Source organism: Bos indicus x Bos taurus, chromosome X (genome assembly GCF_003369695.1).
Source record: "Bos indicus x Bos taurus breed Angus x Brahman F1 hybrid chromosome X, Bos_hybrid_MaternalHap_v2.0, whole genome shotgun sequence".
NCBI classification, from domain to species: Eukaryota; Metazoa; Chordata; class Mammalia; order Artiodactyla; family Bovidae; genus Bos; species Bos indicus x Bos taurus.
The window spans coordinates 29,246,038-29,385,404 of record NC_040105.1 but is presented as its reverse complement, the minus strand read 5'-3'; the positions used below and the strand labels follow the sequence as shown (position 1 = coordinate 29,385,404).

Here is a 139,367-nt window from a genome sequence, read left to right as displayed (position 1 = left end):
CTTTGTTACAGGACGGGGGAATGGTCCCTTGAGTCCACTTCAGGTCCTCACTTTCCTACAGATCAGTCCTGGGAATCCACTCTTAGCCACAACGAACACGCTGACATCATCCGAGCTCTTCGCCACCAGCACGGAAGTTTTGCAGAGACCCCTTCCGGCTATGGCTGCCCTGTGCACGATCTCTGAAGGATGATGGAAGGGGCGGGGCTCTGTGGGGACCCCGTCATTCAGTGTTCAGCAGTCCTGGGTCATCCTTAGGGTCCTCACCATGCAGTCTGTCAGAGCCCAGGACCTTTCTCACTACGGACTGGAGGCTTCCTGCCCAAACCAAGCCCTCACCTCTCCAAGTCCCTAGTGGGGAGTCAGGCGCTTCTCTGAGCATCTCTCCTCGACAGGGGGAGCACCACCCTGTGAGCATTCCTCCTTGATGGGAGAGACCCTCTCATTAGCACTGATGGTCCTCATCTCCCCAGTGGTGATGGCCAAGATGCCACCCTCCTAAAAACTTGGGGTTCCATCCATTCCCTCGCTGAGACCAGACAGAAATGAAGAGGCTTCTCATCCCTATAACTCTGCCTGGAGCCTCTGGGGTTAGGAATAGGGGCAGGGGTCTGTAAAGCCTCCTCATCTGTGGGTCTAGTGATACTTCTTCAATCAGGGACCTCACCATGGTCCTGGTCAGTCCTGGGACCTGACCCTCCAACCTGAGATTCTCCCTCTACTGAACTGAGGCCATTTTTCTTAGACTGAGACTTTGACCTCACAGAGAACTACAAGGCTTATAAGAGGGAATGTCCTGTCTAGGCATTCTAGGCCTGAGAGCAAGTTTGGGCAGGTCTCTCAGTGACCTGTATTTAACGATGGTTGTCTCTCCAGTCCCCACTTCACATCAGATCGATCGCTCAGTCGTGTCCGACTTTTGTGACCCCATGAATCGCAAGCACACGCCAGGCCCTCCTGGTCCATCTCAACTCCCAGAGTTCACTGAGATCACGTCCAATCGAGTCAGTGATGTCATCTAGCCATCTCATCCTGTGTCGTCCCCTTCTCCTCTTGCCCCCAATCCCTCCCAGCATCAGAGTCTTTTCCAATGAGTCAACTCTTCACATGAGGTGGCCAAAGTACTAGAGTTTTCAGCTTTAGCATCATTCCTTCCAAAGAAATCCCAGGGCTGATCTCCTTCAGAATGGACTGGTTGGATCTCCTTGCAGTCCAAGGGACTCTGAGTCAAGAGTCTTCTCCAGCACTACAGTTCAAAAGCATCAATTTTTCGGCACTCAGCCTCCTTCACAGTCCAACTCTCACATCCATCCATGACCACAGGAAAAACCATAGCCTTGACTAGACAGACCTTTGTTGGCAAAGTAATGTCTCTGCTTTTGAATATGCTATCTAGGTTGGTCATAACTTTCCTTCCAAGGAGTAAGCGTCCTTTTAATTTCATGGCTGCAGTCACCATCTGCAGTGATTTTTGGAGCCCAGAAAAATAAAGTCTGACACTGTTTCCACTGTTCCCCCATCTATTTCCCATGAAGTGATGGGACCAGAGGCCATGATCTTCATTTTCTGAATGTTGAGCTTTAAGCCAACTTTTTCAGTCTCCACTTTCACTTTCATCAAGAGGCTTTTTAGTTCCTCTTCACTCTCTGCCTTAAGGGTGGTGTCATCTGCATATCTGAGGTTATTGATATTTCTCCTGGCAATCTTGATTCCAGCTTGTGTTTCTTCCAGTCCAGCGTTTCTCATGATGTACTCTGCATAGAAGTTAAATAAACAGGGTGACAATATAAAGCCTTGCCGAACTCCTTTTCCTATTTGGAACCAGTCTGCTGTTCCATGTCCAGTTCTAACTGTTGCTTCCTGACCTGCATACAAATTTCTCAAGAGGCAGATCAGGTGGTCTGGTATTCCCATCTCTTTCAGAATTTTCCACAGTTTATTGTGATCCACACAGTCAAAGGCTTTGGCATAGTCAATAAAGCAGAAATAGATGTTTTTCTGGAACTCTCTTGCTTTTTCCATGATCCAGCAGATGTTGGCAATTTGATCTCTGGTTCCTCTGCCTTTTCTAAAACCAGCTTGAACATCAGGAAGTTCATGGTTCACATATTGCTGAAGCCTGGCTTGGAGATTTTGAGCACTACTTACTAGCATGTGAGATAAGTGCAATTGTGCGGTAGTTTGAGCATTCTTTGGCATTTGCCTTTCTTTGGGATTGCCCCACTTATGGGGGCCCAAATTTGTCTAGCTCTTGGATTAAAAGATTCCTGGAGAACACCACATGCCAGCAACCTCTTGAGGAGTGTCCCTAATACAAACCTTACAGTTTCATGTCCCAGACTTGACCTGAGATGGGGAAATAACACAGAAGGCAGGGGGCAGAATGGGGTGTGCTCCCAGAGAAAAATGCTGCTCCATCCTTTTCAAAAGCCAGAGTCAGTCTCTACTCATGGACTTGTTTTAATTGATTGACAGGCATACTTTTCAAACATTCTACTGCATGTAATCATGCTTCACAAATACTGTGTTTCGTTACAAACTGAAAGTTTATGGTAACCATGCTTTGAACCTGTCTATGGCATGGTTTTCCCAACATCATGTATTCACTTGGGATCCTTTTTCCACATATTGTTAATTCTTTAAATATTTTAAACTCTTTCCTTATTTTATTTCTTATGGTGCTCTGATTAGTTATCTTTGTTACTATTATAACACATTTGTAAATTAAGCTATGTGCATTTTTTAGACATCTTCTAGTAAGTGTACAATAGGATTAACAACTTTTATAGCACTGGGAATCCCCCAAATTCCTAATGATGTACTCTAAGGCCATTTTCACTTTACGGCAGTGATCTAGAACCCAAGTCACCATATCTGAGATATGAGTACACTTCTAAAGGAAAAAAGCCATCCAAGATGGTTTTGTGCTATTCTGATTGAGGTTATCGGACATTGCACAGAGAGACGATCTTACTGTCCCTATCATCTCTTTATCTTCGTTATTCCTGTCATTTATTGATGTAGCCTTCAAGGCTTTCTGCCTAAAGAAGTGTATTGGAATATATCCAGAGTCCTTACTTTTATCCCAGGATACATTTGAGTGTTAAGGAACACAAGCTCTGCTTTAGGGCAAGAGGAATATAACAGCGTCGGATCTAGAGGAATTCAGAGAGGAATCTAATTCCAGGCCTATCAGTCACTAGTGTTCCCCAGCAAGGGCTCACTGCCTGATGCACATAGAAGCCAAACTATGGAATGGGCTTTTGAGAGACAAACTTTAATCCAAGGTGGAGTAGCAAGAAGGCAAGAAGTAGGGCTCTCAAATCTGTCTCCTCAATCCAGAGCTTGAGGTAAAATGAAAGGGTTTAGGGGAACTGCAAACTTGGAACCTAATTGGCTAGTCTTAAATTAATTCATGTGCGCTATTCACGCTGCTAGAAGCCAGATTTTCCGTATTGAAGGACTTCATACAGTTCTCCCCTGGCAACATTGCTACTCTGAGAGTTCCACAGACTGAACCCTCTTGGTTCTGCAGTCATCCTGGAAATGGAGGCTCCTTTTTGGCACATGCATAGTCCTGCCTCTAAAAATAACTCAAGGTTTGGTTAATCAACAACCTGTTTTAAGGAGGCAAAACCACTTTAAACTGGTCAATGCTTTATGCTTCAATCCCCCCATTTCTCTTTGTACATTCTTCAAGCTTGTGGGAAATCATCCTCAATTTGGTTAACGAGTCTCAAATTCTGTAGAAAATGATAATCCCAGGTCCCAGAGTTTTGTACCACCAGGACTGGAGTGTTATATAAGGATTGACAAGGTTGGATTAATTGGTATTTAAGAAAGGTGATTATCAGAGGCTTTGTTTCCTTCACATGTCTCTTTACAGGCTATTGCTTTAACGTTGGGGTTTGGTGACTGGATGGAATTTATTACTATTGGGTCATCTGTCTTGGCTCTTCCTGGCCACTCATCAGCCCAAACTGAGCTCTACAGTTGACTGACCAATTTTTTCCACTGTAGGTGCTCAAAAATTACAGAGGAAGGAACACTCCCAAGCTCATTCTTTGAGGCCACCATCACACTGAGAGCAAAACGAGATAGATAAGCACACACACACACACACACACACACACAAAAAGAAAAGTAAATGACAGGCCAATATCACTGAAGACCACAGATGCAAAAATCCTGAACAAAATACTAGTGAACCAAAAAGACAGTCTCTTCAATAAATGGTGCCTTGAAAACTGGACAGTTACATGTAAAATAATGAATTTAGAATATGCTCTAACATCATACATAAAAATACACTCAAAATGGATCAAAGCCTGAAATGTAAAGCTAGACACTATAAAACTCTCAGAGGAAAACCTAAGCAGAGCACTGTTTGACATAAGTTGCAGCAGTATTTTTTCTTTTAGTAAAATGGTTTTTGATCCATCTCCTGGAGTAATGAAAATAAAAACAAAAACAAACAGGTGACCCTTAATTGAAGTCAAAAGCTTCCATAGAGCAAAAGAAACCATAAACAAAAAGACAACTCACAGAATGAGAGGAAATATTTGCAAACAAAGCAAACAACAGCAGAATAATCTCCAAAATATATAAATAGGTCAGGCACCTCTGTGTCAAATAAACAATCCCATAGAAAAGTAGGCAGAGTGTATAAACAAACATTCCTTCAAAGAAGACATACAGATGACCAAAATGCATATGAAAAGATGCTCAACATCACTAATTATCAGAGAAATGCAAATGATAAGTACACCAGCCAGGATGGTCATCATCCCCAAATCTGCAAACAATAAATGATGGAGTGTAGAGAACAGTCACTATGGAGAACATTATGGAAGCTCCATGAAAAACTAAAAATAGAGTTACCATATGATCCAGCAATCCCACTCCTGGCACATATCCAGAGAAACCTATGATTCATAAATACACATGTACCCAATCTTCATTATAACACTATTTACATTAGCCAAGACATGGAAGTAACTTAAATGTCCATCTACAGAGAAATGAATAATGCAGATGTGGTACAATGGAATATTACTCAGCCATAAAAAAAGAGATAATGCCATGTGCAGCAACATGGATGGACCTAGGGAATGTCATACTAAGTAAGACACAGAAACACAAACATCATATGACAACACTCATATGTAGAATCCAATTTTTAAAAATGACACAAATGAACTTATTTACAACATAGAAAGAGACTTTGGGATACCTAAAACAAGCTTATGGTTACCATTGGAGAAATGTTGAGGGAGGGATACATTAGGAGCTTGGGATAAACATATACAACTGTCGTGTTGGACTCTTTGTGACTCCATGGACTGTAGTCCAACAGGCTCCTCTGTCCATGGAATTTCCAGGCCAGAATACTGGAGTGAGTTTCCATTTCCTACTCTAGGGGATCTTCCCGATCAGGGGACCGAACGTGCTTCTCTTGTGTCTCCTCCATTGGCAGGTGGATTCTTTACCATTGCACCACCCGGGAAGTCCACATACACAACTGTATATACTAGAGATAACCAAAAAGGACCTACTGTATAGCAGAGAGAACTCTACTCAATATTCTGTAATAAACTGTATGAGAAAAGAATCTGAAAATGAAGGAATACATGTGTATGTATAACTGAGTCACTTTGTTATACACCTGAAACTAACACAACACTGTAAATCACTTATACTCCAGGAAAATAAGACAAAAAAATAATACCACCATAATATTCAGCAATCCCACTCCTGGGAAAATATCCAGAGAAAATCATAATTCGAAAAAGGTACAGCACCCAATGTTCATTGCAGCATTATTTACAATACCTGTGACATGGAAGCAACCTAAATGTCCATCAACAGAGGAGTAGATAAAGACGTGGTCTGTAAATACAAAGGAGTATTACTCAGCCATAACAAAGAATGAAAGAATGCCATCTGCAGCAACATGGGTGTACCCAGGGATTGTAACGCTAAGCGAATTAAGTCAGACAAAGACAAGTATATCCCTCATATGTGCAATCTAATTTTAAAAAGTGATAAAATGAACTTATTTACAAAACAGAAAGATGATGAAAACAAACTTATGGCTACTAAACGGGAAACGTAGTGAGGGAGAGAGAAATCAGCAGCTTGGGATGAACATACACACACCATTATATATGAAATAGATAACCAACAAGGACCTCCTATGTAGCACAGGAAACTCTAATCAATATTCTGTGATAACCTATATGAAAAGAGAAACTGAAAATTAATGAATGTACATAAATGTATAACTGAATCACTTTGCCATATACCTGAAATTAACACAATATTGTAAATCAACTGTACTCCAATAACATTTAAAAAATAGACTACCTGGGCATATATCTGAAGAAAACCATAATTCGAGTAGGTACAAGCACACCCATGGTCACTGCAGCACTGTTTACAATAGCCAAGACATGGAAACTACCTACAGGTCCATGAATAAAAATGTGATACATAAATACAATGGAATCATACTCAGCCATAAAAAAGAATGAAAGAATGTCATTTGCAGCACCGGATGGGCTTAAGAGATTTTCATAATGAATGAAGTAAGTCAGACAAAGACAAATACCATATTATATCACTCAAAGGTACTATCTAATTTTAAAATATGACACAAATGTACTTATTTAAAATACAGAAACAGACTCTCACATTCTGAAAACAGACTTACGATGACTAAAGGGGAAACATGGCGGGGGGATGGATACATTAGAAATTGGGATGAACATACACAAACCAGCAATATATAAAATAGATAGCCTACAAGGCCCTCCTATATAGCATAGGCAACTCTACTCAATATTCTGTAATAACCTATATGGGAAAGAATCTGGAAAAGATTGAATATATATGTAACTGAATCACTTTGCTGTGCACCTGAAACACAAGATTGTAAATCAGTAATTCTCCAGTAAAAGTATTCTTTTAAAAAAGGATATCCATCTGTAACAATATCTACAGGCAATCACCTTCAGTTCAGTTCAGTCACTCAGTCGTGTCCGACTCTTTGCGACCCCATCAACCGCAGCACGCCAGGCCTCCCTGTCCATCACCAACTGCCAGAGTCCACCCAAACCCATGTCTGTTGAGTCAGTGATGCCATCCAACCATCTCATCCTCTGTCATCCTCTCTCCTCCTGCCCTCAATCTTTCCCAGCATCAGTGTCTTTTCAAATGAGTCAGCTCTTCGCATCAGGTGGCCAAAAGCATGAGTAAAAAACTCCATGACCTCCATAAAGCAAGGTTTCCAGTCCAGGAGCAAGGCGTTTATCTCCCGATTCAGAGGACCCTCATTAATAACAGGTTTAATAAAATTTTGTCACAGTCATCCAATAGCCAACTTCCTATTAGCCAATCCCAACACATGTAACAGTCAGACATAGTTAAACATAGGCAAATAAATCCAAAGACCTGGGACCTTAAAGTAGTGTTTGGGGCTCTAACCCAATTGTTGAATACCTCAGCAGCTCTAACTTCTTGCACTGTCCCCTCAGGAGGGTCCCTAACCAACCCCTCATCATAGCCTCTGGATTTTATCCAGATGCAAGAAACTCCACTAGGCGGGACCCTAACCCACAGGGTTGTTGTCATTGTTCAGTTGCTCAGGTGTGTCTGACTCTTTGCCACCCCATGGACTATGACATGCCAGGCTTCCCTGTCCTTCACTGTCTCCTGGGGTTTGCTCAAACTCGTTTCCATTGAGTTGGTGATGCCATTCAGCAGTCCAGTCCTCTCTAACCCACATCCCTGATGAGATTATTAGACTACTGCTGCTGCTGCTAAGTCGCTTCAGTTGTGTCCGACTCTGTGCGACCCCATAGACGGCAGCCCACCAGGCTCTGCCGTCCCTGAGATTCTCCAGGCAAGAACACTGGAGTGGGTTGCCATTTCCTTCTCCAATGCATGAAAGTGAAAAGTGAAAGTGAAGTCGCTCAGTCGTGTCTGACTCTTAGTGACCCCATGGACTGTAGCCCACGAGGCTCCTCCATCCATGGGGTTTTCCAGGCAAGAGTACTGGAGTGGGGTGCCATTGCCTTCTCTCTTATTAGACTACAGGCACATTCTAACTACACATAGCACATTTAGCTATAGGAACATTATAATGAGGTTACTCACCCCGAAGATATATGATCCAGGAGCTATTCCTTTTCTTAAAAGGAAAGGAGCCAAAGAAGCCCTAGGAGCCCAGAGTGCCATGGCTAGGAAACAGGAACCTGAGAGCCGACTTTCTAGACAAACTCAGTCGAGGTGGCCACTCAGGGTGGGTGCTGAGAACCACCAGGTGCTAAGTGCATCAAGCAGATGGTCACAAGTCCTAAATTTCAACTAGGCTGCCCAAACTCACTGAACATGGGCTCACTGACAGATGTGCACAGAAGCCAATATTTATGGCAAGAGCTTTTGAGAAAAGAGCTTTACTGCAAGGCCGACCAAAGCAGGAGGCAAGGTATCAAATCTGTCTTCAATCCAGCAGCCTGGGTGAAATCTAAGGGGTCACGGGAATTTCTAACTTGGAAGCTAATTGGCTAGTCTTAAATTAGTCCATCAGCTACTCAGGTTACAGGAAGCCAGGCTTTCCTTATTGAAGGACTTCTCATTTTGCAATGGCCCTTGGGGCAACATTTGTATTCTCTGAGTTCCCCTAAATTGAGGATCTTGGCTCCAGGGTCATCCTGAGGTCATGGGTTCCTTCTTGGACACATGCAGTTCTTTCTTTGTAAAATGACTCAAAGTGTGATTAATCAACAGTCTCTTTGAGGAGGCAAAAGCAATTTAAGCTGGTCAATTGTTTCACATACTGTTTCACTAGCCTTCTGAACTCCAGCACATTAACCAAACTCCAAGACAAAGAAAATCACAGTGAATTCAAATGTTGCCTAGCAAGGACAATCATGTAATAGTCACACCAGAGGATGTAACATAGAATGTGCTTGAGGTAGAATCTTTCCCAGTTGCAAACAACTCAAAGTTCTTAGAATTTTTGTCATTGACCAGTATCTTCCCTCCTAGCTACCCTTTCATCTAAATTACCAATATTTCCACGTATTTAAGTACCAACAGAAAATCTAGAACTTGCCTAGAATTTGCCCAATTACACACAAGATAAAAACAATCAAGTAACCTTCTTAATGGAAAGGTCTCTGGCTCCCTCAAGCCAGGGTAAATGTCACCAGTGCAGGAGTCTCTGGACTCTCTGAGGCCCTCCATCTGAGAATCTGGCCATGCCCACCACTCCCACTGTCTCTCTAGCCCACTAGACAACTTCACTTAAAATGACTTCTCACTGAAGGCTCTGCATTTTCCTAAGGCTCCAAACCTAGACATTGTATTAAAAAACAGAGACATCATTTTGCCGACAAAGGTACCTATATCTATGGATTTTCCAGTAGTCCTGTACAAATGTGAGAGTTGGCCTATAAAGAAAGCTGCATCGAAGAATTGATGCTTTCTGACTGTGGTCTTGGAGAAGACTCTTGACAGTCCCTTGGACTGCAAGGAGATCAAGCCAGTCCATCTTCAAGGAATGAACCCTGAATATTCATTGGAAGCACTGATGCTGAAGTCGAAGCTCCAATACTTTGGCCACCTGATGCAAAGAGCCAACTCATTGGAAAAGACCCTGATGCTAGGAAAGAAAGATTTGGGGTAGGAGGAGAAGGGGGCAGCGGAGGACAAGATGGTTCAATGGCATCACTGACGATGCACTTGAGTTTCAGAAAACTCCGGGAGATAGTGAAGGGCAGGGAGGCCTGTTGAGCTGCAGTCCATGGGGTCACAAAGAGTGGGACATGACTTAATGACTGAACAACAACAAGGCTCCAAACTGCCTCACCGCAGGCCATTTACACTTGCTTTCAACTCCAACTGCCTGCCCTCCTTACCCCTGCTTTTGACTTGTTCTTTCAGCAGTCCCCAACCTTTTTGGCACCAGGGACTGGTTTTGTAGAAGACAATTTTTCCACAGACTGGAAATGGGGGATGGTTTGGGGATAATTCAAGCACATTACATTTATTGTGAATTTTATTTCTAATCTAAATGCTGCTGCTGATCTCACAGGAGGTGCTGGTTGGAGGCCTGAAGTTTGGAGAACCCTGCTTTTGGTCATAGAGAGTATCTCACCATCTTTTCATATAATAGTACCTCCTAGACTCTAAAATTCAATGGACAGGATCTTGTTTTGGAGGTTGCTGTTGTTCCAGTTTTTTAAAAAGCATCCACAGTACTAGTAAGCCTACCAAAAAGGTCATTCTCAGAACTTCTCTCTTGGTCCACTGTTTACGACTCCCTGCTCCCAATGCAGGGGGCATGGGTGGGTTCGATGCCTAGTTGGGGATGGTCCAGCATGCTTCACAGCCAACAGAAAAAATAAAGAGCTCCTTCTCAAATAATAATTGGGAAATAAACAAGAGAATAAGCATACGGCCTAATCCATTAGAATTTATCTTACATTCCTAAATAATATAAGCAAATACAAGCATATAACTTTAATTTTTAGAAGAAAAAGCACAAGAAGGAGTTAGGTAAACCAAAAATTAACAGTCTTTTCCTTATTTATACTTTTTCTTTCTGCTTTTATTGATTAAATATAAAGTGCCTACTGTACACTTTGCAGATGGCACCCCACTCCAGTACTCTTGCCTGGAAAATCCCATGGATGGAGGAGCCTGGTGGGCTACAGTCCATGGGGTTGCACAGAGTCAGACAGGACTGAGCGAATTAACTTTCACTTTTCACCTTCATGCACTGGAGAAGGAAATGACAACCCACTCCAGTGTTCTTGCCTGGAGAATCCCAGGGACGGGGGAGCCTGGTGGGCTGCCGTCTATGGGGTCGCACAGAGTCAGACACGACTGAAGCGACTGAGCAGCAGCAGCAGCACACTTTGCATTATGCTCAGACTACAATCCCAAATAAGACCAAATATCTGCTCTTTTTTTAAAAAAACACTTTATTGAGATATGATTATCATATAAAAAAACTGTACTCATTTAATGTATACAACTCGATGTTTGGAAATAAATATACACTTCTGAGGATGAAATGGCTGGATGGCATCACTGACTCGATGGACGTCAGTCTCAGTGAACTCCGGGAGTTGGTGATGGACAGGGAGGCCTGACGTGCTGCAATTCATGGGGTTGCAAAGAGTCAGACACGACTGAGCGACTGATCTGATCTGATCTGATACACTTCTGAACCACCGCTACAGTCTATGCCATAAACATGTTCATTACCTCCAAAAGTTTCCTCCTATACTCTTTATTGATTTACTCATTTATTTTTGTGGAGGTGAGGAGGAGCAAGGACAATTAACAATCCTTTTAGCAAAAGTTTAAGTATCCAATATGGAATTGTTAAGTATAGGCTCTATGCTCCACATTACATTTCTAGAAATTATTCATCTTGTATAACTGAAAATCTGTGTCCTTTGACAATCACTTCCACATTACGCCTCCTCCCAGGCCCTGGCAATCACCATCCTACCCTGCTTCTATCAGTTTGCCTGTTTTAGATTCCTCATTTAAGTGGTATCATGTATTTGTCATTCTGTGTCTGGCTTATTTCACTTAGCACAATGTCTTCTAGGTCATCTCTGTTATTGCAAATGAAAAAGTTTCCTTCTTTTTAAGGTTGAATAGTACTCCATTATGGGCTTCCCAGGTAGCTCAGTGGTAAATAATCCACCTGCCAATGCAGGACACACAGGAGACTCAATCGATCCCTGGATTGGGAACATCCCCTGGAGGAGGAAATAGCAACCTGCTCTAGTATTCTTGCCTGGAAAATCCCATGGTCAGAGGAGCTTGGCAGGCTACCTTCCATGGGGTCAAAAAAGAGTCAGACACAACTGAGTGACTGAGGACACACACACACAACACTCCATTTTACATATATATATATATATATATATATATATATATATAGAGAGAGAGAGAGAGAGAGAGAGAGCGCATATATTTATCCATTCATTCATCAAAGGACATTTAGGCTGTTTCCCTGTATTGATTATTGTGAATAATGTTGCAACAAATATGGGAATGCTGATATCTCTTGGAGAGTCTAATTTTAACTCCTTTGGATAGATACTCAGAAGTGGATTTGCTGAATCATATCATAATTCGATTTTTAATTTTTTGAGAAACCTCAATACTATTTTCCACAGTGGTTTCACCCATTACATTCTCATTAACAGCATAAAAGAGTTGTTTTCTAAATGCTTGCACTTACTCAGCTTACTCTCTACTGGAGAGAGAGCAAAACAATCAACTTGTCAAATTATTGTTGTGGCAAAAACATTTAACATCAAATCTACTCTCAAAATTTTAGGCACACAATACAGTATTGTTAAATACAGGCACAATGGTGCACAGCAGATTTCTGGAATTTATTCAATGAATAACTGAAACATTATATCAAGTGAAAAGCAACTGTCCATTTCTCCCTCCCATGGCCCCTCTGTGTTTCAATGTGTTTATAAACTTTAGATAACTCATATAAGTGAAACCATGCAGCATTTGTCCTTCTGAGACTGGTTTATTTCATTTAGAATGATGTCCCTGTGGTTTCTCCATGTTGTCCCATATAACAACATTTCTTTACTTTTTAAGGTGAAATTATATCCCATCATCTGCATCTACCACATGTTCTTTATCCATTTATCTGTTGGTAGATTTTGGGTTGTTATCAAATCTTGGCTATTGTAAATAATGGTGCAATGAACACAGGAGTTAAGATGTCTCTTTGAGATACTGACTTCACTTCCTTTGGATGTACAATTGACTCTTGAACCATGTGGAGTTTAGAAGTACAGTCACAATCCCTGTATAATTTTGACTCTGCCCAAACGTAACTAATAATAACCTACTGTTGACTGGAAGCCTTACTGATAAGCAGTCAAGGCATATTTTGTATGCTATAAGTATTTTCTACTGTATTCTTACGATAAAGTAAGCTAGAGAAAAAATGTTACTAAGTAAATTATAAGAGAAAATATATTCACAGGACTGTATTTATCAACATTGTAAGTTTACAGCATCCATTTATAAGAAAAATTGGCTCCAAGTCATCTATATTGTCTTATATGACACAAAAGACTATACACATGAGACACTAAATATCAAACATGAAAAAATAATATGAATAGAAATTCATATTTATTTACAGGTATAATGACTCAAGCTTTGATAATGAAGCAGCAATATGACTGCTTTATAGTAGCCTAGTGTAATCGATAGGATTGCTTCATGGTAGTGGAGCATATACAGTAATGAATGAATAGCTAAAAATTTTTATAGCATACACTATTTTGGTAATACTTAAAATACAGTACTTAAAACATTGTTACTTTAAGAGAAAACATTTACCTGTGATGACAGGCTGATAGGCAGTTTATCCATTGACAAGAGAGAGATGGGACAGTGTGCAATAATACAAATCTTTGAAACTAAAGTTATAAAACAATAATAAAATGAAACATTATTAATTTTATATTAAATATCACTCACCTTCTGCCTATGCAATGGTAGGCTATCCATTTCAATACAAGTCTTGCACGCAAATTCTTCATGATGAATACTTAGCTGGTAATGATGATGAAGATGATGACACAGAAACATCTCATACAGTCCTTGCCTACAGTTATTAGCTCTTAGAACAAAGACACTCACACACATACTCAACAGATAAGCTGATTACCCATATGGCACAATGATTATTTACTACTCATTGACTGGAAGTGGATCATCATGAAGGTCTTCATTCCTGACACCTTCTTGCTGAGTAGGCTGAAGAGGAGGAGGAAGAGGAGGGGTTGACCTTGATGAGTGGCAGAGATGGAAGAGTGGAGGAGGTGGAAGGGGAGGCAGGGGAAGTAGGCACACTCAGTGTATCTTTATGGAAATACATTGTAATTTCTGTCTGAAGATTTTGCTTTTTCATTTCTCTAAAAACGTTTCTGTGTGTTATCAGTCCTCCTTCCACCATTTGCTTTCATTTCAGTGCCTTTATCATAGAAGGGTCCATGCCATACAAGAGTCAAAAGCAGTCTTGAGTCCTCAGAACGCTTCTGCCAGATTGTCTAATGTCAATTTGTTTTCTGGCACTGCTTCTTCTACATCTTGTTCCTCATCATCCAGCTCTGGTTCGGAACCATTCATCTCCAACAAGTCATATTTTGTTAATTCCTCTGCTGTAGTGTCTGTTAGCTCTTGGGTTTTTCCAAGATCTGTATTTTGGGATTCTGCACCCCCTCCCACCCTTTCATGTCTTATCCACAGTCTCTTTCTTGATTTCCTTGACTGACTCTGTCACAAATCCTATGAAGGCATGCAAAACACCTGGACAGTTTTCTTTAGCAGGAATTTATTGTTTGGGCTTTCATGGTCTTTGTGTGTGTGTGTGTGTGTGTGTGTGTGTGTGTGTGTGTCTGACAACAATTGCATCTTCAGTTGTGTAATCCTTCCAGACTTCATGATATTCTATCAGGGTTCTCTTCCATAGTATTGACAATCATTTTCATAGAGTACCCTGTGTAATGACCCTTAAAGGTCCCTTTGACCCTCTGATCTATAGGCTGACTTAGAGATGTTGTGTTTAGGGGAAAGGAGACACTTTGACGGCTTCAGTGTTGAACTCATGGGGTTCTGGGTGGCCAAGGGCATTGTCCGATATCAAAAGAATTTTAAAAGGCAGTCAATAACCCCCAAGGTACTTCCTGAATTCAGGGATGAAGCATTGATGACACCAATCCCCACAAAGGTTCCTGTTGTCCGGCCTTCTGGTTGTACAACCAAAAGACTGACAGATGGTGTTTATCATTTCCCTTGAAGGCTCAGGGTTAGCAGCCCTATAGGTTAGGGGAGTCTTGATCATTTGCACAAAAACCTGACAGCGTTTGCACAAAATCATAGAAGTAGCCTCTTTCTGTCACAAATCCTGGAGTTCACTTCCCTTCTTTACCAATCTGTGTACTTTGTGGCAAATCCCCCAGAATAGGGCACTTTCATCTGCATTAAAACCTGTCCGGACAGATCTGTTTTCTCCTCAGGGATTTTTTTTTTTAAATTCCTTGGAGTACAGTTGATTTACAATGTTGTATAAGTCTCAGGTGTACTACAAAGTGATTCAGTTATACCTATACATATATCCATTCTTTTAAAGAATATTTTGTCATATAAGTTATTACAGAATATTGAGTTTCCTGCTCTATAGAGTAGATACTTATTGGCCATCTACCTTATATACAGAATGTGTATATACACATATATGTTCATCTCAAGCTTCTGATTTATTGCTCCCTGCCCCATTTGCTCTTTGGTAACCATAAGTTCATTTTGTATACCTGTTCAGTCTGTTTCTACTTTTTAAATAAGTTCCTTTGTATCATTTTTAAAAATTATATTCCACATATGAGTGATATTTGTCTTTGTCTGACTTCACTCAATATGAAAATCTCAAGGATGTCCATTGTCTCCACGTTTTCTCAACATAATTTTAGAAGCCCTAGCTGTGGCAATCAGAGTAGAGAAGATATAAAAGGAATCCAAGTTGAAAAAGAAGTAAAACGCACTGTTTGCAGATGACATGATACTATCACATCATGACAAATAAATGGGGAAGCGATGGAAACAGTGAGAGACTTTATTTTTTATTTTTTTTTGGCCTCCAAAATCACTGCAGATGGTGACTGCAGCCATGAAATTAAAAGATGCTTGCTCCTTGGAAGAAAAGCTTTGATCAACCTAGACAGCCACAGGATTGAAAAGGTCAGTTTTCATTCCAAATCCCAAAGAAAGGTAATGCCAAAGAATGCTCAAACGACTGCACAATTGCACTCATCTCACACACTAGTAAAGTAATGCTCAAAATTCTCCAAGCCAGGCTTCAACAATATGGGAACCATGAACTTCCAGATGTTCAAGCTGGTTTTAGAAAAGGCAGAGGAACCAGAGATCAAATTGCCAACATCCATCGGATTATCAAAAAAGCAAGAGAGTTCCAGGAAAACATCTATTTCTGCTTTATTGACTATGCCAAAGCCTTTGACTGTGTGAATCACCACAAACTGTGGAAAATTCTTAAAGAGATAAGAATACCAGACCACCTGACCTGCCTCTTGAGAAATCTGTATGCAGGTCAGGAAGCAACAGTTAGAACTGGACATGGAACAACAGACTGGTTCCAAATAGGGAAAGGAGTATGTCATCTTGGAATGGTGGCAACCATGACTGCAGACCCAAAGTGTGCTACACAACAAGTAACTCAACTTTTTCATATAATGTCATGACTTCTGTTTCTTGAGAGCACTTCCAGCACCACTAGCAGCACTTCATATGAGTTCAACGGTGTTATTGCCAGTCCAGATTCAATGCAGGATACTGGATGCTTGGGGCTAGTGCACTGGGACGACCCAGAGGGATGGTATGGGGAGGGAGGAGGGAGGAGGGTTCAGGATGGGGAGCACATGTATACCTGTGATGGATTCATTTTGATATTTGACAAAACTAATATAATTATGTAAAGTTTAAAAATAAAATAAAATTAAAAAAAAAAAAAAGGTTTACGGTCTCGTACTAAACACAGTGAGAAATACCTGAGAACCACTGGTGACCACTTTTTTTGCGATCACAGTTTACTACAGAAACTGCTCATCAGAGATGAATAGTGCTATTCATGGTCCATAAGTGTGTGTGTGTGTCTGTGTGTGCACAACTTTTGATAAATTTAACCTTTTCATATTTGTGTATATTTTATGGCAGTAAGTGATAAAATAGACTAGTATCTATATAAATTTTATGCATTCATGACACCTTTCCCTTAATTTTTTATATTTCTAGGCTATGCATGTCACCTGTGAGTTTTTTCAGGCTATCTCAAATCTCGGAATAGTTTTCCAATGTATTTATTGAAAAAAATTCATCTATAAGTGGACCTGCACAGTTCAATCTTGTGTTGTTCAAGGGTCAACTACATACTCAGACGTGGAAATGCTGAGTCGTACGATAGTTACAGTTGTGATTTTCTGAGGAACCTCCACACTGTTTTCCATAGTGGCTGTGCCAATTTATATTCCCAGCAACTGTGTGCAAAGGTTCCCTTTTCTCAACACCCTTGCCAACACTTCTTATCACTTGGCTTTTTGATAATAGTTCTCCCAACAGGTATGAGGTGATCTGTTATTGTGGTCTGGATTACCATCTCACTGATGATTAGTGATGCTGAGCCCCTGTTCACATAGCTGTTGGCCATTTCTATGTCTTCCTTAGAAAATATTTAGGTTCTTTGCTCGTTTTTTAGTTATTTTTAATTAATTAGTCTGTAATTGAGTTGTATGAGTTCCTTTTATAATTTACATATTAACTTATCAGATATATGGCTTGCAAAGTTTTTCTATTTCACCTTTTCATTTTGTTGATTGTTTCCATTGCTCTACAGAATCTTTTTAATTTGATGTAGCCCCACTGATTTTTCTTTTTCTTGTCTGTGTTTCTGTTGTCAAATTAAAAACAAAAAAACACGAAACTTTGCCATGACCAATGACAAGGAGCTTTCCCCTATGTTTTCTTCTAAGAATTTTATGATTTCTGGCCTCATTTTAAAGTCTTGAATCCATTTTTTTGAGTATGATGCAAGATAAGACTCTAGTTTTACTCTTTGCAGGCAGATTTTCCGTTTTTTCAACACTATTTGTTGATTGAGGATACATTTTTTTTTTCCTTTTGTATTCTTAGTGCCGTTGTTAAGGATTACTTGCCTATATACGCATGGGTTTATACATGGCTGTATTCTGTTCAGTTGATCTGTATGTCTATGTTTATCCTGGTATCACACTGTCTTGAACTATAGTTCAAAATCAAGAAGCACCGTACTTACACCTTTGCTCCTCTTTGTCAAGATTACTTTATCTCTTCAAGTTCTTTTGAGGTGTCATATGAATTTTAGCCTATTACTCTGGAAAATTCCACTGGAATTATGACACACATTACATTAAATCTGTAAATCACTTTGGGTAGTATGAATATTTTAACAATGTGAATTCTTCCAATCCGTATACTTGGGACATCATTTTATTTGTGTCTTTTCCACTTTCTTCAATCAATGTCTCCTTGTTTTCAGTGTATAGATCTTTTACTTCCTTGGTTAAATTTATTTCTAAGTGTTTTATTCTTTTTGACGTTTTTGAAATAGAACTGTTTTCTTAATTTTTTTCAGATAGTTTGTTTTTAATGTTTACAAACACAACTGAGTTTTGCGTGTTATTTTGTGTCCTGCAGCTTTGTTGAATTCATTTTTTAGTTCTAACATTTTCCTGGACACTCGGAACATTCACCCCACTCTCACTTTCCCCCACCAAGAAAGGTCACAATCTCTCTTGGTACTGAACTGTGCCAGCCTGAGACAAGGGCTAATGCCAATAAAGTCAAATTGCTGTTCTTACCCATTTCGAGTACAGCTGATCTAAGCTATATGCTTACCTGTGGTAATGCAATTTCTTAATTGCATTCTGGACCTTCTATAAAGGTATTTTGTTACTTATACAATGTTAAAATCCGGGCTGCTGAGGGGATACAGGGGCTGGGTCCCATTCCACTGTATTACAGATGCCACTCAGTCAGGACCGTTTTCTTTATTTCCCGATACCAACAATTTTTCTGTGTTCATTCACATTGGCAAGCAAATGCCAGTTCTCTTGACATGTTATCTTGTTCTGAACCACAAAGGGAGATTCAAGGACTTGATTCATTATACAAAATACCAAAACCTTTATACTTACACTGAAATACAGCAATAAGTGGGATATACTTTGTTCATAAACACAGATATGGAAGTCAAATAAACTTTCAATTACAAGGAAAAGTATTTTAAGAGTACCAAAAAAGAAAAAGAAAGCCCTAAACAGAAAAAGATACATCTCCCAGTTACTGAGGTCAAGTAAGAACAAAAGAAGACATGAAATATGTTCCTTTCAGCTCCATCTTGGCACTCAGTTACTTGGAATACTTACTCCTGTTTTCAATCACAAGATGAAGCATCTGCCCTGGATGTCACTATGTGGGAGGAGCTGGAAGACTTGGTTCTGCAACGTGCCCTGCCCATGGCAGTAGTGCTCTGTCTTTCTCAGCTCTCAAGGCCTCTATCTTCCTCATCCTATGATGGAATTCAGGACCTCCCAGGGCTGATATCAGTAAATGGAAGCTACAGAACCCCAGTGGTCCTGGGTGGCTATTTCTTTCACTTCTTTTGAAGGGGCTTTACATATATATCTGACAATTCCTTCTCTGACCTGAGATCGCCCTCCTTACACCAAAGGTCTCAAGCCCCTGACAACTGTACTGTGAGCGAGATGTTCAGCTTGAGAGCTCTGCCTGGAGCCTTCTTATACCTAATATTCTGGGGGTGTTGCTTTCCTCAGTCCAGATGCATGGCTATCTTCCTATAGGCCCTTGCTCCTTTGATAAATGGCTTCTTGGGAAATGTCACATCCCTGAAAAGCCCCAAGCAGTTTCTCTACTGCAAGTGTTGCAGAGAAGGAGTCCCTGTCCTAGGAGTGAGGAGAGATGGGAAATCCATGGCATAAGTAAGGGGGCCCAGGTAGAGACGTGTGAGAGAAACAAACATGGTAACCTGTGTCAGGAGCCGTGTTAGGCATTACTGACAAAATGGAGGTGTGGCCCAAACCCCCTCTCCTCATCCCGCAGGCACAGTCCTGGGATGAAAGAGTTAGGTTTTGTGATTCTGACTTGTTCTTTCTTCGGTTGAGTTGGCTGGAAAGAACGTTAAGGTGCTTATTGTTCTTCAGAGAACTATGAGAAAGCACAAAGCCTTCTGCAGTTGTGCCCATAAAATAATCTATAAAGTAACCATTGGCATTTGTTCAAGGATTTTTACAAAGAATGTCCCAGGGTGAGCATGTAGGCCGCAGCTTGAGGCCATGGGAAGGATTGTTATCTGAGACCTGCTTGTGAGGGAAATGTTGATGGCAAAGGAAGTTTGCTGAGTTTAGGGTTTAGGAATAATTAAGAATAGCGAGAAGCCTTTTTAGGAGCGAGTGAGCTTAGGATACTAGGGGCAAGCAGAATTTAGAAAGGTAAGAAATAAACTGAGGGATGTGGTATGCAGCCCAGACATAAGCATGAGTTACAATGTAATCACAAGTAAACACCATTCTGAGAGAATGGCTGAAACAGGAACTCTGTTTAAAGGGCAACAATGAGACAATAAATCTGGGTGAGGGGGAACTGAAAAATGTCAAACCTCTGACCTAATGCTTTTGTCAAAGTATAAAAGAAGACCTGATGCTTGAAATAAACATGTAGTCCCGTACCTCGAGTCAGAGGCTACATCATTCTTGGCCGGCACCGCTCATCCCTTCAGGCTGATTCCCTGGCTGCTGGAGCTGGACTCCGGCAAACCTGTCCCTTCTCTCCTTCAGCCAGACTTCACAGGGAACTTATGTTCGAATACATAAACTTTATATTTTATGTCTAATAGATATTTCTTTATACAAAGAAATGGCTCTGAGATGACTTGTTTTTGAATCCTGATCTTTGGAGCTTATGTGTAACCGTAAAGCTTTCAGATCTTTTAAGCTTATCCGAGACTTCATATATATGGACAGATGATCCTATTGTCAGCAAACATCATTGCTTTGTTTCTTCTCTTCACATGTCACATTTATTTTAGTTTTATTATTATTATTGCTCTAGCTATGTATTACAATATAATAGTTTGACCTGAGAGTCCTTCTTCTTATTGCTTCTGATACATTTCACAGTAATGAAAATAAAAGGGGAATTAAGGGCACAAGGTCAGCTCAGGCTTGCAGGAGTGAGAGGGTGAGCTTTAGACTAACTCAACTCAAGGGCCTACGACCATCCTTGCCACTTACCAGCCATGGGAAGTTTGTCAGATCATTAAACTCTCTGAGAGCGCCTCAGGCTCTTTATCTGTGAAGTGAGTTTGAGAAGCCCTGTCTGGAAGGACTGGTGGCATGGTAATTGTAAAGCATCTACCACAGTGCCTGGAAGGCACCATATGCCTCCTTTCTCATGACTGGTGGCTGCACTTTCCAGCAAAGATCTGACCTCCCTTAGGCCTGAAATAGGACCACTCTAGTGGCTCAGCAGTAAAGTATCTGCCTGTGGTACATACAGGAGCTGCAGGAGACCTAAATCAGTCCCTGGGTTGGGAAGATTCCCTGGAGGAGGAAATGGCAACCCACTCCAGTTTTTCCCTGAAGAATCCCATGGACAGAGGAGCCTGGGGGGCTACAGTCCATGAATCAAAAAAGAGTCAGGCACGACTTAGTGATTCAACAATGACAAAAAGAAGGCCTGATATAAAGAAGTAAGGGAAAGCCTTGCCTGACAGCCCTCCCCGGAGCTTTCTAGAACTGATATCAAAGGGTATGGCATGACACTCTTTGTCTCTATTCAAGGATGGGTCCACTCCTCAGTCTGCACTCAGGCTCCAAAATTTGACTTCTGGTGGGGCCTGGGGAATCCCCTCCTTCTGGACCTGAGGCTTATCTCCTCATAGTAAGACCCATACCTCCCTGGGAGCCTGGAGGAGGAAATGAGGGCGGCCTTATCTAGCTACCCCTGCCCATAGTCTCACAAGGATGAAAGCTCTAGAAGCTGGTTGAGGATAAAAGACAGTTCCTCTCAGGGTCCCAAATCAGGGTTCCAAATCAGGGTCCCAAATTTGACTCTCAGCCAAGCCCAAGATCCCCCCCTCTGTTGACATGGGACCACCACCATCAGACCAAAACCCTAACTTTCCTGCTACTCCTCGGTCAGAACTGAAGGGTCCCTTGGGCTGACAACTCTGCCTGGGGCCTTCTAGCCTGATACTAGGGAGGATTCTACGTGGTCATCCTGGTATGTGGGTTCCCACATTCTTTACCATCCTCACCCTGACTTAGAAATAACCTTGAAATATTTACAACCTGGAAATATTCACTGACTTACCTTAAAGCTTCTCCCCTCAAGCCCCCAATTCCCTGAGACCCGCGAGGAAGAGGTGGAATTTGCCTCATTGGGCCACCACAGCCTGTGGTCTTCCGAGGCTAACAGTAGTGGAAGGAATAAGTTCTGCCCCATTGTTTTGAGGTGGGTGGTCTTTTCAGTCATCAGGGTCCTTATCTTACCTTCTGGCACAATCTGGAAATCATACTTCTATGAGCTGTGGCTGCTCCCTTTGATCAGGATGAGGTTCTTTACCTCCATGAGATGTTCTGGAAGGAAGTGAGTAGGACTCACCATGTCACCAGGCCTAAGTGGCACAGTCTAAGGCCTAACAGGAACAGTGCCCTCTGTAGCCCCCTTCTTTCTGGGAGGGATCCTTCGCTGTCAGTCAGTGCCATCTGTTGATTCCTGTTAGGAACTGGGTACCCTTCCTCAGCTGATAGAGGCTTCCTCCATTAGTCCAAGGACTTTAATGCCCTGAAGCCATTCTCCTTCAGGAAATAAGGGATACACTTACTCTGAAAGCCCTGCCTCTTCCCTCCCAGGGCCCATTACATTTGCAGGACTTTCTAAGAATTTATCTGTAATGGGGTAGTTGGCTGACACACTCCTCATAGAGGACTGTGCAAATGTCATGCCTGGGATTTCCATTCTCTGATGAAGAGCCAGCCTATAAACCAAGGTCCACATCTCCTTGACACCCTCCAGCCAGAAGTCAGGGGGCCCTTGAGCTGGCTAGCTCTTACCTATGCTTCCCAGGGCTAACTGGAGAGGAGGGACTTAGTGTAGCCCTGTCGGCTGGGGTTGAGGGGCTTCCATATCCACACCCTGGGTCTTCAATTTGACTCTGCACCCTTCCTGGGGCTCTATTCTCTGCTGATCTGAGGCTGAGGACTCTGCTGATTCCCAATGTCCCCACCTTCCCGGGACCTGAGTTAACCACAGCAGCCTGGATTGTTCTGGACTTCATGGGATTGCCAATGAGGACGGGTCTTTACCAGTTGCTACTGTTGTGGCTGGGTCTTTCTATCACCCTCATTCAGGTTTATCACCATCATTTCTGAGAGACTGACCCTCTCTCCTATCTAACCTCAGAACTCGGTCCCAAGACCAAGTTTCTGAGAAGCCTGAAAAATAAGCGAGGCATGCTTAGCCTAACAGTTCTGAGATCCTGTGTCTGAGAGCAGACGGGAGTGCTCTCCCAGTGACCCCCCACCCCATATTCTGGGGTGTTGCTCTCCTCAATCCTCCTCCATGGGGTCCTCATCTTGCTGTGTCTTGGATTAAAGGCTTCTGGGGAAATTCCACATCTCTGCAAACTCTTGAGCTGTGTTTGCTCTGCAGTGCTACAGAGAATGAATGGGTCCCTGTCCCAGGAGTGATGGGAGATGGACAAGCTATAGCCCAAGGAGTCCAAGGAGAGGTGGTAGCCCATCAGGGAAAAAAAAAAAAGTACATCAATCTATCTCCTCATCAGCCAGGTGAAGGTTCTCATGGCATTTCTGTTCTGATAGATTTACTTTCTATAGGCAAGAGACTGTAAGCAAGATATGGAGAGCCCTTGGTCTTCAGAGGTTATCTAACATGGCCAACGTACATGCTTATACTGGCACAGAATATTGTCTCTTTCATTCATCTGTGAGTAATGAATAAGGTATACGTATTTTTTGTTAAATATATCTGGTATTCTTACTGCTCTGGCTACACATTCCAATCCAGTAGCTTGAGCACAAGGGCATTCTTTTTTTATCACCTAGGACAAATTTTGAAGTGCTGAGAAAAACACTGAAATAAAAGATACAGGGTGGGGACTTTCCTGGTGGTCCAGTGGCTAGCACCCCAGGCTCCCGATGCAGGGGGCCCAGGTTCGATCCCTTGTCAGGGAAGTAAATCCCATGTGCCGCAAATAAGATTCAGCACAGCCAAATAAATAAATAAATAAAAAGTAAATGAAGAAGGAAAAGGAAATGAAATGTCAAAAGTACTTGTTTAAAAAAAAGACGAGGGTGTGTCTCAGGGTGGGGAGAGAATAGTATGAGTGCTAAAGTTAGTTTAGGGCAGGAGTCTAGTCCCAGCTCTGTCAATTACCAGCCTTAAGTATTTTGGCACAAAACCAAACTCTAACTCTATAAGCCTCAGGCTCTCCACTGTAAAGTGAGTTTGATAAGCTCTGTCTGGTAGGATTGGTGGAATATATGTATTTATGGAAAGCATTGGGCACGGCGCCTGTATCTATTGAGATATTAGGGGCAATAGCAGTTATCACTATGATTATCTTGACCTCAGATGTTACATCAGCTGGGTTTTTTTTTTTTTTTTTTTGGCATCTAAGAGATGTCAGGGACTATGCAGTGTTCTGATAAAAAATAAAAAAAGATCCAACCTCCCCAATCAGCCAAACTTGTGCTTAGCAATGAAACCAAAGTAATATGTTCTCGCCACCCCTTCTTTATCTTGCTTCTTTCTTGTTCTTTCTGATTCAGAGAGTAACTCAGCCTCTTCCAAATAATGACAACTTCTTGGAGAAACTATAACTGCATGGGCAGAGGCATGCACTGATTTTTTTTTTTTTTTTGACTAAACATTGCCAGTACAAGCATGAAGTTTTCTTAAGAGCAGATGCTCAATTAATGTTTGTGTAAAAGAAGAACCACGTATAAATCATTTGCTGTAATTTATATTCTCAAACATTCTTGTAAAATATAATCTGATCAAAGTATATATCTTTTACATTTATTTAAAGGGAAACTAAACAGAGAGTAAGTAAAGCAAACCAAAAATTGACAAATTTTCAGCTATTTCTCTATGCATCTATGTTCTGAGCCTTAGTGTGGTGTCTTGCATATTTCTATGGATATTCTTATCCTAAAGTGTAGTTATTCTCATCTTGGATCACAAAAGTGATTTGAGGATTTCCAGTATGTATTTCAAAGAACAAAACTCTTAATCCTAAATCTGACAAACAGCAAACAGCATGAGACCCACGTAATTCAAATACTTCTATCATGAACCTAAAATAAACTTTGTTGTAAAAAGTAAAAATTGAAAATTGAGGAATAAAAAGTCAACAAGTTATTGATGCACAGTAGGAACACAGGTTGACAGGCTTTTCCAACCACAAAGTGAAGAATGTGCTTCAGACCACACTAGGGGCCAGATGAGTGGCTGGATGTGGCCCTGGAGTGGGCACTGGTTGAGGCAGAAGTGCCAGCCCTGGCTGCAGCAGAAGTGCCATCTCTGGCCGAGGCTGAAGGGCCACCACTGGCCAAGGCAGACATGTCAGCCCTGGCTGAGGCTGAAGTGCCAGCCCTGGCTGCAGCAGAAGTGCCAGGTCTGGCCGAGGCAGAAGGGCCAGGGCTGGCTGAGGCAGAAGGGCCGGTCCCGGTTGCAGCTCTGGCTCCGGTTCTCTCTGCCTCCTCTCTCAAAGCCTCCTCATAATGTGGCAGTAAGGCATCAGGGACCAAATCGTTGACCTTGGTCAAAAATTGCAGGACTTTCGTCTTGCTGTTTTCTGTGAGAGCTTTAGGACCCCACAGGAACTCATAGCGAGGGGGATCACTGCCAGGCACCTGGTTGTATTCCAGGTACTCTTCCTGCACCAGATCTTCTGTGATGAGCTTCCTGGTGTCTCCAAAGATGAAGTGCATTCTTCCATCATAGATGCCCAGAATGTTCAGGAACTTCCAGACCTCCTCCTCAGAGGCACGATGGCCATTCAGGTAGATGACACCCAGCAGAGGCATCAGAAGACCATTCTTCGGCAGCCCCCAGTCACCTCTCATAGACTCACTGTCGCTGAGATCTAGGTTGCTCACCAGGGTATAGCAGTGACTGTTGGGCCTGACTTCCTTCAGCACCATGCCAAACACCATCTCCATGTGCTCAGAGGCCCTGCTGAGGATCTCAGGGAATTGCGCCTTGTACCTTCTGTGGATAACCTTCACCATTTCTGACCTCTTAATTAGCTCCCTCATCTTATACTTTAACAGCATGTACTTCACCAAATTCTCTGACTCCATGGTCAGAAGATCTGTGTGAGAGCTCTCAGCAGCAGCTGAGGCCTGGGAGGAATTTTCACCTCCCTGAACTTGGCCCTCGGCACCTCCACCAGATTTCAAGCGTGCTATGCCACCTACTCCAGATCTCGAGCGTGCTGCGCCACCACCACCAGATCTTTTGCGTATAGCACCTGCAGCAGCACTGGTGGTGCCTTGGGCTCCCGGAGGACCCGTGGCGGTGCCAGCAGCAGACGAGCTTGAGGGAGCACTCTCTGAATCAGGAGGGGAGAAGGAGGTGGTCTCTTCTCCCCTAGACGTGGTAGCCTGATCATGAAGACCCTGGATCTCAGCCCGGGCCTGGCGACGTTTCTCACGAGCACGGTGCTTACTCTTCTGCCCACGAGGCATGACAGCTGTGGTCAGGGACCGCAGGCAGGGGTCTGGGCCAATAGACAGGAGATTGGGGCACCTGGAGGATGGAGAATGAGGTGACATGAGCACGTTAGAACAGGGAGATTCTACCTTGGCTTAATCAAAGGCCGCCTCTGCAAGTGTCCTTGAGGACACTGCCCTAGGAACCCACAAGGCTCCTGTTTTCCTGCTCAGCTTGTCTCCTGAGAATCCCAGAGGAAGAACAGAGGCCTTACTATTCCTCTGCATCCTCTCAGCCCTGCTTTGGATTTACTGAGGTGACACCACGTGCTGACAGTGGGGTCCTCTCAGCTCATCTTCAGTATTATCACATCAAGTTCTGGCTCTGATGCAGACACTTCAGACCTCCACATGATCCAGAAGCAAGTGAAGGGATGCCTCAGTCCACCTCCCTCCCAGGGGACACCCAGTGCTGAGAGCTCAGTAGGGTCTTTTCTACCCTGAGTTCACTGGGATCATCATTCAAGGTCCTTACCTTGGCTCCTTAAAACGCTGGGCACTATTTTCCATTTGCTAACTGGTGGCTGCACCTTCAGACAAGACATTTCCCCTCCCCTAGACTTGGTATAAAACAGTAAAGCAGATGTTCAACCTCACAGCCCATCCCTGAGATTTCCTGGGCTGAAATCCAAGGGTTGGGATGCATGCTCTGAGTCCTCACTCAGGTTCCTTAACTGGGCGCCTGCCAGAGAACCTCCCCTTTCCCCTGAACTGATACCTGTCTGATAGTAAAAGCCAATCACCCTGTGTCCCCACAGGAGGAAGTGAAGATGACCTCATCTTCCCAAACACGGTCTCCTAAGAATGGAAGCTGTTGCAGGCAGGTTGACGTCCCTGTGGTCCCATCCAAGATCCCAAATCAAAGTTAATTTTTTTTTTTTTTGCTCCTCTTTTCTTCTATATGTCTTTTTTAAAACAAATTTATTTATTTTTAATGGAAGGATAATATATTTACAATATTGTGTTATTTTCTGCCCCACATCAATATGAATCAGCCATAGGTATACTGTATGTCCCCTCCCTCTCCAAACTCTCTCCCCCTCCACCCCATCCCACCCCTCTTAAGCTGTTAGAGCACTGGCATTGAGCTCCCTGAGTCATAAAACTAATTCCCAGTGGTTATTTATTTTACATATGGTAATGTGTACGTTTTCAATGTAACTCTCTCAAACTGTCCCTCCCTCTCCTTCCCCCACTGTTTACACCAGTGTGTTCTCTATGTCTGCAGAGCCAGGCTGTCCTGCAAAGAGGTTCATCAGTACCATCTTTCTGGATTCCATATATATGCATTAATACATGATATTAGCTTTCTTCTTTCTGACTTAATTCACTCTGCATAAAAAACTAGAAATAAAACTACCACATGAGCCAACAGTACCATTACAGAGGATATATCCTGAGAAAACTAACTGAAAAAGACACTTGTACTCAAATGTTCACTGCAGCACTATTTACAACAGCCAGGACATAGAAGTATCCAAGGTCTACATTTGACACATGACAGGGTCTAAGAGCTCTCCCTCTGTTCACCACTGTCTTAGCTGACCACTCCTTAGCCCACAGTGGGGACTGACATGTATTCTTGAGGTCTGCCAGGGATGACGTCAGGGAGGATTTGGTCCGAATGATGTGGTGTGGAACATATCCACGGCCCCCGAGGTTCTCACCATGACCCCTGGCAAATCTGAAACCCTCCCTTAATAACCTAAGGCTACCACTTTGACCTGGTTGCTCATTTCCCTGAGATGTCCCGGGAAAGTCATGTCAAAACGCCTGATTCTCCCAGGCCTGAAAACAGGGCTGGTGCTTTATGTGGCCCCGTTTCTTAAGGAAGTGGCCGCCATCCTTACTCAGCGTCACAACCATGAATCATGTTGCAGACTAGCTCCCTTTGTTGAACTGGGTTTATTCTGTTAGAGCAAGGTTCTCACTTCACCAAAACCACCTCCAGTGGACACCAGGGGGCACGACAGTTGGCCAGCTTACCCGAGGCCTCCTAGAGCTAAGTATAGGGGAGTCGCTCAGTGAGGCCCTCTTGCAGTGTCGAACTCTGCTCCTCAGCCCTCAGGGCCATAATCTAGGTCCTAGACCTCCTCCGGGGTAGAATCTGGGCCTACCCCCAGAGACCAACGCCTTAGCCTGAGAAACTCTAGACCACATTCAGCCGATAGCTCTGAGGGGCCCACAAGAGCCATATCACAGGGGTGGGATGTGGATGGGTTACTTTTATTACTGGGAGGGTTGGGAAAGTCCCTTCAGCTCCATTCAGGTCCTCACCTTGGTTCCAGACGAGTCCTGGACACTAAGTCTCCGCCAAATGGTTGCTGCGGTTACTGGCCGAGCTCCTCGCCTTCGAACCGGAAGTGGAGGGGAGCTGCGTAGGGTCCTACGTGAGGTCGTCTGGGGTCGACGGCAAGGGCAGCATGCTACGGGAAGCCCGGTAGCTCAATATTCATCCGTCTCTGGATTCTCTCTCAGGGTCCTACGTGTGCAGTTTATCAGAGCCCCAAACGCATCCATCTATGAACCCAAGTCCTACAGCCCCCAAACAAAGCCCTTGCCTTCGGAAGTCCCTGCTACTGCTCCTGCTAAGTCGCTTCAGTCATGTCCGACTCTGTGCGACCCCATAGATGGCAGCCCTCCAGGCTCCCCCGTCCCTGGGATTCTCCAGGCAAGAACACTGGAGTGGGTTGCCATTTCCTTCTCCAACCCAAGTCCCTAGTGGAAGGAATCGGAGCACTGTTCTGGGGAGATCCTCTCATTAGCACTGATCGTCCTCACCTTAAGTCCGGTTATGGTCAAGATGACACCCCTCTGCAGATCTGGGGCCCTATCCTGCTAGAGAAGGCCTTGTCCTCCCTGAGTTCACACAGGTGGAATGTGGGGACCACTTAGAAGTAGCTGTTCTGGGTCTCTCAGAGCTAAGAATTTACAGAATGCTGTTTGGCTCCCTCTCCAGGCGTCCCCGCTAACACTCAGCATTGTCATCTGAGGTCCTGCTTGGGCTCAGGTTCGTCCACCCACGAAACTAGGCTGATCCTATTAGACAGAGGCCTCACCTCACTGAGAATTTCCAGACTGAAAATCAACCTGACATCTGTGCCCTGAGATTCCTGGGGAGCACAGCGACAGAGATTTTCCAGGGCCTCCTTCAATGCAGTGTGTGCTACTGTGAGTGCACTTTCACGTCCTCACATTGACACGGGACGAACCCTGTAACTCCACTCTCTGCTTTGTGAAGCTACCTGTCTTACATCAAGGTCCTAGTCTTGAGAATTCCAAGTTGGAAGTCAGGGTGACCCTCATGTGATCGTAGTCCAGAAGGGCCTCCGAAAACAGGCAGCAGGGATGCAACTCGAGTCCTTCTGGATTCCTCTTGCTCAGCATCCTTACTACATCTACCACAGCCTGAGACTGCTCCTTCTACTGATCTAAGATAGCTGTTTGGGTGACCACTATAATCAGGAGTCACTGTCTCCACAGTCCTCTTTTATGGAGTTCTGATATCAGCTTCTGTTGCTTGATTAAAGGCTTCCTGGGAAATGCATATTCCTACAAACACTTGAGCAATTACCCTCTAGCAAATCTTGAAGAAAACGGGTCTCAGTCCCAAAAGTGATGTAAGATTAGGAAAATGCAGCACAAATCAAGGAACTCAGGACAGATGGTATGCTGTCAGAGAAAAAGAGCTGATATATTTCTTCTCCTCAGCCAGATTTTGGGTGTGTGCTTAGTTGCTCAGTCATGTCCTACTCTTTGCAACCCCATGGACTGTAGCCTGCTAGGCTCCTCTGTCCATGGGGATTCTCCAGGCAAGAATCCTGGAGTGAGTTGCTCTCCTCCAGCGGATGTACCAAACCCAGGAATCAAACCCAGGACTCCCACATTGCAGGTGGATTCTTTACTTTCTGAGCCACCATATTTAGGGTGGTTCTAAAATCTTTACTTTCAGGACCCTCCTGTTGGTCCAGTGGTTATGACTCTGTACTCCCAGTGAAGGGGGCCCAGGTTCAATCCCTGGTCAGGTAATTGGATCCCACATACCAGAACTAAGAATTCATGTGCCACAACTAAAACTTTCACATGCCACAACTAAAGAGCTTTCATGTGGTAACAAAGATCCCGAGTGTCACAGCTAAGACTCAGAGCAGCCAAAAATAAATATTTTTAATTAAAAAAATTAAGTATTTACTTTCTACATAGAAGCATAGCACCTGATAATCTTGTAAGCCCTTGATAACTTGAGGGTGTCTGAATTTGCACATGCAGATAATCATATGGTTAGTGAGCATTATCTCTTTCTCTCCTTTATCTCTCTTAATTCTTTTGGTTATGTGCTATGTGGCAATATTGATGGTAGGAGAGTTTGGGGGAGAGTGGATACATGTCTATGTATGGGTGAGTCCCTGCACTGTTCATCTGAAACTGTCACAATATTCTTAATTGGCTATCCCCAAGCAAAAAATAAACGTTCAAATTACAGAAAACAAAACTGTGCTTCCAGTGTAAGGGGTATGAGTTCAAACCCTGGTTGTGGAATTAGGATCGCATGTTTCAAGGGGCAGTCCTAAGATGGCAGAGGAATAGGATGGGGAGACCACTTTCTCCCCCACAAATTCATTGAAAGAACATTTGAATGCTGAGAAAATTCCACAAAACAACTTCTGAACGCGGGCAGAGGACATCAGGAACCTACAAAGGCAGTTTATTGTCTTCAAAAGGAGGTAGGACAACATATAAAAGATAGACATAGAGATAAAAGAGGTAGAGATGGAAATCCATCCCGGGAAGGGAATCTTAAAGAGAGTAGTTTCCGAACACCACGAAACACTCTCACTGGCGGGTCTGTGGTGAGCCTAGGAATCTTAGAGGGAAATATAATCGGGAGGAAAAAAAAAATACATACATAAATAATTAAAACCCACAGATTACATGCCTAACGGCAACTCCCAGTGGAGCAGCAGCCTAGACACTCACGTCTGCCACTAGCAAGGTAGGGGGGCGGCGGGGGGGGGCGGCTTGACAGGGAGGCGCAGGCTGCATTGCTTAGGGTAAGGACCCCGTGTCTGAATGCCCCGAGGGCAATCTGAGGGAACTAAATTGAGATAGCAACCCAGACTCTGGGATAGCTATCCCGTGAAGAGCTAATACCCAGTGATTTTCTTAATGGCATCTGGGAACACATCTGTTGCCTGTTGATTTTGCAAAAGCTGCTTCTCCTATTATTTTGATATTTTAAGTCAAACCTCTTTCTAAATTTGTCAGGCCATCCTTTGCTGCCATTAAATTCTCCAGCTTTAGATCCTTCACACCCGCCTTTTGCTTTAGGTTGTCATAATGACTTTGATTTTTCTTCAATCATATTAGAGTCTATAGGTATGCCTTGCTTATTGCAATCTTGCACCCACATACAAGCTATATTTTAAACACAAGATAAAAATGTAGTTCACAAAAAGCACAAGGTTTTCACACCTGCTGGTGTAGCTGCACTTAAATTTCCTGTTCTTTTTCTTACAGTGGTCCTTATGCTGGATTCATTCATCTTGAAATGGTGGCAACCACGATTGCAGACCCACACTGTGGTACACAACAAGCAATTCAACTTTTTTGCATAATGTCGTGACTTCTCTCTGCTTCTTGAGAGCACTTCCAGCACCACTAGGGGCACTTCATATGAGTCCTATCATGTTATTCAAGGTTTACAATATATCATAGTAAACACAATGAGAACTACCTGAAAACCATTGGTGGTCAGTTTTTTGAGATCACAATTTACTACTGAAACTGCTCATCAGGGACGAATAGTGCTATTCATGGTCCATAAGTGTGTGTGTGTGTGTGTGTGTGTGTGTGTGTGCGCGCGCGTGCATAACTTTTGATAAATTTAATATTTTCATATTTGTGTATATTTTATGGTTCAGTTCAGTTCAGTCACTCAGTCATGTCTGACTCTTTGCTACCCCATGAATCACAGCACGCCAGGCCTCCCTGTCCATCACAAACTCCCAGAGTTCACTCAGACTCACGTCCATCGAGTCGGTGATGCCATCCAGCCATCTCATCCTCTGTCGTCCCCTTCTCCTCCTGCCCCCAATCCCTCCCAGCATCAGAGTCTTTTCCAATGAGTCAACTCTTTGCATGAGGTGGCCAAAGTACTGGAGTTTCAGCTTTAGCATCATTCCTTCCAAAGAAATCCCAGGGCTGATCTCCTTCAGAATGGACTGGTTGGATCTCCTTGCAGTCCAAGGGACTCTCAAGAGTCTTCTCCAACACCACAGTTCAAAAGCATCAATTCTTTGGCGCTCAGCCTTCTTCACAGTCCAACTCTCACATCCATACATGACCACAGGAAAAACTATAGCCTTGACTAGACGGACCTTTGTTGACAAAGTAATGTCTCTGCTTTTGAATATGCTATCTAGGTTGGTCATAACTTTCCTTCCAAGGAGTAAGCGTCTTTTAATTTCATGGCTGCAGTCACCATCTGCAGTGATTTTGGAGCCCCCAAAAATAAAGTCTGACACTGTTTCCCCATCTATTTCCCATGAAGTGATAAAATAGACTAGTATCTACATAAATTTTATGCATTCATGACAGCTTTTTCTTAATCTTTTTATATTCCTAGGATATGCGAGTCACCTGTTTTTTCAAGTCATCTCAAACCTCTGAATAGTTTTCCAATGTATTTATTGAAAAAAATTCATCTATATGTGGACCTGCACAGTTGAAATTTGTGTTGTTCAAGGGTCGACTACATACAAGGAATTGGCAATGCTGAGTCGTAGGATAGTTACAGTTGTGATTTTCTGAGGAACCTCCACACTTCTTTTCCATAGTGGCTGTGCCAATTTATATTCCCAGCAACTGTGTGCAAAGGTTCCCTTTTCTCAACACTCTTGCCAAAACGTGTTATCACTTGGTTTTTGATAATAGCTCTCCCAACAGGTATGAGGTGATCTCTTACTGTGGTGTGGATTATCATCTCTCTGGTGGTTAGTGATGCTGAGCTCCTTTTCATATAGCTGTTGGGCATTTGTATGTCTTCTTTGGAAAATATTTATGTTCTTTGCTCCTTTTTTAGTTATTTTCAATTAATTAGTCTGTTATTGAGTTGTCTGAGTTCCTTTTATATTAAGTTATCAGATATATGGCTTGCAAACTTTTTCTCCTATTCCACCTTTTCATTTAGTTGATTGTTTCCATTGCTATACAGAATCTTTTTAATTTGATGTAGTGCCATTTATTTTTGTTTTTCTTGCCTGTGTTTCTGTTGTCAAATTAAAAAGAACAACAACAACAACAAAAAAAAAACTGAAATCCCCAGAACATTGCCAAGACAAAGAGTTCCCCCCTATGTTTTCTTCTAACTGTTTTAAGGTTTCTGATCTCATTTTTAAGTCTTAAATCCATTTTGCATTTTTTGAGTATGATGTAAGATACGACTCCAGTTTGATACTTTTCATGCAAATATTCAGTTTTCTCAACACTATTTGTTGACTGAGGATACTATCTTTTTCACTGTGTATTCTTTGTGCCTTTGTCAAAGATTACTTGACTATATGTGCATGGTTGTATTTCTAGGCTCTATTCTGTTCCATTGGTCTGTGTATCTATGTATATGCTGGTATCATATTGTCTTGAACAAAGGCAAGAAGAGCCAGGCGTCCACCTTTGCTCATCTTTCTCAACGTTATTTTGTCTATCCAAGGTCTTTTGTGGTTTCATAAGAATTTTAGCATTTCTATTTCTCTGGAAAATTCCAGTGGAATTATGACACACAGTACCTTAAGTCTGTAGATCACTTTGGGCAGTATGGATATTTGAACAGTATGACTTCTTCCAATCCATATACTTCGGACATCTTTTTATTTGTGTCTTTTCCAATTTGTTCCATCAGCGTCTTGTTGCCTTCAGTGTACAGACATTTCACTTCCTTGATTAAATTTATTTCTAAGTATTTTATTCTTTTTGACATATTTGAAATAGAACTGTTTTCTTAATTTCTTTTTCAGATAGTTTGTTGTCAGTATTTAGAAACACAACTCACTTTTCTGTGTTGTTTTGTGTCCTGCACCTTTCTTGAATACCTTTCTTAGTACTAACAGTTTCCTGGACACTCAAAACATTCCCCCACTGTCACTTTGCCCTACCAGGAAAGGTTGCAATCTCTTTTGGTACCAAGCTGTACCAGCCCGAGACAGGGGGTGATGCCAATAGAGTCAAATCACTGGGCTTATGCATTGCAAGTGCAGCTGATCTAAGTTTTATGCTTACCTGTGGTACTGCAATTTCTTAATTGGGTTCTAGACCTTCTATAAAGGTATTTTGTTACTTATACAATTTTAAAATCTGGGCTGCTGAAGGGAAACAGGGGCTGGGAATTCCTGTTCCACTGTATTGCAGATGCCACACAGTCAAGACCCTTTTCTTTATTTCCTGATAACAACAATTTCACTTAGTCTTCATTCACATTGGCAAGAAACTCCCAACACTTTTGACATGTTATCTTTCTCTGAATCACAGAGATTCAAGGATTTCTGATTCATTATCTGATTCATTATAGAAAATACCAAAATCTTTATACTGAAAAACAGTAATAAATGGGATATACTTTGTTCATAAACACAGATACGGGAGTCAAAGAAACCTTCAATTACAAGGAAGAATATTTCAATACTATGAAAAAGAAAGCCCTAAGCAGAAAAAGATACATATCCCAGTTACTGAGGTCAAGCAAGAACAAAAAAAGACATAAAATGTATTCCCTTAAGCTCCATCTTGGCACTCAATTACTTGGAATACTTACTTCTCTTTTCAACCTCAAGATGAAGGATCTGCCCTGGATGTCACTATGTGGGAGGAGCTGGAGGACTTAGATCTGGAACGTGCCCTGCCCATGGCAGTAGCACTCTCTCTCAGCTCTCAAGGCCTCTCTCTACCTCATCCTATGATGGAATTCAGGACCTCCGAGGGCTGACAGCAGCAAGTGGACACTACAGAACCCCAGTGGTTCTGGGTGGCTATTTCTTTCACTTTTTATTAAGGGACTTCACATATATATTTGACAATTCCTACTCTGACCTGAGATTGCCCTCCTTAGACAAAAGGTTTCAAGTCCCTGACAACTATACTGTGACAACAGACAAAAGAGATGTTCAACTTGAGGTCTCTCCCTGGATCCTTCTTATACCTAATATTCCTGGGTGTGCTTTCCTCAGTCCAGATGTATGGGTGTCCCCCTATAAGCCCTTGGCCCTTTGATTAAAGGCTTCTTAGGAAATGCCACATCCCTGAAAAGCCCTGATCAGTTTCCCTACTCCAAACCTTGCAGAGAAGGAGTCCCTGTCCTAGAAGTGATAAGAGATGGGAAATCCATGACATAAATAAGGGGCCCAGGTAGAGACCTGTGAGAGAAACAAAATGTGGTAACCTGGCCGTCTGTCCTTCAGCCAGACTTCTCAGGCAATCTCTGTTCTAATAAATAAAGTTTATATTTTAGATCTAATAGATATTTTCTATACAAAAAAAATGCTTATGTGATGATTGTTTTGTGAGTCCTTGATCTTTAAACTTATTTGAAACCTCATATGTATGCATAGATGATCTTATTGCCAGCAAATATTATCTTTTTTCCTCTCTTCATATGTCACATTTGTTTTGGCATTATTATTATTATTGCTCTGGCTATGTATTACAATGTAATAGTTCGACCTCAGAGTCTTTCTTCTTATTGCTTCCAATACATTTCACAGTAATGAGAATAAGAAGGGAATTAAGGGTACCAGGTCAGCTCAGGCTTGCAGGAGTGAGAGGGTGAGCTTTAGACTAACTCAGATCAAGGGCCTATGTCACTTACCAGCCATGGAAAAGTTTGTCACATCATTAAACTGAGAGAGCCTCGGGCTCTTTAACTGTGAAGGGAGTTTGACAAGCCCTGTCTGGAAAGACTGGTGGCATGTGGTGGTAACTGTAAAGCATCTGCCACAGGGCCTGGCAGGCACCATATCCCTCCCTTCTCATGACTGGTGCCTGCACTTTCCAACAAAGATCTGACCTCCCTTAGGGCTGATATCGAGCTTCCCTGGTGGCTCAGCAGTAAAGGATCCGCCTGAGATACAGGAGCTGCAGGAGACACAGACTCAGTCTCTGGGTCAGAAAGATCCCCTGGAGGAGGAAATGGCAACCCAGCCTAGAATTCTTGGAATTCTTGGAATATCCCATGGACAAAGGAGCCTGGCGGGGTACAGTCCATGGAGTCACAAGAAAGTGAGACATGACTTAGCAATTCAACAAGAAGAAGGCCTGGTATAAAGAAGTGAGGGAGAGCCTTGCCTGACAGTCTTCCCCTGAGCTTTCTAGAACTGACATCAAAGGGGAGGGCAGGACTCTCCTTTGTACCCTCTATTCAGGGATGAGTAGACCCCTCAGTCTCCACTCGAGCTTCACAATTTGACTTCTGGTGGGGCCTGGGGAATCCCCTCCTTCTTGACCTGAGGCCTATCTCCTCATAGTAAGACCGATACCTCCCTGTGAGCCTGGAGGAGGAAATCAGAGTGGCCTTATCTAGCCACCCCTCCCCATAGTCTCACAAGAATGAAAGCTGTGGCAAGCTCCTTGAGGATGACAGGTGGTTCCTCTCAGGGTCCCAAATTTGACTCTCAGCCAAGCCCAAGACTCCCCCTCTGTTGACATGGGACCACCACCATCAGACCAAAACCCTAACTTTCCTGCTACTCTTCAGTCAGAGCTGAAGGGCCCCTTGGCCTGACAACTCTACCTGTGGCCTTCTAGCCTGACAGTAGGGAAGATTCTCTGTGGCCATCCTGGTATGTATGTTTAGACAGTTTTACCATCCTCACTCTGATTTGGAAATAACCTGGAAATATTCACAAACTGGAAATATTCCCTGACTTGCCTTAAAGCTTCTCCCATCAGGCCCCCAATTCCGAGACCCCCAAGGAAGAAGTGGAGTTTGCCTCATCGGGCCACAACAGGCTGTGGTCTTCCGAGGCTAACAGTAGTGGAAGCAATGTGTTCTGCCCCCATTGTTTTGAGATGGATGGTCTTTTCAGTCATCAGGGTCCTTGCCTTCTGGTACAATCTGGAAATCATCCTTCTGCTGACCTGTGGTCGCTCTGTTTGATCAGGATTCCTTACCTCCATGTGATCCTCTGGGAGGAAGTGAGTAGGACTCACCATGTCACCAGGCCTAAGTGGCACAGTCTAAGACCTAACAGGGACAGTGCCCTCCGTGGCCCCCTTCTTTCTGAGAGGGATCCTTCATTGTCAGTCAGTGCCATCAATTGAACACTATTAGGAACTGGGTACCCTACATCAGCTAAATGAGGCCTCCCCATTAGCCCAAGGACTTTAAGGCCCTGAAGCCATTCACCTTCAGAAAATAAGGGATAAACTTAGTCTGAAAGCCCTGCCTGTTCCCTCCCAGGGCCCATTACATTTGCAGGACTTTCTAAGAATTTATTGTAATGGGCTAGTTGCCTGCCGCACTCCTCAGACAAGAGTGTGCCACTGTCATACCTGGGATTTCCACTCTCTGATGAACAGCCCGCCTATAAACCAAGGTCCTCATCTCCTTGACACCAACCAGGCAGAAGTCACGGGGCCCTTGAGCTGGCCAGCACTTACCTATGCCTCCCAGGGCTAACTGGAGAAGATGAGCTAAGTGTAGTCCTGTTGGCTGTGAGTTGAGGGGCTTCCATATCCACACCCTGGGTCTTCACTTTGACTCTGCACCCTTCCTGGGGCTCTATTCTCTGCTGATCTGAGGCTGAGGGCTCTGCTGATTCCCAAAATCCCTACCTTCCCGGGACCTGAGTTGAAAGTGTTAACTACAGCAGCCCGGATTGTTCTGGACTTCGTATACTTGCCAATAAGGACAAGTATATCTTTACAGGTTCCTACTATGGGGCTGTATCTTTCCATCACCCTCATTCAGGTTAATCACTGTCATTTCTGAGAGACTGATCCTCTCTCCTCTACCAACCTCAGAACTCTGCACCAAGACCAAGTTTCTTAGGTCTCTGAGAAGCCTGAAGAATAAGCGAGGCCATGCTTAGCCCAACAGTTCTGAGATCCCCTGTGACTGAGAGCAGTTGGGAGTGCTGTTCCAGTGACCAACCTCCATATTCTGGGGTGTTGCTCTCTTCAATCCTCCTACATGGGGCCCTCATCTTGCTTTCTGTGTCTTGGATTAAAGGCTTCTGGGGAAATTCCACATCTCTGCAAACCCTTGAACTGTGTTTGCTCTGCAATGCTATGGAGAATGAATGGGTCCCTGTCTCAGGAGTGATAGGAGATGGAGAAGCTACAGCCCAAGGCAGGAGTTCCAGGATAGGTGGTCATCCATCAGAGGAAAAAAGTACATAAATCTATCTCATCAGCCAGGGGAAGATTCTCATGTCATTTCTGTTCTGGTAGATTTACTTTCTACAGACAAGAGACTGTAAGCATGATATGGAGAGCCCTTGGTCTTCAGAGCTTATCTAACATGGCCAATGCACATGCTAATACTGTCACCGAATATCGTCTCTTTCATTTATCTATGAGTACTGAATAAGGGATATGCATTTCTGGTTAAATATATTTGGTATTCTTACTGCTCTGGCTACACATTCTGATGCAGTAGCTTGAGCACAAGGACATTCTTTTTTATCACCTAGGACAAATTTCGAAGTACTGAGAAAAACACTGAAATAAAAGTTACAGGGTGGGGACTTTCCTGGTGGTCCAGTGGCTAATACCTCAGGCTCCCAATGCAGGGGGCCCAGGTTCGATCCCTGGTCAGGGAAGTAGACCCCATGTGCTGCAACTAAGATCTAGCACAGCCAAATAAATAAATAAGAAAAAGGACAAGTGAGAAGTGAAAGTGAAGTTGCTCAGTCGTGTCCGACTCTTTGTGACCCCATGGGCTATAGCCTATCAGGCTCCTCTGTCCATGAGATTTTCCAGGCAAGAGTACTGGAGTGGGTTGCCATTTCCTTCTCCAGGGGATCTTCCCAACCCAGGGATCTAAATAGGGTCTCCTGCATTGCTGGCAGAGGCTTTTACCATCTGGACTTCCCTGGGCCATCAGGGAAGTCCAAAAGAGAGAATTACCATGTGAAAGTGAAAGTCACGTCTGACTCTGTGACCCCATGGACTGTACAGTCCATGGAGTCCATGGAATTCTCCAGGCCAGAATACTGGAGTGGGTAGCTTTTCCCTTCTCCAGGGGATCTTCCCAACCCAGGGATCAAACCCAGGTCTCCCACGTTGCAGGAGGAGTCTTTACCAGCTGAGCCACAAGGGAAATGAAATATCAAATGTTAAAAGTACTTGTTTAAAAGACAAGACAAGGGTATGTCTCAGGGTGAGGGGAGAAGAACAGTATGTACGCTACAGTAGTTTAGAGCAGTCTAGTCCTAGCTCTGTCATTTACCAGCCTTAAGTATTTTGGCACAAAACCAAACTCTAACTCTATGAGCCTTGGGCTCTCCACTGTGAAGTGAGTTTGATAAACCCTGCCTTGTCAGGTATTTATGGAAAGCATCTGTCACAGCACCTGTCTCTATTGAGAAATTAGGGGCAATCGCAGTTATTATGATGATCTTGACCTCAGATGTTACATCAGCTGGGTTTCTTTTCTTTTTTTGCATCTATCAGATGTCAGAAACTATGCAGCGTTCTAACCAAAAGAAAAAAAAAAATGACCCAACCTCCCCAATCAGCCAAAATTCTGCTTAGCAATGAAACCAAATTAATACATTCTCTCCACCCACTCTTTACCCTGCTTCTTTTTTGTTCTTCTTGAAGTAGAGAGTCTCTCAGCCTCTTCCATAGAATGACAGCTTCCCTGGAAACTATAATTGAATGGGCAGAAACTGGGAGTTTCTTTGACTAAACATCGCCAGTACAGGCATGAAAGACTTCTTAAAAGCAGATGCTCAATTAATGTTTGTGTAAAAGAAGAGCCACAAATAAATCATTTGCTTTAATTTATATTTTCAAACAATCTTGAAAACCATAAGCAGATCCAAGCATATATCTTTTATATTTACAAAAAGGGAGACTAAACAGAGAGTAAAGCAAACCAAAAATTGAAGAACTTTTGGCTATCTCTCTATGTATCTATGTTCTGAGCTTCTATTAGTGTGGTGTCTTTCACATTTCTAAGGATATTCTTATCCTAAAGTGATGTTATTCTCATCCGGGATCACAAAAGTGATATGAGGATTTCCAATATGCATTTCAAAAAACAAAATTGTTACTCATAAATTTCACAAACAGCAAGGTGTGTGGGACCCATTTTACTCAAATACTTCTATCATGAACCTAAATAAACTTTCTGTTGAAAAAACAAAGAACTGAAAACGAGGGGGGGGGGTGGAGAAATCACAGGAACACAGGTTGACAGGCTTTTCTGACCACAAAGTGAAGAACGGCCTTCAGACGACACTAGGGGCGAGATGAGTGGCTGGATGCGGCCCTAGCGTGGGCACTGGCCGAGGCAGAAGGGCCAGCACTGGCTGCAGCAGAAATGCCAGGCCTGGCTGAGGCAAGATACTCAGCCTGGGCTGCAGCAGAAGGGCCATCCCAGACCGAGGCAGACATGCCTGCAGTAACCCAGGCAGACATGCCAGCCATGCCCGAAGCAGAAGTGCCAGCCATGCCCGAGGCAGAAGTGCCAGCCATGCCCGAGGCAGAAGTGCCAACCCTGGCTGCAGCTCTGGCCCCGGTGCTCTCTACTTCCTGTCTGAAAGATTCCTCATACTGTGCCAGGCAGGCATCAGGGACTGTATCATTGACCTTGGCCAAAAACTCCAAGACTTTATTCTTGTTGGTTTCTGTAAGCGCTTTAGGACCCCAGAGGAACTCATAGCGAGGGGGATTGCTGCCAGGCACCTGGCGGTACTCCAGGTACTCTTCCCGCACCAGATCTTCTGTGATGAGCTTCCTGGTGTCTCCAAAGATGAAGTGCCTTCTTCCATCATAGATGCCCAGAATATTCAGGAACTTCCAGATGTGCTCCTCAGAGATACGGGGGCCATTCAGGTAGATGAAACTCAGCAGAGGCATTAGAAGACCATTCTTAGGCAGCCCCAAGTCACCTCTCATAGACTCACTGTCGCTGAAATCTAGGTTGCTCACCAGGGTATAGCAGTGACTGTTGGGTCTGACTTCCTTCAGCACCAGGCCAAACACAATCTCCATGTGCTCAGAGGCCCTGCTGAGGATCTCTGGGAATTGCTTCATGTACCTTCTACCGATTGCCTTCAGCATTTCAGACCTCTTAATGAGCTCCCTCATCTTATACTTATACAGCATGTGCTGCACCAACATCTGTGCCTTCTTGGTCAGAAGATCTCTGTGAGAGCTCGCAGCAGCAGCGGAGGCCTGGGAGGAATTTTCACCTTCCTGAACTTGGCCCCTGGCACCTACACCAGATCTCGAGCGTGCTGTGCCACCACCACCAGATCTTTTGGGTATAGCACCTGCAGCAGCACTGGTGGTGCCTTGGGCTCCCTGAGGCCCCTTGGGGGTGCCAGCAGCAGACAAGCTTGAGGGAGCACTCTCCAAATCAGGAAGGGAGGAGGAGGTGGTCTCTTCTCCCCGAGATGTGGTGGCCTGATCATGAAGAACCTGGATCTCAGACCTGGCCTGGTGATGTTTCTCACGAGCACGGACCTTACTCTTCTGCCCACGGGGCATGATGGCTGTGGTCAGGGACTACAGGCAGGATTCTGGGCCAGTAGACAGGAGATTGGGGCACCTGGAGGATGGAGAATGAGGTGACATGAGCACCTTAAAACAGGGAGATTCTACCTTGGCCTAGTCAAAGGCCACCTCTGCAGGTGTCCTTGAGGACACTGCCCTAGGAACCCACAAGCCTCCTGTTTTCCTGCTCAGCCTGTCCCCACATAATCCCACAGAGGAAGAACAGAGGCCTTAGACATTTCCTCTGCATCCTCTCAGCCCTGCTTTGGATTTACTGAGGTGACAGCAGGTCCCAGCAGTGGGGTCCTCTCAGCTCATCTTTAGTATTACCATGTCAAGTCCTGGCAGACCCTGTGCACCCTTCTCTCTGCTACTCTGATACAGACACTTTAGACCTCCACATGATCCAGAAGCAAGTGAAAGGATGCCTCAGTCCACCTCCCTCCAAGGGGATACCCAGTGCTGAGAGCTCAGTAGGGTTTTTTCCATCCCGAGTTCACTGGGATCATCATTCAAGGTCCTTACCTTGGCTCCTTAAAACACTGGGCACCATTCTCCATTTGCTGACTGGTGGCTGCACCTTCAGACTAGACATTTCCCCTCCCCTACACTTGCTATAAAGCAGTGAAGTAGATGCTCAACCTGACAGTCCTTCCCTGAGATTTCCTGGGCTGAAATCCAAGGGTTGGGATAAATGCATTGAGTACTCACTCAGGTTCCTCAACTAGGCTCCTGGCAGAGAAGCTCCACTTTCTCCTGAATTGATGCCTGGGTGATAGTAAAAGCCAATCACTCTGTGTCCCAACAGGAGGAAGTTAAGATGACCTTATCTTATCAAACACAGTCTTCTAAGAACAGGTGCTGTTACAGGCAGGTTGATGTCCCTGTGGTCCCACACAGATCCCAATTCAAGGCCTATAGTATTTTTTTGCTTCTCTTTTCTTCTCTATGTTTTTTAAAATTAAATGTATTTACTATTGATTGGAGGATGATCACTTTACAGTATTGTGTTTGTTTCAGCCGCACATCAGTAAGAATGAACCATAGGTATAGCTTATGTCCCCTCCCTCTTGAAACTCCCTCGCACCTCCCACCCCATCCCACTCCCCTAAGCTATTACAGAGCACTGGGTTTGAGCTCTCTGTGTCATACGACTAATTCCCACCGGTTATCTATTTCATATATGGTAATGTGTATGTTTTCAATGTTACTCTCTCAGTCTGTCCCTCCCTCTCTTTCCCCCACTGTGTCCACGAGTGTGTTCTCTATGTCTGCATCTCCACTGCTGCCCTGCAAATAGGTTCATCAGTACCATCTTTCTGAAATCCATGTATATGTGTTAATATACAATATTGGCTTTCCTCTTTCTGACTTAATTCACTCTGCATAAAAAATTAGGACTAGAATTACCACATCAGCCAACAATCCCATTACTGGGCATATTCCCTGAGGAAACAGTAACTTAAAAAACACTTGTACTCCAATGTTCGTTGCAGCACTCTTTACAATAGCCAGTACACAGAAGCAACAAAGGTCTACATTTGACTTATGACAGGGTGTAAAATTTCTCTGACCAGAGAAAAATTTCTCAGACCACACCCCTCGGACCAGGGCGGAGTGGTCTGAGGGGTGTTGCTTTTCCCCTTTAGCCCGCAGTGGGAACTGCCATGTATTCTTGAGGTCTCAAGGGGATGACGACAGGGAGGATGTGGTCTGAATGATGTGGTGTGGAACATCCCCACAGCCCCAGAGGTTCTCACCATCCCACAAGGGAACCTGAAACTCTCCCTTCCCAACCTGACGCTCCCCACTTTGACCTGGTGTCTCCCTTCCCTGAGATGATCTGGGAAATGTCATGTCAAAACGCCCGATTCTCCCAGTCCTCAAAATAGGACTGGCGCTTTCTGTGACTCCATTTCTTATGGGAGGAGACCCCATCCTGACGCAGTGTCACAGCCATTAATATTGTTGGGGACTAGGTCCCTTTGTTGAACTGGGTTTATTCCATTACAGCAAGGCTCTCACTTCCCCAAAACCACCTCCAGTGGACACCAGGGGGCACCACAATTGGCCAGCTCTACCCAGGGCATCCTAGAGCCCAGTATAGGGGGGCCGCTCAGTGTGGCCCCCTTGGCGGTGTCGAAGTCTGCTCATCAGCCCTCAGGGCCCTCATCTAGGTCCTAGAGCTCCTCCAGGGGTAGAATCCGGGCCTACCCCCACAGACCAACACCGTAGCCTGAGACACTCTAGACCACATTCAGCCGATAGCTCCGAGAGACTCATAAGAGCCATATCACAGGGGTGGGATGTGGATGGGTCACTTTTATTACTAGGAGGGTTGGGAAAGTCCCTTCAGCTCCATTCAGGTCCTCACCTTGGTTCTGGATGAGTCCTGGACACTAAGTCTCCGCCAAACAATCACCGCGGCTACCGGTCAATCCGTTGACTTTCAAAGCGGAAGTGGAGGGGGGCTGCGTAAGGTCCTACGTGGGGTCTCTCAGGGATAACGGCAGGGACAGCGTGCTACGGGAACCCCAGTAGCTCAATATTCATCCGTCCTTGGGTCTTCCTTGTGCACTGTATCAAAGCCCAGGATGCCGCCTCCTATGAACCCGAGTCTTCCAGCTCCCAGACAAAGCCGCTGCCTTCCCAAGTGCCTAGTGGTGGGAGGCCAGCTCTGCCCTGAGCATCTCTGCTTGTCAGGTGGGTTGCCACTCTGTGAGCCTCCTTCGCTGGGGGAGAGATCCTCTCACTAGCACTAATGGTCTTCACCTTATGTCCAGTTATGTTCAAGACACCCCATTCTGCAGATCTGGGTTCTGATCTGGCTAGAGGAGACTCAGCCCTCCCTAAGATCACACAGGTTGAATGAGCGGACCACTCAGATGTAGCTCCTGTGGGCTTCTCAGGGCTAAGAATTTACAGAATTCTGTTTGGCTCCGTCTGCAGGGGTCCCCGCTAAGACTCAGCATTGCATGTGAGGTCCTCCTTGGATTCAGGTCCCTCACTCTGCGAAACTGCAGCCGATTGTATTAGACAGAGGTCTCACCTCGCTAAAACTTTCTAGACTGAAATCAACCAGACATCTGTGCCCAAGCTTCCTAGGGACCACAGCATCAGTGATTTTCCAGGGCATCCTTTTATAGGGTGTGCTACTGTGAGTACACTTTCAGGTCCTCACATTGACATATGAGGAATCCTGTAACTCCACTCTCTGTCTTATGAAGCTTCTTGTCTTACATCAAGGTCCTAGTCTCCTGAGAATTCCAAGTTGGAAATCAGGATGATCCTCATATGATCCTAGTCCATCGGGGCCTCTGAGAATAGACAGTGGGGATGCAACTTGAGTCCTTCTGATTCCTCTTGCTTAGCATCCTCACTACATCTACCACAGCCTGGGACTGCTCCTTCTACTGATCTAAGATTCCTCTTCTTAGTCTTTGGGTGACCACTATATTCAGGGGTGATTGTCTCCTTATTCCTCCTTCATGGAGGTTCCCATATCAGCTTCTGTCCCTCGATTAAAGTCTTCCTGGGGAATGCATATTCCTACAAACAGTGAGCAGTTACCCTATAGCAAATCTTGGAGAAAATGGGTCTCAGTCCCAAAAGTGATGTAAGATTAGGAAAATGCAGCAGAAATTAAGGAGCTCAGGACAGATGTTATGATGTCAAAGAGATAGAGGTGATATATTACTGCTCTTCAGCCAGATTTAGGGTGTGTGCTTAATCGCTGTCATGTTCCACTCTTTGTGACCCCATGTACTGTAGCTCGCCAGGCTCCCATGTCCATGCAGATTCTCCAGGCAAGAATACTGAAGTGTGTTATATGCCCTCCACCAGGGATTGTGCCCAACCCAGAGATCGAACCCAGGTTTCCCACATTGCAGGCGCATTCGGTACCATCTGAGTCACCAGATTTAGGGTAGTTTTAAAATATTTACTCTCGGCACCTCCCTGTTGGTCCAGTGGTTATGCGCTCCCAATGCAGGGGTCCTAGGTTTGATCCCTCGTCAGGTAACTTGATCCCACATGCCACAACTAAAAATCTCACATTCAACAACTAAGAGTTCTCCTGCCACAACTAAAATCTCACATTCCACAACTAAAGAGCCTGCATGTGGCAACAAAGATTCCAAGTGTCACAACTAAGACCCAGAGCAGTCAAAAAATAGAAATAACTATTTTTAATTAAAACAAATAAAATGTTTACTTTCTACATAGACGGATAGCGCCAGATAATCTTGTAAGCCCTCGATCACTTGAGGGTGTCTGAATTTCCGCATGCAGTTGATCATTTGATAACTGAGCATTATCTCCTTCTCTCCTTTATTCACACCTCTTAATTATTTTGGTGTTTGTATTGCCTTGGCTATGTATTCCATCCCAGTGTTTTCGTCACAGAGTCCTTTCTGTCACTCAAGATACATGTTGGAGTGCTAGAAGACAGTGAATTAACTGACTCATGAGCACCTCAGGCCAGGACAAGTGGAAGGGTACATGCTGTGGACAAATTCAGACCAGCGCTCTAGTCCCAGCTCTGTCTCTTATCAGTTGTGTGGACTTGGGTCCATCCCCAAACTCGGGGAGCCTCCGGTGAAGTGGCTTTTGTAGGGCTAGTGGCATGTAGCTAAAGCACCTGGCACATGGCCTGGACCACACTGGACTTTACACAATATCTGTTTTTACTATGATTATGAACAGTTTCATCCTGGAGGATACCACCGACCCTGAGGAATCTTTTAAATCCAGGAGATGTCAGAGAATCTGTGGCATTCTCGGACATGGAACACCAAATCAGTCCAAAATGCTGTTTAGAAAGAATCTTTCCTTTCCATTACTAGATTGTATTTTGAGTGTGGGGGTACTTTTTTAACTGAAAGAAATTCAAAGAATCTAAATTTGATTCTGAGACTAATTCTGTCTTCCTTCCCAGCTGCTCTTTCATCTGAACAACTCCTAGAGACTTCCTTAGTGGTCCAGGGGTTGACTCTGCACTCCCAATGCAGGAGGCCCGGGTTCCACTGCTGATCAGAGGACTAGGTCCCACAGACAACAGCTTCACCGCAACTAACAGTTCACAAGCCACAACTAAAGATCCTATATGCCACAACTGAAACATTTCTCATGCTGCAACTAAAGAACTCTCAGGCTGCAAGGAAGATCAAGGATCATGCATGCCAAAGATAAGACCAAGCATAGCCAAATAAATAAGTAACTAAATAATATAAGCCCCCATCTTCATCAATTTCACCATCACTTAAAATAGACTCACCTCACAGACTTTGGTGGAATTATCAACGTAGCCAAAAACGCTGAATGGAATGCCCTTTCAATAAAATGAGCTCTGTTTCCACGACTCACAGCAAAGAGTGTCAGCCCACTGGCTTCTGAGTTTCCGGGTTCATTCTACTACTACTTTTATTTCACAGAATCTCCTTGGAGATGATGTGCATGAAACATCTAGGTTGTGCACTGTGTTCACGGGCACTGGGACAGGAGCACAGGGCACATTCCATCCCCTCCCCAGGGGGGATTTCTCTCTGGTCTACTCCTGTTGCTCTTTAATCACTCGGTTGTGTCTGACCCTTTTCTACCCCATGGACTGAACAGATTGCTCTGTCCATGGGATTCTCCAGGCAAAAATACTGGATTGGGTAGCCATTTCCTCCTCCAGGGGCATCTTCCTGACCCAGGGATTGAACCCATGTCTCCTGCATTGGTGGGTGGGTTCTTTACCACTGAACCACCTTGGAAGCCCCATAATTCCATAGCAATTTTTCAGGGTGGTTTTCCATTCCAGGCTTAAGTCTCTCAACTTTGAGACCCGCCATCTGAGGGTCTGACCCCTATTCAGTGTTTCCACAGCCTCCCTGGTGGGCTCGCCCTGTAGCCTAACTTAAAACTACCTTCTACTGCCAGACTTTTATTGTCCTAAAGTCTCCAAGTGCCTTGCCTCAGTGTATTTACACTAGACTCCTCATGAGGAAGCCCTCAATCCCCTCACCTCCTTACACCTCATTTTTATTGGGCCCCTAGATCTCAGTTCACCAGCTCCTTTATATGAATGCTGCTCTTAGACTCTAGAATTCTATAAGAAGGGGTTGAGTTTATTTTTCTTAGCATCCCCAAAACCACCCAGAAGCCTTCCAAAGAGCAGATGCTAAATTGATATTTGAACAATTACAGTGCAAATGTGCAAGAAAGCAATTTACTGGGATTTCACTTCTCCCACATTCTTAAATAAGTGAAGCCAATCCAGGTAAATAAAGTTCAATATTACAAAGAAAGACTAAAACAAATAAAACAAATGAAGAAGTGAATACCTCTTAAGATTTTTTTCTGTATCTGATAATCTCACAGACTTCACTGTGGAAAAATTTCCATTTTCACAAAAGAAAAACCATATTCCAATATCATGTTATCTTGTTCCGAATGACAAGAAATGATTCAAGAATTTTAGTCTGTGCTATGTAATATGAAATTTCTTATTTTTCGACTTGATAATCTGCAGTACATGTGGGAGCTCTGCCATTAGTATACTTGGACTCTGAAGCTAAACACATCTTTAATTAAAGGGAACAACATTTAAAAACAGAGAAAAGAAAAACCTCCAATTTGTGCATATTGTATAGGAACACAAATACGTTATATGCTGAATTTCCATGAGCCCCACCGTGGCCCTCCGCTACTGTAAAGATTGCCTGCTTTCTTGAAATGCAATGTGAAGTATCTGCTCAGACTTCACTAGGGGTGGGAGGAAATTTGGACATGCTCTGGAAAGTGCACTGGCCTTGGCATCATAGGAGCCCTGGCTGCAGCTCTGGCTCTGGCTCTCTCTTCTTCAGCTCTCAAAGCCTTTTCATACAAGAATGGGAAGGCACTGTACTTGGTATCATCGACATTAGCCCCAGACTCCCACATTGTTTTATATATCTATATCTATCATGGAAGCACTCCATATTAGTTTACAAAATTGTACTCATTCCTTTTTATAGCTTCGTAGTACTCCACTCTGTGGATATATCATGTTCCCTCAATTAACATGTGCATAGGCATTTACGTATTTTCATATGGTTGTGGATGTCTCTTCAGAGTTAATTTCTGAAAACACTGAATTACTGGCTCAAATGTAAAAGCACATTTAATTTTCTGACATTACCAAATTGTATTTATGCTCTAATCTCATTCTTTGACATGTAGCTCTCAAAGAATGAGATCAGTATATTCTCTAACACTATATACAAAAGTAAACTGAAAAGGGATTAAAGACCTAGCTATAAGAGTGGAAACCATAAAACTCTTAGAAGATAATATGAGCAGAACACTCTTTGACATAAATCATAGCAATAGTTTTTTGGATCTGTCTCCTAAAGCTAGGGAAATAAAAGCAAATTAAAGTTAAAAGCTTTTGCACAGCAAAGGAAACCATCAACAATATGAAAAGCCAACCTCCCATATGGGAGAAAATACTTGCCAATGATATAACCAATAAGGGGTTAATATCCGAAATATATAAATAGTTGATATAACAGTTTTTAAAAAATCAAGAAAAAGATGGGCAGAAGACTTAAATACACATTTTTCTAAAGAAGACATACAGCTGGCTAAGAGGCACATGAAAAGATGTTCAACATCGTTAATCATCATATGAATGCAAATTTAAACCACAATGAGGTATTATCTTATACCTATCAGAAGGGCTATCATCCAAAAAGAACAGAAGTAAATGTTGATGAGCATGTGGACACGATCTGTACACTGTTGGTGGGAATGTCAATTGGTGCAGCCACCATGGATAACAGTAAGGAGGGTCCTCAAAATCTAAAACCAGAACTAACACATGACCCAGAAAACCCACTCCCGGGTGTATATCTGAAAGGAAAAAAAAAAAAAAGAACCCACTAATTTGCATGGTCTCCATCAGGTACTCGATGCTTGTCTGAGTCTAAGGGTTTCCACTGCTCATCTCCCCTTCCCCTCCAGCCTCATCTACTCTCTGCCAGTGACCCCATCCAGGTCCAACCTCCCTGTTTATTAAGAAGGCACCTTTGTCTGGCAGAGCCAGTGTGAGATGAAGAGATAGTCCTTCCCAGCCACCAGATAATCAGGAGTTTTGGCTGGACCTTTGAGCCCACACTGAGACAGTGAGGAGTCAGACAAAAAGCACAGACTGTGGCGCTGAAATGGATTAATAAGGAACTTAGTGAGGTGGGCAGGGACCCTCCAGCACAATATTCTACAGGTCCAGTTGGGGATGATACATTTCATTGGCAAACCACAACTATGAAAAAGAACGGCAGCCCATACTGAGGCAGTGTATTCTCTCTGACAATTCATTTCCCTAAAAACTACCCCTTCACACTACCTAAGGGTGCATTTGCAACAGAATTTATCATCCAGACATGAACACTAATGGCAACACTCAGTTCACTACTCTAAGATCACTGTGGTCTCTTGCTTTAATGATTTCTAAAGTTCTGATATCCATTTGTTCACTGCTATGTGATCTGAACCCAGATGATAGCCTCCACAGTGCCAGAGGTTGCATAGATCTATAAAACAGAAATAAGTACAAAAGAATTTTTCAGGAATGTACTCAGAAGTATGCCATGTGATGCTACCTTAAAGTCAGAATAATCTGCATTAAAGCTGGAATAAAGTTTCAGTTCAGTTTAGTCGCTCAGTCGTGTCCAACTCTTTGTGACCCCATGAATTGCACACGCCAGGCCTCCCTCTCCATCACCAACTCCCGCAGTTCACTCAAACTCACATCCATCGAGTCGGTGATGCCATCCAGCCATCTCATCCTCTGTCCTCCCCTTCTCCTCCTGCTCCCAATCACTCCCAGCATCAGAGTCTTTTCCAATGAATCAACTCTTTACATGAGGTGGCCAAAGTATTGGAGTTTCTGCTTTAGCATCAGTCCTTCCAAAGAAATCCCAGGGCTGATCTCCTTCAGAATGGACTGGTTGGATCTCCTTGTAGTACAAGGGACTCTCAAGAGTCTTCTCCAACAGCACAGTTCAAAAGCATCAATTCTTCGGCGCTCAACTTACTTTAAATTACTGCTAAAAATGAAAAAAAAAAAAAAAACCCACTAATTTGAAAAGATCCACACACACACACAATGGAATATTACTCAATCATAAAAAAGAATGAACTTTTGCCATTTTCAAGAACATGGATTGATTAGAAGGCATTATGTTAACTGAAATAGGTGAGAGAGAGGAAGACAAATGCTGTATAATACCGTTTATATGGAGAATTAAAAATAAAACAGACTAGGGAGATGAAGCAGACTCACAGATACAGAGAACAAGCTAGCAGTGGTTACCAGGGGAGAGCAGCAAGGGGGAGGGTAAGGGCAGGGATGGAAGATTAAGAGGTGCAAACTAATATGTATAAAATAGATAAGCTACAATGATATACTGCAAAACAAGGGGGAAATAGCCAATATTTTATAACAAGTATAAATGGAACATAACATTTACAAATTGTGAATCACTTTGTTGTGTCCCTGAAACATAAAATATTGTACATCATCTATGAAAATGAAGAGAAAGTGTTAGTTGCTCAGTCTTGTTCAACTCTTTTTGACCCTAAGGACGGTAGCCCGCCAGGCTCCTCTAGCGATGGAATTCTCCAAGTAAGAATTACCCACTGGAGTGGGTAACCATTCCCTTCTCCAGGGGATCTTCCTGACTAAGTGATCAAACCCAGGTCTCCTACATTGCAGGCAGATTTTTTGCCATCTGAGCCACCAGGAAATCCCACAATAACTATAGCTCGGTTTAAAAACATATATATTCTCTCAGGAACTTTCACATATACAATACAGTATTATTAACTATGTGCTTCCCTGGTGGCTCAGTGGTAAAGAATCTGCCTGTAGATGCAGGAGATGTGGGTTCAATTGCTAGGTCAGGAAGATGCCCTGGAGGAGGACACGGCAACCCAATCCAGTATTCTTGCATGGAAAATTCCAGACAGAGGAGGCTGGTAAGCTACAATCCATGGGATTGCAGAGAGTAGGAAACCACTTGGCAACTTAACAATGGCAATGATTAAGTACAGTCACCATGCTGTACATTATATCCCTGCTGCTGTTGCTGCTGCTGCTACATCGCTTCAGTCGTGTCCGACTCTGTGTGACCCCATAGACGGCAGCCCACCAGGCTCCCCCGTCCCTGGGATTCTACAGGAAAGAACACTAGGGCTTCTTTATTTTGTAAGTGAAAGTTGTGAATGTTTATGCCATTTGGTCATTTACACCCATTTCATCCATCCTCCAACTCCCTCTTGTGGCAACCGCCAATCTGCATCATGATGGACCTAGAGATCATCATACTGACTGAAGTGACTCAGACAGAGAAGGAGAAATATTATATGACATATCTTAGATGTATAATTTAAAAAGAGATGATACAAATGAATTTAACTACAAAATAGAAAGACTTACAGTCTCAGAGAACAAATTTATGGTTGCCGCTGGGGAACGATGTGGGACAGGGATAATTAGGGGATTTCTGATGGACATGTACACACTGCTATATTTAAAATGGATAAGCAACAAGGATGTACTGTATAACACAGGGAACTCTGCTTAATATTATGTGGCAGTACTGATGGAAGTTTGGGGGAGAGTGGATACGTGTATATGTATGGCTGAGTCCCTTCACTGTTTACCTGAAAACTGTCACAATAGTGTTAATTTGCTATACCCCAACACAAAATAAAAAAGCTAAAATTTTACAAACACTGTGCCTCCAGTGCAAGGGCTGTGAGCTCAAACCCTGGTTGAAGATCCTATGTGCCACATAGCAAACCAATCAACAAAATATCATCAAAGAAAAAAGTGATGGGGATCCATGAAAGAAATAATTGATAAGCTAGATTTCAGTGCCTTTAAACTGCTGCTCTATAAAAATACACCAAGAGAACTAGAAGATGAGCCATAGTCTGGGAGAAAATATTTGCAAAAAACATGTCTGATGAAGGCTCTAATCTAAAATATACAAAGAACTCTTAATATTAATAAGAAGAAAACTAACATCTAATAAAAAATGAACAAAAGATAGGAATAGATACCTTGCCCAGGAAGATACCGAGATGCCAAACAAGCATATGGAAAGATGCTCCACATCATATACCATTAGGGAACTGCAAATTAAAAAAAACAAGCAGATACCACGACATGCCTTTCAGAATGGCCAGCATTCAAAGGACTGGCAACACCAAATGCTGCTAAGGACGTGAATCAACAAGAACTCTCATTCCTCGGTAGTGGTGATGCAAATGGTAGAGCCACTTTGGCAGACAGTTTGCAAGTTTCTTAGTAAACTGTACATATTCAACACTGCTTGTAGGAATATAAATTGGTACAGCCAATTTACAGGGAAAACAGTGTAGCAGTTCGTCAAAAAATCAAAAATAACTCATAATACTTTCCGCAATTCCACTACTATCCAAAGGAACTGAAATCAGGACCTCGAAGAGAGCTCTGCACTCCCATGTTCACTGCAGCACTACTCACAATGGCCAAGAAAGGGAAGCATCCTAGGTGTCCAGTGACAGATGAATGGATAAAGAAGGTGCAAAATATACACATAATGGAACACCATTCAGCCTTAAAAAGAAGCTAATCTCTCCAGTTATTACAGCATGGATAAACCTAGAGGACCTGCTGCTACAGTGAAATAAGCCAGACACAGAAGGACAAATACTGCATGTCATTTATATGAAGAATCTAAAATGGTCAAAGTCACAAAAACAGAGTAGAGTGGTGGTTGCCATGGTCTATGGGAGGGTGAATGCAAAGGAATTGTAGACTTAAAAAACATTCACAACCTATGCATGAGACAGGGTACTCAGGGCTGGTGCACTGGGATGACCCTGAGAGATGGGATGGGGAGGGAGGTGTGAGTGGGGGTCAGGAAAGGGAACAATGTACACCCATGGCTGACTCATGTCAATGTATGGCAAAAGCCACTACAATATTGTAAAGTAATTAGCCTCCAATTAAAATAAATAAATTAAAAGAAAAAAAATCACAGAAAAAGCTGACAGGTATGTTCTCTTTGGTACAAAAGTTTAGGACTTCAACCCAGGAGGCAGCATCTCGAGTAACCCTGAGAGAACTCCTCCAAAGAAGGGAGGGGAGGAGCCAGGTTACATAGAAGTTTTGCAACAAAGGGCAGTAGTCTGAATATCAAAAGATTAAGATAAATGAAGGAAAACCAGATAACCCTGGTTAAGGAATTCAGCACTTTTCCATATATGGAAAGATGCAAGAATCGGGGCTCACTGAAATCATTCCTTTGATATGAACTTCACATATCTGGGGCCCGTATCCTATATTTTTACATTCTGTGTTCCCTCAGGGTTCACCATCCGTGGTGGCTGCAACTGTCGATAACTGACAGTGTTTATTCACTGATACAGCAGGCAGTATTCCAATTCTCAGTATTAATGAAAAGTTACAAAGTTTAATTTTATAAAATGAATAAGTTCTAGGGATCTACTATATAATATACAGCTTATAGTTAAGAATACTATACTGTACACTAAGAGGTCAAATCTTATGGTAAGTGTTCTTATCCCAGATACAAACCATAAAGGGTGAGATAGCATCTGTCAAAATGGCCATCATCAAAAAGTCTATAAACAATAAATGCTGGAGAGGGTGTGGAGAAAAGGGAACTCTCTTGCATTGTTGGTGGGAATGTAAATTGATACAGCCTCTATGGAGAAGAGTATGAAGTTTCCTTAAAAATTCGGACTTAACTACCACATGACTCAACCATCCCACTACTGCGCATAAACCATTAGGAAACCATAACTGAATAAGACACATGTACTCCAATATTCATTGCCACACTGTTTACAATAGATAGGCCACAGAACCAACCTAGATGTCCATCACCGAACGGATAAAGAAGCTCTGGTTTCTGTATACAATGAAGTACTACTCAGCCATAAAAAGACCATATTTCAGTGAGTTCCAATGTAGTGGGTGAACATAGGGCCTATTATACAGAGTGAAGAAAGTCAGAAAGAGAAATATAAACATCGTATCCTGACACATATACATGGAATCTAGGAGATAGCACTGATGAATGTATTTGCAGGGCAGGATGGAGATGCAGACATAGAGCACAGACTTGGTGACAGGGCTGGACGAGAGGGAAGGACAAACCGAGAGTAATACTGAAACATACACATTACCATATGGAATATCGACAGCCAATGGGGATTTGCTGTGTGATGCAGGGAACTCAAACTGGTGCTCTGTGAAAACCTAGACAGGTGGGAAGGAGTGGGAGGTGGGGGGATATTCAAGGGGGAGGGGACATATGTATACCTATGGCCGATTGATGTTGATGTATGGCAGAAACCAACACAATATTGTAAAGCAACTATACTCCGATTAAAAATAACCTTAAAAAGGATGAGAGGGAAATTCTGGAGGTAATGGATATGTTTATGGCATAAACTGTGGTGGTCATTTCACAGGAGTAGACTTATCTCCAAACTCATCAATAAATAAATCAGAAAAATACTGGTTAGCAAGGAAAACTAGCATATCCCAGTTAAGAGTATGCCACTGAAGGTCACCATGAGGTAGACACCCTCAGTGGATGTAACACAAAGCTCCAAAATGTTTGAAGGGCCCCAAACATACCTATCTCTCACTTGCCCTTTTTCATAAACCACTCCCACTTTCATTCATTTAACCACCCACAAGTGTCTATTCCTTCCCTACTGTTTGCCAAACTACAGTCAAGATAACTTGATTTCAATTATTATTATTTTTTAGTGGCGTGGGCTCTGGCTCCCCCACCGAGGGCAGAGAGCGCCAGTCCAGTGGCTTCAAGGCATCATCCCACCTCAGGGGAGTGCCACCCTGATTTCTGAAAAACTCCATAGACAGAAGACAAGATGATTAAAGCATCTAATCTCCATAGGGTTTCCCTGTACTGGAATAAGAGCACAGGACACATTCCATGTCAGCTTTACATGATTTTTCTCAGATTTACTCACAATCCAAAAGCACAGGCAGACTCAGAAAATACTGCAGGTTTGGGTCTCAACCCCCAAAGGAAAGTCCATACCACAACTGAGTCATACGAATTTTTTGGTTTCCCAGTGCTTTCATAAAATTTATGTTTATACTATACTGTAGGTTATTAAGTGGGCAATAGTATTATGCCTCAGAACAATATAGATATCTTAAATTAAAAACACCTCTTTGCTAAAAGAAAAAAGATGGTAACCATTATCTGAGCCTTCGCTGAGTCCATCATTTTTGCTGCTGAGGGTGTGAACATTGCAAGAGGTATCAAAACGTGACAGAAAGACATGAAGTGAGCAAACGGTGTTGGCAACATGGAGCCGAAAGACTTGCTGGAAGCAAGGTTGACTGACACAAACTTTTAATTTGGTAAAGAAAAAGAACAAAGAAAAGAAAAGCAGTACCTGTGAAATACAATAACACAACATGCAACAGAGTGAAGTGTGCCTGGAACTGTTAAGGGCAGTTTCCCATCCAAGGCTTTGTCTTTAAACTATGCATCCCACCATGTGAGAACCTGGTCCCTGGTCACGATTACCACAGCCTCATCCAGCCCGCCATGCACTCAACTTATAATTACTTCCCACCGGAAGACTTATACTTTCCCAAGGCCCACCACTCCCTTGCATGAGGGAATTCACATTTGACTGCTGTCATGTCACCATTTCCTTTACATGACAGCTGCTTCTCGACTCTATAATTTTACGGTCAGTGGCTAGATCTTTTTCTCAGCTCTCCAAGTACTAGCATGGAGTCTTCTATGAGCAGAGGTTAAATTACTATTTAGGGAATAAATGAGCCTGTGAGCACGAGGATGAATTTCTTAGAATTTAATTTTACATTTTTGAATTAATGAAGCATACACAGTCACTTATAATTTTGTAAAACACAGACTATAAAACATGGGGAAACAAAATACCATCCATCTTACTTTCCCTGTATTTCTTGATGCCACATATTGCCCTGCTTAATTTTTTCATATTGTCAAGGAAATAACATATTGTAATGCCATGCTATCTTGCACCAGCTTATTAAATAAGATGGAAGCTTTCCCATTTGTTTTTTTTTTTTCAATTTTATTTTATTTTTAAACCTTACATAATTGTATTAGTTCTGCCAAATATCAAAATGAATCCACCACAGGTATACATGTGTTCCCCATACTGAACCCTACTCCCTCCTCCCTCCCCATACCATCCCTCTGGGTCGTCCCAGTGCACCAGCCCCAAGCATCCAGCATCGTGCATTGAACCTGGACTGGCATCTCATTTCATACATGACATTTCACATGTTTCAATGCCATTCTCCCAAATCTTCCCACCCTCTCCCTCTCCCACAGAGTCCATAAGCCTGTTCTATACATCAGTGTCTCTTTTGCTGTCTCGTACACAGGGTTATTGTTACCATCTTTCTAAATTCCATATATATGCGTTAGTATACTGTATTGGTGTTTTTCCTTCTGGCTTACTTCACTCTGTATATAATAGGCTCCAGTTTCATCCACCTCATTAGAACTGATTCAAATGTATTCTTTTTAATGGCTGAGTAATACTCCATTGTGTATATGTACCACAGCTTTCTTATCCATTCATCTGCTGATGGACATCTAGGTTGCTGCCATGTCCTGGCTATTATAAACAGTGCTGCGATGAACATTGGGGTACACGTGTCTCTTTCCCTTCTGGTTTCCTCAGTGTGTATGCCCAGCAGTGGGATTGCTGGATCATAAGGCAGTTCTATTTCCAGTTTTTTAAGGAATCTCCACACTGTTCTCCATAGTGGCTGTACTAGTTTGCATTCCCACCAACAGTGTAAGAGGGTTCCCATTTGTTTTACACAACAGAAAACCTCTTATCCCTAAGACCGATAAACAACAGTGTGACTGATGTCATTGGTACACTTAGATTATAAGCTTTGAGAAGCAACCTTTGAAAAGTAGCAAGAACATAAGAACACAGATTTATCTTTAAATTCCTCATACAGAACACAAACCCCAAGGAATTATACACTGTGCACCCTCTGGGATGCCTCGTTCTATACTACTTATAGAACACTGAATGCTATCTTCAGTCACAAAGTACAGAATTTGGCTCAGCTTCATTAGGTGTGGGAAGAATTGCTGGAGGAACACTGGGACATCCGGTGGCTTGGGCCCTCTCTTCCTCACCTCTCAAAGCTGTGATACCCAGGATCTCTGATAGCTGACAGAAGGGGTGGGGTTGGCGGGGGGAAGAAGACTGGCGGGGTGTTCTACAGTCCTCATTCAGAGTCCCCATCTTCATATCTCTCAGAATCGGACACTCCTCCCTTTCCCGAACTGTGTCCACAAGCCTCCAAACAAAGTTTCACCTCTTAAGAGTTTCGGCAGGGGAGAATTCTGGGAATTCAGTGCATGGGTGCTGCTTTGTGTCACCATCTTTACTGCCCCATGCCTGGTTCGCACTTGGCGCTCTCCCGGTGACTGGAGTTAGGGCCTAGGTTTCCTTCATTTACAGAATCAAGTAATCGCTTACCTTACAGAATGTGTTAGATCAAGATGTACCAAAGAAATCAGCCTAAGAGAGTTGTAGGAACCGTCCCCTGCTGATCTCAGAGATGAGACTTTGGGCCTTATCTTTGTTACAGGACGGGGGAATGGTCCCTTGAGTCCACATTCAGGTCCTCACCTTGCCTACAGATCAGTCCTGGGAATCCACTCTTAGCCACAGGAACACGCTGAACATCAGTCCGAGCTCTTCACCACCAACACGGAAGTTTTGCAGAGACACTTCCGGCTATGGCTGCCCTGTGCAGGATCTCTGAGGGATAATGGAAGGGGCGGGGCTCTGTGGGGACCCCTGTCGTTCAGCGTTCAGCAGTCCCTGGGTCATCACTTAGGGTCCTCACCATGCCATCTGTCAGAGCCCAGGACCCTTAGCACTATGGACTTGAGTCCTCCTGCCCCTAAACGAAGCCCTCACCTCTCAGAGTCCCTAGTGGGGAATCAGGGCACTTCTCTGTGCATCTCTCCTTGACAGGGGCAGCGCCACTCTGTGAGCCTTCCTCCTTGGTGGGAGAGACCCTCTCATGGGCACTGATGGTCCTCATCTTCCTAGTGGTGATGGCCAAGATGCCACCATCCTCAGAACTGAGGTTCCATCCATTCCCTCGCTGAAATCAGAAGAAATGAAGAGGCTTCTCATCCCTATAACTCTGCTGGAACCTCTGGGGTTAGGAATAGGGGCAGGGGTCTGTAAAGCCTCCTCATCTGTGGGTCTAGTGATACTTCTTTATTCACTCAGGCACCTCACCATGGTCCTGGCCAGTCCTGGGACCTGACCCTCCAACCTGAGATTCTCCCTCTACTGAACTGAGGCCATTCTTCTTAGACTGAGACTTTGACCTCACAGAGAACTACAAAGCTTATAAGACGGAATGTCCTGTCTGGGCATTTTGGCCTGAGAGCAAGTTGGGCAGGTCTCTGAATGACCTGTATTTTATGGTGGTTTTCTCTCCAGACCCCACTTATGGGGCCCAAATTTTGTCTCTCTCTTGGATTAAAGATTCCTGGGGAACACCACATCCAGCAAACTCTTGAGCAGTGTCCCTTATGCAAACCTTACAGTTTCATGTCCCAGACTTAACCTGAGATGGGGAAAATAACACAGAAGGCAGGGGGCAGAATGAGGTGTGCTCCCAGAGAAAAATGCTGCTCCATTCCTTTTCAAAAGCCAGAGTCAGTCTCTACTTCATGACTTGTTTTAATTGATTGACAGGCATACTTTTCAAACATTCTACTGCATGTAATCATGCTTCACAAATACTGTGTTTCGTTACAAACTGAAAGTTATGGTAACCATTGCATTGAACACGTCTATGGCATCATTTTCCCAACATCATGTATTCACTTGGGGTCCCTGTTCCACATATTGTTAATTTCTTTAAACATACTAAACTCTTTCCTTATTTTATTTCTTATGGTGCTCTGATCAGTTGTCTTGTTACTATTGTAACATATTTGTAATTTAAGCTATGTGTATTTTTTAGACATCTTCTAGTAAGTGTACTGTCTTAGACTCAGGCAGAGCTGACTTTCAGAGAGCAATTCAGGAGCACACACATTCAAACACTGATTTCCTCATTTCCTTTCTGAGCATGCTGGGGTTTAATCTTTCTTGTAGAGGACCTAAATACTTTACCCTCCAGCAGAGATCACCCGACAAGCAAATCTAGATGTCTGGGCAATTTCCAGGGGAAATACATTCACTCCAAGGCCTCTGTGTAGCCCATGGCCTTTAAGACCACAACCAATGGCTATTTTTCCTGGTAAAATTTCATTTTTAACATCACGCATGCACAAATATATAAAAGTAGTTCAGTACTACCTCCCCTGCTATTCTGGCTGATACCAGAATAGGCTAGACTTTTTAGTGAGGAAACACCAGAATGTGCCCTATTGCATGAAAATTCTTAGCTGGATTACGGTGCATTCTTCTGTGTGGTGGTGGAGGGTACTTTTCCTGCTTTATACTCCCTCATCGTTACATTTATACTCACACAACAAGGTAATCAGGACTGGTTTCATTAAGAATACACTCTGTGGAACTCCAAGTATCAATAAGAGACTACTACAAACAACTATATGCAAATAAAATGGACAATCTAGAAGAAAAACACAGATTCTTAGAGAGGTACAGCCTTTTCAAGGCTAAACAAGGAAGAAATAGAGAACGTGAGTAGACGGATCACAAGTACTGAAAGAGTGATTTAAAACTTTTGCAATAAAATGTCCAGGACCAGGGGGCTTCTTGGGTAATTCAAACAAACACTTAGAGATTCTATCAACCTCTTGCAAAAAGAATTACAGAGGGAGGAACACTGCCAAGCTTATTCTATGAGGCCACCATCACCCTGAGAGCAAAACCAGACAGAGAAGCACGCATAAAAACAAAAAAAAGAAAAGAAAAGAAAATGACAGGCCAATATCACTGAAAAACGCAGATGGAAAAATCCTGAAAAAAATACTAGCGAACCAAAAAGACAGTCTCTTCAATAAGTGGTGCCTTGAAAACTGGACAGTTACATGTAAAATAATGAATTTAGAACATTCTGTAATACCATACAAAAAAATAAACTCAAATGGATGAAAGACTGAAATGTAAACCCAGATTCTATAAAACCCTCAGAGGAAAACCTAGGCAGAACACTGTTTGACATAAGTTGCAGCAGTATTTTTTTTCTTTTAGTAAAATGGTTTTTGATCCACCTCCTGGAGTAATGAAAATAAAAAGAAAAACAAACAGGTGACCTTTAATTAAAGTCAAAAGCTTCCACACAGCAAAAGAAACCAAAAACAAAAAGACAACTCACAGAATCAGAGGAAATATTTGCAAACAAAGCAAACAACAGTGCAATTATCTCCAAAATATATAAATAGCTCATGCACCTCTGTGTCAAATAAACAATCCATAAAAAGTAGGCAGAGTGTATAAACAAACATTCCTTCAAAGAAGACATACAGATGACCAAAAAGCATATGAAAAGATGCTCAACATCACTAAGTATCAGAAAAATGCAAATGAAATGTACATGAAGTATCACCTCATACCAGCCAGAATGGTCATCATCCCCAAATCTGCACACAACAAATGATGGAGTGTGGAAAAAAGGAACACTGTTGCACTCTCAGTGGGAATGCAAATTGACACAGTCACTATGGAGAACATTATGGAAGTTCCTTGAAAAACGAAAAATAGAGTTACCATATGATTTACCAATCCCACTCCTGGTACATATCCAGGGAAAACCATGATTCATAAATATACATGCACTTCAATCTTCATTGCAGCACTATTTACATTAGCGAAGATATCAGTTCAGTTCAGTTGCTCAGTCGTGTCCGACTCTTTGTGACCCATGAATTGCAGCGAAGATATGGAAGTAACCTAAGTGTCTCTTAACAGAGGAATGAATAAAGTAAATGTCGTACACATATACAATAGGATATTATTCAGCCATAAAAAGAATTAATTAATGACATGTGCAGCAACATGGATGGACCTAGGGAATGTCATACTAAGTAAAGTAAGACAGAGAAAGACAAATAGCATATGTTATCACTCATAAGTGGAATCTAATTTTTAAAACATGACACAAATGAACTTGCCTCCCTGGTGGCCCAGCTAGTAACGAATCTACCTGCAATGTGGGAGACCTGGCTTTGATCCCTGGGTTGGGAAGACCCCCTGGAGAAGGGAACGGCTACCCACTCCAGTATCCTGGCCTGGAGAATTCCATGGACTGTATAGGCCATGGGGTTGCAAAGAGTTGGATAAGACAGCGACTTTCATTTCACTTCACAAATAAACTCATTTACAAAATAGAAACCAACTTATGGATATCAAAAACAAGCTTATGATTACCAGTGGAGAAATGTTGGTGGAGGGATACTTTAGGAGCCTGAGATAAACATACATGACTGTTGTGTCTGACTCTTCGTGACTCCATGGACTGTAGTCCACCAGGACCCTCCATCCATGGAATTTTCCAGGTCAGAATACTGGAGTGAGTTGCTATTTCCTGCTCTAGGGGATCTTCCTGACCCAGGGACTGAACCCACTTCTCTTGTGTCTCCTGCATTGGCAGGTGATTCTTCACCACTGTGCCACTTGGGAAGCCCACATCTACAACTAAGATGTATATATAATAGCAATAACCCAAAAGCGCCTACTGTATAACACAGGGAACTCTACTCAATAATCTGTAGTAATCTGTATGACAAAAGAATCTGAAAATGAGTGAATATGTGTTTGTATAACTGAATCACTCTGTTATACACCTGAAACTAACACAACATTTTAAATTAATTATACTCAATAAGACACAATAGAAAATAATACTACCATAATATCCAGCAATCTGACTCCTGAGCATATATCCTGAAAAAATCATAATTTGAAAATGGAACAATCACTCCAGTGTAAATTGCAGCAATATTTACAATACCCAAGACATGGGAGCAAACTAAATGTCCATCAACAGAGGAGTAGATAAACATGTGGTCCAGAAATACAAAGGAATATTACTCAGCCATAGGAAAGAATGCCATTTGCAGCAACATGGATGGACCTAGGGACTGTCATATTAAGTGAAGTAAGTTAAAGACAAATATATCCTTCATATGTGGAATCTAATTTTAAAAAGTGATAAAATGAATATAATACAAAACAGAAAACTTACAGATCCTGAAAACGAACTTAGGGTTATTAAAGGGGAAATGTAGTGAGGGAGGGATAAATCAGGAGCTTGGGATCAACATACTTACACTCCTATATATAAAATATATAACCAATAAGGACCTCCTACATAGCACAGGGAACTCTAATCAATATTCTGTGATAACCTAGATGAGAAAAGAAATTGAAAATGAATATATATATATATATATGTGTGTGTGTGTGTGTGTGTGTGTGTGTGTAAAAGCACTACTTCGCTATATTCCTAAAACTAACACAACATTGTAAAACTATACTCCAATAAATTAAAAAAAATAGACTACCTGGGCATATATCTGAAGAAAACCATAATTTGAATAGGAACAAGCACCCCCATGTTCCTTGCAGCACTGTTTACAAGAGCCAAGACATGGAAACAACCTAAAGGTCCATCAACAGATGCAAAAGATGTGATACCTAAATACAATGGAAGAATACTCAGCCATAAGAAAGAATGAAAGAATGCCATTTTCAGCAACATGGATGGACCTAGAGATTGTCTGAGTAAGTCAAAGACAAATACCATAGTATATTGCTCATAAGTAAATCTAATTTTTTAAAATAACACAAATGGACTTATTTACAAAACAGAAACAGACTCGCACAATTTGAAACAGATTTATGGTTAACATAGGAGAACTTTGTGGGCAAGGATACATTAGAAGCTTGAGGTGAACATACACATACAACCAATATAGAAAATAGATAACTGAACAGGACCTCCTATACTCAATATTCTGTAATAGCCTATATGGGAAAAGAATCTGGAAAAGATTGAATATATGTGTAACTGAATCACTTTGCTGTACACCTGAAACTAACACAAGATTGTAAATCAACATATCTCCAATAATTTTTTTCAAAGAATATCCATCTGTAACAATACCTCTGTGCTGTCACCTTAGGCAAAGGGGAAAACCCCCATCACCTCCATAAAGCAAAGTTTCCAGTCCAGGAGCAAGGTGTTTTATCTCCCGATTCAGAGGACCCTCATTAATTACAGGTTGAAAAAAGTCTCGCCACATTCATCCCATAGCCAACACCCATTAGCCAATCCCAATACATAAAACAGTCAGACACAGACAAACATAGGCAATTAAATCCAAAGGCCTGGAACCTTAAGCCAGTGTTCAGACCTCTAACCCAATCATTTGAGCACCTCAGTAGCTCTAACCTCTGACATTGTCCTCTTAGGGTGGGTCTTTAACCCAGGACTGTAGCCTTAGGATTCTAATCAGACAGAAGAAACTCTCCTAGGTGGGACTCTAACCCACAGTGGTGGTGGTGGTCTTCAATCAGTTCGTCCCGTCTGACTCTGTGCAACCCAATGGACTGCAGCATACCGGGCTTCCCTGTCCTTCACTTTCTTCTTGGGTTTGCTCAAACTCATGCCCATCGAGTCAGTGATGCCATCCAACCGTCTCGTCCTCTCTAACAAGCAGTCCTGATGAGATTATTAGACTAAAGGCACATTCTAACTTCATATAGCACATTTAGTTACAGGCATATTTTAAGGAGTTTACTCACCCCAAAGATGTCTGATCCAGGAGCTGTTTCCTTCCTTAAAAGTGAAAGGAGCCCCAGAAGCCAGAGGAGCCCAGAGTGCCATGGCTAGCAAACAGGAACCTGAGAGCCAACTCTCTAGACAAACTCAGTATAGGTGGCCACTCAGGGTTGGTGTTGAGGGCCCACCAGGGGCTACAGTGCATCAAGCAGATGGTCACAAGTCCTAAACCTCAACAAGGCTGCCCAGACTAACGGAACATGGGCTCACTACCCGATGCTCAGAGAAGTCCACACTTATGGCAAGAGCTTTAGAGAAAAGAACTTTACTGCAAGGCCAATCAATGCAGGAGGCAAGGTATCAAATCTCTCTTCAATCCAGGAGCCTGGGTGCAATCTAAGGGGGTCAGGGGAATTTCTAACTTGAAAGCTAATTGGCTAGTCTTCAATTAGTCTGTTTCAGCTACTCAGGTTACAGGAAGCCAGGTTTTCCTCATTGAAGGACTTCTCACTTTGTAAATGGCCCAGGGCAATATTTCTCTTCTCTGAGTTTTGCAGACTGAAGAGCTTGGCTCCAGGGTCATCCTGAGGTCATGTGTTCCTTCTTGGACACATGTACTTCCTTCTTTGTAAAATGACTCAAGGTGTGATTAATCAACAATCTATTAGAAAAGGTCAAACCAGTTTAAGCTGGTCAATTGTTTCACATGCTGTTTCACTAGCCCCCTGAACTCCAGCACATTACCCAAACTCCAAGACAAAGAAAATCACAGTGAATTAAAATGTTGCCTAGCAAGGACAATCATATAACATTCACACCAGAGGATATGACATGGAATGTGCTTGAGGTAGAATCTTTCCCCATTGGAAACAACTCAGAGTTCTTAGAAATTTTGTCATTGATCAGTATCTTCCCTCCCAGATACCCTTTCATCTAAATAATGAATATGTCCACGTATTTAAGCACCAACAAAAAATCTAGAACTTGCCTAGAATTTGCCCAGTTACACACAAGATAAAATAATCGAGTAGGTCCTTAAGGAGAGGTCTCTGGCTCCCTCAACCCAGGGTAAAGGTCACCAGTCCAGGAGACTGTGGATTCTCTCAGGTCCTCCTTCTGAGGACCTGGCCGTGCTCACCACTCCCACTGTCTCTCTAGCCCACCAGGCAACTTCCCTTGAAATGACCTCTCGCTGAAGGCTCTGCTTTTAACTAAGGCTCCAAAGCGAGACAGTGTATTAAAAAATGGAGATATCAGTTTGCCGACAAAGGTCCCTGTAGTCAAATCTATCGTTTTCCCAGTAGTCATGTATGGATGTGAGAGTTGGACCATAAAGAAGATTGAGTGATGAAGAACTGATGCTTTCAAACTGTGATCTTGGAGAAGACTCTTGAGAGTCTCTTGGATAGCAAGGAGATCAAGCCAGTCCATCCTAAAGGAAATCAACCCTGAATATGTATTGGAAGGACTGATGCTGAATCTGACTCCAATACTTTGGCCACCTGATGGAAAGAGTGGACTCAGTGGAAAAGACCCTGATGCTAGGAATGAAAGATTGAGGGCCAGAAGACAAGGGGCAGCAGAAGGCGAGATGGTTGGATCTCATCACTGACTCAATGGACATGAGTTTGAGAAAACTCTTGGAGAGAGTGAAGGGCAGGGAGGCCTGGTGAGCTGCAGTCCATGGGCTCTCTAAGAATCAAACACAACTGAGTGACTGAGGACGCACACACACACACACACACACAACACTCCATGATATATATATATCATATATCTATCCATTGATACATCAACGGACATTTAGGCTGCTTCCCTGTATTGGTTATTGTGAATAATCCTGCAACAAATACAGGAATGAAAATATCTCTTGGAGAGTCTAATTTTAATTTTTTTGGATTAAAACCCAGAAGTGGGCTAGCTGAATCATATGGTAATTCAATTTTTAATTTTTTGAGGACCCTCAATATTGTTTTCCACCATGGTTGCACACATTGACATTCTCACTAACATTATAAAAGAGTTCTCTAAATGCTTGCACTTAATCATCTTCCTCTGTCCTAGACAGGGAGCAAGACAATCAACTTTTCAAATGATTGATGTGGTAAAATCACTTAACATCAGATCTACTCACTTAAATATTTAGGCCCACAATACAGTAATGTTAAATATAGGCACAATGTTACCCAGCAGATCTCTGGAATTGGTTCATCTTGCATAACTGAAACATTATACCAAGTGAAAAGCAACTGCACATGCACATGCAGTCACCATGTGCAGTGATCTTGGAGCCCCCCAAAATGAAGTCTCTCACCGTTTCCATTGTTTCTCCATCTATTTGCCATGAAGTGATGGGACCGGATGCCATGATCTTTGGTTTTTGAATGTTGAGTTTTAAGCCAGCTTTTTCTCTTCTTTTTCACTTTCATCGAGGCTCTTTAGTTCTTCTTTGCTTTCTGCCATAAGGATGGTATCATCTGCAAATCCGAGGTTATTGATATTTCTCCCTGCAATCTTGATTCCAGCTCGTGCTTCATCCAGCCAAGTATTTTGCAAGATGTACTCTGCATATAAGTTAAATAAGCAGGGTGACAATACACAACCTTGATGTATTCCTTTCTTTCTAGTTGACATAGCTATAAGTATTAGCTATTGTATTCTTACAATAATGTAAGCTAGAGAAAACAAAATGTTATTAAGAAAATCTTGAGAAAATATATTCACAGGACTGTATTTATCAATATTGTAAGTTTACAGCATGCATTTGTAAGAACTGTCTGTCAAGACAATTGCCTTATTGACAATATTATATATATTGTCATATATATTTATTGCCTTATATGACAAAGACTATAGAGGCAAAACGCTAAATATCAACAATGAATAATGTGAAAAGCAATTCATAGTTACAGGTATAATGATTCAAGCACCAATAATGAAGAAGCAGCAATATGATTGCTTTATAGTAGCCTAGTGTAACTGATAGGATTGCTTCATGGTAGCCAAGCATATATAGTAATGAATGGATCACTAAAAATTTTTATATCCTACACCATTTCAGTCATATTTATAATAAAGTACTGAAAACATTGTTACTTTAAGAGAAAACACTTACCTGTGATGACAGGCTGATGTGCCGTTTATCCATTCACAAGAGAGAGATGGGACAGTGTATAGTAATAGAATTCTATCACACCACATTTGAGTGATGTGATATTTGTCTTTGTCTGACTTCACTTAAGGAGAAGGCGATGGCACCCAACTCCAGTACTCTTGCCTGGAAAATCCCATGGACGGAGAAGCCTGGTAGGCTGCAGTCCATGGGGTCGCTGAGGGTCGGACACGACTGAGCGATTTCACTTTCACTTTTCACTTTCATGCATTGGAGAAAGAAATGGCAACCCACTCCAGTGTTCTTGCCTGGAGAATCCCAGGGACGGGGGAGCCTGGTGGGCTGCCGTCCATGGGGTCGCACAGAGTCGGACATGACTGAAGCGACTTAGCAGCAGCAGCAGACTTCACTTAATATGAAAATTTCAAAGATGTCCATTTTCTCCACTTTTACTCAACATGATTTCAGAAGTCCTAGCCGTGGCCATCAGAGAACAGAAGAAATAAAAGGAATCCAAGTTGGAAAAGAAGTGAAACTGGCACTGTTTGCAGATGACATGATACTAGACATAGAAAAGCCTCATGTTGCTGTGAGAAAACTACTGGAGCTCATCAATGAATTGGTAAAGTTGCAGGATACAAAATTAATACCCAGTGATTTTCTTAATGACATATGGGAAACCACCTGTTGCCTCTTGTTTGCAAAAGCTGCTTCCCCTATTATTTAGATATTTTGAAGTCAAACCTCTTTCTGAAATTATCAGATCATCCTTTGCTGGCATTAAATTTTCCAGTTTTAGATCCTTCACCCACTTTTGCTTTAGGTTGTCATAATGACTTTGCTTTTTCTTCAATCATGTTCAAGTCTATAGATATGCCTTGCTTATAGCAATCCTGCACCCACATACAAGCTATATTTTCAATACAAGATAAAAACTTATTTCACAAAAAGCACAAGATTTTCACACCTGCTGGTGTAGCTGCAGTGATGGCTTCATAAATTTCCTTTTCTTTTTCTTACAGTAGTGCTTATGCTGGATTCATTCATCTTGAAATGGTGGCAACCACAACTGCAGATCCAAATCAGTATACAAGGAGCAACTCAACTTTTTTGTATAATGTCATGACTTCTCTCCGCTTCATGAGAGCACTTCCAGCACCACTAGGGGCACTTCACATGAGTCCTATTGTGTTACTCAAAGTTTAGAGTATCATACTAAACAGAGTAAGAAATAGCTGTGAACCATTGGTGATCACATTTGTTGAGATAACAGTTTAGTACACAAACTGTTTATCATAGATGAATAGTGCTATTCATGATCCATAAGTGCACGCGTGTGTGTGTGTGTGTGTGTGTGTGTGTGTGTGTGTGTGTTGTTCTTACCCATTTCAAGTGCAGCTGATCTAAGATGTATGCTTACCTGTGGTACTGCAATTTCTTAATTGGACTCTGGACCTTCTATAAAGGTTATTTTGCTACTTATATACTTTTAAGATCTCGGTTGCTGAGGGGAAACAGGGGCTGGGAATTCCTGTTCCACTGTACTGCAGATGCCACACAGACAAGACCTTTTTTTTATATTTCCCAATATGAACAATTTCACTCACTGTCCATTATCATTGGCAAAAAACTCCCAATTCTCTTGTCCTGTCATCTTGTTCTGAACCACAAAAGGAGATTCAAGGATTTCTGACTCAATATAAAAACCTTTGTACTTATACTGAAATACAGCAATAAATGGGATATACTTTGTTCATAAACACAAATACGGAAGTCAAATTAACCTTCAATTACAAAAGGCTACTTCAATAGTGCCAAAAAGAAAGCCCTAAACAGAAAAAGATACATCTCCCAGTTACTGAGGTCAAGCAAGGACAAAACAAGGCATAAAATGTGTTCCCTTCAGATCCACCTTGGCACTCAATTACTTGGAATACTTACTTCTCTTTTCAACCTCAAGTTGAAGGATCTGCCCTGGATGTCACTATGTGGGAGGAGCTGGCAGACTTGGTTCTGGAACGTGCCCTGCCCATGGTGGTAGCGCTCTGTCTTTCTCAGCTCTCAAGGCCTCTCTCTTCCTCATCCTACGATGGAATTCAGGACCTCCGAGGGCTGACAGCAGCAAGTGGACACTACAGAACCCCAGTGGTTCTGGGTGGCTATTTCTTTCACTTCTTTTTAAGGGGCTTCACATATATATTTGACAATTCCTACTCTGACCTGAGATTGCCCTCCTTAGACCAAAGGTCTCACGTCCCTGACAACTGTACTGAGACAACAGAGAAAAGAGATGTTCAGCTTGAGAGTTCTGCCTGAAGCCTTCTTACACCTAATATTCTGGGGTGTTGCATTCCTCAGTCCAGTTGCATGGGTGTCTTCCTAAAGGCCCTTGCCCCTTTGATTAAAGCCTTCTTGGGAAATGCCACATTCCTGAAAGGCCCTGAGTACTTTCTCTACTGTGGACCTTGCAGAGAAGGAATCCCTGCCCTAGAAGTGATAAGAGATAGGAAATCCATGGCATAAGTAAGGGGGCCCAGGCAGAGACCTGTGAGAGAAACAAAACCTGGTAACCTGTCCCTTCTCTCCTTCAGCCAGAATTCTCAGACAATCGCTGTTCTAATAAATAAACTTTATATTTTAGATCTAATAGATATTTTTTATACAAAGGAATGGCTGTGAGATGATTTTCTTGAGTCCCTTATGATCTTATAAGCTTATCTGAAAGTTAAAACGTTCAGATCTTTTAAGATGTCTGAACCCTCATATGTATGGACAGATGATCCTATTGTTAGCAAATACTATCTCTTTTTTCCTCTCTTCATATGTCACATTTAGTTTGGCATTATTATTATTATTGCTCTGGCTATGTATTAAAATATAATAGTTGGACCTGAGAGTCCCTCTTCTTAATGCTTCATACATTTCACAGTAATGAGAATAAAAAGGGAATTAAGGGCATAAGGTCAGATTAGGCTTGCAGGAGTGAGAGGGTGAGCTTTAGACTAACTCAAATCAAGGGCTTTTGGCCATCCCTGTCACTTAAACAGCCATGGAAAAGTTTGTCACTTCATTAAACTCTCTGAGAGTGCCTCGTGCTCTTTAACTGTGAAGGGAGTTTGACAAGCCCTGTCTGGAAGGACTGCTGGCATGTGGTGGTAACTGTAAAGCATCTGCCACAGTGCCTGGCAGGCACCGACCATATCCCTCGCTTCTCAGGACTGGTGACTATACTTTGCAACGAAGATCTCACCTCCCTTAGGCCTGATATAGGGCTTCCCAGATGGCTCAGCAGGAAAGGATCTGCTGAGATACAGGAGCTGCAGGAGATGCAGACTCAGTCTCTGGGTCAGGAAGATCCCCTGGAGGAGGAAATGGCAACCCAGCCTCGAATTCTTCCTTGTAATATCCCATGGACAAAGGAGCCTGGCGGCCTACAGTCCATGGAGTCACAAGAGAGTCAGACATGACTTAGCAATTCAACAAGAAGAAGAAGGCCTGGTATAAGAAGAAGGCCTGGTATAATATGTGAGGGAGAGCCTTGCCTGACAGTCTTCCCCTGAGCTTTCTAGAACTGACATCAAAGGGGAGGGCAGGACTCTCCTTTGTTCCTTCTATTCAGGGATGAATAGACCCCTCAGTCTCCACTCGGGCTTCACAATTTGACTTCTGGTGGGGCCTGGGGAATCCCTTCCTTCTTGACCTGAGGCCTGTCTTCTCAAAGTAAGACCGATACCTCCCTGTGAGCCTGGAGGAGGAAATAAGAGTGGCCTTATCTAGCCACCCCTACCCATAGTCTCACAAGAATGAAAGCTGTGGCAAGCTCCATGGGAATGACAGATGGTTCCTCTCAGGGGCCCAAATCAGGGTCCCAAATTTGACTCTCAGCCAAGCTCAAGACTGCCCCTTCTGTTGACATGTGAACACCACCATCAGACCAAACCTTAACTTTCCTGCTACTGCTCCGTCAGAGCTGAAGGGCCCCTTGGCCTGGTAAATCTGCCTGAGGCCTTCTAGGCTGAGAGTAGGGAACATACTGTGTGGCCATCCTGGTATTTGTGTTCCCACATTCTTTGCTGTCCTCACTGTCTTGGAAAGAACCTGGAAATATTCCCCAACTGGAAACATTCCCTGACTTGCCTTAAAGCTTCTCCACCCAGGCCACTAGTTTCCTGATCCCTGAGGAAGAAGAGGAGTTTGCCTCATAGGCCCACCACAGGCCATGGTCTTCTGAGGTTAATAGGAGTGGAAGGAATATGTTCTGCTCCCACTGTTTTGAGGCTAGTGGTCTTTTCAAGAATTCAGGGTCCTTACCTTGACTTCTGGCACAACGTGGAAATCATCCTTCTGCTGAGCTTTGGCTGCTCCCTTTGATCAGGATGAGGTTCCTTACCTCCATGTGATCCTCTGGGAGGAAGTGAGTAGGACTCACCATGTCACCAGGCCTAAGTGGCACAGTGAAGGGAGTTTGACAAACCTGAAGAATAAGTGAGGCTATACCAAGGCTAATAGCCTAAGCCCACCAGTTCTGAATTCCTCTGTGTCTGAGATCAGAAGGGAGTGCTATCCCAGTGACCACCATCCCCCATATTCTTGGGTCTTGCTCTCCTCAATCCTCCTACCTGGGGCCCTCATCTTACTTTCTGTGTCTTGGATTAAAGGCCTTTGGGGAAATTCCATGTCTCTACAAACTCCTGAGCTATGTTTGCTCTGCAGTGCTACAGAGAATGGGTCCCTGTCCCAGGAGTGACGGGAGATGGGACTCCAAGGCAGGAGTCCCAGGACAGGTGGCAGTCCTTTAAGGAGAAAAAAGTAGATCAATCTATCTCATCAGTCAGGTGACGATTCTCATGTCATTTCTGTTCTGATAGGTTTACTTTCCACAGGCAAGAGGCTGTAAGGATGATATGGAGACTCCTTGCTCTTCAGAGGTTATCTAACATGGCCAATGTACATGCTTGTACTGTCCCTGAATATTGTTTCTTTCACTTATCTATGAGTAATGAATAAGGGATACATATCATTGCTTAAGTATATCTGGTATTCTTACTGCTCTGGCTACACATTTCGATCCAGTAGCTTGAGCACGAGGGCATTCTTTTCTATCACCTAGGACAAATTTTGGAGTACTGAGAAAAGCACTGAAATAAAAGATACAGGGTGGGGACTTTCCTGGTGGTCCAATGGCTAGGACTCCAGGCTCCCAATGCAGGGGGCCCAGGTTCGCTCCCTGGTCAGGGAACTAGACCACACGTGCAGCAACTAAGATCCAGCACAGCCTAATAAATAAATAAATGATAAATATATAAGGAAAAGGAAATGTCAAATGTTAAAAGGACTTGTTAAAGAACAAAGACAAGGGTATGTCTCAGGTTGTGAGGAGAACAACAGTATGAGTGCTAAAGTACTGTAGCTGCTACTGCTAAGTCGCTTCAGTCGTGTCTGACTCTGTGCGACCCCATAGACGGCAGCCCACCAGGCTCCCCTGTCCCTGGGATTCTCCAGGCAAGAACACTGGAGTGGGTAAAGTAGTGTAGAGCAGGAGTCTATTGCCAGCTGTCATTTACCAGCCCTATGTATTTCAGCACAAATCCAAACCATAACTCTATGAGCCTTGGGCTCTCTCCTGTGAAGTAAGTTCGATAAGCCCTTTCTTGTCAGATTGGTGGAATATAAGTATTTATGGAAAGCTTCTGTCATGTCACCTGTTCTATTGAGAAATTAGGAGCAGCAGCAGTTATTACTATGATTATCTTGACCTCAGATGTTACATCAGCTGGATTCTTTTTTCAATCTATCAGATGTCAGAAACTATGCAGTGTTCCAAGTCAGGAAAAAACAAAAGACCCAACCTCCCCAATCAGCCAAAATTCCACTTAGCAATGAAACCAAAATAATATGTTCTCTCCAACCCCTCTTTACCCTGCTTCTTTCTTGTTCTTCCTGAAGTAGAGAGTATCTCAGCCTCTTCCATACAATGACAGCATCTCTGAGAAACTATAATGAGTGGACAGAGGCTAGGACTTTTTTTGACAAACATCACCAGTAGAAGCATGAAGACTTCTTAAGAGCAGATTGTCAACGTTTGTGTAAAAGAAGAGCCACGAATAAATCATTTGCTATAATTTATATTCTCAAACATTCTTGAAAACCATAAACCATAAGCAGAGGCAAGTGTCTTTTACATTTACAAAGAGGGAGACTAAGCAGAGAGTAAAGCCAGCCAAAATCTGAAGAAATTTCAGCTATCTCCCTAACAATGTATCAATGTTCTGTGCCTCTATTAGTGTGGTGTCTTTCACATTTCTAAGGACACTCTCATCCTAAAGTGATGTTATTCTCATCCTGGATCACAAAAGTGATGTGACAATTTCCAATATTTATTTGAGAAAACAAAATTCTTACTCCTACATTTGACAAACAGCAAAGTGTGTGTGACCCATGTTATTCATATACTTATATCATGACTCTAAATGACCTTTCTGTTGAAAAGTTTTAACAACTGAAAATTGGGGGAAATAAAGTCAACAAGTTATTGATGCATATCAGGAACACAGGTTGCCCGGCTTCTCCAGCCACAAAGTGAACAACAGGCTTCAGATCACACTAGGGGCGAGATGAGCAGTTGGATTCGGCCCTGGGGTGCGCAGTGGCCGAAGAAGAAGGGCCAGCGCTGGCTGAGGCAGCAGTGCCAGGCCTGATTGAGGCAGAAGTGCAGGCAGAGGTTGAGGCAGCAGTGCCAGGCCTGGCCAAAGCAGAAGGGCCAGCAGCGGCTGAGGCGGCAGTGCCAGGCCTGGTTGAGGCAGAAGTGCCAGCCCTGGCTGCACCTCTGGCTCCGGTGCTCTCTACTTCCTCTCTCCAAGCCTCTTCATATGCTGCTGCAAGGCAGGATGGACCGAATCCTTGACCTTGGCCAAAAACTGCAGGACTTTCATCTTGCTGGTTTCTATGAGCGCTTTAGGACCCCACAGGAACTCATAGCGAGGGGGATCGCTGCCGGGCACCTGGCGGTACTCCAGGTACTCTTCCTGCACCAGATCTTCTGTGATGAGCTTCCTGGGCTCTCCAAAGATGAAGTGACTTCTTCCATCATAGATGCCCAGCATATGCAGGAACTTCCAGATCTTCTCCTCAGGGGCGTGGTTGCCATTCAGGTAGATGACACCCCGCAGAGGCATCAGAAGACCATTCTTCGGCAGCCCCCGGTCACCTCTCAAAGACTCGCTGTCACTGAGATCTAGGTTGCTCACCAGGGTATAGCAGTGACTGTTGGGTCTGACTTCCTTCAGCACCAGGCCAAACACCAGCTCCATGTGCTCAGAGTCCCTGCTAAGGATCTCAGGGAATTGTTCCTTGTACCTTCTATTGATTTCCTGCAGCATTTTGGACCTCTTAATGAGCTCCCTCATCTTATACTTAAACAGCAGGTACTGCACCAATATCTCTGCCGTCCTGGTCAGAAGATCTGTGTGAGAGCTCGCAGCAGCAGCTGAGGCTTGGGAGGAATTTTCAGCTTCCTGAACTTGGCCCTCGGCACCTACACCAGATCTGGAGCGTGCTGTGCCACGCACTGCAGATCTTGAGCGTGCTATGCCACCAACACCAGATCTTTTGCGTATAGCACCTGCAGCAGCACTGGTGGTGCCTTGGGCTCCCTGAGGCTCCGTGGCGGTGCCAGCAGCAGACGAGCTTGAGGGAGTGCTCTCTGAATCAGGAGGGGAAGAGGAGGTGGTCTCTTCTCCCCTAGATGTGGTAGCCTGATCATGAAGACCCTGGGTCTCAACTCGGGCCTGGTGACGTTTCTCACGAGCACGGTGCTTACTCTTTTGCGCACGGGGCATGATGGCTGTGGTCAGGGACCAGAGGCAGGAGTCTGGGCCAATACACAGGAGATTGGGGCACCTGGAGGATGGAGAATGAGGTGACATGAGCACCTTAAAACAGGGAGACTCTACCTTGGCTTAATCAAAGGCCACCTCTGCAGGTGTCCTTGAGGACACTGCTCTAGGAACCCACAAGGCTCCTGTTTTCCTGCTCAGCCTGTTCCCACAGAATCCCACAGAGGAAGAACCGAGGCTTTACTTTTCCTCTGCATCCTCTCAGCCCTGCTTTGGATTTACTGAGGTTACAGCAGGTACCAGCAGTGGGGTTTTCTAAGTTCTACTTCAGTATTATCACGTCAAGTCCTGGCGGAGCCTTGGCACCCTTCCCTCTGCTACTCTGATGTAGACACTTTAGACCTCCCCATGATCCACAGGTAAGTGAAGGAATGCCTCATACCACCTCCCTGCCAGGAGACAGATAACCAGTAATGAGAGCTCATTAGGGTGTTTTCTATCCTGAGTTCACTGGGATCATCATTCAAGGTCCTTACCTTGGCTCCTTAAAACGTTGGGCACCATTATCCATTTGTGGACTGGTGTCTGCACCTTCAGACTAGACATTTCCCCTCCTGTAGACTTCGTATAGAACAGTATAGAAGGGGCTCAGCCTCACAGCCCTTCCCTGAGATTTCCTGGGCTGAAATCCGAGGGTTGGGATGGATGCACTGAGTCCTCATTCAGGTTCATCAATTGAGCTCCCAGTAGAGAAGCTCGGAGAAGGCAATGGCACCCCACTCCAGTACTCTTTCCTGGAAAATCCCATGGATGGAGGAGCCTGGTAGGCTGCAGTCCATGGGGTCGCTAATAGTCGGAAACGACTGAGCAACTTCACTTTCATTTTTCACTTTCATGCATTGGAGAAGGAAATGGCAATCCACTCCAGTGTTCTTGATTGGAGGATCCCAGGGGCGGGAGAGCCTGGGGGCTGACATCTATGGGGTCACATAGAGCCGGACAGGAATGAAGAGACTTAGCAGTAGCAGTAGAGAAGCTCAACTTTTTCCTGAAGTGATGACTGCTTGATAGTAAAAGCCAATCACTCTGTGTCCCAAAAGCAGGAAGTGAAGATGACCATATCTTACCAAACACGGTCTCCTGAGACCAAAATCTGGTGCAGGCAGGTTGATGTCCCTGTGAACCCTCACAAGATCCCAATTCAAGGTCTAAAATATTTTTTGGCTTCTGTTTTCTCCTATACGTCTTTTTGAAAATAATTTTTTTACAATATTAATTCATAATAGTGTACCAGTTTCTGCCACACATCAATATGAATCAGCCATAGGTATATCTTATGTCTCCTCCATCTTGAAACTCCCTCCCACGTCACACCCCTCTTAAGATATCAGAGTGCTGGCTTTGAGCTCCCTGGTCATAAAACTACTTTCTACTGGTTATCTATATTCCATATGGTAATGTGCATGTTTTCAATGTAATTCTCTCAATCTGCCCCTCCCTCTCCTTCCCCCACTGGGTCCACCAGTCTGTTCTCTATGTCGGCATCTCCTGGCTGCCCTGTAAATAGGTTCATCAGTACCATCTTTCTGGATTCCATACATATGCATTAATATATGATATTGGCTTTCCTCCCTATGACTTAATTCACTCTGCTTACAAAAACTAGGAATAAAACTACCACATGAGCCAACAATCCCACTAGTGGGCATATACCCTGAGGAAATGGGGATGGAAAAAGACACTTGTACTCGTCTTCACTGCAGAACTATTTTCAATAGCAAGGACACAGAAGCAACCAAGCTCTACATTTGACTCATGACAGGGTCTAAGGTTTCTCCCTCTGCTGACCACTCCATTCAGACCAAGACCCTTACTTCCCCATTAGCCTGCAGTGGGGACAGACACGTATTCTTGAGGTCTCCCAGGGATGACGACAGGGAGATGTGGTCCGAATGACGTGGTGTGGAACATCCACAGCCTCCAAGGTTCTCACCATCCACCAGGACACCTGAAACCCTCCCTTGTTAACCTGAGGCTGCCCCCACTGACCTGGTCTCTCACTTCCCTGAGATGTCCCAGGAAGTGTCATGTCAAAACGCCTGATTCTCCCAGTCCTCAAAATAGGACTGGCGCCTTATGTGACTCCATTTCTTATGGGAGGAGCCTCCATCCTCACTCAGCGTCACAGCCATTAATATTGGGGACTAGGTCCCTTTGTTGAACTCGGTTTATTCCATTACAGCAAGGCTCTCACTTCCCCCAAACCACCTCCAGTGGACACCAGGGGGCACCACAGTTGGGCAGCTCTACCCGGGGCATCCTAGAGCCCAGTATAGGGGGGCCGCTCAGTGTGGCCCCCTTGGCGGTGTCGAAGTCTGCTCATCAGCCCTCAGGGCTTTCATCTAGGTCCTAGAGCTCCTCCGGGGGTAGAATCCGGGCCTACCCCCACAGACCAACGCCTTCGCCTGAGACACTCTAGACCACATTCAGCCGATAGCTCTGAGGGACTCTTAAGAGCCATATCACAGGGGTGGGATGTGGATGGGTCACTTTTATTACTGGGAGGGTTGGGAAAGTCCCTTCAGCTCCATTCAGGTCCTCACCTTGGTTCCGGACGAGTCCTGAACACTAAGTCTCTGCCATACGGTCGCCGCGGCTACCGGTCGATCTGCTGGGTTTCAAAGCGGAAGTGGAGGAGAGCTGCATAAGGTCCTACGTGGGGTCTCCCAGGGATGACAGCAGGGGCAGCGCGCTATGGGAACACTAGTAGCTCAATATTCATCCGTCCTTGGGTCCTCCTTGTGCGGTGTATCAGAGCCCAGGATGCCCCCTCCTATGAACCTGAGTCTTCCAGCTCCCAAACAAAGCCCTAGCCTTCCCAAGTCCCTAGTGCTGGGAGCCCAGCTCTGCTCTGAGCATCTCTGCTTGTCAGGTGGGTTGCCACTCTGTGAGCCTCCTTCGTTGGGGGAGAGATCCTCTCACTAGCACTGATGGTCCCCACCTTAAGTCTGGTTATGGTCAAGAAACCCCCATCTGCAGATCTGGGTTCTGATCTGGCTAGAGGAGACTCAGCCCTCCCTAAGATCACACAGGTTGAATGAGTGGACCACTCAGAAGTAGCTCCTGTGGGCTTCTCATGGCTAAGAATTTACAGAATTGTGTTCGGCTCCCTCTGCAGGGGTCCTCAGTAACACTCAGCATTGCATGTGAGGTCCTCCTTGGATTCAGGTCCCTCCCTCTGCGAAACTGCAGCTGATTGTATTAGACAGAGGTCTCACCTCGCTAAGACTTCCTAGACTGAAATCAACCTGACATCTGTGCCCAGAGCTTCCTGGGGACCACAGCATCAGTGATTTTCCAGGGCCTCCTTTTATAGTGTGTGCTACTGTGAGTCCACTTTCAGATCCTCTCATTGACACATGACGAATCCTGTAACTCTACTCTCTGTTTTATGAAGCTTCTTGTCTTACATCAAGGTCCTAGTCTCCTGAGAATTCCAAGTTGGAAGTCAGGATGATCTTCATGTGATCCTAGTCCATCAGGGCTTCTGAGAATAGACAGTGGGGATGCAACTTGAGTCCATCCGATTCCTCTTGCTTAGCATCCTCACTACATCTACCACAGCCTGGGACTGCTCCTTCTACTGAGCTAAGATTCCTCTTCTTAGTCTTTGGGTGACCACTATATTCAGGGGTGATTGTCTCCTTCGTCCTCCTTTATGGAGGTTCCCGTATCAGCTTCTGTCCCTAGATTAAAGTCTTTCTGGGGAATGCATATTCCTACAAACAGTGAGCAGTTACCCTCTAGCAAATCTTGGAGAAAATGGGTCTCAGTCCCAAAAGTGATGTAAGATTAGGAAAATGCAGCAGAAATTAAGGAACTCAGGACAGATGTTATGATGTCAAAGAGATAGAGGTGATATATTCCTGCTCTTCAGCCAGATTTAGGGTGTGTGCTTAATCACTCAGTCATGTCCCACTCTTTGTGACCCCATGTACTGTAGCTCCCCAGGCTCCTCTGTCGATGCAGATTCTCCAGGCAAGAATACTGAAGTGTGTTACATGCCCTCCACCAGGGATTGTGCCCAACCCAGCGATCGAACCCAGGTCTCCTGCATTGCAGGCGCATTCTGTACCATCTGAGTCACCAGATTTAGGGTAGTTCTAAAATATTTACTCTCGGCACCTCCCTGTTGGTCCAGTGGTTATGCGCTCCCAATGAAGGGGTCTTAGGTTTGATCCCTCGTCAGGTAACTTGATCCCACATGCCACAACTAAAAATCTCACATCCAACAACTAAGAGTTCTCGTGCCACACCTAAAATCTCACATTCCACAACTAAAGAGCCTGCACGTGGCAACAAAGATTCCAAGTGTCCAAACTAAGACCCAGAGCAGTCAGAAAATAAATAGAAATAACTATTTTTAATTAAAACAAATAAAATGTTTACTTTCTACATAGAAGGATAGCGCCAGATAATCTTGTAAGCCCTCGATCACTTGAAGGTGTCTGAATTTCCACATGCAGGTGATCATTTGCTAACTGAGCATTATCTCCTTCTCTCCTTTATTCACAACTCTTAATTATTTTGGTGTTTGTATTGCCTTGGCTATGTATTTCATCCCAGTGTTTTCGTCACAGTGTCTCTCTTTCTGTCACTCAAGATACATGTTGGAGTGCTAAAACACAGTGAATTAACTGACTCATGAGCACCTCAGGCCGGGACAAGTGGAAGGGTACATGCTGTGGTTAAATTCAGACCAGCACTCTAGTCCCAGCTCTGTCTCTTATCAGTTGTGTGGACTTGGGTCCATCCCCAAACTCGGGGAGCCTCCGGTGAAGTGGCTTTTGTAGGGCTAGTGGCATGTAGCTAAAGCACCTGGCACACTGGCCTGGACCACACTGGACTTTACACAATATCTGTTTTTACTATGAGTATGATCATTTTCATCCTGGAGGATACCACCGACCCTGAGGAATCTTTTAAATCCAGGAGATGTCAGAGAATCTGTGGCATTCTCGGACATGAAACACCAAATCAGTCCAAAATGCTGTTTAGAAAGAATCTTTCATTTCCACTACTACATCATATTTTGAGTGTGGGTGTAGTTTTTTAACTGAATAAAATTCAAATAATCTAGAATTTGGTTCTAAAACTCACTCTTTCTTCCAAGCTGCGCTTTCATTTAAACAACTCCTAGAGAGTTGCCTAGTGGCCCAGTAGCTAAGTGGCTAAGAATCTGTGCTCCAAATGCAGGGGGCCTGGGTTCCACCCCTGATCAGGGAACTAGACCCCACACAGCACAAGTAATAGTTCACATGTCACAACTAAAGATCCTATATACCAGAACTAAAACATTCCTCATCCTGGAACTAAAGAACTCTCAGGGTGCAAGGAAGATCAAGGATCCTGGATTCCAAAGATAAGACCAAGCACAGCCAAATAAATAAGTAACTAAATAAAATAAGCCCCTACCTTCATCAATTTCACCATCACATCACCTATAATATACTCATCTCATACACTTTGTGGAATTATCAACACAGCCAAAACCGCTGAATGGAATGCTCTTTCAATAAAATAAGCTCTGTTTCCACGACTCACAGCACAGTGTCAGCCCACTGGCTTCTGAGTTTCCGGTTTCATTCTACTATTACTTTTATTTCACAGAATCTCCTTGGAGATGATGTGCATGAAACATCTAGGTTGTGCACTGTGTTCACGGGCACTGGGACAGGAGCACAGGGCACATTCCATCCCCTCCCCGGGGGGGATTTCTCTCTGGTCTACTCGTGTTGCTGTTTAGTCACTCAGTCGTGTGTGACCCTTTTCTATCCCATGGACTGAACAGATTGCTCTGTCCATGGGATTCTCCAGGCAAGAATACTGGATGGGGTAGCCATTTCCTCTTCCAGGGGATCTTCCTGATCCAGGGAATGAACCCACATGTCCTGCATTGGCAGGTGGATTCTTGACCACTGAGCGGCCTGGGAAGCCTGATAATTGAAAAGTAATTGTTCAGGAATTGTTCCATTCCAGTCTTAAGTCTCTCAACTTTGAGACCCACCATCTGAGGGTCTGGCCTCTATTTAGTGTTTCCACAGCCTCCCTGGTGGGCTCAACATGTAGCCTAACTTAAAATTACCTCCCAGGGACATTTATTGTCCTAAAGTCTCCAAGTGCCTTGCCTCAGTGTATTTACACTAGACTCCTCATGAGGAAGCCCTCAATCCCCTCACCTCCTTACACCTCATTTTCATTGGGCCCCTAGATCTTTGTTCACAAGCTACTTTATATGAATTGTTCTCTTAGACTCTAGAATTCTATAGGAAATGGTTCGGTTTATTTTTCTTAGCATCCCCAATACTACTCAGAAGCCTCCAAAGAACAGATGCTAAATTGCTATTTGAAGAATTACAGTGAAAGTGTGCAAGAAGTAAAGTTTACTGGGTTTTCACTTCTCCCACATTCTTAAATAAGCTAAGCCAATCCAGGTACATACACTTCAGTTTTATAAAGAAAGACTATAAGGAATAAAACAAACCAAGAAGTGAATACCTCTCAAGACTTTTTTTTCTGTATCTGATAATCACACAGACTTCACTGTGGAATAATTTCCATTTTTGCAAAAAAATCCATATTTCAGTATCCTGTTTTCTTATTCTGAATGACAAGAAATGATTCAAGGATTTCAATCTGTGCTATGTATTATGAAAATTCTTATTTTTCAACTTGATAATCTGCAGTACAAGGGGGAGCTGTGCCATTAGTATACTTAGACTCTGAAGCTAAACACGTCTTTAATTAAAAGGAATGACATTTAAAAACAGAAAAAAGAAAAACCTCTAATTTTTGCATATTGTATAGGATCACAAATACATTATATGCTGTGTTTCCATGAGAAACACCTTGGCACTCTGCTAGTTGGAAGATTGCTTGCTTTCTTGAAATGCAATGTGAAGTATCTGCTCAGACTTCACCAGGGGTGGGAGGAGCTTTGGACATGCTCTGGAAATTGCATTGGTCCTGGCACCGCAGGAGCCCTGGCTGCAGCTCTGGCTCTGGCTCTCTCTTCTTCAGCTCTCAAAGCCTCTTCATACCAGGATGCGAAGGCACTGCACTTGGTATCATTGACATTAGCCCCAAACTCCCACATTCTTTTATATATCTATATCTATCATGGAAGCACTCCATATTAGTTTACAAAGATCATGCTCATTATTTTTTATAGCTGTATAGTACTCCACTCTGTGGATATATATCATGTTCCTTCAGTTAACATGTTCATGGATATGTAAGCATTTTCATATGGTTGTGGATGTCTCTTCAGGGTTACTTTCTGAAAACTCTAATTACTGGCTCAAATGTAAAAGCATATTTAGTTTTCTGATAATACCAAGTTGTGTTTAGGCTCTAATCTTATTCTTTGACATGTTGCTGTCAAAGAACGAGATTAGTACATTCTCTAACACTATATACAAAAATAAACTGAAAATGGATTAGAGACCTAATATGAGTGGAAACTATAAAACTCTTAGAAGGCACTATGAGTGGGACTTTCTTTGATATAATTCATAATAATATTTTTTGGATCTGTCTCCTAATGCTAGGAAAATAAAAGCAAAAATAAATAAATGAGATGTATTTAAAGGTAAAAACTTTTGCACAGCAAAGGAAACCATCAGCAAAATGAAAAGACAACCTACTACATGGGAAAAAATATTTGCCAATGATATAACCAATAAGGGGTTAATATCCAAAATATATGAACAGCTTACATAACTCAACAGTTTAAAAAAAGAATTAAAAAAATGGGCAGAAGACTTAAATACACATTTTTCCAAAGAAGACATACAAATGGCCGAGAGGCACGTGAAAAGATGTTCAACATCATTAATCATCATATGAATGCAAATTTAAACCACAATGAGGTATTATCTTATGCCTATCAGAAGGGCTATCATCCAAAAGGAACAGAAGTAACAAATGTTGGCGAGCATGTGCACAAGATCTGTACACTGTTGGTGGGAATGTCAATTGGTGCAGCCACCATGGATAACAGTAAGGAGGGTCCTCAAAATCTAAAAAGAGAACTACCAAATGACCCAGAAAACCCACTCCCGGGTGTGTATCTGAAAAAAAAAAAAAAAAAAAGGACCCCCTAATTTGGATGGTCTCCGTCAGGTACTCGATGCTTGTCTGAGTCTAAGGGTTTCCACTGCTCGTCTCCCCTTCCCCTCCAGCCTCATCTACTCTCTGCCAGTGACCCCACCCCAGTCCAACCTCCCTGTTTATTAAGAAGGCACCTGTGTCTGGCAGAGCCAGTGTGAGATGAAGAGGTAGTCCTTCCCAGCCACCAGATAGTCAGGAGTTTTGGCCGGACCTTCACACACTGATAGTGAGGAGTCAGGCAAAAAGCACAGACTGTGGCGCTGAAATGGATTAATAAGGAACTTAGTGAGGTGGGCAGGGACCCTCCAGCACAATATTCTACAGGTCCAGTTGGGGATGATACATTTCACTGGGAAACCACAATTATGAAAAAGAACGGCAGCCCGTACTGAGGCAGTGTATTCTCTGTGCCAATTCATTTCCCTAAAAACTACCCCTTCACACTACCTAAGGGTGCATTTGCAACAGAATTTATCATCCAGACATGAACACTAATGGCAGCACTAGGTTCGCTACTCTAAGATCACTGTGGTCTCTTGCTTCCATGATTTCTACAGTTCTGGTATCCATTTGCTCCCTGCTATGTGTTCCGAACCCCAATGACCCCCTCCCCAGTGCCAGAGGTTGCAGAGATCTATAAAACAGACAGAGTTGAGTACAACAGAATTTTTCAGGAATGGACTCAGAAGTATGCCATGTAATGCTAACTTAAAGTCAGAATAACCTGCATTAAAGCTTGAATAGACTTTAAATTACTGTTTAAAATGAAAAAAAAAAATCCACTAATTCAAAAATTCCATGCACTCCAATGTTCATAGCAGCATTACTGAAATTTGCCAAGGTACAAAAGTAATCTATATGTATACAACCTACACACACACACGCGTGTGTGTGCACGCATAATGGAATATTACTCAGTCATTAAAAAGAATGAACTTTTGCAATCTTTCAACAACATGTATGGAGTTGGAGGGTATTATGCTATTAATTAGTAAATAGTTGGACGGTATTAATGAAATAAGTGAGATAGAGGAAGACAAATGCTGTATGATACTACTGACATGGAGAATTTAAAAAATAAAAGACTAGGGGAATGAAGCAGACTCACAGATATAGAGAACAAGCTAGTGGTTACCAGCGGGGAGTGGCAAGCAGGAGGTGAAGGGCAGGGACAGAAGACTAAGAGGTGCAAACTAGGATGTATACAATAAGCAACAAGGATATATTGTACAACAAAGGGGATATAGCCAATATTTATAATAACTGTAAATGGAACATAACCTTTAAAGACTGTGAAGCACTTTGTTAATCATCTGTAATTTATAAAATATTGTACATCAACTATGAAAATGAAGTGAAAGTATTAGTTGCTCAGTCTTGTCCAACTCTTTTTGACCACATAGACTGTAGCATACCAGGCCCCTTTGTCCATGGAATTCTCCAGGCAAGAATACTGGAGTGGGTAACCATTCCCTTCTTCAGGGGATGTTCCTGACCCAGGGATTGAACCCAGGTCTCCTGCCTTTCATGCAGATTCTTTGCCATCTGAGCCACCAGGGAAGCCCACATCAACTATACCTCACTTTAAAAAAATCTACTCTCCCAGGAACTTTCACATATACAATACAGTATTATTAACTATGGGGTTCTCTGGTGGCTCAGCAGTAAAGAATCTTCCTGTTGATGCAGGAGATGAGGGTTTGATTCCTGGGTCGGGAGGATCCCCTGGAGAAGGACATGGCAACTGAATCCAGTATCCTTGCATGGAAAATTCCCTAGACAGAGGAGGCTGGCAAGCTACAATCCATGGGGTTCCAGAGAGTAGAAAACCACTTGGCGACTTAACAACAACAATGATTAACTAGTCACCATGCTGTACATTATATCTCCAGGACTTCTTTATTTTGTACATGAAAGTTGTGAACGTTTATGCCGTTTGGCCACGTACACCCATGTCATCCATCCTCCAACCCCCACTTGCGGCAACCACTAATCTATTCTCTGTGAGTTCATTTTTCAAAAATCTTCACACATAAGTGAGATTATATAGTATTTGTCTTTGTCTGACTTATTTCACTTAGCATAATGCCCTCAAGGTGCAACTGTGTTACTGCAAATGGCCAGATTTCCTTTTTTTCTTTTATTGGCTAAATAATATCTGAGTGATGATGAATGTATGTGTGTGTGTGTGTGTGTGTGTGTCTATGTGACATTATCTTTATCCATTCATCCATTAATGGACACTTATGTTGTTTTCATAACTTGGTTATGGTAAATAATGTTTCAATGAACATGGGGGGTGCAGATATCTTTTCCAGGTGTTGGCTTCATTTCTTTCAGCTAAATTTCCAGGAGTAGACTTGCCAGATCACATGGTAGTTCTATTTTCAATTTTTTTATGAGCATCTATACTATTTCCCATAGTGGCTGCATCAATTTACATTTTCATAAACCCACATTTTCTTTAATAATTTAAGTATATCATAAATGCAAAAGTTATATATGCTTCTAAATTTAAAAGATATGTATCTTTGAAATTTAGGAATGAGAGACTGAATACAGTAAGCTAGACCCATAACTGAACCACTTTAATTTTTTTTTCTCTTCTTATCCTATCTTAGTGTGGGGTTTTTCACATTACCAAGGATACCCCTATTCCAATGCCATGTAATCTTGCTCTGGATCACACAGATGATTTAAAACTTTTCAGTTTGTATTTCAGAAAGCAAAATTCTTATTTCTAAGTCTGGTAAACAGCAATAAGTGTGTGACCCCATGTCATTCATAAGCTTATGATCTGAATCTAAATAAACTTAGTACTGAAAAGAAAATCACTTGAAAATTACCGCCTCACCCCCCGCAAGAAAAGGATAAGTCAAAAAGTTATTGACGCATATCAGGAACACAGGTTGACAGGCTTTTCTGATCACAAAGTGAAGAACAGTTTCAGACCACACTAGAGGTGAGACGAGTGGCTGGATGCGGCCATGGATTGGGCACTGGCCACAGTAGGGCCATCACTGCCCGAGGTAGAAGTGCCAGCCCTGGCTGCAGCCCTGGCTCCAGTGCTCTCTACGTCCTCTCTCCAAGTCGCCTGATAATGGGGGCAGGAATGCAGTGGGGACAGTATAGTTGACCTTGGCCAAAAACTCCAGGGCTTCTACCTTGCTGGTTTCCATAGCGGCTCTCAGACCCCACAGGAGTGCTCTCGTATCCCCCCATAGCGAGGGGGATCACGGCCAGGCAGGGGGATTGTGACCAGGCAGTGTGAAGAGAAATGAACTGACAATATGTCAGCCTCAGACTGGGAGGAGTGAAGCATTATGGACTCTAGAGCAATTCAGACCAGGCTCTACACTCAGTTCCATCACTTTATCAGCCTGGAGAATAGAAGTTCTTTGTCTGCTAAGTGAATTTGATAAGCCTTGTCTAACAGAAGTATCAGAACATATGTAGCTTGTGCAAAGCACCTGGCAATGCAGCTGGCAATGTTTAGGCCTTATGATGCTTATTTTCACACCAGAAGAAAATCTATGGGAATTTCTACCTTCATCTATGGGAATTTTTCTTTACCCAGGAGAAACTAGAGACTATGTGGTCTTCTAAACAAAGAAAGCTAAGTCAATCAAACTTCTGCTTAGCAAGAAACTGCAGGGCTTCCCCAGTGGCTCAGTGGTAAAGAATCTACCTGACAACCAGATGTCAGTTCAATCCCTGGGTTGTGAAGATCCCCTGGAGAAGGAATTGGCAATCCACTCCAGTATTCTTGCCTGGAAAGTTCCATGGACAGAGGAGCCTGCCAGGCTACTGTCCATGGGCCCACAATGAGTCAGACACGACTTAGCAACTAAACAAGTAATCCTAAGTAAATTTTCTCTATCAGAGAATATGTTATTGAATTTAGAGGCAAGTGTTTTACCAGGATGCAATGCAAAACCTTATAGAATGTGTGTCAAGGACCAGTAATTCCCCTGCCTCCCAAAGCCCTCCCGACAAAACACCCCGATTTTCATGTATTTCACCACCACTAAAATCTAGCCCCGCTCAGGAGGTCTACTAGATTACACTCGAGATACCCTCATGTTTGGAGTGTGCTGGGGCTTCTTCCGTTCAGGGCCCAGAGTGCCAGTACGGTGACGTCTCAACATCCCATCACAAAGAAGAGAGTAATATGCATCAAACACCTGGTTTGTGGACTGTGTTCACCTGCACTGGGGCAGGAGCACTGGACACCTTCTGTTCTTTCCCCCAGGTGGAGATTCCCTCTGGTTGACTCACAATCTCAGGGTAACCGTTCAGGGAAGCTTCTCATTTGTCTCAGCCTCCCAACTTTGAGGCCCACCATCTGGGGATCTGGGCCCGGCTCACCATTATCACAGGTTCATCCAGCCCACCACGCAGCCAACTTAAAATGACCTCCCAGGAAGGAACAGGAAGACAAAGAAGATGTATATTATGATTAGCTTTCCAGCCCCACCTTAGCCTCTCACTACTTAAAAGGCTGGGAGTGTTGGTCGAACGCAGTGAAATAGTTGCCTCAGACCTGACTAGGGGCTGGAGGGACTGCTAGATGTGACTTTGGAGCAACACACTGGCCTTGGCAGGACTATAAACCCTGACTGCAGCTCGGGCTCTCTCGTCATCCTCTCTCAGAGCCTTTTCATAATCGGGTAGGAAGGCACTGGGGATGTTACCATTGACCTTGGCCAAAATACCAAACCTCAAAGTTTTGGTTTAAGAGAATAAAGGCTGAGAGAATTTATACCTCACTGCTCTCATCCCAACTCCCTCCCCAGCATCCTCCCTGATTTTTGTCACTTGTCTTAGATCATCACACCACCTTCCTTATGGAATCACTGCTCATATACACAAGACATCTACAGGCAGGTACAGGGTCTCCTTTATCTTTGCATCACCCCCACCAGCACAGAACCTTCTGAAGAGCAGATGCTCAAGTAAAGATGGGAATAAAGGAGCCACCAAGCAAGGAATGTAGTTTCTTATTGTTTTTATCAGCATTCTTGAATAAGCTAACAACATCTAAATATATCGCTAAGGGTACTACTGAATGTTATAGAGAGAGAGACAAAGGTGAATAACATAAATCAAAACTTGACTACAGCTTACTTGATTTTCATCTGTTTTAAAACTACAACATTCTTCCACATTTCCAAGAAAATTACTATTCCAAAGCTATGTTATCTTGTTCTGGATCCCCAAAGATGAAGGATTTTCTGAATTACACTACACAGTACCAAAACTCTTACTCTTAGATCTGACAGACAACAACAAATCTGTGATCCATGTCATTCGTAAATTTGGATTCTGAATCTAAACAAACATGCTAGGAAATGAAACAACGTTTGAAAGGTAATAGTGTAAAACAGGAACACAAAGAAGATACGTATTGACATTTCCAGCCCTACTTTAGCCTCTCACTTCTTGAAAGGTTGGCAGTATTGGTCAAACAAAGTGAAGCTGCCGCCTGAGAACTCACTGGGCACTGGACGGATCTCTGGGTGGGACCCTGGAGCGGGCAGTGGCCCTGGCAGCACCACGAGACCTAACTAGAGATCTGCCTCGGGATCTCTTCTCTTCTCCCAAAGCTTCAGCATAATGGAACGGGAAAGCACTGGGGATGGTACTACTGATCTTGGCCAAAAACTCCAGCACCTTCATCTTGCTGGTTTCAGCGTAGGCTCTTGAGCCCCATAGGAACTCATAGCTCAGGGGATCGCTGTCGGGAATCTGACGATACACAAGGTAATTCTGCTGCACCCACTCTTCCGTGATGAGCTTCCTGGGATCCCCAAAGATTACATGCTGCTTTCCATCATAGATGCCCAGAACATTCAGGAACTCCCAGACATCAGCCTCAGAGGCGCGGTTGCCATTCACGTAGATCACATTCAGCAGAGGCATCAGAAGCCCATTCTTCGGCACCTCACAGCTGCTTCTCAGCACGTCATCACTGATGAGGCCTATCTTGCTGACCAGGGTGTAGGAGTAACCATTTGGCTTGACTTCCTTCAATTCAAGACCGAATGACAGCTCCATGCATTTAGCTGCTCTCCTGAGGATCTCGGGGAAGCGTGTCTTGTACCTTTTGTGAAAAAGATTCAGCATATCTATCTTCCTAATGGGCTCTTTCATCTTAAACTGATCAAGCAGGAAATTGACCAACGCTCCTGCCTTCTCGGTCAGAGGATCTAGAGGAGCGGTCTTAGCAGAGGTTGAGGCCCGGGAAGAATTTTCACGTTCCTCAACTTGGCCCCCGCCACGTGCTTTAGATCTTGGGCGTAAAGCCCCTGCAACAGGAGAGCTAGTGGCTGCAGCTCCCTGAGGCTTCTGGCCCGCACCGGCAGGTGGGGAGCCTGGGGGCGTACTCCCAGAAGTAGGGGTGGGGGTGGCAGCAGCCTGAGCATTCCCGAGATCCTTGGTCCCCATGCGTGCCAGGCGGCGTTTCTCACACCCACGGCGCTTGCTCTTCTGCCCCCGAGGCATGACTATCAGCAGGCACAGCGGGCAGGGAAGCAGGCAGGCAAGTAGGTGATGCTGGAACCTGGAGAAGGGAAGATGAGTGGATGAGCTCCTTCAGCATGGAGGGAATAAGGCTGCTCTGCCCCTTTCCTTGAGAGCCCTACTCCAGGAACCGCTGGCCTCTTGTTCTTGGTCAGCCTATCCCCTGAGAACCCTGTGTAAGAAGTGAGAGCATGCCAGCCTCAGGCCACAGCCTGCCTGTGGCTGCCTCCAATGACAGAAGATCCTGGGAGTGGGGCCCTTTCTGGGTCCCTTCTTTCACACACACAACTGTCACATCAGCTCTTAGTGGGGCTGGGACCCCTGCCATGTGCTGCTTGAAAGGTGACACCTCAAAGCTCCCTGGGACCCATGAGAAGGAGCCAAGTCGTGGACACTGTAGGGGTGGATGGCACTGGCAGTTCTGGGGGCCTGCTCTGTCCTGAACTCAGTTCTCCACCATTCAGGGTCCTCATCTTGTCAACACCAAGGGTGTGGGCCCCTCCCTCCTGCCTCTGGTGCTGCCCCTTCAGGTGAAGAACCTCATCTCCCTTAGAAATGACACAAAGAAATGAGGGGCCTCAGCGGAGTATCAGGCAAGACTCTAGTGTTCGTTTGATTAGCTGCAAGGGGGAGCGTGCTACCTTCAGTCCTCATTTGCAGTCCCCACTTTGACTCCTGGGAGAATCTGGGGGCTCCTTTCTCTCCTGGCTTGAGGACCTTTCTTCACAGCAAGGCCAACAGCTCCCTAAGATCGAATGGGGAAAGCCAGGGTGGCCTTACCTGGCCCTACCACCCATGGTCTCTGGGGCCTGAAGAACTGCAGCAGGAGGTTGAGGCCCTGTAATGGGTGCTATTCATGCAAGGTCCCCAGATTTTACTCAGGGGAGAGTCTAAGATTCCTTCCTCTGCTGACTCATTAGACTAAGACGCTCACTTCCCTGTTAGCTGTGAGTGAGGCACACTTCTGCCCGCCATGTATGCCTGGGGGCACCAAGGAGTGACAGTGCGAGGAATTCTGGGAGTTTCCCATAGTCCTCAGCATATTCTCTGTGAGTCCTGGAAAATGTTAGAAATTCTCCCTCTGCTGACCTGAGCATGCTGAGGTTCCCAAGGTGAAAGAAAGTGTGAGCCACCTCTAGTCATCCCTGTCCCTGACCTCCCTGGGATGGCAGCAGGGGCTGGACTCTGTGGGACTTCACTGTTCTGTCATCACTGGCCCCTTTCGTCCTTACTTGGATGTGATTTATGTTCCTCCCTTAGTCCACACTGAGTTTTCTGGCCTCAGATCAAGGCCCACATCTCCCTGAGTTCCTGGGGCTGAAAGTGAGGGGTGACATCTGGCAATCTCTGCCTGAGGTGCCCCAGGGCAGACAGGGACTGGGACTTTGCAGGCCCCCACTGCTTTGGGTAGGTGCTCATCTAAGTCATCTCTCTGGGTCCTTATCATGACTCTGTGACTCCTGGCAAGACCAGGAAATCTCTGTCTCTTCTTGAGATCTCTCCCCTCCTACTAAGTCCCCCATCTCCCTGAGACCCACTAGAAAGCAGTGACATTTTCCCGATGTCTAGCTATACCTGTGTGTGGACTCCTGATGCAGACAGTCAGGAAGAGATTCTGCACTGCCCTCTGTTGTCACGGGGTAGCTGGATGGTCCCTCAATTCTTAGGTCCTCTTCTGGGCTCCTGGTACTAGCTGCAAATGCTCCAGTGGAGGACCTGAACCCATACCCCCATCAACGAGGTTCCTCACCTCCCTGCGAGGCTCTGGGCAGAAGCAAGTGGGGGTCATCTGATCCCCATGCTGGGTCTCCCAGGTCTGAGAGGAGTGATGCGACTATGTGGTTCACTTCCTTCTGGGTGGGGTTCTCGCATGTTCATTCAGTGTTACCACTGTGACTCCTTTTAGGAACCGGGCTTCCTCCCTATGTTGAATGAGGCCTCACCCATCAGCGTCAAACCTGAATGTCCCTGAAACCATCCTTGGAGAAAATGAGAGGGCATCTCTGCCTGAGAGCTCTAACCCGGCTTCCCAGGGCGACGGCAGAGGTGGCACTCTGTGTGGGCTCCTCTGTTCTGGGGGAGTCAGTTGTCTCCTTCCTCACATAGAATTGGTGCTTCAACATCTCTCACGGCCTAGGACTCCTCGTTTTCTCCTAACCTGGGCAGGCAGACCTGAAACCAAGGCCCTCATCTCCCTCGGACCCCACAGGAAAAAGTCAGGGGCACCAGAACTGGCCAGCTCTTCCCTGGGGCCCCCAGGGCTGACACCTGAGGGGGCATCAGATGTGGCTATCTCCACCGTGTATGGATCTTCCCTCGACACCGCATCCTTTCTGGGACTCTGCCTTCTGCAGACCTGAGCCCAAGACCCTGTGAAATGTCTTCACCTTTCCCGGACGCAAGCTGACAGAGTGAGACACATTCCACCAAAAATTATTTGGGGCTATGCTGCTAACCACCATGGCAGCACTCTCAACCCCCACCCCCTGCCCCAGTTCTGGAGTCAGGGGCTCCCTCAGTCCTCACTCAGGATTCTGGCCTCCAGTTTGGGTAGGGTTTGGGGTCTTCCCTCTGCTGACCCGAGTCTGCATGCCCCAGAGCAAAGCTCTCACCTCCCTGAGTGCCTGGAGGAGATGCTGGGGGCTCCATATCCAGCTACCTTGTTTGGGGATGCCCAGATCTGAGAGCGGGGCTGCTCCTTAGTGCAGCAATCCGCTTGGATGCCAGCCTGCTGACTAGCACTGAAGGTCCTAGCTTGACTCCTTCTAAGGCTGAGACTCCTCCCTAAGCCTAATGGGTTACCTTATCTATCATTCTATGTCTTTATTTATTTACCTTTCACACCCATTGCTTTTTATTATGTAACTGGTAGTTACATCTTAACCTTTCTCACCTATTTCTCTTCTCCCCCACACCCCTAACCCTAACCCCCATCAACCATGTTTTTTCTCTCTTGCTTCTACAATTGTTTCTGTTTTTCAGATTCCTCACAGAAGTGAAATCATATAGTATTTCGTTTTCTCTGATTCATTTCACTTAACATACATAATACCCTCTAGGTCCATATCCTTTTATATAAAGGCCTTTCTCTACCTGAACGTCCCTTATCCACAACGCCCGCCAGCTCCCACACACCATGCAAAAATGACGGGTTCTCTCAGCCTGAATTACTCTATGGTAATTTGGACCCCTATGGTAGGGGTCCAAACCTTCCCATTCTAATGCCTAATGATCTGAGCGGGAGGGGATGTAATAATAACAGAAATAAAGTAAACAATGTAATGCGCTTGAAGCATCCTGAAACCATCCCTTTAGCCTACCCTACCCTACCCTCATGCCACCCCACCCTCCTTTGTCCACCACATCACACCCCATCCCACACTGCACCCCACCCCATGCAAAAATTGTCTTCCAAGAAACCGGTCCCCCAGTGCCAAAAAGATTGGGGGCCACTACTGCGCGGCACTGCAGCCATTGGTGGCAGGAATGGCTTCTGTGCAGCCACCACTTTGGAAGGAGATAGCCCTGTGAGCACTGAAAGCCCCATCTTTTCACCTGTTGAGGGCAAATACCACTTCCAACGCATAAAGAGTCCATCCTCTTTCAACAAAGCCGCCCGAGCCGCCACCGACCCTCCACGTGGCAACAAGATGGCTCCTCGGCCCGCAACTCGGGAGAGGGCATGTTACACTGCAGATTGCAGGGGTGGGATGCGGTTGGGTCACTTTTCTTACAGGGAGGGCTTGGGAAATTCACTTCAGCTACATTCAGGTCCTCACCTTGGCTCCGGACGAGTCCAGCACACAATCTCCGCTGAACAGACGCTGCAGCTACCAGTCGCGCTCCTCGCCTCGGAAGCGGAAAAGAAGAGCCCTGCATACGTTCGTACGTGGGGTCTCCTAGGGGCGGGGCAGGGGCAGGAGGCGGGGGCGGGGCGCTACAGAAACCCGGTAGCTCAATATTCATCCAGCCCTGGGTCCTCCTTGTGCAGTGTATCAGAGCCCAGGACACCTCCTTCTATGAACCCGAGTCCTCCAGCTCCCAAACGAAGCCCTCGCCTTCCCAAGTCCCTAGTGTCGGGAGTCAGGGTGCTGCTCTGAGCATCTCTGCTTGTCAGGAGGGGGCGCCACTCTGTGAGCCTCCTTCGTAGGGGAAGAGACCCTCTCACTAGCACTGATGGTCCTCACCTTAAGTCCAGTTATGGTCAAGATGCCCCCCTCTGCAGATCTGGGGTCCGATTCTGCTAGAGGAGGCCCTGTCCTCCCTAAGATCACACAGGTTAAATGAGGGGGCCACTCAGAAGTAGCTCTTCTGGGTCTCTCAGGGCTAAGAATTTACAGAAATCTGTTTGGCTCCCTCTCCAGGGGTCCTGTCTAACACTCAGCATCGCATGTGAGGTCCTTCTTGGGTTCAGGTCCGTCCCTCTGCGAAACAGGCAGATCCTATTAGACAAAGGCCTCACCTCGCTGAGACTTCCCAGACTGAAATCAACCTGACATCTGTGCCCAGCGCTTCCTGGGGACCACAGCATCAGCGATTTTCCAGGGCCTCCTTTTATAGTGTGTGCTACCATGCATTCACTTTCAGGTCCTCACATTGACTCATGACGAATCCTGTAACTCCACTCTCTATTTTTATGAAGCTGCTTGTCTTACATCAAGGTCCTAGTCTCCTGAGAATTCCAAGTGGGAAGTCAGGGTGATGCTCATGTGATCGTAGTCCATCAGGGCCTCTGAGAACAGACAGTGGGCATGCAACTCTAGTCCTTTCGGATTCCTTTTGCTCAACAATCTACATCTACTACAACCTGGGTCTCTGCCTTCTACTGATCTAATATTCCTCTTCTTAGTCTTTGGATGACCACTCTATTCAGCAGTGATTGTCTCCTCAACCCTCCTTCATGGAGGTTCCCATATCAGCATCTTTCACTTGATTAAAGGCTTCCTGGGAAATGCATATTCCTACAGACATTGAACAGTTAACCTCTAGAAAATGTTGGAGAAAACAGGTCTTGGTCCCAAAAGTAATCTAAGATTAGGAACATGCAGCAGAAATCAAGGAACTCAGGAAAGATGTTATGCTGTCAGAGAAAAAGAGCTGATATATTCCTTCTCTTCAGCCAGATTAGGGTGTCTGCTTATTTGCTCAGTCATATCTGACACTTTACAACACCATGGACTGCAGCCTGCCAGGCTCCTGTGTCCATGGGGATTCTCCAGGCAAGAATACTGGAGTGGGTTGCCCTCCTCCAGGGGATCTCCCCAACCCAGTGATTGAACTCAGGTCTCCTGCATTGCAGGCAGATTCTTTGCTATCTGAGCCGCCGGATTTAGGGCAGTTTAAAAATCTTTACTTTCAGTACCCTCCTGTTGTTGGTTGAATGGTTAAGACTCTGTGCTCCCAATGCAGGGGGCCTGGGTTCAATCCCTGGTCAGGTAACTGGATCCCACATATCACAACCAAGAGTTCATGTGCCACAACTAAATATCTCACATGCCACAACTAAAGAGCCTGCAGACATGGCAGCAAAGGTCCTGAGTGTCACAACTAAGACCCAGCACAGCCAAAGAATAAATTGAAAAAAATATTTTTAGTACAAATAATAAAATATTTACTTTCTACATAGAAGGATAGCACCAGATAATCTTGTAAGCCCTTGATCACTTGAGGGTATCTGATTTTGCACATGCAGATTACCATATGGTTACTGAGCATTATCTATTTGTCTCCTTTATTTATCACTCTTAATTATTTTGGTTATGTGTTATGTAGCAGTATTGATGGGAAGGGAGTTTGGGGGAGAGTGGACATGTGCATATGTATGGCTGAGTCCTTTCACTGTCCACCTGAAACTGTCACAATATTGTTAATTTGCTATTCCTCAACACACACACACACATACACACACACACACACACACACACAAACTGTGCTTCCAGTGCAAGGGGTGTCAGTTCAAACCCTGGTTGGGGAATTAAGATCCCATGTGCCACATAGCAAATCAATCGATCAACAAAAGATCATCAAAGAAAAAAGTGATGGGGATCCGTGAAAGAAATAATTGATAAGCTAGATTCCATTCTCTTTAAACTTCTGCTCTGTAAAAATACACCATCAAGAGAACAAGATGAGCCATAGTCTGGGAGAAAATATTTGCAAAAGATATATCTGATGAAAGCTCTAATCTAAAATATACAAAGAATTCTTAAAATTCATAAGAAGAAAACTAACATCTAATAAAAAATGGAGAAAAGATAGGAATAGATACATCACCAAGGAAGAAACACAGATGTCAAACAAGCATATGAAAAGATGCTCCACATCATATACCATTATGGAACTGCAAATTAAAAAAAAACAAGCAGATACCACGACATGCCTTTCAGAATGGCTAACATCCAAAGGACTGAAAACACCAAATGCTGGTAAAGATATGAATCAACAAGAACTCTCATTCCTTGGTGGTGGTGATGCAAAATGGGAGAACCACTTTGGAAGACAGTTTGCAAGTTTCTTAGTAAACTATACACATTCAACACTGCTGGTAGGAATGTAAATTGGTACAGCCAGTATGGAAAACAGTATAGGGGTTCGTCAAAAAATCAAAAATATCACATAATACTTTCCGCAATTCCACTACTATCCACAGGAACTGAAATCAGGACCTTGAAGAGCGCTCTGCACTCCCATGTTCACTGCAGCACTACTCACAATAGTCATGACAGGGAAGTTGCCTACCTGTCCAGTGACAGATGAATGGATAAATAAGTAAAATATACATACAATGGAATATCATTCAGCCTTAAAAAGAAGCTAACCTCTCTAGTCATGACAGCGTGGATAAATCTAGAGGACATTATGGTACAGTGAAATAAGCCAGACACAGAAGGACAAATACTGCATGTCCTTTACATGAGGAATCTAAAATGGTCTAAGTCAAAGAAACAGACAGTAGAGTGGTGGTTGCCAGGGGCTATGGGAGGGTGAATGAGAAGGAACTGTAGATTTAAAAAATATTCACAACCTAAAAGCTGACAGTTATGCCCAGCGAGGAAAGAGTGTGCCATTCTAGCGGATTCTGGGCATCATCCCACCTCAGAGGACTGTCACCCTGATTTCTTTTTTTATTTTTATACATCAGGGTAGGTATTATTCTGTTTTGCTTCAGTTACATACATCTCAGTACATATATGAGTGTGGGGAACAAACTGTCGGTCACAATCAAAAGTTTTGCAAAATTCTATGTAAGGCATGAACATCAGGAGCGAATATATGTTGAAGGAAGCACCCTTCAGACTGAGGCCTTCCACCCAGAGTGAAGAGACAGCAGGGGTGTATTTACCTGTGTCAGTCAACCCTGCAGATCCACCCTATCCTCTTTCAGGAGTTTCAGCTCCCTCTCCCACCTCACATACAAGGACAGACTCTGGCTGGGCCTGGCTTTGTCTTCCAGAAAGCGAAAGTCGAGGTCCAGCATGGACTCGCCAAGCTGCACGGGCCACAGTGGCCCACTCCCCTGCCCTGGAGTGGGGTGGGCAATATGGGGGTCTTCCTGGGGGACCATCCCCACTCCCCCTCAGCCCAGGGTCCCATGCTGGCCCTGGTCTGGCTAGCCATTCCTGACCTTCTGCAGACCAGACTTCCCAAGTCCTAGCTCCATCCTGTGGGTGGTCAACTAGTCAGTTGTTTGTTTCTCCTCTTCCTCCAGGAAGTAGTTACATCTTAAAGGTTTTCCGCAGTTGTCATCAAGATGTGGGTATTAGTTCTTAAAAGGTCCCTGCTAATCAGTCTCCCTGGGCCCCTCTGTTACAGACTAATTGAGTGCACAAGCAGCCTGTGTTTCGAAGGCCTCTTCTTTATTCGAGGCTTAGGCAATTGCCTCCTGAGGCAGAGACTCTCCTAACAGTTTGCTATTCCAGCATCCAAAGAATGCTCAGCTGTTGAGTGAGGCAGAGTTACCCCAAGGGCGGTGCTGGACACGGAGCCGCACGCACCACAGGTGTGTGTGTGAGGGTGGGGAGCTCTGGGCTCTGCCTCCGGTGGGCCAGGTATTCCTGACGAATAGCGTCCTGTCTCCCCAGCGGCAGTGGTGGGTCGGGGAGGCTCAGAGGTTAAGGGGCCCTGGAACCTTGCACTCCCAAGGAATACCCATGAAGAACAGGTGGGATCTGAACCGGGGCTGAGTGTGCCCTCAAATGACACCGCAAAGCGTGGAGGATATATGCTGTCCAGTTAAGGTGATCATCCCCCTACCAGCCCAGGGACCTACCCTCTCCCTGCAGGTGAAAAATAGCTCTTCAGGATCACAGAAAGGCATCTCCAGGGGAGAAAGGCACAGAAGGAATGGATTTTACGTATTTTTTTTTTTTAAAGGTTTAAAAAGTCCTTCATTTCCAACCCTGCCTGGGGGTATGAGTGGGGAATAGAACGAACTGAGAAGGGCACCCACCCTCTCCTGGGGAGAGTCCAACTCTTCCCCGGGAGCAAGCAGTGTGCAGGGCAGATCAGAGGCCGGCCCTTGCCCTTCTTGCCCTGCCTCCTCCATCGGCAGCTCACACTGCTGCCAGCAAGTTACAGAAGCAAAGAAGTGTGGGAGCCGAGGCCGAAGGCTGCCTTCTTCACCTCGGCGGTCACTCCAGCTCTTCCGCCCTTGGACGTTCTCTGGGCCCCACCACTGGGCTCTCAGGGTGAGTGGACAGGCAAGACCAGGAGGCGCAGCTTGGCCCAGCCCACTGGCAGCTTCCTTAATGCCGTCTGTGACACAGCAGGGCAGTCGGGGCAGGGGGCGTCACAGTGCAGGAAAGGGCTGCAGAGACACCACGACAATCTGGAAAGGAAAATCTCCTGCTAACCTGCATCGCTTTCTGATCCTGCCTCTGCACCGGGGCAGCCCTTTTTCCTATTCCCCATCCCGAGGCTGAGTGGAGTCCAGGACAAAGCACTAAGTGGCTGTTTGTTACAAAACACCTGGAGATGCCAGGGGGGCTCTCGGCCTGTCAGTCAGTCCAGGCTCCCACACAGTCACACACATAGCGTTAAGGTGGCTGTACTAGCAGGTGTGGCCAAAGCGGGCCCAGCTTCTCTCCCTCCACCTGCAGGGGTGAGGGGGGAGAACCCTTCTGGCGGCTTCAGTAACAGGCTGAAGTGGGAGAAGCTGGCAATGGAAGAGCGATCTGGGCCCCGAGAAAGAAGAGGAAGAAGGCAGGCGAGGGCTTCCGAGGCCTCTCTCCAGGCCCGACGGCTGCCCTGGGAAGTGACCCAACTCAGGTTGGGAGGCCTGACCACATACCCCCTGGAGTGGGGGACAGAAAGAGGGGAAGAAAAGTGGGGCTAGAGTCGTGGGACTTTGGAGGAAGCCAGTGCATTCAAATATTTACAAGCATAAAGCCCCATCTTCTGTGCCACCTACCTCTCTGCCCCTCCCACAGAAAGAAAGGCCCCTGAGAGTCACCAAGGAGGTCCGGAGACCTCCTCCCCAGCCACGCCCCACAGCGCGGGGGGTGGGGGGGCCCTTCCCTCCACTGGCCCTGCTTCATTGAGCATGCTGCTGCGCATGTAGATCTTGAGGGCAGGCCCCAGCTTGATGTTTATGGCACTCATCAGGTGGTCCTCCTTGAGCAGCAGCAGAGCTTGCCCATTGATCTCCTGGCCACGGAACTCCCCTGTGATTTCCTGGCAGCCTGGCAGAGAGCGGATGAATTCGTAGACATCGTCCACGTACCACATGGTGGGCTCACTTGACAGGAAGTGGTGTCCCATGCCCGCCAGGTCCCGCATGTGCATGTCAGGGAGCTCCAGGTCCCGCAGGCCTTGTCGCCAGCGGGAGGTGGACGAGCTGGCTGAGATGGGGGACAAGGGTTCCTCATAGCTTGAGTTATCTGAGCAACGGCTGGAGTCTTCCTGGCTGTGTGTTAGCTGCAGGGCAGCGGTAACTGAAAGGGGTATGGTGCCTGTTGGCTGCTTCTTGGTATCCTTGGTAAGTGTCGGCAGACTGGCTTTGCTGGCCTGACAGTGGTTGTGGGTCGTGGCTCCCACCTTCTACACCTTGCTCCAGTCTGAGTGGAAAAGCCCCACTCGTTTGGTGCACCCCACGTTGTACCTTTTTGCACAAGCCATGGAACAGAAGTGCTTGGAACGCTTGAACTTGTAGGCAAAGTCCACCCAGCCACAGAGCTCGCACTTGAGTTTGAGGGGAGTACCCTCCTCTTTGGATTCTTGCAGATAGGGCTCCTCCATCTCTGAGTCAGTGGTGGTGGTATGGTCCTGCTGCGGAAGTTTCTCAGGCAAGAACCCGTGTGCATACTTCTTGAGATTCCCCACCAGCAGAGACAAGCGTCCCACCATTCTTGGGGGCAGTGCCAGTGATGCTGGAGGCAGAGTTTCCGTTCCCTGAGGTCATGCCAGGGCTGCTGAGGTCCGTCAGTGCATCAACAATGCCCCGCCTTGTCTCTGTTCAGGGCCCGGTTGGGCCTGGCCGGGCGGGGACTACGCAGCCCCTCGCCCGGCCACCACCTCGCGCAGGGTCCCTGGCCGGGCGGGCCGCCTCCTCTCTGCCAGAAGCCTCTGAACCGGGCCCAGGGCTGCCGCGGCGCATCCGACTGCACCGGCGAGCCGGCGTCCACAAAGGGCGACAGGGGCGCGAGGCCAGGGTAGAGGTGCTAGCGGCGGCGGATTGTGCGCCTGCGCGTCGTGCGCTCTAGGGTTGCAGCCGCCGTGGAGACCTCACCCTGATTTCTCAGAAACTCTCTGGAGAGAAGGCAACGTGAATAAAACATCTAATCTGCACATTGCTTGCCTGCACCGGAACAAGAGCTACAGGATACATTCCACGCCAGGTTCACGCGATTTCTGTCTGATTTACTCACAATCCCAAAGCACAGGGAGAACCAGAAAATCCTGCAAGTTTGGTTCCCAACCCCTGAAGGACAGTCAATATCACAATTGAGTCACAACAAACTTTTGGTTTCCCAGTGCTTTCATAAAACTTATGTTTACACTATATTGTAGGCTATTAAGTGGGCAATAGCATTATGCCTCAGAACAATATAGATATCTTAAATAAAAACACCTCTTTGCTGAAAGAAAAAAGATGCTAACCATTATCTGAGCCTTCACTGAGTCCATTATTTTTGCTGCTGAGGGTGTGAACATTGCAAGAGATATCAAAACGTGACACACAGACATGAAGTGAGCAAACGATGTTGGAAACATGGAGCCGAAAGACTTGCTGGAAGCAAGGTTGACTGACACAAACTTTCAATTTGGTAAAGAAAAAGAACAAAGAAAAGAAAAGCAGTACCTGTGAAATACAATAACACAACATGCAACAGAGTGAAGTGTGCCTGTAACTGTTAAGGGCAGTTTCCCATCCCAGGCTTTGTCTTTAAACTATGCGGCCCACCATGTGAGAACCTGGTCCCTGGTCACGATTGCCACAACCTCATCCAGCCCGCCATGCACACAACTTATAATTACTTCCCACTTAAGGACTTCTATTTTCCCAAGGCCCACCACTCCCTTGCATCAGGGAATTCACATTTGACTGCTGTCATGTCACCATTTCCTTTGCATGACAGCTGCTTCTCGCCTCTGTAATTTTATGGTCAGTGGCTAGATCTTTTTCTCAGCTCTCCAAGTACTAGCATGGAGCCTACTATGAGCAGAGGCTCAGTTCATGTTTAGGGAATAAATAAGCCTGTGAGCATGAGGTTGAAATTATTAGAATTTAATTCTACATTTTGAATTAACCAAGTATATACTGTTGTTTATAATTTTGTAAAACACAGAGTACAAGGCATGAGGAATCCAAATACCATCTTACTTTTCCTATGTTTCTTGATCCCACATATTTTACTGCTTAACTTTTTAATATTTTCAAGGAAATAACATATTGCAATGCCATTTTGTCTTGAACTGGCTTACTAAATAAGATGGAAGCTTCCCCATTTGCTTTACACAACAGAAAAACTCTTATCCTTAAGACCAATAAAAGTGTGACTGATGTCATTCATACACTTAGATTATAAGCTAGGTAAGCTTTCATTTAGGAGCAGCATTAGAAAAGTAGAGAACTTAAAAACACAAGTTTCTTTCTAAATTCCCCATACAGAACAGAAACACCAAGGTATTTTACACTATGAATCCTCGGTGACGTCCAGTCCTATACTACTTGGAACACTGACTACTCTCTTGAGCCACAAAGTGCAGAATTTGCCTCAGCTTCACTAGGTGTGGAAGGAACTGCTGGGGGAACACTGGGACATCCGCTAGCTTGGGCCCTCTCTTCCTCATCTTTCAAAGCCTCTTCATACCCAAAGTGGAAGGCACTGGGATCCAAATGGTTAATCCTGGCCAGGAACTCCAGGACTCTCATCTTGCTTGCTTCAGCGTGTGCTCTCAGACCCCACAGGAGCTCATAGCATGCTGGATCACTGCCGGGCACTTGCCGATATTCCAAATACTTCAGCTGCACCAAATCTTGGGTGATGAGCTTCTTGGGCTCCCCAAATAAGAAATGCCTCTTCCCAGCATAGATATTCATCTTACCCAGGAAATCCAAGATGTCTTCCTCTGGGGCACAGTTGCCCTTCATGAAGATCACACCGAGGAGATTCATCAGGAGACCGGTCTTGGGAAAACCCCTGCCACGGTGCACGATCCCATTGCGGGCGAGATTCATCTTGCTGACAAGGACATAAGAATGCTTGGCAGTGTTGTCTTCACGTCAATACCAAATACCACCTCCATCCTGTCAGAAGCACTTTTGAGGATTCTGAGGAATCAATTTTGGTACTTTTTATCGATGATTTTCAGCATATTTGCTTTCTTAATGGGCTTTTTCATCTTACACATGCGTAACAGGAACTGCACCAACAGACTTGTCTGCCTGGTTAGTGAGTGTTTTCCAGACCGCACATTGGAGAGAGGGGGTTGAGAGGAATTTTGCTTTTTCCCAATTTTCCCAAGGGATCTTTTGGATGATCTTGTGGGAGAAACACCTGCAGGCACAGTGGTGGTGGCCATGGCCCCCTGAGGACTCTTGAGATGGTTACAAGACCTAGCACCAGACTTTCCCTTAGCATCAACCCCAGGACCAGGACTGGAGGAAGATGAGAGTGCTTCCATCGTGGTGGCAGTGACCTGAGTGCCCCTCAGATCCTGGGTGCCATGCTGAGCCTGGTGGCGTTTCTCACAGGTGTGGAACTTAGCCTTCTTACCCTGAGGCATGGTGACTGTGGTCAGGACAACAGGCAGGAGTGCAGGTAGAACAGCACGTGATCTGGGCAGAGAGGAGAGAGAATGAGTGGGTGTGAGTGCCCACAGCAGGGAGGCACCACTCGGTCTTTAAGAAGGCCCACTCTGCAGGTTTCCATGTGGGCACTGCTCTACAAACCCAGAGGACTCCTGATCTGATCACCCTGTCCTCTTGAGAACTCTGTCAAAATAATTGAGACTCAGGCTGCAGCCTGCCAGCCCTGCCGCCTGCTTCCTGGGGCTGAGGAGCAGTGGGCCAGTCCTTGAGGATAACCCCCTCCATTCTGGAGGGTGGGGGTCCTCTCAGTTCAAATTCAGGATAATCTATCAACTTTTGGCAGGCGCAGGGTCCCCTCCTCTGTGCGGCTCTAAGCTTATACCCCAGAGGCTGGTCCTCATCTTCCTGTGATACCTGAAGAAGTGAAGAGGTACCTCAGCCCAGTGTCCCTGGCAGGGGGCAACCACAGCAGTCAGCTCTAGGGAACTCTGTCCTGGGCTCACTGGGGTTTTCTGTCCTCTTTCAGGGTCTTTCCTTGGCTCTAGGTAGAGCCTGGGACACCGGTGTCTGCTGCCCTGGTGTACCTCCTCTCAGACAAAGGCTCTCACCAATCCCATACCATCAGAAAGAAAGGAGAGTTCACATACACCTGACTTCCATGCCTGGGCTTCTCAGTGCTGTGCGGTGGGTGGGGGTGGGAGATGGTGCTCTCTATTGTTTTCCCTGTTCTAGGGTGAGAGTGATCAACATTGTTTTTTCAGGTTCCTCATGCTGACTCCTCTGAAGCCCTGGGCCTCCTCCCTTGGCAGAATTGAGGCCATTCACATATTCCAACATCCTCACATCTCTGAACTCTCCAGACAAAAGTGAGAAGACTCACTCAGCTTCACAGATACGCTAGGTTTCCACTTGGAAAAGAGCCAAAATTTATGACAACTTAAGTTTAGAGTTGGTGTTCACCTTAGACCTCGTTCCAGTCTGGGTAGAACTCAGGACTCCTCCCACCAATAACCTGGGTCATTCAGCCTCAGAGCAAAGTCCTGAATTCCCCGAGTTCCTGGAGGGGCAAAGTCAGGATAAGACATACATGACGACCCTTCACTGGAGCCCCCTAGATACGTAGGCGCTCTGCTTTGTGGAACCACCCCTAAACGGGAAGGCCCCCCAATCAGTACTTAGGGTTCTCAATTCACTGCAATTAGGACAGAGGTATCCTCCATCTGCAAGCAGGGGCTATGCCTGACCAAAGCCCTCCCATCCCTGAGACTTCCCCAGGCAGAACTCAGTTTGATGGCTCTGCCGGAGCTTCCCAGGGCTCACAGCAGCAGTGAAACTTAGTGCAGCCCTCTTGCTTATGGGCTGAGTGGCCCCTGCCTCAGTCCCAACTCAGTTTTCACGACTCTGGACCAGCGCTGGGAATCCACCTTCTGCCAGCCAGAGGCCTGATTGCTGGATAGAAGTCCTTACTTCCAGGAAACTGTAAAACGGAAGTCAGGATGACTCATTTCTGGCCATGATGCACAGGGTGTCAGATAGCTCGGGGACGCGGGGGCACGGGGAGGATGGGGGCATGCAGGGGGTGGGGTTGGGGAAATCCGTGGGAGGGTGTCCTATGGTCCTCATTCGGAGTCTCCATCTTTATGTCTATTAGAGTCTGACACTCCTCCCTTACCTGAACTCTGTCCACAAGCCTCCAAACAGAGCTTCACCTCCTAGAGTTCAGCAGAGGAGAAGTCAGGGAATTGAGCGCATGGGTGCTGCTTTGTGTCACCATCTTTATTGCCAGTGCTGAGTTAGCACTCGGACCTCTCCCCATGGCTGGAGTTGGGGCCTAGTTTTCTATTATAGAATCAAGTAATCTCTTTGATCTTACACAATCTCTTAGATCAAGATTTACTGATAATTCAGCCTAACAGTGTTGTAGGAACCATCCCCTGCCGTCACAGAGGTGAGACTTCGTGGATTTCGCTTTGTTACAGGAGGAGCAACGGTCCCATGAGTCCACATTCAGGTCCTCACCTTGCCTTCAGATCAGTCCTGGGAATCCACTCTCGTTTAAACGAACACCCTGAACAACAATCAGAGCTCATTGCCACCAGCACGAAAGTTGGGGGGAGCCAATTCTGGCAATGGCTACCCTGTGTGGGATCTCTGAGGGATGATGGCAGGGGTGGGGCTTTGTGGGGACTCCATCGTTCAGTGTTCAGCGGTCCCTGGGTCATCCCCTAGGGATGACCTGTACCGTCTGTCAGAGCCTGAGTCCCCTTACTCTATGGACTTAAGTCCTCCTGCCCCCAAACAAAGCCTTAGCCTCCCCATATCCCGAGTGGGGAGTCAGGACATGTCTCTGAGCATCTCTCCTTGACAGTGGCAGTGCCACTCTGTGAGCGTTCCTCCTTGGTGGGAGAGACCCTCTCATTAGCACCGATGGGCCTCACCTTCACTGTGGTGATGGCCAAGATGCCCTCCTCTGCAGAACTGACGTTTGATCCTGAGAGGAAAAAGCCCTCCCCTCACTGAGACCAGACAGAAATGAAGAGGCTTCTCATTCTTATAACTCTGCCTGGAGCCTCTGGGGTTAGGAATAGGGGCAGGGGTGTGTAAAGCCTCCTCATTTGTGGGTCTAGTGGTACTTCTTTCTTCACTCAGGGACCTCACCATGGTCCTGGCCAGTCCTGGGACCTGACCCTCCAACCTGAGATTCTCCCTCTACTGAACTGAGGCCATTCTTCTTCGACTGAGACTTTGACCTCATAGAGAACTCTAAGACTTGTAATAGGGAATTACAAGTATCCTGTCTGCGTGTTCTAGGTTTGAGAACAAGTTTGGGCAGGTCTCTGAATGACCTATATTTTAGGGTGGTTGTCCCTCCAGTCCTCACTCATGTGGGCCCTCATTTTGTCTATCTCTTGGAATAATAGGTTCCTGGGGAACACCACATCCCTGCAAAATCTTGAGCAGTGTCCCTAAAGCAAACCTTACAGTTTTATGTTCCAGACTTCATGTGAGATGGGGAAAATGTCACAGAAGGCAGGGGGCAGGATGGGGTACGCTCCCAGAGAAAAATGTTGATCTCTCTGTTTCTGGAGGGGGCGGGATTTAGGATGGGGGGACACATGTACACCTGTGGCTGATTCATGTCAATGTATGGCAAAACCCACAATATTGTAAAGTAATTAATCTCCAATTAAATTAATTTAAAAGAAAAAAAAAAACTTAGCCAGAGTCAATCTCTTAGGTGAATTGTTTTAATTGATTTATAGGCATACCTTTAAAAAATTGTACTTCACTTAACCATGCTTCACATATAGTGTTTCATTACAAACTGAAAGTTTACAATAACTGTGCATTGAACATAACTATGGCATCATTTCCCCAAAACCGTGTGTTCACTTGGGGTCCCTGGGCCACATTTTGTAAATTTGTGAAATATTTTAAACTCTTCGCATATTTTATTCCTTATGGTGCTCTGATCAGGTCTCTGTTACTATTGTAGCTGTATTCTAATTTTAAATTAAGCTATGTACATTTTTTAGACATTTTCTAGTAAGTGTACAATAGGATTAACAACTTTTATAAGCACTGGGAATCCCCCAAATTCCTATGATTTACTTTATGGCAATATTCCACTTTATTTCAGTGATCTAGAACCCAACCCACCATATCTGAGATATGTGCACATTTCTAAAGGAAAGGAGCAGTCCAATATGGTTTTCTGCTCTTTTGATTGAAGTTCTCTGAAACTGCATAGAGAGACGATCTTATTGTCACTATCATCTATTTCTCCTCCTTATTGCTGTCATTTCCTGAGGTAGCCTTCAAGGCTTTGTGCCTGATGAAGTGTATTGGAATATATCCAGAGTCCTTACTTTTATCCCAAGATACTTTCGAGTGTTAAGGAACACAAGTTCTGCTTTAGGCCAAGAGGAGTATAACAGCGTCAGATCTAGAGGAATTCAGAGAGGAATCTAATTCCAGGCCTATCAGTCACTAGTGTTCCCCAGCAAGGGCTCACTGCCTGATGCACCTAAAAGCCAATATTATGGAATGGGCTTTTGAGAAAAAAACTTTATTTCAAGGTGGAGTGGCAAGAAGACATGAGGCGGGGCTCTCAAATCTGTCTCCTCAACCCAGAAACTGGGGTAAAATGAAAGGGTTTAGGGAACTATAAACTTGGAAACTATTTGGCTAGTCTTGAATTAGTTCATGTAAGCTATTCATGTTGCTAGAAGCCAGATTTTCCGTATTGAAGGACTTCATACAGTTCTCCCCTGGCAACATTCCTACTCTGAGAGTTCCAGAGACTGAACCCTCTTGGTTCTGCAGTCATCCTGGAAACATAGGCTCCTTTTTGCACATGCACAGTGCTGCCTCTAAAAATAACTCAAGGTTTGATTAATCAACAACCTGTTTTAAGAAGGCAAAACCACTTTAAACTGCTCAGTGTTTATGTTTCAATCCCCCCATTTCTCTTTGTACATTCTTCAAGCTTGTGGGAAATCATCCTCAATTTGGTTAATGGTTCTCAAATTGTATAAAAAGTGATAATCCCAGGTCCAAGATTTTTGTACCAACAGGACTGGAGTGTTATATAAGCATTGACAAGGTTGGATTAATTGGTATTTAAGAAAGGTGATTATCAGAGGCTTCGCTTCCTTCACATTTCTCTTTATAGGCTATTGCTTTAAATTTGGAGTTTTGGTGCCTGGATGGAATTTATTACTATTAGGTCAGCTGTCTTGGCTCTTCCTGGCCACTCATCAGTCCTAACTGAGCTCTGTAGTTGACTGACTGATTTCTTCCACTCTAGTGCTCAAAATAGTTTACATCTTGACCAGCAGAGAGCCTGGACCAACTGTCTTTAACCAATGCTTGCTGCCTCTTGCCAGCCTTCATGGATTGCAGCCATCATCAACCAACACTCTTATTAGGAAATTGATGTCTCTGGATGACGCCGAAATATTGGCTTCCCCTGGAAAACCCTTGCATTCATGGGAGCTGTAGGAAAGCCATCAGGACTTATCTATCTTGGCTCAGAGCACTTTGTTACTTTAAGAAGAAAAAGGGGCAAACTAGAGGCATCTCTCCTTAATTTAGGACCCAATTCCATCTCCTAGTTTGGTTTCTGGGAAGAGTTGGCCGTATGAATTCCCTGGAAAGCCACTGAGAAGAATGGACAGTCTCAAGGTGACCAATTTGCATTTGAGGGTTCACTTAAAGAACCCTGAAAAGTTTTCCATTAGAGGTGGCTGTCATACCATAGCTTGAGAGTCACACGTGCTACCCAACTTCTAAGGAATTTGTCCAGTTCCATGACTGGAGCCCATTTGGTCAGAGGCTCCTAATATTTCCACCCTGCCATGTGCTGAGGACCAGCTTGTCTACTGAAGACAGGCCCATGGAATGTCAGGCTCTGTCTCACTCTCCACCTTGAAAATCTTACCTAGTGAGGAGGAGGGTGAAAGAGTTATTGCATCACATTGAAGAAAGTGAAAGAGGAAGCTGTCTTAGACTCAGGCAGAGCTGAGTTTCAGAGAGCAACTCAGGAGAACACATGTTAAAACACTGATTTCTGTACTTCCTTTCTGAGCATGCTGAGGTTTAATCTTTCTGGTAGATGACCAAATCATTTTACCCCTCCAGCAGAGACTACAGACATGCGAGTCTAGATGTCTGGGCAATTTCCAGGGGGAATACATTCACCGCAAGTCCTCTATGTAGCCCATGGCCTTTAGCACCACAACCAATGGCTATTTCTCCTGGTAACATTTGATTTTTAACATCACACACACACACACACACACACACACAAGCAATTCAATTCTAACTCCCTGCTATTCTGGCTGATACAAAAGAGGACTAGACTTTTTAGTGAGGAAACACCAGAATGTGTCCAATTGTATAAAATTCCTCTAACATGGGCTCATGGTATGTTCTTCTGCGGGGGGAGAATTTTCCTGCATTACACTCCCTCATTTTACCTTTATGCTCACACCACAAGGTAATCAGGGCTGGTTTCTTTAAGAATACACTTGTGTGAAATTCAAAGGATCATAGGAGACTACTACAAACAACTATATGCAAATAAAATGGACAATCTGGAGGAAATGGACAGATTCTTAGAGGTACAACCTTCCAAGATTGAACAAGGAAGAAACAGAGAATGTGAAGAGACCAATGACAAGTACTGTAAAACAGTGATTTAAAATTTTCCAATAAAAAGCCCAGGGCCAGACGGTTTCACAGGTGAATCTATCAAACAGTTAGAGAAGAGTTAATGCCTGTCCATCTCAAACTCTTCCAAAAAATTGCAGAGGAAGGAACACTCCAAAGGTCATTCTGTGAGGCCACCATCACCCTGATAGCAGAACCAGGCAGGGAAACACACACACAAAGAAAATGACAGGCCAATATCACTGAAGAACATAAATTCAAAAATATTGAATAAAATACTAGCAAACCAAAAAAGAAAGTCTCTTCAATAAGTGGCGCTCTGAAAACTGGACAGCTGCATGGAAAAGAATCAAATTAGAATAATCTCTAACACCATACACAAAAATAAACTCAAAATGGATCAAAGATCAAAATGTAAGGTCAGACACTATAAAACTCTCAGAGAAGAACCTAGGCAGAACACTCTTTGACAAGTTACAGAAGTACTTTTTAAAAATTATTTTTATTGAAGGATAAATTCTTTACAGAATTTTGTTGTTTTCTGTCAAACATCAACATGAATCAGCCATAGGTATACATATATCCCCTCCCTTTTGAACCTCCCTCCTATCTCTTTCCCCATTCCACCCCTCTAGGTTGATACAGAGCCCCTGTTGAGTTTCCTGAGCCATGCAGCAAATTCTCATTGGCTGTCTATTTTGCATATGGTAATATAAATTTCCATGTTGCACTTTCCATACATCTCACCCTCCCCTCCCGTCTACCCATGTCCATAAGTCTATTCTCTATGTCTGTTTCTCCATTGCTGCCCTGTAAATAAATTCTTCCATGCCATTTTTCTAGATTCCATATATGTGCATTAGAATATGATATTTATCTTTCTCTTTCTGACTCACTTCATTCTGTATAATAGGTTCTAGGTTCATCCACCTCATCAGAACTGATTCAAATGTGTTCCTTTTTATGGCTGAGTAATATTCCATCGTGTATATGTACCACTACTTTTCTTATCCATTCATCTGTTGATGGACATCTAGGTTGCTTCCATGTTCTAGCTATTGTAAATAGTGCTGCAATGAACAATGGGATACATGTGTCTTTTTCAATTTTGGTTTCCTCAGGGTATATGCCAAGGAGTGGGATTTCTGGGTCATATGGTGGTTTTATTCCTAGTTTTTCAAGGAATCTTCATATCATCTTCCATAGTGGCTGTATCAATTTACATTCCCACCAACAGTGCAGGAACATTCCCTTTTCTCCACACCCTCTCCAGCATTTATTGTTTGTAGACTTTGATGATGGCCATTCTGACTGGTGTGAGAAGATATCTAATTGTGGGTTTTATTTGCATTTCTCTAATAATGAGCGATGTTTAGCATCTTTTCATGTGTTTGTTAGCCATCTGTATGTCTCTGGAGAAATGTCTGTTTAGCTCTATTTGCCACTTTTTGATTGGGTTGCTTGTTTTCCTGGCATTGAGTTGTATGAGCTGCTTGTTCAGTTCAGTTCAGTCCAGTCACTCAGTTGTATCTGACTCTTTGCAACCCATGGACTGCAGCACGCCAGGCCCCCCTATTCATCGCCAACTCCTGGAGCTTACTCAAACTCATGTCCATTGAGTCGGTGACGCCACCCAGCCATCTCATTGTCTGTCGTCCCCTTATCTTCCTGCCCTCAAGCTTTCCCAGCATCAGGGTCTTTTCAAGTGAGTCAGCTCTTTGCATCAGGGGGCCAGAGTATTGGAGTTTCAGCTTCAGCATCAGTCCTTCCAATGAATATTCAGGACTAATTTCCTTGACGATAGGCTGGTTGGATCTCCTTGCAGTCCAAGGGACTCTCAAGAGTCTTCTCCAACACCACAGTTCAAAAGCATCCATTTTTCATCACGCAGCTTTCTTTATAGTTCAACTCTCACATCCATACATGACTACTGGAAAAACCATAGCTTTGACTAGATGGACCTTTGTTGACAAAGTAATGTCTCTGCTTTTTAATATGCTGTCTAGGTTGGTCATAACTTTTCTTCCAAGGAGCAAGCATCTTTTAATTTCGTGGCTGAAGTCACCATCCTCAGTGATTTTGGAGCCCCCCCCAAAATAAAGTCTGTGACTGTTTCCCCATCGAGCTGCCATAAAGTGATGGGACCAGATGCCATGATCTTAGTTTTCTGAATGTTGAGTTTTAAGCCAACTTTTTCACTCTCCTCTTTCACTTTCATCAAGGGGCTCTTTACTTCTTCTTCACTTTCTATCATAAGGGTGGTGTCAACTACATATGAGATTATTGATATTACTCTCAGCAATCTTGATTCCAGCTTGTGCTTCATCTAGCCCAGCATTTCTCATGAGGTACTCTGCATATAAATTAAATAAGCAGGGTGACAATATACAGCCTTGACATACTCCTTTCCCTATTTGGAGCTGCTTGTATATTTTGGAAATTAATCCTTTGTCAGTTGTTACATTTGCTGTTATTTTCTCCTTTTCTGAAGGTTGTCTTTTCACCTTGCTTATAGTTTCCTTTGTTGTGCAAAAGCTTTTAACTTTAATCAGGTCCCATTTATTTACTTTGTTTTTATTTCCATTACTCTAGGAGGTGGGTCATAGAGGATCTTGCTTTGATTTATGTCTTTGAGTGTTCTGCCTATGTTTTCCTCTAAGAGTTTTATAGTTTCTGGTCTGACATTTAGGTCTTTAATCCATTTTGAGTTTATCTTTGTGTATGGTGTTAGGAAGTGTTCTAATTTCATTCTTTTATACATAGCTGTCCAGTTTTCCCAGCACCATTTATTGAAGAGACTCTCTTTGCTCCATTGTATATTCTTGCCTTCTTTGTCAACAATAAGGTACCCATAGGTGCATGGGTTTATTTCTGGGCTTTCTATTTTGTTCCATTGGTGTATATTTGTGTTTTTTTTTTTTTTTTTGCCAGTACCATACTGTTTTGATGATTGTAGCTTTGTAGTATAATTTGAAGTTAGGAAGCTTGATTCCTCCAGCTCCATTCTTCATTCTCAAGACTGCTTTGGCTAGTCAGGGTCTTTTGTGTTTCCATATGAATTGTGAAATGTTTTGTTCTAGTTCTGTGAAAAATGCCATTGGCGAATTGATTGGGATCACATTGAATCTGTAGATTGCATTTGGTAGTATCGTCATTTTCATAATATTGATTCTTCCTACCCAGGAACATGGAATATCTCTCCATCTGTTTATGTCATCTTTGATTTCTTTCATCAGTCTCTTATAATTTTCTGCATACAGTTCTTTTGTCTCATTAGGCAAGTTTATTCCTAGATACTTAACTTTTTTTGTTGCAGTGGTGAATGGGATTGATTACTTCATTTCTCTCTCTGACTTTTCATTGCTAGTATATAGAAATGAAAGTGATTTCTGTGAATTGATTTTGTATCCTGAAACTTTGCTAAATTCACTGATTAGTACTAGTAATTTTCTGATACTATCTTTAGGTTTTTCTACATACAGTATCATGTCATCTGCAAACAGTGAGAGCTTTACTTCTTAGTTTCTGATCTGGATTCCTTTTATTTCTTTTTCTTCTTTGATTGCTGCAGCTAGGACTTCCAGAACTAAGTTGAATAACAGTGGTGAAAATAGACACCCTTGTCTTGTTCCTGATCTTACGGGGAATGCTTTTAGTTTTTTACCATTGAGAATAATGTTTACTGTAGGCTTATCATATATGGCCTTTACTATGTTGAGGTAGGTTCCTTCTATACCCATTTTTTGAAGAGTTTTAATTATAAATGGGTGCTGAATTTTGTCAGAGGCTTTGTCTGCATCTATTGAGATTATCATATGGTTTTTATCTTTCAATTTGTTAATATGGTGTGTCACATTGATTGATTTGCGTATATTGAAGAATCCTTGCATTCCTGGAATAAACCCAACTTGATCATGCTGTATGAGTTTTTTGATGTGTTGCTGAATCCTGTTTGCTAAAATTTTGTTCTGGATTTTTGGATCTATGTTCATCAGTGATATTGGCCTGCAGTTTTCTTTTTTGGTGTTGTCTATGTCTGGTTTTGGTATCAGGGTGATGGTGGCCTAGTAGAATGAGTTTGGAAGCGTTCCTCCCTCTGCAAGTTTTTGAAAGAGTTTTGGAAGGATAGGCTCTTCTCTAAATGTTTGATAGAATTCTCCTGTGAATCCATCTGCTCCTGGGCTTTTGTTTTTTGGGAGATTTTTGATCACAGCTTCAATGTCACTGCTTGTAATTGTAACCCAATTACAAGCAGTGTAATTGTAAATTACATAAATTCTATTTCTTCCTGGTTCAGTCTTGGAATATTGAACTTATCTAAGAATCTGTCCATTTCTTCCAGGTTATTCATTTTATTGCCATATGCTGCTACTGCTGCTGCTAAGTCACTTCAGTCGTGTCCGGCTCTGTGCCACCCCATAGATGGAAGCCCACCAGGCTCCCCTGTCCCTGGGATTCTCCAGGCAAGAATACTGGAGTGGGTTGCCATTTCCTTCTCCAATGCATGAAAGTGAAAAGTGAAAGGGAAGTTCCTCAGTCATGTCTGACTCTTAGCGACCCCATGGACTACAGCCTACCAGGCTCCTCCATCCATGGGATTTTCCAGGCAAGAGTACTGGAGTGGGATGCCATTGCCTTCTCCGTTATTGCCATATAGTTGTTCATAATAGTCTCTTATAATCCTTTGCATTTCTGCATTGTCTGTTGTAACATCGCCTTTTTCATGACTAATTTTGTTGATTTGGTTCTTCTCTCTCTTGTTCTTCATGAGTCTGGCTAAAGGTTTGTCAATTTTGTTTATATTCTCAAATAATCAGCTTTTAGTTTTACTAATCTTTACTATTGTTTCTTTCTTTTTATTTCTGCTTTATCTTTATGATTTCTTTCCTTCTACTAATTTTGGGGGGGGGGTTTGTTCTTCTTTTTCCAGTTGTTTTAGGTGTAAAGTTTGGTTGTCTATTTGATGTTTTTCTTGTTTCTCGATGTAGGATTGTATTGCTATAAACTTCCCTCGTAGAACTGCTTTTGCTGCATCCCATAGGTTTTGAGTTGTCGTGTTTTCATTGTCATTTGTTTCTTGAAATTTTTTGATTTCTCTTTTGCTTTCTTCAGTAACCTGTTGGATATTTAGAAACGTGTTGTTTAATCTCCATGTGTTTGTGTTTCTTACAGTTTTTTTCTTGTAATTGATATCAAGTCTCACAGCATTGTGGTCAAAGAAGATGCCTGATATGATTTCAGTTTTCTTAAATTTACTGAGGTTTGATTTGTGACCCATGATGTGGGCTATCCTGGAGAATGTTCCATGTGCACTTGAGAAGAAGGTGTATTCTTCTGCATTTGGATGGAATGTCCTGACAATGTCAAAGAGATCCATCTCATTGAATTTATCATTTAAGACTTGTGCTTCCTTATTAATTTTCTGTTGATAATCTGTCCATTGGTGTGAGTGGGGTGTTAAAGTCTCCTACTATTATTGTGTTACTGTCAATTTCTCCTTTTATGTCTGTTAGTGTTTGTCTTATGTATTGTGGTGCTCCTATGTTGGGTGCAGAGATATTTACAATTGTTATGTCTTCCTCTTGGATTGATCCCTTGATCATTATGTAGTGTCCTTTCTTATCTCTTGTAATCTTTATTTTAAGGTCTCTTTTGTCTGATATGAGGATTGCTACTCCAGCTTTCTTTTGCTTCCAGTTGGCACGGAATATACTTTTCCATTTTCTCACTTTCAGTCTATATGTGTCTTTAGGTCTGAAGTGGGTTTCTTGTAGACAGCATATATATGGGTCTTGTTTTTGTATCCATTCAGCCAGTCTGTGTCTTTTGGTTGGAGCCTTTAATCCATTTATATTTAAAGTAATTATTGATATATATGCTCCTATTGCCATTTTCTTAACTGTTTGGGTGTGATTTTGTAGATCTTTTTCTTCTGCTGTATTTCTTGACTATATAAGTCCTTTTAACATTTGATGTAAATCTGGTTTGGTGGTACTGAATTCTCTTAACTTTTGCTTGTCTGAAAAGATTTTTATTTCTCCATCAATTTTGAATGAGATCCTTGCCAGGTACAGTAATCTTGGTTGTAGATCTTTCCTTTCAGTACTTTAAATATATCTTGCCATTCCCTTCTGGCCTGCAGAGTTTCTCCTGAAAGATCAGCTGTTAAGAAAATGAGGTTTCCCTTGTATGTTACTTGTTGCTTCTCCTTTGGTGCTTTTAATATTCTTTGTGTTTAGTCTTTATTAGTTTGATTAGTATGTGTCTTGTCATGTTTCTCCTTGAGTTTATCCTGTATGGGACTCTCTGTGCCTTTTGGACTTCATTGACTATTTCCTTTTCCATGCTGGGGAAATTTTCAAATATAATCTCTTGAAAAATTTTCTCATACTCTTTCTTTCTCTCTTCTTCTTCTGACACCCCTATAATTGGTGTGTTTGATATTGTCCCAGAGGTCTCTGAGACTATCCTCAGTTCCTTTCATTCTTTTACTTTATTCTGCTCTTCAGAGGTTATTTCCACCATTTTGTCTTCCAGCTCACTGATTCGTTCTTCTGCTTCAGATATTCTGCTCTTGTTTCCTTCTAGATTATCTTTTACTTATTAATTGTGCTGTTTGTCTCTGTATTTTTTTTCTTTAATTCTTGTAGGTCTTTGTTAATTGACTGTTGTATTTTCTCCATTTTGTTTTCAAGGTTTTTGATCATCTGTACTCTCATTATTCTGAATTCTTTTTCAGGTAGTTTGACTATTTCCTCTTCATTTATTTGGACTTCTGAGTTTCTAGTTTGTTCCTTCATTTGTGTAGTATTTGTCTGCCTTTTTTTTTTTTTTAACTTATTGTGTTTGAGGTCTCCTTTTCCCAGGCTTCTAAGGTTGAATTCTTTCTTCCTTTTGGTTTCTGCCCTCCCTCCTAAGGTTGGTCCAGTGGTTTGTGTAATCTTTATTTAGGGTGAGATTTTTGTTTTTTGTTTGTTTGTTTGTTTTTCCTCTGATGGGCAAGGCTGAGTGAGGTTGTTAATCCTGTCTGCTGATGATTGGGTTTGTATTTGTTTTGTTTGTTCTTTAGATGAGGCATCCTGCTCAGGGTGCTACTGGTGGTTGGGTGATGCTGGGTCTTCATGCGTTTTTCTTTGTCTGAGTTCTCAGTATTTGATACTCCCTAGGGTTAGTTCTCTGGTAGTCTAGGGTCTTGGAGTCAGTGTTCCCACTCCAAAGGCTCAGGGCTTGATCTTTGGTCAGGAACGAAGATTCCACAAGTGGTTTGTTATAGCATTTAGTGAGATTAAAACAAATAACCCCAAAACAAGAAACCAAAGATGAACCCCAGACAAATGGTTGTTAGAAAATCAGGAAAAGAATAATTAAAATAATGGAATATACATATATACACCCATGAGCAAAGTCAAAACATTCCAACAAAAATAAAGTAGAATGTATTTGATCTGGTGAACATAGGAAATCAAAAATTATATTTACCAGTTAATAACAGAAGTAACTAAAGCACAAAGTGGAAAACAAAACTAAAGCAAGGTGCCAAGTGGGGAATAAAGTACTGAAAACAAAACTAACAAATATTTTGAGAGGAAAGAAAGAAAAGAAAGAAAGAATAGATATGCAAAGTTAAACAGAGGTAGAAGAAGAAGGTTTATATAAAAATTAACTGCAAGGGGAAAATAACAGTAGGAAAAGCAAACAATGGAATAAATGTAGAAAAATATAATAGGTTTTTAAAAATTAAAAGTATAAAAAAAGAGAAAAGAAAAAAATGGAAGAAGAAAGAAAAAAGGAAAAAAAGGGAAAACTCCACAGAACTACAAAAGCCCAATGTAGATGCAGAGGTTTATAACAATAAAAAGTTTGACTGAATATCCATAAATACATATATACCCATAAGCAAAATCAAAACAGTCTAATGAAATAAAGTACAGTAGATTGACCTGGCAAACAAAGGAAACCAAAAATTATGTCTAGCAGAACAAAACTAACTAAAGCACAACTGGAAAACAAAACTAAAGCAAGGTGCCAACTGGGGAATTAAAGCAATGAAAATAAAATTAACATACATTGAAAAGAAAGGAAAGAAAGAAAGAATAGATATGCAAAGTTAAATAGAGGTAGATAAAGAAGATTTATATACATTAAAGATTAACTGCAAGGGGGAAAGAACAGTAGGAAAACAAAGAAATAAATTTAGAAAAAATAATAATAGGTTTAAAAAAGTAAAAATTAAAATTAAAAAAAAGAGAAAAGAAAAAAAATAAGGAAAACTCCCTATAACCGCAAAAGCCCAATGTAGAGGCAGGGGTTTATAACAACAATAAAAAATGTGACTGTGAAAAGTAAAAAAAAAAAAGCTCAAAGCCTTAATTAGATTTCATTGTGCCACTAAAATCGACAACTACAACGGTTGGGGGGGGGGCGGGGGAGGAAAAAGAAGAAAAAAATCCAAAAGAATCTACAGAGTAAGTCAAAAAATAAGAATAATGAATGTTTTCTTGAGTCACTGCTGTCAGAGTCCTTTCCCTCACTGGGAGCCACAGTCCACCTCACCTCCCTAGGATGCCCTCCAACACTGTGCTGGTCTCTGGACCTGCTGTGGGGGCAGCTCAGATTCTAATCTGGTCCCACTACTCTGTATTCTTGCCTCCAATGTCCACAGCTACCAGAACTAGTGCATTTTCTTTTGTGGGAGCTTTCAATGACCTACTATATATTTCATAGACAGAGTCTGCCTAGTTGATTGTATGGATTTCATCTGCAGCTTGTACAGCTAGTGGGAGGGTTTTGGGTCTTCTTCCTTAGTCACACTGCCCCCGGGTTACAATTGTGGTTTTATTTCCACCTCTGCATGCGAGTCATCCACTGGGGTTTACTCCTTAGGCTGCCCTACAGGACTTGGGTTTGCCCCTGCGAAGGCCAGGTGTGGAGGTGGTACAGCTGCTTGGGTCGCAGGGGTTCTGGCAGCACCAGGTACTCAGGGGAGTTGGTGGCTAGGGCAGCAGGAAATATAGTGCTCTAGAGGGGTATGGCAACCAGTATTGGCCAATACACTCCAGTGTCCTTGCCTGGAGAGGCCCCCTCCCTGACAGAGAAGCCTGGCACGCCACAGTCTACAGGGTTGCAAAGAGTCTGACACTACTGAAGCCATCCTGCACACAGACGCAAGATTTTTTTGGCCTGTGGCAGCTCTGCCCCAGTGAGAGTTGAGCGTGAAGGTGGTGCAGCTGCTTGGCTTGCAGGGACCCTGGCGGTGCCAAGTCCCTGGGACACGGACTGCCTCTGCTGCAGCAAATATGGCCCTATCAGTCTTTTTTCGAGTCTCTTGTAGCTGGCTATCAGAAGGCCTCTTTGGCCAGTCTTTCTCCATAGCTCCACCCGTTCAGGCACTTAACAGGGTGCCACTGCCTGGGGTCCTTCTCTGTTGTTCAGGGCATCAGTCACTTCAAGGAGCACCCTGGGTGGGGTCCTATTCTGTAGTTCAGAGCATCAAGTGTTTTATGTGCCAGCCTCTCTACTGTTCAGGTGCCAATGCCGGCATGTGAGGGGAGAGAGGCTATGGTGATGGGTCCACCTCCTACACATGACTCAGCAGTATCGCCTTGCTTCCATGGCTACCTGGCTTACCTCCACAGGCATTTCCCACCACAGTTTCCTCCCTCACATCCCCTTGATCCATCTCCCTATGGTCAACAGCAGCCCTTGCCCTGAGATTGCTCCACAATCCCTAAGCTCCCAGCTGCTGCACCTTCCAGGGGATCTACGACCCTGTCCGGGGTATATATGGCTGCTACAAGGACTGTCTGATTCTCATTCATTTAGGCTGCCACAGATCAGCTGTTTCACTCTCAGCCTTAAATGTTTCTCCTCTGACTCAGACAATTGTCCTGACTTGGGTATCAGACCCCTGCTTCAGTTCCCCTACCCACCAAAAGGAGGTCCTGTCCTACTAACACTCCTGTTTTTCCTTCTAGTTCCTTTGTCCTACCAAGTTTTGCATGGGTCTATATATTCTTTTCCACTGGTCAGGTACTCCTACCTGCTCTCAGCTGGTGTTCTGCATGCATTTCTGTGTCTGAAGGTGTATTCCTGATGTATCTGTGGAGAGAGATATACTCCATGTCCACCTACTCCTCTGCCATCTTGTTCTCTCCAGCAGTAATTTTTTTTTTTAGCAATATGGTTTCTGATTCACCTTCTAGAGTAATGAAAATAAAAACAAAAATAAACAGGTGACATCTAATTAAAGTTAAAAGCTTCCATAGAGCAAAAGAAACCATAAAGAAAAAGACAATTCACAGAATGAGAGGAAATATTTGCAAATAAAGCAAACAACAAGGGATTAATCTCCAAAATATATAAAAGGCTCATACACTCTACGTCAAATAAACAATCCAAACAAAAATTGGCAGAGGATATAAATAAAGACACCTTCAAAGAAGACATACTGATATCCAAAGAGCACATGAAAAGATCCTCAACATCACTAATTATCAGATAAATGCAAATCAAAACTGCAATGACGTATCACCTCACACCAGCCAGAATCGTCATCATCCCCAAATCTGCAAACAATGCATGATGGAGAGAGTGTGAAAAAAAGGGAACTCTCTTGCACTGTCGGTGGGAATGAAAATTGATACAGTTACTATGGAGAATATTATGGAAGCTTCTTGAAAAAACTAAAAATAGAGTCACCATATGATCCAGCAATTCCATTACTGGCACATATCCAGAGAAAACCATGATTCATAAATGTATATGCACTTCAATCTTCATTGCACCACTATTTATATTAGCCAAGGTATGGAAGTAACCCAAATGTCCATCAACAGAGGAAAGAATAAAGCAGATGTGGTACATATATAAAGTGAAATACTACTCACTCATAAAAACGAATTAAATAATGCCATGTACAGCAACATGGCAGAGAAGGCAATGGCACGCCACTCCAGTACTCTTGCCTGGAAAATCCCATGGATGGAGGAGCCTGGTAGGCTGCAGTCCATGGGGTCTCGAAGAGTCAGACACGACTGAGCGACTTCACTTTGACTTTTCACTTTCCTGCATTGGAGAAAGAAATGACAACCTACTCCAGTGTTCTTGCCTGGAGAATCCCAGGAATGGGGGAACCTGGTGGGCTGCCGTCTATGGGGTCGCACAGAGTCAGACACGACTGAAGTGACTTAGCAGCAGCAGCAGCAACATGGATGGACCTAGGGAACGTCATACTAAGTAAAGTAAGAGAGAGAAAGACAAATATCATATGATATCACTTATGTGTAGAATCTAATTTTTTAAAAATGACACAAATAAACTTATTTACAAAAGAGAAACAGACTTCTGGATATCGAAAACAAGCTTATGGTTACCACTGGAGAAATGTTGGGGGAGGGATACATTAGGAGCTTGAGATAAACATACACAACTGTCGTGTCTGACTCTTTTTGATTCCATGGACTGTAGTCCAACAGGATCTTCTGTCCATGAAATTTTCCAGGCCAGAATACTGGAGTGAGTTGCCATTTCCCGCTCTAGGGGATCTTCCCGACCCAGGGATTGAACCCACTTCTCTTGTGTCTCCACCATTGACAGTGGATTCTTTACCTCTGCACTACCTGGGAAGCCCACATACACAATTACTATGTATAACAGTGATAACCAAAAACAACCTACTGTATAGCACAGGGAACACTACTCAATATTCTGTAGTAACCTGAATCTAAAAATGAATGAATATATATGTATCTATAACTGAATCACTTTATTATACACCTGAAACTAATACAACATTGTAAATCAAGTATACTCCAATAAAATAAAACAGAAAAATAATATTACCATAATATCTAGCAATTCCCTTCCTGGGAATATATCCAGAGAAAATTATAATTTGAAAAAATGTACGAGCACCCCAATGTTCATTGCAGCATTATTTACAATATCCAAGACATGAAAGCAACCTAAATGTCCATCAACAGAGGAAGAGATAAATATGTGGTCCAGAAATACAAAGGAATATTACTTAGCCATAAAAAAGAATGAAAGAATGCCATTCCCAGCAACATGGATGGATCTAGGGATTGTCATACTAAGTGAAGTAAGTCAGACAAAGACAAATATATCCCTCATATGTGTAATCTAATTTTAAAAAGTGATAAAATGTACTTATTTACAAAACAGAAAGAGTTACAGATATTGAAAACAATCTTACAGTTACTAAAGGGGAAGTATAGTGAGGGAGGCATAAAACAGGAGCTTGGGATGAATTTACACACACCATTATGTATAAAATAGATAATCAATAAGGACCTCCTGCATAGCACAGGAAACTCTAATATTCTGTGACTACCTATATGAGAAAAGAAACTGAAAATTAATGAATGTATATATATGTATAACTGAATCACTTTGCTATACACCTGAAACTAACACAACATTGTAAAACAACTGTACTCCAGTAAATTTTCAAAAATAGACTATCTGGGCATGCATCTAACAAAAACCATAATTTGAATAGGAACAAGCACCCCCATATTCCTTGCAGCACTGTTTACAATAGCCAAGACATGGAAACAACCTACAGGTCCATCAACAGATGAAAAAGATGTGATACATAAATACAATGGAAGAATACTCAGCCATAAAAAAGAATGAAAGAATGCCATTTTCAGCAACATGGATGGACCTAGAGATTGTCAGACTAAGTCAGACAAAGACAAATACCATAGTATATTGCTCATAGGTACAATCGAATTTTTAAAAATGACACAAATGGACTTATTTACAAAACAGAAACAGACTCACACAGTTTGAAAACAGACTGATGGTTACCAAAGGAGAACTTTGTGCGGAGGGATACATTAGAAGCTTAAGATGAACATACACACATAACCAATATAGAAAATAGATAACTGAACAGGACCTCCTATACTCAATATTCTGTAATAGCCTATATGGGAAAAGAATCTGGGAAAGATTGAATATAAGTATAACTGAATCACTTTGCTATACACCTGAAACTAACAAAGGACTGTAAATCAACAATCTCCAATAATTTTTCTTTTTTTTGAAAGGAATATACATCTGTAACAATACCTCTGGGCAATCACCTAAGGCATGGGTGAAAAACTGTCACCTCCATAAAGCAAGGTTTCTAGTCCAAGAGCAAGGTGTTTTATCTCCTGATTCAGAGAACCCTCACTCATATAAGATTTCATAAAGTTTTGCCACAGTGATCCAATAGCCAACGCCTATTAGGCAATCCCAACACATATAACAGTCAGACATAGACAACATAGGCAAGCAAATCTAAAGGCCTGAGACCTTATCCCAAGGTTCAGAACTCTAAACCAATCCTTTGAGTACCTCAGCAGATTTAATCTTTTGCATTGTCCTCTTGGGGTGGGTCTCTAACCCACAGTTGTAGGCTTGGATTCTAACCATACAGAAGAAAATCCCCTAGGTGGGACTTTAACCCACAGTGTTGTTGTCTTTCCTCAGTTGCTCTCTCATGTCTGACTCTGTGCCACCCTATGGACTGCAGCATGCCAGGCTTCCCTGTCCTTCACTATCTTCTGGGATTTGCTCAAATTCATGTCCACTGAGTTGGTGATGCGATCCAACCATCTCATCCTGTCTAACCCACAGTCCTGATGAGATTATTAGACCACAGACACATTTTAACTACATTTAGCTACCGGGACATTATAATGAGTTTACTCACCCCAAAGATGTCTGCTCTAGGAGCTGTTTCTTTTCTTAAAAGTATCCCGAGGATCCCGGTGTGCCATGGTGAGAAAGCAGGAACCCGGAAGGTGACTCTCTAGACAAAACTCAATCGAGGTGGCCATTCAGGGTGGGTGCTAAGAACCCACACTCTGCCAGGGGCTACAGTGCCTCAGAAAGATGGTCACAAGTCCTAAATCTCAACTGGGCTGTTCTAACTCACTGAACATGGGTTCACTGACAGATGTGCACAGAAGCAAATACTTATGGCAAGAACTTTAGAGAAAAGAGCTTTACTGCAAGGCCAACTAATGAAGGAGGCAAGGTATCAAATCTCTCTTCAATCCAGGAGCCTGGGTGCAATCTAAGGGGTCAAGGGAATTTCTAACTTGGACGCTAATTGGCTAGTCTTCAATTAGTCCCTTTCAGCTACTCAGGTTACAGGAAGCCAGGTTTTCCTTATTGAAGGATTTATCACTTTGTAAATGGCCCTCGGGGCAACAGTTCTCTTCTCTGAGTTATGCATACTGAAGAGCTTGGCTCTGTGGTCATCCTGAGGTCATGTGTTTCTTCTTGGACACATGCACTTCCTTCTTTGTAAAATGACTCAAGGTGTGATTAATCAACAATCTATTTGAGGTCAAACCAGTTTAAGCTGGTCAATTTTTTCACATGCTGTTTCACTAGGCCCCTGAACTCCAGCACATGACCCAAACTCCAAGACAAAGAAAATCACAGTGAACTAAATGTTGCCTAGCAAGGACAATCATGTAACATTCACACCAGAGGATGTGACATAGAATGTGCTTGAGGTAGAATCTTTCCCAGTTGGAAACAACTCAGAGTTCTTAGAATTTTTGTCATTGACCAGGATCTTCCCTCCCAGATACCTGTTCATCTAAATAACGAGTATTTCCACATACTAAAGTACCAACAAGAAATTTAGAACTTGCCTAGAATTTGCCCAATTACACACAAGATAAAATAATCGACTAGGTCCTTAAGGAGAGGTCTCTGGCTCCCTCAACCCAGGGTAAAGGTCACCAGTCCAGGAGACTGTGGATTCTCTCAGGCCCTCCATCTAAGGATCTGGCTATGCTCACCACTCCCACTGTCTCTCTACCCACCAGGCAACCTCCCTTGAAATGACCTCTCGCTGAAGGTTCTGCATTTTCCTAAGGCTCCAAAGCGAGACAGTGTATTAAAAAATGAAGACATCCATTTGCTGACAAAGGTCCCTGTAGTCAAAGCTATGGTTTTCCCAGTAGTCATGTATGGATGTGAGAGTTGGACCATAAAGAAGACTGAGTGCTGAAGAACTGATGTTTTCAAACTGTGGTCTTGGAGAAGACTCTTGAGAATCTCTTGGACAGCAAGGAGATCAAGCCAGTCCATTCTAAAGGAAATCAACCCTGAATATTTATTGGAAGGACTGATGCTGAATCTGACTCCAATACTCCGGCCACTTGATGTGAAGAGCGGACTCATTGGAAAAGACCCTGATGCTAGGTATGAAAGATTGAGGGCAGGAGGAGAAGGGGGCAGCAGAGGGCGAGATGGTTGGATGGCATCACTGACTCAATGGACATGAGTTTGAGAAAACTCTTGGAGACAGTGAAGGGCAGGGAAGCCTTGTGAGCTGCAGTCCATGGGGTCACAAAGAATCAGACACAACTGAGTGACTGAGGATGCACACACACACACAACACTCCATGATATGTATATATCATATATCTATCCATTGATACATCAACGGACACTTGGGCTGCTTCCCTGTATTGGTTAATGTGAATAATGCTGCAATGAATATGGGAACGAAAGTATCTCTTGGAGAGTCTAATTTTAATTTCTTTGGATTAAAACCCAGAAGAGGGCTTGCTGAATCATATGGTAATTCAATTTTTAATTTTTTGAGGAACCGCAATACTGTTTTCCACAATGGTTGCACACATTGACATTCTCACTAACATTATAAAAGAGTTCTCTAAAGGCTTGCACTTAATCATCTTCCTCTGTCCTGGAGAGGGAGCAAGACAATCAACTTTTCAAAGGATTGTTGTGGTAAAACCACTTAACATCAGATCTACTCACTTAAATATCTCTTTTTTCCTCTCTTCAATGTCACAGTTAGTTTGGCATTATTATTATTATTGCTCTGGCTATGTATTACAATATAATAGTTGGACCTGAGAGTCCCTCTTAATGCTTCATACATTTCACGGTAATGAGAATAAAAAGGGAATTAAGAGCACAAGGTCAGAGGAGGCTTCCAGGAGTGAGAGGGTGAGCTTTAGACCAACTCAAATCAAGGGCCTATGGCCATCCCTGTCACTTAAACAGCCATGGAAAAGTTTGTCACATCATTAAACTCTCTGAGAGTGCCTCGGGCTCTTTAACTGTGAAGGGAGTTTGACAAGCCCTGTCTGGAAGGACTGCTGCCATGTGGTGGTAACTGTAAACCATCTGCCACAGTGCCTGGCAGGCACCATACCCCATCCCTTCTCAGGACTGGTGGCTATACTTTGCAACGAAGATCTCACCTCCCTTAGGCCTGATATAGGGCTTCCCTGATGGCTCAGCAGGAAAGGATCTGCCTGTGATACAGGAGCTGCAGGAGACGCAGACTCGGTCTCTGGGTCAGGAAGATACCCTGGAGGAGGAAATGGCAACCCAGCCTAGAATTCTTCCTTGGAATATCCCATGGACAAAGGAGCCTGGCGGGGTACAGTCCATGGAGTCACAAAAGAGTCAGACATGACTTAGCAATTCAACAAGAAGAAGAAGGCCTGGTATAAAGAAGTGAGGGAGAGCCTTGCCTGACAGTCTTCTCCTGAGCTTTCTAGAACTGACATAAAAAGGGAGGGCATGGCTCTCCTTTGTTCCCTCTATTCAGGGGTGAGCAGACCTCTCAGTCTCCACTCGGGCTTCACAATCTGACTTCTGGTGGGGCCTGGGGAATCCCTTCCTTCTTGACCTGAGGCCTATCTCCTCATAGTAAGCCCGATACCTCCCTGTGAACCTGGAGGAGGAAATAAGAATGGCCTTATCTAGCCACCCCTACCCATAGTCTCACAAGAATGAAAGCTGTGGCAAGCTCCTTGGGAATGACAGACGGTTCCTCTCAGGGTTCCAAATCGGTGTCCCAAATTTAACTCTCAGCCAAGCCCAAGACTCCCCCTTCTGTTGACATGGGAACACCACCATCAGACAAAACCCTGACTTTCCTGCTACTCCTCGGTCAGAGCTGAAGGGCCCCTTGGCCTGGTAAATCTGCCTGAGGCCTTCTAGGCTGAGAGTAGGGAAAATTCTGTGTGGCCATCCTGGTATTTGTGTTCCCACGTTCTTTGCTGTCCTCACTGTCTTGGAAAGAACCTGGAAATATTCTCCAACTGGAAACATTCCCTGACTTGCCTTAAAGCTTCTCCACCCTGGCCAATAGTTCCCTGATCCCTGAGGAAGAAGAGTTTGCCTCATAGGGCCACCACAGGCCATGGTCTTCTGAGGCTAACAGGAGTGGAAGGAATATGTTCTGCCCCCACTGTTTTGAGGCTAGTGGTCTTTTCAAGAATTCAGGGTCCTTACCTTGACTTCTGGCACAACATGGAAATCATTCTTCTGCTGAGTTTCGGCTGCTCCCTTTGATCAGGATGAGGTTCCTTACCTCCATGTGATCCTCTGGGAGGAAGTGAGTAGGACTCACCATGTCACCAGGCCTAAGTGGCACAGTCTCAGGCCTGACAACAGGGACAGTGCCCTCTGTAGCCCCCTTCTTTCTGGGAGGGATCCTTTGCTGTCGGTCAGTATCATCAGTTGACTCCTGTTAGGAACGGGGTACCCTTCCTCAGCTGATACAGCCTCCCTCCATTAGCCCAAAGTCTTTAAGGACCTGAAGCCATTCGCCTTCAGAAACTAAGGGATAAACCTAGTCTGAAAGCCCTGCCTGTTCCCTCCCAGGGCCCATTACATTTGCAGGACTTTCTAAGGATTTATCTGTAATGGGGTAGTTGGTTGCCACACTCTTCATACAGGACTGTACACACGTCATGCCTGGGATTTCCACTCTCTGATGAAGAGCCAGCCTAAAAACCAAGGTCATCTCCTTGAAACCCTCCAGGCAGAAGTCACGGGGCCCTTGAGCTGGCCAGCACTTCCCTATGCCTCCCAGGGCTAACTGGAGAGGAGGGACTAAGTGTAGCCCTGTCAGCTGTGGATTGAGGTGCTTCATGTCCACACTCTGGGTCCTCACTTTGACTCTGCACCTTTCCTGGGGCTCTATTCTCTGCAGATTCCCAATGTCCCCACCTCCCCAGGACCTGAGTTGAAAGTGTTAACCACAGCAGCCCAGATAGTTCTGGACTTCATGGGCTTGCTAATGAGGACGGGTCTTAACAGGATCCTTCTGTTCTGGATGGGTCTTTCCATCACCCTCATTCAGGATAATCACCATCATTTCTGCAAGATTGATTCTCTTTACCAACCTCAGAACTCTGCGCTGAGACCAAGTTTCTTAGGTCTCTGAGAAGCCTAAAGAATAAGTGAGGCTATGCTAAGGCTAATAGGCTAAGCCTGCTGCTGCTGCTAAGTTGCTTCAGTCGTGTCCGACTCTGTGCGACCCCATAGATGGGAGTCCACAAGGCTTCCCCGTCCCTAGGATTCTCCAGGAAAGAACACTGGAGTGGGTAAAGTAGTGTAGAGCAGGAGTCTATTGCCAGTTGTCATTTACCAGCCTTATGTATTTCAGCACAAGACCAAACTCTAACTCTATGAGCCTTGGGCTCTCCCCTGCGAACTAAGTTTGATAACCCTTTCTTGTCAGATTGGTGGAATATAAGTATTTATGGAAAGCTTATGTCATGGCGTCTGTCTCTATTGAGACATTAGGAGCAATAGCAGTTATTACTATGATTATCTTGACCTCAGATGTTACATCAGCTGGATTTTTTTTCAATATATCAGATGTCAGAAACTATGCAGTGTTCCAAGTGGGGGAAAAAAAGACCCAACCTTCGAAATCAGCCAAAATTCCTCTTAGGAATGAAACCAAAGTAATATGTTCTCTCCAATCCCTCTTAACCCACTTCTTTCTTGTTCTTCCTGAAGTAGAGAGTATCTCAGCCTCTTCCATAGAATGACAGCATCTCTGAGAAACTATAATGAGTGGACAGAGGTTAGGACTTTTTTTGACTAAACATCACCAGTACAAGCATGAAGACTTCTTAAGAGCAGATTCTCAATATTTGTGTAAAAGAAGAGCCATGAATAAATCATTTGCTATAATTTATATCTCAAACATTCTTGAAAACCATAAACCATAACAGAGGCAAGTATGTGTCTTCTACATTTACAAAAAGGGAGACTAAACATAGAGTAAAGCCATCCAAAAACTGAAGAAATTTCAGCTATCTCCCTAACAATGTATCAATGTTCTGAGCCTCTATTAGCATGGCGTCTTTCACATCTCTAAGGACAGTCTCATCCTAAAGTGATGTTATTCTCATCCTGGATCACAAAAGTGATGTGAGGATTTACAATATTTATTTGAGAACACAAAATTCTTACTCCTAAATTTGACAAACAGCAAAGTGTGTGTGACCCATGTTATTCATATACTTATATCATGAATCTAAATGACTTTTCTGTTGAAAAATTTTAATAACTGAAAATTGGGGGAAATAAAGTCAACAAGTTATTGATATCAGGAACACAGGTTGACCGGCTTCTCCAGCCACAAAGTGAACAACGGGCTTCAGATCACACTAGGGGCGAGATGAGCAGCTGGATGCGGCCCTGGGGCGTGCAGTGGCCAAAGCAGAAGGGCCAGCACTGGTTGAGGCAGCAGTGCCAGGCCTGGTTGAGGCAGAAGAGCAAGCAGCGGCTGAGGCAGCAGTGCCAGGCCTGGCCAAAGCAGAAGGGCCAGCAGCGGCTGAGGCGGCAGTGCCAGGCCTGGTTGAGGCAGAAGTGCCAGCCCTGGCTTCACTTCTGGCTCCGGTGGTCTCTACTTCCTCTCTCCAAGCCTCCTCATATTGCAGCAGGAAGGCAGGATGGACTGAATCCTTGACCTTGGCCAAAAACTGCAGGACTTTCGTCTTGCTCGTTTCTGTGAGCGCTTTAGGACCCCAGAGGAACTCATAGCGAGGGGGATCGCTGCCGGGCACCTGGCGGTACTCCAGGTACTCTTCCCGCACCAGATCTTCTGTGATGAGCTTCCTGGGCTCTCCAAAGATGAAGTGACTTCTTCCATCATAGATGCCCAGCATATTCAGGAACTTCCAGATCTTCTCCTCAGGGGCGTGGTTGCCATTCAGGTAGATGACACCCAGCAGAGGCATCAGAAGACCATTCTTCGGCAGCCCCCAGTCACCTCTCATAGACTCACTGTCGCTGAGATCTAGGTTGCTCACCAGGGTATAGCAGTGACTGTTGGGCCTGATTTCCTTCAGCACCAGGCCAAACACCATCTCCATGTGCTCGGAGGCCCTTCTAAGGATCTCAGGGTATTGTTCCTTGTACCTTCTATTGATTTCCTTCAAAATTTCGGACCTCTTAATGAGCTCCCTCATCTTATACTTATACAGCATGTACGGCACCAATAGCTCTGCCTTCCTGGTCAGAATATCTGTGTGAGAGCTCACAGCAGCAGCTGAGGCCTGGGAGGAATTTTCACCTTCCTGAACTTGGCCCTCGGCACCTACTCCAGATCTCGAGCGTGCTGCGCCACTGACACCAGATCTTTTGCGTATAGCACCTGCAGCAGCACTGGTGGTGCCGTGGGCTCCCTGAGGCCCCTTCGGGGTGCCAGCACCAGACGAGCTTGAGGGAGCACTCTCTGAATCAGGAAGGGAGGAGGAGGTGGTCTCTTCTCCCCCAGAGGTGGTAGCCTGATCATGAAGACCCTGGGTCTCAGTTTGGGTCTGGCGACGTTTCTCACGAGCACGGTGCTTACTCTTCTGCCCACGGGGCATGATGGCTGTGGGCAGGGACCGCAGGCAGGAGTCTGGGCCAAGAGACAGGTGACTGGGGGCACCTGGAGGATGGAGAATGAGGTGACATGAGCACCTTAAAACAGGGAGACTCTACCTTGGCTTAATCAAAGGCCGCCTCTGCAGGTGTCCTTGAGGACACTGCTCTAGGAACCCACAAGGCTCCTGTTTTCCTGCTCAGCATGGCCCCTGAGAATCCCAGAGGAAGAATAGTGGCCTAACTTTTCCTCTGCGTCCTCTCAGCCCTGCTTTGGATTTACTCAGGTGACAGCAGGTGCCAGCAGTGGGGTTTTCTAAGTTCTACTTCAGTATTATCACGTCAAGTCCTGGTGGAGCCTTGGCACCCTTCCCTCTGCTACTCTGATGTAGACACTTTAGACCTCCCCATGATCCAGAGGTAAGGGAAGGGATGCCTCAGTCGACCTCCCTGCCAGGAGATAGATATCCAGTGCTGAGAGCTCATTAGGGTCTTTTCTATCCTGAGTTCACTGGGATCATCATTCAAGGTCCTTACCTTGGCTCCTTAAAACGTTGGGCACCATTATCCATTTGCAGACTGGTGTCTGCACCTTCAGACTAGACATTTCCCCTCCTGTAGACTTCGTATAAAACAATAAAGAAGGGGCTCAGCCTCACAGCCCTTCCCTGAGATTTCCTGGGCTGAAATCCGAGGGTTGGGATGGATGCACTGAGTCCTCACTCAGGTTCCTCTATTGGGCTCCTGGTAGAGAAGCTCAACTTTCTCCTGAAGTAAAGACTGCTTGATAGTAAAAGCCAATGACTCCGTGTCCCAAAATCAGGAAGTGAAGATGACCTTATCTTACCAAACACGGTCTCCTGAGAACAAAATCTGGTGCAGGCAGGTTGATGTCCCTGTGGACCCTCACAAGATCCCAATTCAAGGGCTAAAATATTTTTTTGCTTCTGGTTTCTCCTATATGTCTTTTTGAAAATAAATTTATTTTTTACAATACTAATTTATAATAGTGTACCAGTTTCTGCCACAAATCAATATGAATCAGCCATAGATATAGCTATGTCTCCTCCATCTTGAAACTCCCTCCCATGTCAAACCCCTCTTAAGCTTTCAGAGCACTGGCTTTGAGCTCCCTGGTCATAAAACTACTTCCTATTGGTTATCTATATTCCATATGGTAATGTGCACGTTTTCAATGTTACTCTCTCAATCTGCCCCTCCCTCTCCTTCCCCCACTGTGTCCATGAGTCTGTTCTCTATGTCAGCATCTCCAGGCTGCCCTGCAAATAGGTTCATCAGTATCATCTTTCTGGATTCCATATATATGCATTAATATATGATATTGGCTCTCCACTTTATGAATTAATTCACTCTGCTTAAAAAAACTAGGAATAAAACTACCACATGAGCCAACAATCCCACTAGTGGGCGTATACCCTGAGGAAATGGTAATGGAAAAAGACACTTGTACTCGTCTTCACTGCAGCACTATTGACAACAGCCAGGACACAGAAGCAACCAAGCTCTACATTTGACTCATGACAGGGTCTAAGGTTTCTCCCTCTGCTGACCACTCCATTCAGACCAAGACCCTTACTTCCCCATTAGCCCGCAGTGGGGACCAACATTATCCTTGAGGTCTCCCAGGGATGATGACAGGGAGATGTGGTCCGAATGACATGGTGTGGAACATCCACAGCCCCCAAGGTTCTCACCATCCACCAGGACACCTGAAACCCTCCCTTGCCAACCTGAGGCTGCCCCCACTGACCTGGTCTCTCACTTCCCTGAGATGTCCCAGGAAGTGTCATGTCAAAACACCCAATTCTCCCAGCCCTCAAAATAGGACTGGCACTTTCTGTGACTCTATTTCTTATGGGAGGAGCCCCCATCCTCACTCAGCATCACAGCCCTTAATATTGCTGTGGACTAGGTCCCTTTTGTTGAACTAGGTTTATTCCATTACAGCAGGGCTCTCACTTCCCCAAAACCACCTCCAGTGGACACCAGGGGGCACCACAGTTGGGCAGCTCTACCCGGGGCATCCTAGAGCCCAGTACACGGGGGCTGCTCAGTGTGGTCCCCTTGGCGGTGTCGAAATCTGCTCATCAACCCTCAGGGCCCTCATCTAGGTCCTAGAGCTCCTCCAGGGGTAGAATCCGGACCTACCCCTGCAGACCAATGCCATAGCTTTCGACACTCTAAACACATTCGGCCAATAGCTCTGAGGGACTCATAAGAGCCATATCACAGGGGTGGGATGTGGATGGGTCACTTTTATTACTGGGAGGGTTGGGAAAGTCCCATGAGCTACATTCAGGTCCTCACCTTGGTTCCAGAAGAGTACTGGACACTAAGTCTCTGCCATACGGTCGCCGTGGCTACCGGTTGAACCGCTCGCTTTCAAAGTGGAAGTGGAGGGAGCTGCGTAAGGTCCTACGTGGGATCTCCCAGGGATGACGGCAGGGGCAGTATGCTACGGGAACCCCAGTAGCTCAATATTCATCCGTCCTTGGGTCCTCCTTGTGCAGTGTATCAAAGCCCAAGATGCCCGCTCCTATGAACTCGTGTCTTCCAGCTCCCAAACAGAGCCCTCGCCTTCCCAAGTCCCTAGTGGTGGGAGCCCAGCTGTGCTCTGAGCATCTCTGCTTGTCAGGTGGGTTGCCACTTTGTGAGCCTCCTTCGTTGGGGGAGAGATCCTCTCACTAGCACTGATGGTCCTCACCTTAAGTCTGGTTATGGTCAAGACACCCGGATCTGCAGATCTGGGTTCTGATCTGGCTAGAGGAGACTCAGCCCTCCCTAAGATCACACAGGTTGAATGAGTGGCTCCCTCTGCAGGGGTCCTCAGTAACACTCAGCATTGCATGTGAGGTCCTCCTTGGATTCAGGTCCCTCGCTCTGCGAAACTGCAGCTGACTGTATTAGACAGAGGTCTCACCTCGCTAAGACTTTCGAGGTAGAAATCAACCTGACATCTGTGCCCAGAGCTTCCTGGGGACCACAGCATCAGTGATTTTCCAGGGCCTCCTTTTACAGGGTGTGCTACTGTGAGTCCACTTTCCGGTCCTCACATTGACACATGACGAATCCTGTAACTCCACTCTCTGTTTTATGAAGCTTCTTGTCTTACATCAAAGTCCTCGTCTCCTGAGAATTCCAAGTTGGAAGTCAGGATGACCTTCATGTGATCCTAGTCCATCAGGGCCTCTGAGAATAGACAATGGGGATGCAATCTGAGTCCTTCTGATTCCTCTTGCTTAGCATCCTCACTACATCTACCACAGCCTGGGGCTGCTCCTTCTACTGATCTAAGATTCCTCTTCTTAGTCTTTGGGTGACTTTTTTTTTTTTTCAGAAGGAAAAATGCAGCATTTACACTTTATTTGTGACATAAAGAAGCCGTATTTACACAATACATTCATATTTTTAAATATGTTACACAGCTCGCCTAGAAAACCACTCCATCACAGAACAGCAGCATGTAGCTTGGGTTCCGTCTTTAAAATATTAAATCAAGCAGATTTAAATATTGAATCAAGGGGTGATTGTCTCCTTATTCCTCCTTCATGGAGGTTCCCATATCAGCTTCTGTCCCTCGATTAAAGGCTTCCTGGGGAATGCATATTCCTACAAACAGTGAGCAGTTACCCTCTAGCAAATCTTGGAGAAAATGGGTCTCAGTCCCAGAAGTGATATAAGATTAGGAAAATGCAGCAGAAATTAAGGAACTCAGGACAGATGTTATGATGTCAAAGAGATAGAGGTGATATATTCCTGCTCTTCAGCCAGATTTAGAGTGTGTGCTTAATCACTCAGTCATGTCTCACTCTTTGTGACCCCATGTACTGTAGCTCGCCAGGCTCTTTTGTCGATGCAGATTCTCCAGGCAAGAATACTGAAGTGTGTTACATGCCCTCCACCAGGGATGGTGCCCAACCCAGAGATCGAACCCAGGTCTCCCGCATTGCAGGCGCATTCTGTACCATCTGAGTCACCAGATTTAGGGTAATTCTAAAATATTTACTCTCGGCACCTCCCTGTTGGTCCAGTGGTTATGCGCTCCCAATGCAGGGGTCCTAGGTTTGATCCCTAGTCATGTAACTTGATCCCACATGCCACAACTAAAAATCTCACATCCAACAACTAAGAGTTTACGTGCCACAACTAAAATCTCAGATTCCACAACTAAAGAGGCTGCATGTGGCAACAAAGATTCTGAGTGTCACAACTAAGACCCAGAGCAGTCAGAAAATAAATAGAAATAACTATTTTAATTAAACAAATAAAATTACTTTCTACATAGAAGGATAGTGCCAGATAATCTTGTAAGCCCTCAGTACCTTGAGGGTGTCTGAATTTGCACATGCAGGTGATCATAGGCTAACTGACCATTACCCCCTTCTCTCCTTTATTCACAGCTCTTAATTATTTTGGTGTTTGTATGCATTAGCTATGTATTCCATCCCAGTGTTTTTGCCACAGAGTCCTTCTTTCTGTCACTCAAGATACATGTTTAAGTGCTAGAAGACAGTGAATTAATTGACTCATGAGCACCTCAGGCCGGGACAAGTGGAAGGGTACATGCTGTGGACAAATCAGACCAGCGCTCTAGTCCCAGCTCTGTCTCTTATCAGTTGTGTGGACTTGGGTCCACCCCCAAACTTGGGGAGCCTCAGGTGAAGTGGCTTTTGTAGGACTACTGGCATGTAGCTAAAGCACCTGGACCACACTGAGACTTTACACGATATCTATTTTTACTATGATTATGATTAGTTTCATCCTGGAGGATACCACCGACCCTGAGGAATCTTTAAATCCAGAAGATGTCAGAGAATCTTTGGCATTCTAGCACATGGAACACCAAATCAGTCCAAAATGCTGTTTAGAAAGAATCTTTCATTTCCACTACTAGATCGTATTTGAGTGAGGGGGTAGTTTTTTAACTGGAAAAAATTCAAAGAATCTATATATGGAATTTAGAAAGATGGTAACAATAACCCATTGTACGAGACAGCAAAAGAGACACTGATGTATAGAACAGTCTTATGGACTCTGTGGGAGAGGGAGAGGGTGGGAAGATTTGGGAGAATGACATTGAAACATGTAAAATATCATGTAAGAAACGAGTTGCCAGTCCAGGTTTGATGCATGATACTGGATGCTTGGGGCTAATGCACTGGGACAACCAAGAGGGATGGTATGGGGAGGGAGGAGGGAGGAGGGTTCAGGATGGGGAACACATGTATACCTGTGGCGGATTCATTTTGATATTTGGCAAAACTAATACAATTATGTAAAGTTTAAAAATAAAATAAAATTAAAATAAAAAAGAATCTAAATTTGATTCTGAGACTAATTCTGTCTTCCTTCCCGGCTGCTCTTTCATCTGAACAACTCCTAGAGACTTCCTTAGTGGTCCAGGGGTTAAGACTCTGCACTCCCAATGCAGGAGGCCTGGGATCCACTGATGATCAGGGAACTAGGTCCCACATGCCACCCGCTTTGCCACAACTAACAGTTCACATGCCACAACTAAAGATCCTATATGCCACAACTGAAACATTCCTCATGCTGCAACTAAAGAACTCGCAGGCTGCAAGGAAGATCAAGGATCATGCATGCCAAAGATAAGAGCAAGCATAGCCAAATAAATAAGTAACTAAATAATATAAGCCCCCATGTTCATCAATTTCACCATCACCTAAAATAGACTCACCTCACAGACTTGGTGGAATTATCTACATAGCCAAAAACGCTGAATGGAATGCCCTTTCAATAAAATGAGCTCTGTTTCCACGACTCACAGCAAAGAGTGTCAGCCCACTGGCTTCTGAGTTTCCGGTTTCATTCTACTATTACTTTTATTTCACAGAATCTCCTTGGAGATGATGTGCATGAAACATCTAGGTTGTGCACTGTGTCACGGGCACTGGGACAGGAGCACAGGGCACATTCCATCCCCACCCCAGGGGGGATTTCTCTCTGGTCTACCCGTGTTGCTGTTTAGTCACTCTGTCGTGTCTGACCCTTTTCTATCCCATGGACTGAACAGATTGCTCTGTCCATGGGATTCTCCAGGCAAAAATACTGGATTGGGTAGCCATTTCCTCCTCCAGGGGCAGCTTCCTGACCAAGGGATTGAACCCATGTCTCCTGCATTGGTGGGCGGGTTCTTTACCACTCAGCCACCTAGGAAGCCCCATAATTCCAAAGCAATTATTCAGGGTAGTTTTCCATTCCAGGTTTAACTCTCTCAACTTTGAGACCCGCCATCTGAGGGTCTGACCCCTATTCAGTGTTTCCACAGCCTCCCTGGTGGGCTTAGACCTGTAACCTAACTTAAAACTACCTTCTACTGCCAGACTTTTATTGTCCTAAAGTCTCCAAGTGCCTTGCCTCAGTGTATTTACACTAGACTCCTCATGAGGAAGCCCTCAATCCCCTCACCTCCTTACACCTCATTTTTATTGGGCCCCTAGATCTCAGTTCACCAGCTACTTATTGAATGCTGCTCTTGAGACGCTAGAATTCTACAAGAAGGGGTTGAGTTTATTTTTCTTAGCATCCGCAAAACCACCCAGAAGCCTTCCAAAGAGCAGATGCTAAATTGATTATTTGAAACAACTATAGTGCAAGTGTGAAAGAAAGCAATGTACTGGGATTTCACTTCTCCCACATTCTTAAATAAGCAAAGCCAATCCAGAATAAATAAACTTCAATTTTACAAAGAAAGACTAAACAAATAAAACAACGAAAAAGAACGTGAATACCTCTTAAGATTTTTTCTGTATCTGAAATCACACAGACTTCACTGTGGAAAAATTTCCATTTTCACAAAAAAATCCGTATTGCAATATCATGTTATCTTGTTCCGAATGACAAGAAATGATTCAAGGATTTCAGTCTGTGCTATGTAATACGAAATTTCTAGTTTTCAACTTGATAATCTGCAGTACATGTTGGAGCTTTGCCATTAGTATACTTGGACTCTGAAGCTAAACAACATCTTTAATTAAAAGGAACAATATTTAAAAACAGAAAAAAAGAAAAACCTCCAATTTGTGCATATTGTATTAGGAACACAAATAAATATGTTATATGCTGAATTTCCATGAGCCCCACCATGGCCTCCGCTAGTGGGAAGATTGCCTGCTTTCTTGAAATGCAAATGTGAAGTATCTGCTCAGACTTCACTAGGGGTAGGAGGAATTTGGACTGCTCTGGAAAGTGCACTGGCCCTGGCACCATAGGAAGCCCTGGCTGCAGCTGTGGCTCTGGCTCTCCTTCTTCAGCTGTCAAAGCCTCTTCATACCAGAATGGGAAGGCACTGCACTTGGTATCATTGCATTAGCCCCAGACTCCCACATTCTTTTATATATCTATATCTATCATGGAAGCACTCCATATTAGTTTAGAAAACTGTACTCACTCCTTTTTGTAGCTTTGTAGTACTCCACTCTGTGGATATATCATGTTCCCTCAATTAACATGTGCATAGGCATTTACATATTTCATATGGTTGTGGATGTCTCTTCAGAATTAATTTCTGAAAACACTGAATTACTGGCTCAAATGTAAAAGCACAGTTAATTATTCTGACATTACAAACTGTATTTACACTCCAATCTCATTCTTTGACATGTAGCTCTGAAAGAATGAGATCATATATTCTCTAACACTATATACAAAAGTAAACTGAAAAGGGACTAAAGACCTAGCTATAAGAGTGGAAACCATAAAACTCTTAGAAGATAATATGAGCAGAACACCCTTTGACATAAATCATAACAATAGTTTTTTGGATCTGTCTCCTAAAACTAGGGAAATAAAAGCAAACAATTAAAGTTAAAAGCTTTTGCACAGCAAAGGAAACTATCAACAATAGGAAAAGCCAACCTAGTATATGGTAGAAAATATTTGCTATCATAGGAGCAAATAAGGAGTTAATATCCAAAATATATAAACAGTTGATATAACAGTTTAAAACAGAGTGAAGTAAGCCAGAAGGAAAAAAACCAATACAGTATAATAACGCATATATATGGATTTAGAAAGATGGTAAAAATAACCCTGTGTACGAGACAGCAAAAGAGACACTGATGTATAGAACAGTCTTATGGACTCTATGGGAGGGGAAAGGGTGGGAAGATTTGGGAGAATGGCACTGAAACATGTAAAATATCATGTATGAAACGAGATGCCAGTCCAGGTTCGATGCACGATACTGGATGCTTGGGGCTAGTGCACTGGGACGACCCAGGGGGATGGTATGGGAGGGAGGAGGGAGGAGGGTTCAGGATGGGAAATGCATGTATACGTGTGGCAGATTCATTTTGATATTTGGCAAAACTAATACAATTATGTAAAGTTTAAAAACAAAATAAAATTAAAAAAAATAAATAAAATTAGAAGAGTAAAAAAAAAAAAGAAATCAAGTAAAAGATGGGCAGAAGACTTAAATACACATTTTTCTAAAGAAGACATACAGCTGGTAAGAGGCACATGAAAAGATGTTCAACATCATTGTTAATCGTCATATGAATGCAAATTTAAACCACAATGAGTTATTATCTTATGCCTATCAGAAGGGCTATCATCCAAAAGGAACAGAAGTAACTAATGTTGGTGA

General features: G+C 43.9%; 4 protein-coding genes and 5 pseudogenes across 4 annotated transcripts; 2 read left to right on the top strand and 7 right to left on the bottom strand.

Moving 5' to 3' along the window:
• Positions 1-25,154: 25,154 nt before the first annotated feature.
• LOC113887998 (melanoma-associated antigen B2-like) lies at positions 25,155-26,470 on the bottom strand. The gene is made up of 3 exons (XM_027535368.1): positions 26,141-26,470; positions 25,337-26,110; positions 25,155-25,225 (listed from the first exon to the last, which is right to left on the bottom strand). The coding sequence occupies exons 1-3, from the start codon at positions 26,412-26,414 to the stop codon at positions 25,155-25,157; spliced, it is 1,119 nt and encodes a 372-aa protein (XP_027391169.1). The 5' UTR covers positions 26,415-26,470.
• Positions 26,471-40,422: 13,952 nt separating this feature from the next.
• Positions 40,423-65,266, bottom strand: LOC113887787 (melanoma-associated antigen B4-like). Its single transcript, XM_027535003.1, has 2 exons — positions 65,007-65,266; positions 40,423-42,207 (listed from the first exon to the last, which is right to left on the bottom strand). Exon 2 carries the CDS (start codon positions 42,144-42,146, stop codon positions 40,893-40,895), a length of 1,254 nt encoding a protein of 417 aa, XP_027390804.1. The 5' UTR covers positions 42,147-42,207; positions 65,007-65,266; the 3' UTR covers positions 40,423-40,892.
• Positions 49,947-50,784, top strand: LOC113887996 (annotated as a pseudogene).
• A 9,432-nt stretch (positions 65,267-74,698) lies between the features above and the next one.
• LOC113887995 lies at positions 74,699-75,985 on the bottom strand (annotated as a pseudogene).
• Positions 75,986-76,338: 353 nt separating this feature from the next.
• On the top strand, positions 76,339-84,803 carry LOC113887994 (annotated as a pseudogene).
• A 4,320-nt stretch (positions 84,804-89,123) lies between these two features.
• Positions 89,124-90,660, bottom strand: LOC113887538 (melanoma-associated antigen B1-like). The gene has a single exon (XM_027534715.1). It carries the CDS (start codon positions 90,604-90,606, stop codon positions 89,596-89,598), a length of 1,011 nt encoding a protein of 336 aa, XP_027390516.1. The 5' UTR covers positions 90,607-90,660; the 3' UTR covers positions 89,124-89,595.
• Positions 90,661-100,071: 9,411 nt separating this feature from the next.
• On the bottom strand, positions 100,072-101,449 carry LOC113887993 (annotated as a pseudogene).
• Positions 101,450-102,340: 891 nt separating this feature from the next.
• On the bottom strand, positions 102,341-103,893 carry LOC113887762 (annotated as a pseudogene).
• Positions 103,894-129,534: 25,641 nt separating this feature from the next.
• LOC113887992 (melanoma-associated antigen B2-like) lies at positions 129,535-130,793 on the bottom strand. The gene has a single exon (XM_027535367.1). The coding sequence runs from the start codon at positions 130,738-130,740 to the stop codon at positions 129,535-129,537; it is 1,206 nt and encodes a 401-aa protein (XP_027391168.1). The 5' UTR covers positions 130,741-130,793.
• Between the last annotated feature and the right edge of the window lie 8,574 nt (positions 130,794-139,367).

Bases quoted from the DNA above. Each gene is read 5' to 3' on its own strand.
- LOC113887998 (XM_027535368.1), bottom strand. From the start codon at position 26,414: ATGCCTCGTGGGCAGAAGAGTAAGCACCGTGCTCGTGAGAAACGTCGC. The intron at 26,111-26,140 runs GTGGCATAGCAC...AATCTGGTGGAG, and splicing joins ACGCTCGAGATCTGGAGTAG to GTGCCGAGGGCCAAGTTCAG. The intron at 25,226-25,336 runs GCACTTCTGCTG...CTTCTGCTGCAG, and splicing joins TTCTGCCTCGGCCAGACCTG to CCAGGGCTGGCACTTCTGCC.
- LOC113887787 (XM_027535003.1), bottom strand. From the start codon at position 42,146: ATGCCCCGTGGGCAGAAGAGTAAGGTCCGTGCTCGTGAGAAACATCAC.
- LOC113887538 (XM_027534715.1), bottom strand. From the start codon at position 90,606: ATGCCTCGGGGGCAGAAGAGCAAGCGCCGTGGGTGTGAGAAACGCCGC.
- LOC113887992 (XM_027535367.1), bottom strand. From the start codon at position 130,740: ATGCCCCGTGGGCAGAAGAGTAAGCACCGTGCTCGTGAGAAACGTCGC.